General features: G+C 37.2%; 16 protein-coding genes and 1 pseudogene across 26 annotated transcripts in view; 7 read left to right on the forward strand and 10 right to left on the reverse strand.

Moving 5' to 3' along the window:
* Nucleotides 1-10,858: 10,858 nt before the first annotated feature.
* Nucleotides 10,859-21,175, forward strand: LOC103951690 (putative acyl-activating enzyme 19). 2 transcript variants are annotated; one of them, XM_009363131.3, is made up of 15 exons: nt 10,860-11,875; nt 12,321-12,524; nt 13,039-13,764; nt 14,544-15,217; nt 15,440-15,515; nt 15,617-15,703; nt 15,836-15,879; nt 16,367-16,475; nt 17,371-17,430; nt 18,220-18,304; nt 18,436-18,500; nt 19,175-19,234; nt 19,806-19,850; nt 20,639-20,748; nt 20,825-21,175. In XM_009363131.3, exons 1-15 carry the CDS (start codon nt 10,973-10,975, stop codon nt 21,033-21,035), a joined length of 3,459 nt encoding a protein of 1,152 aa, XP_009361406.2. In that variant the 5' UTR covers nt 10,860-10,972; the 3' UTR covers nt 21,036-21,175. The 2 variants fall into 2 exon arrangements, 1 of the variants encoding a protein (XP_009361406.2); XR_007259005.1 differs by lacking the exons at nt 18,436-18,500; nt 19,175-19,234; nt 19,806-19,850; nt 20,639-20,748; nt 20,825-21,175 and having other exon boundaries at nt 10,859-11,875; nt 16,367-16,502; nt 18,220-18,301.
* Nucleotides 21,176-21,311: 136 nt separating this feature from the next.
* LOC103951743 lies at nt 21,312-22,518 on the reverse strand. Its single transcript, XM_009363189.3, has one exon. It carries the CDS (start codon nt 22,301-22,303, stop codon nt 21,722-21,724), a length of 582 nt encoding a protein of 193 aa, XP_009361464.2. The 5' UTR covers nt 22,304-22,518; the 3' UTR covers nt 21,312-21,721.
* A 1,075-nt stretch (nt 22,519-23,593) lies between these two features.
* LOC103951744 (E3 ubiquitin-protein ligase SIRP1-like) lies at nt 23,594-24,271 on the reverse strand. Its single transcript, XM_009363190.2, has one exon. It carries the CDS (start codon nt 24,269-24,271, stop codon nt 23,594-23,596), a length of 678 nt encoding a protein of 225 aa, XP_009361465.2.
* A 9,370-nt stretch (nt 24,272-33,641) lies between these two features.
* LOC103951691 (5-oxoprolinase 1) lies at nt 33,642-38,738 on the forward strand. The gene is made up of 2 exons (XM_009363134.3): nt 33,642-33,795; nt 34,658-38,738. Exon 2 carries the CDS (start codon nt 34,690-34,692, stop codon nt 38,491-38,493), a length of 3,804 nt encoding a protein of 1,267 aa, XP_009361409.2. The 5' UTR covers nt 33,642-33,795; nt 34,658-34,689; the 3' UTR covers nt 38,494-38,738.
* Nucleotides 38,739-39,612: 874 nt separating this feature from the next.
* On the forward strand, nt 39,613-40,747 carry LOC103951692. The gene has a single exon (XM_009363135.3). It carries the CDS (start codon nt 39,830-39,832, stop codon nt 40,355-40,357), a length of 528 nt encoding a protein of 175 aa, XP_009361410.2. The 5' UTR covers nt 39,613-39,829; the 3' UTR covers nt 40,358-40,747.
* A 147-nt stretch (nt 40,748-40,894) lies between these two features.
* Nucleotides 40,895-42,395, reverse strand: LOC125478328 (annotated as a pseudogene).
* A 7,956-nt stretch (nt 42,396-50,351) lies between these two features.
* Nucleotides 50,352-52,159, reverse strand: LOC103951693. 2 transcript variants are annotated; one of them, XM_009363137.3, is made up of 2 exons: nt 51,840-52,159; nt 50,352-50,635 (listed from the first exon to the last, which is right to left on the reverse strand). In XM_009363137.3, the coding sequence occupies exon 1, from the start codon at nt 52,110-52,112 to the stop codon at nt 51,840-51,842; it is 273 nt and encodes a 90-aa protein (XP_009361412.1). In that variant the 5' UTR covers nt 52,113-52,159; the 3' UTR covers nt 50,352-50,635. The 2 variants fall into 2 exon arrangements, with proteins under 2 accessions (XP_009361412.1, XP_009361411.1); XM_009363136.3 differs by having other exon boundaries at nt 50,352-50,624; nt 51,840-52,154.
* A 2,503-nt stretch (nt 52,160-54,662) lies between these two features.
* On the reverse strand, nt 54,663-56,986 carry LOC103951746 (transcription factor bHLH10-like). Its single transcript, XM_048586556.1, has 4 exons — nt 56,248-56,986; nt 55,681-55,877; nt 55,107-55,535; nt 54,663-54,914 (listed from the first exon to the last, which is right to left on the reverse strand). Exons 1-4 carry the CDS (start codon nt 56,984-56,986, stop codon nt 54,813-54,815), a joined length of 1,467 nt encoding a protein of 488 aa, XP_048442513.1. The 3' UTR covers nt 54,663-54,812.
* Nucleotides 56,987-60,291: 3,305 nt separating this feature from the next.
* On the forward strand, nt 60,292-62,711 carry LOC103951747 (transcription factor bHLH91). Its single transcript, XM_009363192.3, has 3 exons — nt 60,292-61,510; nt 61,728-62,156; nt 62,347-62,711. The coding sequence occupies exons 1-3, from the start codon at nt 60,503-60,505 to the stop codon at nt 62,449-62,451; spliced, it is 1,542 nt and encodes a 513-aa protein (XP_009361467.2). The 5' UTR covers nt 60,292-60,502; the 3' UTR covers nt 62,452-62,711.
* A 1,925-nt stretch (nt 62,712-64,636) lies between these two features.
* LOC103951694 (pentatricopeptide repeat-containing protein At1g08070, chloroplastic-like) lies at nt 64,637-66,843 on the reverse strand. Its single transcript, XM_009363139.3, has one exon. The coding sequence runs from the start codon at nt 66,732-66,734 to the stop codon at nt 64,917-64,919; it is 1,818 nt and encodes a 605-aa protein (XP_009361414.2). The 5' UTR covers nt 66,735-66,843; the 3' UTR covers nt 64,637-64,916.
* A 997-nt stretch (nt 66,844-67,840) lies between these two features.
* Nucleotides 67,841-73,652, reverse strand: LOC103951695 (glucosamine inositolphosphorylceramide transferase 1). The gene is made up of 4 exons (XM_048586245.1): nt 73,156-73,652; nt 72,685-72,807; nt 70,068-70,235; nt 67,841-69,873 (listed from the first exon to the last, which is right to left on the reverse strand). Exons 1-4 carry the CDS (start codon nt 73,504-73,506, stop codon nt 68,191-68,193), a joined length of 2,325 nt encoding a protein of 774 aa, XP_048442202.1. The 5' UTR covers nt 73,507-73,652; the 3' UTR covers nt 67,841-68,190.
* Nucleotides 73,653-101,163: 27,511 nt separating this feature from the next.
* Nucleotides 101,164-110,426, reverse strand: LOC103951696 (probable phytol kinase 1, chloroplastic). The gene is made up of 5 exons (XM_009363141.3): nt 109,983-110,426; nt 102,759-102,826; nt 102,495-102,626; nt 102,278-102,393; nt 101,164-101,962 (listed from the first exon to the last, which is right to left on the reverse strand). Exons 1-5 carry the CDS (start codon nt 110,289-110,291, stop codon nt 101,661-101,663), a joined length of 927 nt encoding a protein of 308 aa, XP_009361416.2. The 5' UTR covers nt 110,292-110,426; the 3' UTR covers nt 101,164-101,660.
* A 1,019-nt stretch (nt 110,427-111,445) lies between these two features.
* On the reverse strand, nt 111,446-117,578 carry LOC103951697 (probable U3 small nucleolar RNA-associated protein 7). Of its 2 annotated transcripts, none has more exons than XM_009363143.3 (9): nt 117,438-117,578; nt 116,908-117,008; nt 116,515-116,583; nt 116,344-116,433; nt 115,935-116,067; nt 114,970-115,088; nt 114,243-114,310; nt 113,409-113,457; nt 111,446-112,677 (listed from the first exon to the last, which is right to left on the reverse strand). In XM_009363143.3, the coding sequence occupies exons 2-9, from the start codon at nt 116,959-116,961 to the stop codon at nt 111,640-111,642; spliced, it is 1,620 nt and encodes a 539-aa protein (XP_009361418.2). In that variant the 5' UTR covers nt 116,962-117,008; nt 117,438-117,578; the 3' UTR covers nt 111,446-111,639. The 2 variants fall into 2 exon arrangements, with proteins under 2 accessions (XP_009361418.2, XP_009361417.2); XM_009363142.3 differs by having other exon boundaries at nt 116,908-117,002; nt 117,438-117,572.
* A 265-nt stretch (nt 117,579-117,843) lies between these two features.
* On the forward strand, nt 117,844-122,409 carry LOC103951698 (SEC12-like protein 1). Its single transcript, XM_009363144.3, has 10 exons — nt 117,844-118,091; nt 118,255-118,355; nt 119,724-119,856; nt 119,972-120,063; nt 120,466-120,565; nt 120,686-120,758; nt 120,847-120,967; nt 121,394-121,513; nt 121,760-121,830; nt 121,933-122,409. Exons 1-10 carry the CDS (start codon nt 117,906-117,908, stop codon nt 122,127-122,129), a joined length of 1,194 nt encoding a protein of 397 aa, XP_009361419.2. The 5' UTR covers nt 117,844-117,905; the 3' UTR covers nt 122,130-122,409.
* A 1,035-nt stretch (nt 122,410-123,444) lies between these two features.
* On the forward strand, nt 123,445-136,790 carry LOC103951699 (exocyst complex component SEC5A). 2 transcript variants are annotated; one of them, XM_048586531.1, is made up of 21 exons: nt 123,445-124,150; nt 124,241-124,398; nt 124,487-124,575; nt 124,709-124,903; nt 125,433-125,560; nt 125,655-125,813; nt 126,177-126,281; nt 128,433-128,507; nt 130,316-130,453; nt 130,547-130,732; nt 131,884-132,027; nt 132,544-132,670; nt 132,748-132,958; nt 133,107-133,222; nt 133,299-133,524; nt 134,263-134,356; nt 134,822-134,899; nt 135,002-135,058; nt 135,359-135,508; nt 135,847-136,059; nt 136,316-136,790. In XM_048586531.1, the coding sequence occupies exons 1-21, from the start codon at nt 123,713-123,715 to the stop codon at nt 136,529-136,531; spliced, it is 3,303 nt and encodes a 1,100-aa protein (XP_048442488.1). In that variant the 5' UTR covers nt 123,445-123,712; the 3' UTR covers nt 136,532-136,790. The 2 variants fall into 2 exon arrangements, with proteins under 2 accessions (XP_048442488.1, XP_048442489.1); XM_048586532.1 differs by lacking the exon at nt 124,709-124,903.
* A 919-nt stretch (nt 136,791-137,709) lies between these two features.
* LOC103951702 lies at nt 137,710-139,656 on the forward strand. The gene is made up of 2 exons (XM_009363147.3): nt 137,710-138,081; nt 139,410-139,656. Exons 1-2 carry the CDS (start codon nt 137,725-137,727, stop codon nt 139,437-139,439), a joined length of 387 nt encoding a protein of 128 aa, XP_009361422.2. The 5' UTR covers nt 137,710-137,724; the 3' UTR covers nt 139,440-139,656.
* A 229-nt stretch (nt 139,657-139,885) lies between these two features.
* Nucleotides 139,886-141,271, reverse strand: part of LOC103951700 (SWR1 complex subunit 2) — a 2,852-nt gene continuing 1,466 nt past the window's right edge. For 2 of the 7 annotated variants that reach the window (XM_048586535.1, XM_048586533.1), the window contains 5 exons: nt 141,153-141,271; nt 140,949-141,017; nt 140,819-140,861; nt 140,606-140,700; nt 139,886-140,490 (listed from right to left, as the gene is read on the reverse strand). The exon at nt 141,153-141,271 is cut by the window's right edge and continues 1 nt beyond it. In XM_048586535.1, the coding sequence (XP_048442492.1) occupies nt 140,126-140,490; nt 140,606-140,700; nt 140,819-140,861; nt 140,949-141,017; nt 141,153-141,271 (691 nt within the window). In that variant the 3' untranslated portion in view covers nt 139,886-140,125. The remainder of the gene's footprint in view (nt 140,491-140,605; nt 140,701-140,818; nt 140,862-140,948; nt 141,018-141,152) is intronic. The other 5 variants (XR_007259202.1, XR_007259201.1, XM_048586537.1 and 2 more) reach the window with 5 other exon arrangements.

The raw sequence follows: 141,271 nt of genomic DNA on the forward strand, positions 1-141,271 counted from the left end.
AATTTTAAAGTATATGCATGCTAATCTTTAGTTTTTCCCCCCTTCAACTGCTAACACATTGCAATTCCAGTGTTACTACATTGTTATTACGTTGTTAACATCACTGTATGAAAAAATTATGTAAATGGGTTATTTAGTATAAAAAATTGGTTTACTTAGCATTACTTTTTTTTTTTCCAAATAAAAATGGTAAAGTACGTTTGGCTTGATACAAGAAAAAATATCTATAATATATGTAATTAAAAGTAATTTATCTATAATATAACTATATAAGTAGATTATTGAAAGAAAAAAAAAAGAGATATAAATTGATAATAAGTAACATACATCCCAAGCACCACACCCCGAGCCACCGCGCTTGCACTCTTCACCGATGACTCGCTGCCCAACGGGCCACCCCACCCAACCCAACCAGTTGCAGTATTGCGCCATTACACTCCCTACCTTCCAATGCAGCAATGAGAACAACTAAATCCGCCAATTCCTGCTTGTTGGAAAATTTAATAGTAATATTATTATATTAAATTTATTAATTGAATGGAAATTAGAAGTGGAGTTTTGTGGTAGAAAGATATGTCTACTTAAATGAAGTGTTGCAATTTTTTACTCTTCATGAATAGTCACATGTTTTCCAAAGGAGTATCTCACATTTTATAAATAGGGAAGCCCCTATAATCACTAAATAAATTTTCATTGTTTACATAATCATACATAGAATGCACTAAATATTAGAGAGTCTTATTGAGTTCATATAAGAGGGTTTTCAACACAATCGTGGTTCATGGAGCCTTGTGATTTGGAGTGCTGGTATTACAAGGACTTAATCGTTGTATCTTGGGAGATATGCGTCGATCAACCATAAGCACCGTAGTGGAGTGTAAACTTGTCTTAAGGACAAAGTGTCCAACACTTGCCTCGACCGTATTTTCTAGGTTTTTCTAATCCATTATATCATGTTCATTTAACATTGGTTACTCATGTGCATGCATTATTGTGATACATAATTACATGAATTATTTCTTGATTTTCTATGTGATTTATTATAGCAATTAGACCCAATATTTCCAACACTGCTAACTATGAAAATAGGGTTGGAGTGATTGTCAGGTGTTGATGAGATATATTATGTTCTTTTTGGTCATTATACACAATCACAAATTTCTACATAAAATTTTATTTAACACTAATATTAATTTTTCATGTTCACAACACTTTTACAAACAAAGTTTATCTAAAATTACAACTGATTATTGTAGAAGCAGTTTTAGTTTAAAACTATCTAGAGTGAGGTGCATCGGAGTAAGTACACCTTTATAGTTCGGTGATAGACTAAATAGCTCCCATCTCGGAGTTGCACAAACGGATCAGTTATGCCACCATCATTCTGTTCCAAAGCCTTGCTGAGATTGACCATGCACATTTAGCAAGATACGAAAACCTGATGGTATGGAATCAGCCAGGTTTCCGTATTCATGAAGATTCCTAACACCTAGGGATTTGGCATGTGCCACAAGTAATCACACTTCTAAGAGAATGAAATATCTACTCTCACATATCCTCTAGGATTCTCGAATGCTTTATCGAAAACGAACGAGGAAGGCAACTCGAAGACTCATCTGACGGGTAAACAACATTAGTCCAAAGGTAGTACTTCAAGAGTTTAGTACTTTTGATTATTTAATTGTATACATAATTAAATGCATATTTAGAACAGAAGACTCAAAAGTTGGGAATGATCTTTCCATCCTCGCGCATATTTTTCTTTGTTCTTTCTCACACAATTCCTTGCGGTACATGGAATACCCTAAATTTCCAAATATCACACAGTTTTGAAACTTCGCATATTGAAAAGTCTAAAAATTTAAAATGATACTATTAAACGAGTCTCCTAGAGCTCATTCTGTGGTGTTTCAATTAGTAGCTTAGGAGGCTTAAGTCGTATTAAGTACGGTTACAATATGTAGGTTACATACACAGGACATGGCCCTATAATTTGGAAATCCAACGCACCATTCGAGAGGTTTTCATACTCGAAAGTCTATCCGGAAATCATTTGAGTGATTCTTCCGCTGTTTGGGTTTGAAAAATCTCTTGTTATCTTTCTTTTTATTTTCTTATTCGCACATATTCAATCACCAATTATAACAGCAACAATAACAATATAATTGCGAACCATAATTAAAGCAGAATATGTAATTTGTAAAGCGTAAATTATGGCTAAAAAAATCCAACTTAATTATGTGTTTTAGAAGTTACTTGGATTGTGTGACGAGGATTATGAGCGAGGTTGTAGCATACTTAATAATGTAGAGTCGAGAACCTACTTAATAATGTGTTGTGGCCTAAATTTAATTGAAGGAGAGAAAAAAAATGTGTAGGGATAGAAAGTGAAAAGAGAGACTTGGAAAATTTTGTATTTACATTTCCCATCGCATTAAACATGTCAATTGTGTCATGTTTGTCGTGTTTGTATCGTTTTTGTGACATAACTGATATCTTAAAGGATTGTGTCTTGCCTAACCTGTTAAACTGAATGGGTAATATGACCCAACCCAAATTTAACCTATTAAAATAACGAATAATATGACCCGACCCGTTAGTTGTTAAAGAAAATAGGATAAAATACAAAAAACTACCTCAACTATTGGTGTCATGACACTTTCATACCTCATCTTTTAAAATTGACAATGTCATACCTCATCTTACGAATTTGTGCCAATGTCAGACCTCCGTTAGTTTTTCTGTTAAATGTTGACGTGGCCAGAACGGGACCTATTTTTATTAAAAAAATAATTAAATATTAAAAACTTAAAAAAGTAAAATAAAAAAAACAATAAACAATAAACCAAAAAAAACCCATTAACCCGTCCCTCTCCCTAAAAACCCAGATCCCCTTCTCTGAGTTCTCCCCCACCCAACCCTCTCTCTTTCTCTCTCTTCTCTTTCCCTATAACTTGCATCCCTAAAATCCCAAAACCCAAAAACCATTCCCACCCGAGTCATCATCGGCGGCGAGCTCTCAATCCTCTAAGTTGACGATCGTCAATTAACCCCAAACCCTTCCCCGCCACTCTCGCTGGCATCATAGCTCTTCTTCTTGCACCACAAGTGCTTCTGGTTCCCCCACTTTAAATACCATGGCAAGTTGAAATTGTGCAGAGGCTTCGCCTTCTCAGAACCCATCGCCATGGACTTCACCTCTACTCTCTCCTCCTCATCCGACCTGCCTATATACACCATTTATCGGAAACTCGGATCAAAGAGAGCCACTCTCAGATCACAACTTTCTCTCTCTGTTTCTCGCGCCTCCTTTGATTTTCTCGGAAAATCTCGGAATTTTTTGGGAAAAACAGAGAGTTTTTCTATTGGAATTGTTGTTGTTGTTGTTATTATTATTTTTTTTCTCTCACAAATTGCCGGAGGGGCAGACTCCGGGGGCGAGGAGGAGAAGGGAATGTTGTTGTGGAGGTTGTGGCTAGAGTTAGGGTTTGGGGTTGTGGCTATCATCGCTGGAGTCAACGACAAAGGTAGGGTTGTCGTCGGTAGGATCGAAAAGGAAGGTTGGGGGGGGGACGGGTGGGAAGGATTTCTGGGTTTTGGGATTTTAGGGATGCAGGTTGTAGGGAGAGAGAAGAGAGAGGCGAGAGAAAGAGAGGAGAGAGAGAAGGTTGGGTGGGAGGGAACTCAGATAAGGGGATCTGGGTTTTTGGGGAGAGAAGACACGGGTTGATGGGTTTTTTTTTGTTTTTTTTTTAATTTTTAATATTTAATTAATTTTTTAATAAAAAATGGGTCCCGTCTCTGGCCACATTAGCATTTAACAGAAAAATTAACAAAAAAACTGACGGAGGTCTGACATTGGCACAAATTCGTAAGATGAAGTATGACATTGTCAATTTTAAAAGATGAGGTATGAAAGTGTCGTGACACCAATAGTTGAGGTATTTTTTGTACTTTACCCAAGAAAATATATGTTACTTCAACAAATAATCAAATGAAAAATATCATTAGCATCTACAGATTCTAAGCCCTAAAACCCTAACACCTAAAAGTCCAAACGACGATGTAACCATTTCCAAATCGTAGAGGGTCTGATAACGAGCGTTGGCATAATTTTTTTCTTCGCACTTGTAAATTAGTTAGTATGAATTATTACACATTTTCAACTCCACCTAAAACACTGTTCCTGAGGGTTGGGAGAGTTTTAAAAAATGAAAACTAACGAAAAATCTAAAAAAAAAATCAGTTTTAATGAAAAAGAACAAATAAATGTGTAGTAAATAGTACCATGAAAAGATAAAAATGTGGTTTTTCATTAAAAACGAATAGTACCGGGAGTGTTTCGTTAAAACTCCATTTTAAAAATCTAAACAATGATGTACCAATTGTTAAAGCGTAGATGATGTGAGCATGGACGTTTGTATATTTTTTTCACATTTTTTGCACTTGTAAATTAATGATTGTTTATTTTTAATTTGCTTTGGTATTTTGTAGGAGAAATCAAATTACATTAAAATGTTCATAATGAGCAGTCAAAGTTGACCACCCTTGACCTTTGGCGAACGTTGACGGTTGTTGACAGGCGTTGACAAACGGTAATGATTTGATCTCACTTATGTGAGGTTAAATCCTGACTATTGTAGTAAGGTTTTTTAGTTGTTGAAAAATACCAAACTAAACTTTTTTTAACAGGTTGAAATGGGTTACCTGCAAGTAGACATATTGCTAGTTAAAAAAATCAAACTTTAAAGTTTCATTTGTTTTTTAGAGTGTTATTATTGACACTTCAAATATCTCATTTTGTACTTCAATTTTTTTTTATTTAGAAAGAAAAAATTACACTTATAAAAAGTGCACAAGTGCTAATAAAAATAATTTTTAAATATACAACATTATTACATAATACTAAATGAAAACACTTTGAATATAAACAAGGTTCAAACTGGCCCTTCGTACATAGGACATATCATTAAACCATTTTAGGGTTATAATTAAGGGAGTTTTAACGAAACACTCCTAGTATTGTTCACTTTTAACAAAAGTGACATTTTTACTCTAAAAAGTCACTCTTGGTACCATTCACTTATAACACCATTTTGTCATTTTAATTAAAACTTAAAGTTTTGAAATCATTTTCATTAGTTTTCCTTATAATTAATTGATAAAGGACCAAACATAGGCTCTTAACACCCTAATACATGCATTTTTAAAGAAGCCAAAAAACCACTCATCCTGCCAAGTAGTACTACGATTTAGTGATATTTCTTTTCACTTGTAAGTGAGAGGTTTTAGGTATGATTCTCGCCAAATGCGAATTTGAACCACAAATGCCCATTGTGAGATTTAGCCTAACCCCCCCTCTACCTTAGTGTAGATAATATCGTTTGTTCCAAAAAAAAAAAAAAAAAAAAAACCACTTATTCTACCACTTAATACTACGGTTTAGTGATATTCTGTACTTCTCTTCACTTGTAAGTGAGAGGTTTTAGGTTCGGTTCTCACCAAAGACGAATTTGAATCACGTTATTGCTAATCCATTGTGAGGCTAAGCCCTAGTTTGGTATTGAGGTGAATCTGAAAAAAAGTGGCTATCAAAAAAAGTCACGTCAACATTTTATATTCCTATTGCTTTTTGTTTTATTATTTCTATAAAAAAAATCAATATAAAATATTGACGTGGCTTAACCGTGATCACAAAAATAAGAGGAGATGAGAAGGATATAAGATGGGAAGGGCAGACAATCCATTTCTTATTGGCATTGCCAAATTGTAAAAACATAAGTTTTAAATTGCACAAAACTAGAAAAAACAAATCAGGTGTTATTAATTACCCCATTAATAGAATCTATAATTTTAAAATATATTTTACGAAACATTTTTGCTCATCCTCTCAAGTGATAGTAATGTTTATCCCTCTATTTACTATTATTGAATGAGTTAAAATTTTAAGAATTGTGAAAGTAAATCAACTTTTTTCATTGGTTCAACACTTTTGTTGCTTTGCTGGGAGAAATGTCAAATCCATTAGAAAAGTATCATACATCCCCACAGACATGGATCCTCTCCCGATCCATGTATCATAATTCATCAAATCCATGTATCCAAATTGTTGAAATTTGATTCAATGGTTACAAATAAGGCTTACTTTTAAAAATTTTAATAACTTTAATCGTTTGATCAAATTTCAACAACCTGAATACATGGATTTGGTGGATTAGGATATATACATCCAGAGAGGACCCATGTCCCATCCCCACACTATCCATGGAATAAGATATAAATTTAAATATCCAGCCATTAATTAGAAATTAAGGGTGCATTTGTTACATAGATTATCTCAGATTGGACTAGCTTAAGGGATTAAGTTGGATTGACTTGACTTGGACCAAGCAGGATAATAATAATGAAGTGTTTGGTGCAGTACCGGACTAATTTATGGACTAAAATTATTTTAAAGCCCAAAATATTTTTTTTATCATTTTAAATTTACTTTTACTTTAAAAAACCAAAAACAGTCAAATATTATATTATAAAATATTAATTTTAATTTACTTTCATTTCCCTTATCTTCATTGTTTCTATCAAACTCTGTATCTAACCCCTACCTCTCTGCTGCTGCTCTCTTTTCTCCCAATTAGTCAAATCTCCCTCCTCTTTGCCCTTCCACTTCTTGCCTTCTCAACATATTTGGGGTTTTTGCAATTCCCAAATTCCCCCTTCTTCGTGTTTTTGACCGAATCATGTGTTGAGACATCGCGTTGTTCGTCGTCGAATCTTCAAACAGCTTCTAGGGAGTGGTGAAACCAGCTTGCAACAAAGCCCGACGAGTTAACCGGAGGGGAGTGGGGGATTGTGGAGTCAAGGGAGTGAGAGACTAAGGTGACTTGGGGTTGGAACGCTTGGATTTCTTGAGAAGCTGCAAAACCCAGAAACGGTCTTAGTAGTCCGACACTTTTCGGGGTCTCTCGTTAAGAACCCCTAGCGAGCTCTTTAGTCCATGCGAGTCCAACTAATCTCTTTAAAGTTAGTCCCTTCTGTTAACAAACACTGGACTACACTAACTCTTAGTCTAGTCCAGTCCAATAAAACTTAGTGAGAGCAAACAAACACACCCTAAAAGCAAAGGGCAAGGCTTTTTTATCCCTAATTTGCTAAAATACCGAAATTCAACAACAAACCCCATGCCAAAGTGGCAGTGCATCAAACCTATCCCTCGACCATCATCATCATTTGTTCCAACTTTCTCACATGACACAACGTGATTAATTTAAAACATACACTTGCCATCCCCTTACTTCTCCCATAGAAAGAGTGAATTCTACCAGTTACCCCACCAAGAGAAACTTCCCATTGGTAAATCGAGTTTAAGAAAGAGAGTAGACGAGAGCTTAGGGCTGTTAATTTTTCGACTGGGATAAAACACTTGTTTAACCTAAACAATAACTGTACAAACAACGGCATTCACTGTCTGAAGATGATACAAAGGAATTTACACTTTTCTTCGGTGATGGTGCTCATATGAAGCAGACCGTCCAGTTATTTCCTACCGCCAAAAACTTCACATGAGATTCACAACAGCCGGAAACCGGTCCTGAACAAAAGACTTGCACCTGCGCAACCATGATATTGCTCGATCCTTGAATTATGGCCCAACCGTATAAGTTCTTTCATCACCTTTCTAATAAAAATGGGGGAGTAAAAAAGGATTGCGTAAATAGATTGAACTCAGAGAGAGAGAGAGAGATGATACAGACTAAACAGAATATGCATATACATGATTTTAGAGTTTCTCCTACTCAAGGAAACGACGACGAATGATGCAAGTATTTAAATGTAACTTAATGTGTTGGATCTACACTGTACACAGGAATACATCATATGCATGCCCAAAGCCTTGAAAACCTTTGAATTGAACTTTCATGAGTCACTTCCGCACAAGCAGATTAATAAAAAACAAAGATCATTCATGAATGTCTATTATAAAAATGGCAGATCCTGTTAATTTGACAATTTCATAAAGCTCCAAAAGAGGAGAAAAGCTTCTTTTGAATCACAATGCATAGAGCCGATTAAAATCACAGTTTTTGTATCAATAAAAAAATATCACACAGTTTATTCAATAAATTGGGGATGTGAATGAATGATTATGCTTTTGTTATGACTGATTTACTCTGTTGTTTCTCTGGTAATTACATAAATATTTATTCGAGGAACAAGTCATCTAGTTATGCAACCAATTATCATATTATATATGTACCAAAACTAAAAGATTTATTTAAGTTTGCGTGCATCTACAAACAAGGTAAAAAAAATTATAAATCGAGCGACCTGGCATATACATGATTAATTAGAGGATGCATGCATGTTTGATCAAATTCTCTAACGCTCAACGATTTACTTTTGAAAATTGAAATTTTGAGACGACTTTGTCGACTTTGATAACATTAAAGTAGTAGTTGATAGATTTATATCAAAGAAGACACTCTACAATGATGAAGAACCCTAACCCCTAAGCCAGTCTCACAACGTTCATGTCTGACATGCTACTTGTCAAACACTTCACAATAAAATACCAGGCTGCTGTAAATCTCACTTGCATGTGTTTGCATTCTTCCTGCAGTGTACAAAATAATTAAGCAAACTTTTAAATTAATTATTCGGTATAAATAGATTTAAGTTGTGGGGAGGGAAAGGGTGCAAGAAAGATCACGAAGACAGCATAAGGGTGGGATAATATTGTTCCCAAAAGGGATGCAAATTTTCAAAAGAATAGTTGCATGTAAAGATTTCATGAAGCTATCTAGCCAATGTTTTATATGCAGATTAAGGGGGAATCCCGATTAATGGCTCATTTGAAAGTGCTTATAAAATAACTGAAATGCTTTTGGTGAAATTATTTTTGTAACCAATCCTTAGTAAAAAATTCATGCGAATCCTAAAACAGTACTTCAAGTGCTTTTAGAATTCAAAAACATTATTTCTAAAAACACTACTTTCAATTATTTTAAAAGGATTTCCAAATGAGAGCTAAGTCTATAATTATGATCCTTGTTACAGTTAATAGATAGTTTTGTGAACAGTACTGTCCTTCCTTAATCATGTGCTTGATTATGCGTACGTATGTACGTAAGTTAGATGTAATAGTTAATTTAATTGGCATTTCTTGTTCAAAATATATCAACACAGGATGCTTATTGGTCAAGTTGGGTGAGAATTAGACCTTAATTAGAACTTAATTAGAAACTCGGGCCATGCATGCTGGCAGACCCATCAATTTGCTATGTTAAGGCTTTGTACCCACAGCTAGCTGACTATGGAGAGAAACATTAAAGGACACGTTTTGCCTGGTTTCTGTTGAGTACTATGATTGTGTTTTACTAAATTTAGATATCATTTTACATATAAACATGCGTATGATTACGACAAGAACACATACGATGGGATGTAAAAATACTTACATTAAATTTCAGGTTATCTTTTCCATTAATACGTGTGAGGGGGACGGGCAGTAAATTGCTTCTGCCTGCATATACACAGGTGTCGAGAGGCTGATTAATTAGTTATATACACTTAGCTATATATGTAGAGATCTAATTAATATCTTCAAAAAGAAATACAAGGAAAACTCAGATCAAAGTTTGTTCAAGGCACGTGTCGATCATTAGATATCGTCATTCTGTGATCTTGATATACTAGACTCTTATTAGCATGCGTCAACGCATTAAATTACACTAAGGTAAAGAGAGATTAAATTTGTAGACAAAATTTGCAAACTAAATAATATGTCATCAATAAGAAATGAGCACGTTTATCAATACTTAAATAATAAGCAAATCATGAGGTTCCATGCTATTTAGTTTTGCAAATTTTGTCTACAAATCTAGTTTCTCTAGCATTACCCATTACACTAAATTTTGTTGAATCAAATCTTTGTAATGTAGTGGATTTTTTTCTAGAACAACTTCATGGTTGAAGTTTGAATTTGGTGTACCAGATGGTTTCGGCAATTTTAGAGCTAAGAATTTGGGGCTTGAATTTTTATTTAAGGACTAAAATCTTTCTTAACTAAATAGTTTTACACAAAAGTTTATCAAACACTATAATACTGTTTATTTTTTCAAAAGTACTTTTACAAAAAAGTTTACCAAACACTCTGCTACTTTATTTCACAGCTGCTTATTCTCACAACACAGCAGAAGCAGTTTTTTTTCAAAGCACATCAATACCAAACCAGCCCTAAACTCACTCCTCTCTCTTTAGTGTAGATAATACTATTTGTTAAAAAAAATAATAAAAAGAAATACACCCTCATCCTTGTTTGAGTCGAGAGAGAAAAGGAAAGAGAGAAAGCAAAAAGTTTTATAAGCTGAAACAATCCTTCGCATTTGAGTTTCAAGTGAGTACTACGAACTCCATGTCAAACCTAACCTCCTCAACCGCCACATCACTAATCATCATTCTTGGGTCAGCCCAAACAGCTTTCGCCATACTGGGCTATTTCGTCCTTCGATAAACCAAAAGCTTTTCTCAGGCCCAAATCGTGCCTTGAACCCAACTCATCAAATCACAAGCTGAAATGAAGAAAAATATTACTAAATCATAATATTAAATGTTATCCTAATAGTGTTAAACCCTCACTTCCCTTAATAATAAAATCTACACAAAAAAAATTTAATTTGTGCTTTTAAACCCAAAAATATTTTTTCAAAATACATTTTCTATCAAGATCCTCTTTTGAGTAAAGAGTGAGGATTCTGACCAAATACATTAAGCCGTTAAAATTTTATCTAATAGCTACAAACAAAAAAACTTTCTAAAAAATAATTGTAATCATTAAATAAAATTTCAACATTTGATCAGCAGAATCCTTGTCCTTTGCTTGGGAGAGGATCGTTCAAATGTACCTTCCCAAACCAACTCTAATCACATTCTCGAACACGCACGGGTTCTAATCTGCACCCTCCAGCGAGAGATGCCGAGAAATGATGCCCCGAAATCCCAAGCGACAAGATCAAATACCCATTGCTGCCTTTCCCGCGAGTTCTCCACGGCAGCCTCCACCAACACCGACAAAATCGCCGTCATACACGCCTCCGGCGGTGCCCTCCTCTCCCGCCAACCCCGTCCCCGCTTCTCCATTTCCGACGATGCTGCTCCCGCTCCCGTCCGACAACAACTCCTCTACGACGGCGACCACTCCTTCACGTACTCCCGCCTCTCCTCAGCCGTCAATTCCCTCACCTCCCAGCTCCTCTCCGCCCCTCAACCTCCCGGCAGTTACAAGAAGCTCGGCCCAAGAATCTTCGGCATATACATGCCGCCGTCGGCGGAATACATAGTGTCCGTACTGTCAGTTTTGCGATGCGGCGAGGCGTTTCTGCCTCTGGACCCTTCCTGGCCCAAACAGAGGTTACTTTCGGTAATTTCCTCGGCCGACGTCGACCTAATCGTCGCCAGTAAGACGCCGTTTGGATTCGAATCGGACTCGAATTGGCTACCGGAGACCTGCAAACGCAGTGTTTTGTGGTTTTCAATGGAAGAGGTTGAGGAGTGTAGAAATGGAGTAATTGATTGGGCGTGCAAATGTGAGAGTGGTGGGAAAGAGAGGTTGTGGTGTTATTTGATGTACACTTCCGGTTCGACCGGGAAGCCGAAAGGCGTGTGTGGATCTGAGGAGGGACTTTTGAACCGGTTCCGGTGGATGCAGGAGCTGTATCCACTGTTTGGTGATGAGGTTTTGTTATTCAAGACCGGAATAAGCTTTGTTGATCACCTGCAGGAATTTCTCAGCGCAATTCTCACTGGTTGTACCTTGGTCATACCTCCTTTCGATCACCTTAAGCGAAATGTGATTTCGATTCTGGATTTCATACAGGTACACTGCCTTTCTTTCGTTCGTGCTTCGTTACTGTGTTTAGCTCAGATTAAAATCTTGATCTAGGAATGTGACATTGTGAAAATACAGCATTATTAATTTGATAGAATTAAGTAACCTTAACGATCAATTGTTTTTTGACCTCTAATGCCGTAATCGTCATGCGTTGTGCTCAACTTATCCAAAAAATCGTCAGGCTGGAAAAGGATAACGGAATAAAAACTCGATTCCTCTTGGTATCCGTTTATGCAATGTGGGACGAACTATTTGATCTACGATTTCTAATATGTGTACTGATTATGCAAACCAAAAAGAAATTTCATAAGCTGAACAGTTAATCATTTTCGATGTTTACATTTTGCCGAAATAAGTCACATATACCATTAGTGTTACTATAAGTTGATTATTATCATTGTTTTTTTCTAAACGTGGAGTTTTCTTGTAGGCTTACTCTGTCAGTAGGCTTACTGCTGTGCCATCACTTATGCGAACTATCCTTCCTTCTTTGCAAGGTCGAGAGGAGGAGCGGCTTCCAACTTCTTTGGATTTGTTAGTGCTCAGCGGTGAAGTTCTGCCTTTATCATTATGGGAGATGCTCTCCAAGATATTACCCAGGACCTCTATCTTGAATTTGTATGGGAGTACTGAGGTTAGAGTTTAGAACTTCCCTTGAATTGATCTCTATTCGTTCGATTAGGTCTCCAACATATCAGATCAAATAATATTGCCTGTTTGGATGAATATGAAATGATTTTCAATTCCGTTTTAAGCCATTCAGATTTTTACTGATAAATCTTGTGTTATTTTATTTGCAACACATGACCATCATATAGGTTGGATATTGCCAGGTTTATTATCTTAAGTACCGTGACAACTCTGAAGTGGGCTCATTAATCAAGAGAGCAAAAAAAAAGATCTCTCTCTTTTTTCATTTATTTTGAAGAAACAGCATATCTTCTCTTTAATAAATGCACCATGATCAATTCTGGCCTTCTGTCGAGCTTGTCATAGCGTAGGAGTGACAAAGCTGTTATTAGTCATTTCATAGTATCACTTATAGTGATGTACTTCATCATGAGATAACTGCTACTTTGATTTTCACTCCCAAAGGATAATACATCAATTTTTTAAAAAGTGCTAACGTGTAAATTGTTAAATTTTAGGTTTCTGGTGATTGTACATATTTTGATTGCAAGAGGTTGCCAATGATTTTTCCTTTGGAGACAGACACACTAGCAAGTGTTCCAATTGGCATGCCTATTGTTAATTGTGATATTGTGCTTGTTGATGGCGATGGTGTATCCAGTGAGGGGGAAATTTGTGTTGCTGGTGTATGCAATTCTTCTGGATACTATTCTGACTCTACATTTACACCTTTGGACACTGTAAACGTGCTTCAAGATTCTGCTTGTTGCAGTTCTGTAAATGGGCACAGAAGTCAATCTTATTTTCGGACTGGTGATTTTGCCAAACAGCTTCCTAGTGGTGACTTGGTGTTCTTGGGTAGAAAAGACCGTACTATTAAGTACAATGGGCAGCGTATTGCTTTAGAGGAAATTGAAGATACATTGAGGGGACATCCAGATGTAAAGGATGCTGCTGTGATTTTTCATAAAGTTCAAGGGGAACTCATGTCACTTGTAGCTTTTGTAATATTAAGAGAAGGAAGACCCAGTGAGATACTTAGATCTTCCATCAAAAGTTGGATGGCTGACATACTTCCATCAGTAATGATTCCTGGCCACATTGTTATCAGTGAATCATTTCCTGTGTCTTCTAGTGGAAAAATTGACTATGAGTTGTTGGCTGAATCAGTATTTCTTGCAAATCATGTCCGAGATGGGATTGGTGATGTTGGGAGCCACAATCTACTGCAAGTAATTAAAAGGGTTAGCTCTTTACCCTCATAAAATGACCAACTCATTCTTTTTCCAGTCATTTGCTAAATTACACTTATGTTTACTCGGATTTGTCCTTTTTTTATTTACCATTGATCTCTGCATCGACTAGTGGAAGTTATTCTTATGGATAACGGGGTGCATGCAGGGGAGGGTCTCATATCACGGGCTTGAGTCTGGAATCTTGGCTTAAGTTTTCAAATTAGGGATAAATCTCCATAGTGTTTCAATTTTCTATCAATGTTTGCTGTCGTTTTTATTGATTAAATTCTCACTTTGGTCAGCACTATTATTACTAACATTCATGATGTTCTTAATTTTTAATGAATATCATTATGGGAGATAATAAATGCTAACTTGAGCTGAGCATGGTTCTTAGCCACATTAACATATTTTCCTAAGCTGGAATGGGACTTCGTTTGTTCCTCCCTGCCACTTGCCCTTTTACTTGGGCTGAGTTTTTGTTGAGGTTTTTGAAACTTAAATCTAGCCCATTATGTAGTGGCGTGTCACCGAGTTCTGGAAAACTGGTGTATGTTCTGAAATGCAAAAATGTTAACAAATAAAAAGATCATTTATCATCCTACAAGTTTCCCACAATTGCTTTCGAGTAACAATTTATTTGTTATCTCAATCACTTGGAGGACGACAATTAATCTCTTACTTTGAATTTTGATTATGTAAAAATTTGCACTGACTATTTGTTTCCTCAACTCAGGTTAATTTTTTATTATCTATAAATTCATAGTAATTTGTTTCCTTCTTGACAGGCCTTTAGTGATGTTTTAAGGGCTGATGAGGTTTCTGATGATGATGATTTCTTTAAGATGGGTGGAGATTCAATTGCTGCTGCCCATCTTTCTAATAATATAGGAGTTGATATGCAACTGATATATTCCTTCCCAACTCCATCTAAGCTTTGTGCTGCTCTTCTGGAGAGAAAAGGATCTTTCAATATGAATGTTAGCAGAGATTCTAGATCGAAGATGAGTCTGGAAGGGGATAAACAGAGCATTTATCATGTCCACTCTGAGACTCCCAATGCAGTAAATGTTGACGGGCAGAGGAGATTTCTAAGAACTCTTTCTGAAAGAAATGAAGATGATGCAATTATCTCCAAACGCTGGAAAGTTGATTCAAATGTTGCTTCAGGTGCTACTGGTCCATCAGATTGGTATCCATGGAATTCTGGGGCAATACATGTGTCATGTTCTTTCAGCCGGTGCAACAAAGTTGTCCATGAAGGTGGGTCCAGGGTGAAAGATATGTATCAAGCAACCTGTTCTGCGATGGTCCCAAGAAGAAAAGTTAATATGCAAGAATCGTGGAAAGTTTACATGGGATCCTGTGTTGATGCATCACCACTTATTGTTCATAAAGATCAGGATATATACTTATTTATTGGATCACACTCGCAAAAATTTCTGTGTGTTAATGCCAGAAGGTAAGGCACATATCATTGTTTCTGAATGCAAAATATAATTGGCATAGTTCTTAGAGAATTCTGGAGGCATTTTCTTGTTTTATTCACCACATGATAGATTTGATATTTGCTCATCTTTAGTAGTGCATTGGAATCTTTCTATTCTTTGTCAGTATTAACAGTCATATCCTTCATTTGAGACGGGATGTTTACATAATATGCTATGAGTATATTATTCTCTAGTGGTTCTGTCCAGTGGGAGGCACAACTAGAAGGACGCGTGGAATGTTCAGCAGCAACTCTTGATGACTTTACACAGGTTTAATTTGACATAACTTTGTGTGCTTTTAACTTCATAAATCATCTGTAGATTAGCTCCATGGGACATGTTGATGATTCTCAGATGGGGTATTTCATTAGGTTGTAGTTGGATGCTATAGAGGGAAAATATATTTCCTTGATTCTTTGACTGGTAACATCTGCTGGACTTTCCAAACATCTGGTGAGGTAGGGTTGTTCTAACCTGTTGTTGATGTTGTTTTGTTGTTTTATATTTATTTCTAATCCCCATTTCATTTGCATTTTGATCCATTTTCATTCTTTATCTTCTCTTACGGTTGACGTATTTTCATTATGAAGGTAAAGTCACAGCCCGTCATAGACAGTCAGAGACAATTGATCTGGTAACATTTCTGCTTTTTAATTCCAATAAACTGAACATTGTATTTCTTGGATCAATTGTGTCCACAGACTAACTATTCCATTTATAATGCATGGAATCAGAAGACAATTTTTTTCATGTTCTGTTTTATTCATGCTTGGAAATCCTTTTTATAAAAGCATTACTATATACATTGGACTCACAAAGTGAACTGTTCATGTAAACAACCAGACTGATGTAGAAGAACTGAGGAACTGTGAATTTATGTCTAGTCTGCAACATTTTGGGTAGAATAAATATTTGGTTGCATATAGAGTTCTCCCTGCAAACTCTATTTGTGAAGCAACCAAAAGAAAAGGGATGATTGTGATTTTAAGACTTGTTTTGAGTGGTGAAAAGTTTCTGTTTACTACGTTATTTACAGATCGTACTCTGACTTTGTGTTTGTTTCTATTATGTTGGAAGAGGGAAAACAAAACAGAGATTGATCTATAACAAAATTTCTGCAGGTGTGGATCATATGACCATAACTTATATGCTCTTGATTACAAAAATCATTGCTGTGTATATCAACTTCCATGTGGTGGGAGCATCTGTGGGTCACCTGTAATTGATGAGGTCAATTTTGGAATCTATTATTCATAAGTAAATTGTTAATTCTTCTCCAGGGAAATTTTACTGCAGTTTGCTTGTTTTATTTGCAGATGTTTAAATATGTTTTTGAAATTTTAAATGACCTCTCTCTATCTCTCTCTCTTACTGCAGTTTGCTTGGTTTATTTGCAGATGTTTAAATATGTATTTGAAATTTTAAGCGACCTCTCTCTCTCTCTCTCTCTCTCTCTCTCTCTCTCTCTCTCTCGTTTCCTGCAATTCAGTTTTGTTTCATGAATCTTGGTCGGTTTGATTAACGATTATGTCCTAGTCTTGCTTTTGGATTTATTTATTTATTTTCATATTTGATAAGTAATTGTTTTGATCAAGTTTTTCCATATGAAAGTAAAAGTCAGCCCTTGATTGGTGGCCCATGGGATAATAAATCTTGTAACATGCTCCAGAAAAAAATAACTGGATGCATGCATGTCCATGTCCACATTTGTATGTTTTGTGTAAATGGGAGGGTAGAGTGCTGATCATATTTTGTTTTAGTTGATTCTATTTTGTTCTTTTCTTTCTGAATTGCCCCTTCAGAACGGAAATTTGGCTTGATTGTTGAATTTACTTGGATTAGTGGGATTTGTGCTTGGAATTGTTATTTCTTGCTGGTGGAGACTTTTCAGGGGTTGTTTGGTTGGAAAGAAATAAGAGGTTTTCAGATGATCGGGTGGAAAAACTGGACTTATGGGAATTTTTATTTTTCTTTTGGGTGTATGTTCGAATATCGGCTGTATAGACTTATGATGAATATAACTGGCCACTCCCAGTAAATAGTTGTACTCTTGTCAGACAGTAGACTGTGATATTTTGTGTACATGTCAGTAAATTTGATTTTCTTGTACTAATCTTTCTTTCAGACCAATAACATACTTTATGTGGCTTCTACGAGTGGCCGAATGACAGCTATATCAATAATGGTATACAAAATTTCATGGCTTATCTTATAGTTATTGTTATACCTTTTAAGGGGTGAATGTTGTGTTTGTGAGCAGACTTGAGCATGCTGAATCAGAGAATTGAAATATCTTCAAAGAAAACTATGAGGTTGAAAACTTGTTTGTATACCTAAACAAAGCTTCAGAACGTAGAATATTGCTTCAAATGCATGATTATTAGCTTCAATGTTACCTTTACTCCTCATATTAAATAGCCCTATATGACAATTACCTACATCAATAGTAATTGGTGCCACTGCCTTCAGGGCTATGATTGTTTCTATGTCATTTTTTTTCTCAAAGTAAATGGACACTATAAAGTGTTCAACATAATGAGAATAAAATGAGTAGGATTAGAAGAAAAAGAAAACCAATAGGAGGAAAAGGTGGCCCCAATGTCTTCCCCTTTGGGGACAACTGGTAGACCTAGTGGTCTACCATGCCAGTTCCTTCAATTGGCCCAATTAATACCTAGAGTTAGAACTTATCTGATGATGCGCTTGCATCATATCATGTATTGTCATTACTAATACATGGTGACAGGATTTCAATGTCTTAGTCTCTGAGTGATATTTTGCCCAAAAGTTCATCCATTTTTAGAACAAATTTTATGTTCAACTATTATTGGTTCTCATATTTATGCTATTGTGCTTGTTTCATCCCAACTAACCTTCTTTGGTAAAAGAAGTAAACGTGTTCTGATTTATTCAAGTGGCATATTTTTTGGCCTGCAAGCTGATTATTGTTTTGGGTAATCTACTCACATTTCAGGCACTCCCATATTCTAGTATGTGGCGGCATGAGTTAGAAGCTCCAGTGTTTGGGTCTCTTGCCATCAATTCTCTGAACGGAAATAGTATGTGCAGTTCATTTGACGTTTGGTTATATGTATTCATCATTTTTCATTTATGAAAGTTGGTCTCATTTTATCGTTGGAATTGGTTGTTATTATGTTTTACATTTCTTTTGTTTTTTTCTTAACTACAGTTATATGTTGCTTGGTGGACGGTCAGGTGCTTGCCTTGGATACTAGTGGATCTGTTATTTGGAGGGTACAATTTTATTACGCTTTTAATACCCATATGGATTTTTTTTTTTTCATAATATTATAGGGTAGTGCTGTTCTGGTGTGTTACCTCGCACACACCTTTGTTAATTTTTGTCCATAGTTCTTCAATTCATTTGATCTAATAGCCAGAAATTGAGAGTGGTTGTGAGAGGTAAAAATGGGTGTGTGGATAGTAGTACTACCCATGTTATATTGCATGACAGAAACCTTTCTGATCCCAAGACATTCTATCCTTTTTGCTTGGTTATTTTTTTTAAATTTATTTTTTTAATGTGAAATTGACTTGGAATAAAAAATATATCTCGCTTTATACCTGTATTTTTTCTTATGTTATATTATACCTGTACATACTGAAATTTTTAAACTTCCAATTTTCATATTTTTTTGGTTGAACTCTACATTCCATCCCATGCATTACTATGACTCGTTAGAAATAGCACTCATGAATATCTGAAATAGCGTGTTTTAATTCTGTGTTTGGTCGTCTCCAAACATTTGCACCCGGTTGAAGTTCTCTGTTAGATAAGGACAGGGATGTACAGTGATGCAGTTCTTTGTCAATGTGTTCTAGACTTATAGTCCTCTAACATGTATGTTTTGCTTGAGTTGCAATTCTTGATCCTGTTTTTTTTTTTTTTTTTTAATATTTTTTTACAGTACCGAACTGCTGGGCCTATATTTGCTGGAGCCTGCATATCTTCTGATCTTCCTTTGCAGGTATAAATACCTGTATACATATACGTATATAATGTATGTGTGGTATGCATATACTATGGAGTTAATGTTCTGTTCCGAAATCATAAAGTATCTATCATTTCTTGAGTCTGCTAAACATTCTCATATGGCACAAAAGTTATACTCTTCGACTTTGGTTGTCAGAAGATTACGTTACACCTTGTGATTGTAATTTTGTAACTACCAAATAGAGAGATTAAAACCCTAGGGTTGAGGTCCTGTTCAAATAAGCTAATTGTCGTTATAATTTGCCCCATCCGGATAGCGTAAGAATGTTCGCTTAATTCTTAAGTGAATGTAAGTAACATAGGAGTGAGGGTAAATATTAACCGCATGTTTACGTTTTATTGTTGCTGTAGTGTTTGGATATGCTGTGTAGGGCTAGACCTTTTTATTCAAAATCTGATTAACAATTTCAGTCATTTTCTGTCTTTTGTTGTTTTTACATGTTAATTCATGATGTCCCTGCCCTCACTGCATATGGAATTAGCCTAGTTCGTATTGAATAACCTATTGTTCATTTAAAGATTGTTTTGTCTTGGTTATTCTGTAGGTACTCGTATGTTCTAGAGACGGAAGCATCTACTCACTTAAACTGGTAAAGTGCAGTATATGTTTGGATGAAAATCTGCATGCTTTTAGTAATTTTGGCATAACTACTGATAGCTTTTCTGTTCTGTAATGATTGAATTTCCAATATCGAATCTTATGCTGTGGCTTAACCATAAAAGTTGCACCAAACACATACTCGGATAGGGTCGTGAAGTGCAAAGCCCCGGTCTTTGACAATCTTTGTAAGGACAACAAAACCTGTACTTATGTGTGTTCAACACTATAACTATAGGTGGGGCCAGTTGTAGGATGAGCACCGAGTGGCGTTCTGCTCGATTAGGCAAATGCGAGTAATATTTTATTGCTCCTAAAGAATGGAAGAATTTTATCTGTTCTAAGCAACCTTTTTGTAATAAATAATTTCTGGTAATACTACTCGTTTACGACAATCTAGTTACATTACTTTGTCTCAGTTTGAGTCTGGTAGTGTTCCTAATACACAGTTTTAATTGGATTTCAAATTTAATGGCTCGCATGAACTACAAGCTGTTTTTACTGTTTGGCATAAAAACACGAGCAAATTGGAATTTGTCCATTTTGTTCTTTTAATAGAATCTGATAGGGCTGATAGGCAGTTTGCATTCACTCTTCTGAATTTGCAAAACTTGCTGGTTTTAATTTTATTCAGAAAAATAGTTTGGAAAACGGATCGGTACTGATTGCTTAACTATACTGGATTCACCCTATTTCCTAACATCCTGTAAAAGAAAGAGCATAATTTGTTCATATTCAATATATTGTACTGCACGTTCATCACTGCTTTGTTTGCTGTAGGAAACTGGAGATTTACTTTGGGAATACAATGTTAAGGATCCGATTACTTCATCCGCTTATGTGGATGAGCACTTGTGCTTGGCATCTGATCCGCCTAACTTGCCGGACAGGTAAATAACTGCAGAAGACTTTAAATAACTTGAACATTAAGTGATCATTTTCATATCTATCCACAACCTTTTCCAGGTTGGTTTGTGTCTGTTCCAGCTCAGGAAGCGTGTTCTTGCTCCGGGTTAACTCGGGTGCTGCCAAAGTTGCAAATCAACGAATGGATATTGAGGAATTTGCAAGGCTGGACCTCGGAGGAGACGTATTCTCTTCACCTGTGATGATTGGAGGCAGAATTTTTGTTGGTTGTAGGGATGATTATGTGCACTGCATTACTGTTAAGCCCTAGGTCCGCAGGAACAGCGAGTTCCTTAAACATGAATTTTGTTGTTAAATATGTAAAGTCCTTTTGAGGTCAAATTATGTTGTCAAATTTTTATAGGACAAATTGCAATTTAGTCCTTGTAGTTCGGCCCGATTTAACATTAAGTCCCTATCGTTCCATTTTTCACCATTTTCCCCCAGTAATTCAGCAATGTTTTCAGTAGGAGAATTTGTATAACCAACTGAGAGTTGGACTAAAGAAACAATGGATAGAACTTGGCTGCTGAAAGAATCAGCAGCATCCCCTGCTGATCACCAATCACGGCTGGACATGTGTTCAAGTTATGATTAAAAAATTCATAACTTGAACACGTGTCCAATCGTGATTGGTTATTAGTAGTTGTTGCTGAATCTTTAGCAGCCAAGTCCCGTTCAGAAACAATAGGGGAGGATATATTATGACACAAATTAACAAGTGAATACATCAAATTTCGACAGATTGGTTAACAAAAAGAATGAGATAACCAACCAGATCAATAAGTCTTCGTTAGATCCATATCATTGTCGTAGATCGTCGGGCATGGAGAGGCGGCACGACGAGCAGAACCTGCTCGTCTCCAGCCATTCAACGATGCAGCTCTCGTGGTAAAGATGCAAACACGGCTTGCGAAGTCCTTCAGTACCCACCCCAAGCTCCGCAATACATATAGATCAGCAAACCCCTGGTGGCGATGAAGTTTCCACTCTCACCCTCTCCAACTTGTCAATGGAAGATTTTGTTGCAGGTGCAAACGCTGGCTCTACGTTCATACCATCATCATCCGACTCCTCAACCACTTCAACTTTGATGAGTGCCTCCATGTGCACAAGACTGGTACCCCTTGCCATAGCACGTAGGGCCTCACACAAGATTGTATCGGCCGCGGACAAAAGAGTCCGCAAGGGGACGTTGATCAGGCCAGAAAGCACGCGAGAGACGGCTTTGGAAGCAGCCGGCGACATGGCAGTCTTGTCTAGGTCAATCTCAAGTTTGTCCTCAAAATCAATGCTGTCGATGCTCTGCCCCATTTGATCAATATCTTCTAAAAGCATGACTTTGTAGTGGTTCTCCAAATCCTCTTCGTCCTCTAAGATCCTCGGCAGCACCATCACCGTAACATTGGCCTTAACGTCCAACCACAACTTGGATTTCAAGTCGTCCTCCATTTGGGGGATTTCGGAAATGCCGAGCAGCCGCGTGCTGCAGTAAACGTCGCCCCGAACCTCCCAGGTCTCCTCCGCAGTGACCAACATCAGCAGAAAGAATGTGCAGTATAATGTGTGGGATATCTGTAGAATTCAAAGGGTCTTAGTTGGGGTTGGGGTAGGAAAAAGGAATAGGATGGAGAGAGTCTTGGGGTACGAAAAAGCAAGACGCGAAGACGTTGGGATTTTTATTTATTTATTTTTATCGCAAAAATTCTAGTTTCTTACATAATTAATTGATTAACATTGTTCTTAAATATATAGCCTCCAAATATTATGATTCACTGTTAAATTTACAATTTACAAGAGTAGGTCAAGTCCAGGGTTTAAAACCCTTCAACCTGAGAAATTTTTTAGTGTACTTGGAACACAAGATTACTCACGTATCAGAATCAGGTGAAAAAAACTGAAAACTATATCATTTATTCACTTATATCATGATACATGTTGTACCGACTTATGTTCTGGGTATATGAAAAGAGCTACGCCAATACCAAAGTAGCCAATACTAGTTGTGTTTGCTTTTAGTTTTTTTAGTACATCGATATTTTTACATTAAGGGGATGTGGAGTTCGAATCTAAGGCATCTCACTTCCAAGTGAAAAGGAATACTACCAGACCATAGTACTGAGAGATGCGTTTAGTTAATTGCAGACTTTTCATTTCTCAATTTACCCATACAAATGTTGGAGTTAAATCACGTACAATTTATGATGCATACATATATTTTGTTCCTGAAGTAATAATCTCTCTAAACATAAATGTTTCCTTAATGGTGGAGTTGCGGCTCTTAATCTAAACTTCCATCTATGATGGAGTTCTTTTTTATTTAAAAAAAAAAAAAGATAACTGGTGGCATACCACGATTATCCATTATTTTTTAAACCAGAGAAATTATGAGGAATTTCACTCGTCCGTAATCATAGTCAAGCAGACTGGTAGCTCGAAGCTTATATGATAGAGTACTAAAGGAATAACACAAAATCTAAAATAAGGAACAAAACCTAAATCAGTCACATAAACGTATTTGTTGAGCGACATGACACTGTTTCATGTTTGATTTTTGTTTTTGTCGGCTTGATTTCTTTTTATCTTTTTGGATCATATCCTATCTTCCTTTTCTTGAATCCGATTGGACAAAGAACATATAGCTACCATTCCATAAAAGATAAGAGAAAGAATTTTAATTCCATATTGTAGACTCAAGAAACAAGTAACTGATCAAACTTTTACATTAATTACAAAAACTAACAAATGGATTAATACATATCATCAAAACAAAACAATTAATGTTGAGCGAATCGTGAAGCAAAAGCCCTCATTGGTCAAATTAGTCACTTAATTTTGTGTTGTTATTTCGGGAGGCATGGCGAAGCGGCACAGTGGGCAAACCCTACTTTTCTTCAACCACTCGATAATGCAATCGTCGTGGTAAAGATGCGAGCGCGAGCACGGCATGGGGATTGCTTCCGAACCAACCTCCATCTCCTCCATGCAAATTGAACAATCCGCTGATACTTCCACTCTCACCCTTTCCAGCTTCTCGATCGATGACTTACTTGCAGGCACAAATTTAGGGTCATCCGTGTCCAGGCTCCCAAATTCATCGACAAGAACAACGATGGACACTGGCATGTGAACAAGCATGCGATCACTGAAAGGTCGAGAATCAGTTTCTGCGACTCGGAAATCTTGTACTATTTTATCCACCACGGAGTCGCAAATCTGAGGAGGGACATGCAGGATAGAAACCAGGGCCTCAGCTAGGGCAGCCCTTGACTTGTCTTCATCCATCAACAAATCGAGTTCGAGTTCGTCGAAGTAGGTTTCTTCTACTGGAAGTGAATCGTAGTCGTCGTCGTCCTCGGAATGCAAGGCAGGCTGACTTGTCAATATTCTGGCATCGACACCCAGCAAGAATTGGGTCCATGGCAATTCGTCATCAGGTTCAAAAACCTCTGCCTGCTTCGATTCGCAATGGTATCCCACCACTTGCCGATCACTTACAGCTTCCATAGGTGGATCACGAAGAGAAATAAAGAAAATTAACCAGAAACTAATTAACACACGATCGAATTAGTAGTGTTTGAGCTACTGTAGTTCTTCCGAAGGCGAATGAAGCAATAGATAAAACTGAAATACTTGAGGCAGGCATATAGCGTTTATATAGACCACTTATATGCGCGTGTTTCCTTGTTAGGTTAGGATCATATTTCCAAATGAAACCAGGATTCAGAAATAATAATAAATGGAAACATATTAACGTAAACAAGTAGGATTACGAATCCTTATTTCCTTAGGATTTCTAGACTCTTAGAGCATCCGGGCTCTATATGGAGCTGAAAAAGTGATGGATATAGCTAATAGCTCATTTTAGAGCTCCAAAGAATCTTTGGGGCTTTATAATAGAATCTCTCTTAATGAGGGGCTATGTACCTTTCGGGCTCTATATAGAGCTATATATTTATTTATGTAATAATTTGATTATGCAATAAAGTTATTTTTATCTTAATTTTTCTTAAATTGATTTTTAGACATGTTATCTTACATTTTTTTTAATGAACATTCAAACCTTAAAAAAAAAATCAAATTCTAACAAAGTTAGATTTCTTCACTTATGTATTGTCGGATTAGGTTCTTTCATCTTAATCTCATCCATTTGTTTGCTCTATGCAATCAGACAAGATAAGATTTACTTCATGACAACCATTGGATTGAATTATCTTATCTCAATCTCATCAGTTGGTTTATTTCTCTAATTGGCACATTCTCTGAAATCAAAGACAACATGTTTAGAGTCTTGCAAGAAGTTCTGTCATGCCATCAATGTTGTCTATGGACCAGAATATCTTCGTAAACCGACGAAAGGTAACTTGCAAAGACTTTTGAGAAAAACAAAGAAACGAGGGTTTCCTGGTATGCTTGGGAGCCTAGATTGCATGCATTGGGATTGGATCAAATGTCCAGTAGCATACCATGGTGCTTATACTGGACACAAAGGACACCCAACCATTGTCCTTGAAGCTGTTGCATCTTATGATACATGGTGGGCTCCATTTTTGAATTAAAAATAACAAAAAAAAATAAGTATAGGCTCCCTTTTTATGTGGGTCCCACTAATTTTTGGGGCTAGATGTAGCCTAACTTTTTGCTATCCAAGAAAAGAAGTTGATAGCCCTTGTGGTGGATATAGCCCCATTTTCCTGCCCATTGGAGATGAAATTTCTCGTTAGGGCTTCAAATATGGTAGCATCATGAAGGATAAAGTTCCCATTGGAATGCTCTTGCTACAGTCTAGTAGTATTGCTCACTCCCCCACTTCCTTAACTCATACCACATGCTCACGATAGGGTAAAAACATTGAGTTTTAATTCAAATTGACTCAATGTTTTGAATGTGTTACTGGAGAATGGTTGAATAATATAACTTTCTTTTTTTCTTCTTTTCAAGTTTTGTTAATGTTTTTCTTTATTATTCTTTTTGGTGTGGATGTTTGATTGTGCTAATGTTCATGTTCAAATTATGGAAGCCAATGAAATTGGCTTAATAGGATTTTTTTTTATTCTTATTTTTCCTTTCTTTTTTGATTAAGTTTGTTCTTTCAAGGAAAAACCCTTATAAAAATAAAAATTTTATTTTAAGCCCGAAAAATATGGACCGTTGGTCAAAATATCTAACAGCCCAGAATTTGCCACGTGCACTAGCCGTTATTTTTTAAATTCAAAATTTTTTTAACCATTAGAAATAAAACGGCCTACAAATATAGCCTTTGGAAATCCAAGGGCCTAAACAAAGCCATGTTGCCTCTACCCGTAATCAGCTGAGCACACCTGCAGTGCAGTCCCCAACTTTGTATTTATGTCGGCTTAATCGCCAAAATTTGCGCGTATAACGCACACGCCTTGCCGAAAAAATGAATTTCATGTGGTTGACACCAGGCAAACGTTAGATCCACTCAGTGAGTGGGCTAGGTGACTTGAGCTTGTGTGTGGAGACGAGACCCCTTGGAGCTAGTTGATTGGGTAAGGCTGGAGGGGTTTTGGGGAGGTAGGGAAATTTGATTGCCTAATAGTCCAAGTTATTTTCTTGATGATATAAAATAGTGATACGAATATATGGTAAAAATTGTTGTAGGCCTAATTTACTAAACTGTATTTAGGACTAGAGAGGGAAATGGTCGGCGGCAAGAGAGAGATGTAATTCTAAGATATGTGTTGTATCACCCCATTATGCCTTTATTTATAGTAGTAAGGTAGGTTAAATCCTTACCCTTTTAGGATTACAACTCTAATAGGATATTAACTACTAAAAGGAATATTCCAAGATATCCCTACATATACTAGGATTTACATAATCACATTTCTAAACTAATAGGACTGCAACACTCCCCCTTGAGTGTGTAAATACTCAAACAAAACATCGCATCAGATCTTCAGCAGATAAGGTAAACCAATTGATGAAGTCAACACAACAGGTGAATACGAGTCTCCAATTTAAAAGAAAGTATGTCTGGGTAGTAAAACTCACAAAATCTCACTATGGTGAAACCTAAGGTAGGTAAAAACCCATAGACTAAGGAAAAAAGTGAGAAGTATGCATAATGTCTAAAACAAACATCAAGTAGAACGAAAGTAGTGAACTCAACGGAGCCCAGGATGGGTGCTACATTAAAACCTCGTTAGGTAGCAAAAACCCAATGGAAAAAATGCTCCTAATCGAGGAAAAAAAAGTACATTAAGATCAGGTGAGTATGCTTCTGGATACTCCCCCTGAGTTAGACATAACTTCCAAATAAGAGAACTACAAGCAATTCAACTCAGATAATTAACGTATACTGATTTCTTAGACGAGCTTCTGAAAAGTAGACTTGGGCAATAACTTGGTGAAGAGATCGGCCAGGTTGTCCTGGGAACAGATTTGCTTGACTTTAATGTTCTGATGTTGTTGTTACTGGTGAGAATAAAAGAATTTCAGCGCTATGTGTTTGGTGTTGTCTCCCTTGATGTATCTCTTCTTTAACTGTTCGATACATGCTGCATTGTCTTCAAAAATCATCGTATGAAGCTCAACGATAGAGGTAAGACCACTAGTGCTTTGAATATGTTCCATGACTATTCTCAACCAAAGGCACTCACGCGATGCTTCATGCAGGGTGAGAATCTCAGCATGGTTCGAAGAAGTCGCAACTAGTATTTTCTTGGTAGACCTCCAAGATATAACAGTGTCTCAAGTGGTAAAGATATAGCCTGTTTAAGAACGTGCCCTATGTGGGTCAGATAGATAACCAGTATCTGCCTAACTAATGAGGCAGGAATTAAACCAATGATCGAAGGGGCGGCGGCTCCTCTCGAGGATTCATAGGTTTAGAACAAGCCCAAATTTGTCATACATTTGAGGTAGCGAAAAATGGCTTTAACACCATTCCAGTGTTTGCATGTAGGCACGTTACTGTATGTAGCCAAAAGATTAACAATAAAGGAGATGTCGAGTCTAGTACATTGAGCCAAATATAATAAAGCACCAATTGCACTTAGGTATGGAACTTCATGGTCCAAAATCTCTTCCTCATCCTCCTTGGGATGGAAAGGATCTCGTTTAGCATCTAGAGTCTGAATGACCATAGGAGTACTCAAAAGCTTTGCTTTATCCTTATTAAAACGTCGCAACACATCTGAACAATGCTCGATCTCCAGGCAGAGACAATATCAAGTTTTCCCAAGATCTTTCATCTCAAATTCCGATTTCAAGCGAATGGCAATTTCCTCAAGCTATGCGGGAGTTCTGATGAGGTTCATGTCGTCGACATAAACTACAACGATTGCAAATCCAGAATATGACTTCTTTATGAACACGCATGGGCATAGTTCGTTGTTCACATAACCTTGACTTGTAAAATATTCACTCAAACGGTTATGCCATATTGGATTGTTTCAATTCGTAGAGTGATCTCCTCAATCTAATTGAGAGAGTATTTCGTGGTCTAGAATTATTTGAACCAGTCAATGCAAGTCATTCTGGAACTTTCATATAGATTTCTGTAACTAGATCCCCATAGAGATACGCGGTTACCACGTCCATAAGCTGCATATTCAGTTTTTCGGAAACTACCAAACTGATAAGGTAGCGGAATGTTATGACATCCATTATAGGGGAATATGTCTCCTCGTAATCAATCTCAGGGAGTTAAAAGAAGCTTTGCGCTACGAGGCGTGCTTTTTATCACACTATCTCATTCTTCTCATTATCCTTCCTCACGAAGACCCACTTGTAGCCCACAGGCTTCACATGTGGTGGAGTAAGAGCTACAGGCCCAAACACCTTACATTTTGCAAGCGAATTGAGTTCAACCTGGATTGCTTGTTTCCAGTTTAACCAACCTGTTCTACGTCAACATTCATCAACGAAACGTGGTTCAATGTCATCGTTAAGCATGATGTCGAAAGCAACTGTATACTCGAATACATCAGCATCAATAATCATCTTATTTCAATTCCAAACCTCATCCAATACTACGCAATGGACTGAAATATCACAATTCTCGAGAAGCCGGTATGTATCATTTAAGACATCACTGTAATTTAGAATAACCTCATGCGTTGGAACAAATGAGTAACCAATGGTCGGATTCAGACTAAGGTTACTAGTTTGTGCCGTTTTCCTCTTCTAGGGTTGTGAATTTTTTGAACTAGAATGTCTACTACTGTTCAGGGTATGAGTAAATGATTGTCTAGCCGCCAGTGTATCGGGCCTAGTGGGAGGTGTGGTTGCCTTACCCTTGGGGACGGTCTGGCCTTCCAAGATGGTGATACGACGTACGTTGAGTACATCTATCCTTACAGGTGCGTTTACAGTGGGTATATGTGATCTTGTTACCTTTGCTATATTAGTAAAAGCATCCGGCATGCTTTAAGCGATACTCTGAAGATCTAGAAACTGAGGGGTGCGGGGATCTAAATGAGACATAGTAGGAGTAATCCATGACAATTCGTGGCATTCTACATGAATGTTAGTGATCTTATATCCCCATAACGACGGGAAGACTATCTCATTGAAGTGACAATCCGTAAAACGTGCAGTAAAGATATCTCTTATCAAGGGCTTTAAGTAGAAAATAATTGATGGCGAATCATAACCAACATAGATTCCCATTTTTCTCTAAGGACCCATTTTGGTACGTAATGGCGGCGCTATTGGCACATAGATTGTGCACCCAAACACACGTCAATGCAAGACATCAGGCTTGTATCCAGCAACCAACTATAACGATAAATGAGGTTAGGTAGCGGTTGATCTCAGGCGAGCCATCATAGCTGTGTGCAATATTGCATAGCCCTAGGCAGATACCAGCTAGTTGATTTGCATAACCAAAGTCTGAGCTATTGTTTAAAGGCGCTTTATGAAAGCCTCTACCAAGCCGTTTTGGGTGTGAACATGGGGTACAAGATGTTTAACTTCAATCTCAACAAACATGCAATAATCGTCAAAAGTTTGTGATGTAAACTTTCCAGTATTATCCAATCGAATTGACTTGATCGGATAATCAGGGTGGTGAGCCCTTAGCTTAATAATTTATGCTAGGAGTTTTTGCCAAATGCAGCATTGCGTGTGGACAATAAGCAGACATGTGACCATCACGTCGATGCATCAACCAACACCATTAAGTTTTTAAATGGTCCACATGTTGGTTGGATAGGTCCACAAATATCCCCTTTAATCCTCTGAAGAAATTTAGGGGGGTCATGAATAATCTTTGTAAGTGAGGGTTGAATGTTCAACTTCCCCAGGAAGCATGCTTTGCAAAGCGGATGGCCGGGGTAAGATTTTAAGTGATCCCCATGTGATATTTTGAGGATACGGCACATCATATCTCTTCCAGGATATCCCATTTGATCATGCCAAAGCAGGAGAGTGCTCTAGAACCCAGCCATAGGGCTAGCCATGTGATGGTTCTCCACGGATCGAATGGTTGTTATGTACAACCTACTCGGGAGACATTCCAGCTTCTTGTGAATACGCTTCTAGCCATATTCGTAAGAAGTCTTACAAAGAAATTCATAACCATTCTCTTCAATGGTTTCAACATGATATTGATTATCTCAAATATCTCTAAAACTCAGAAACGTTCTATTGGAACGTGGAGAATATAGTGCCTCTTTAATGGTTAATTCATTACCATTGGACAACATAATAAGGGCTTTTCCATATCTTTTTATCAGATTGGATAGGCCTAAGAGGGTTGTCAGATCTGCATTTTTAGGTATGAAGTTAGTAAAATAGTGTTTCTCACGCAATATGGTGTGCGTGATGTCACTATCAACCAGACAACTAACTTCCCCACTAGTTATACCTAAAAATAAATTAATTGAATCGGTCATATGCATAAATTAAATTCCATTCATTCATTTAATCAATTCGAGAAATAATATCCATAAAATAGTTATTAATTCAAAACAAACCAATGCAAATAAATAATTCCAAAGACTTGAAAATTGTCCAAAAATTAAACCATAAACCTAACTTTTAAGGGAGGGTTCGGCCACTAGGGGTGTAAAAACGCCCAACATGTCTTAGAAAAATAAAACTTTATTCTTCCATGGGAGCGGATGCCTCCTGAAAATCTGAAACCTCTAGAGTTGTAGTAATATCTTTGAGATGTTCTACATGCACAAAGTTAGTCTCACAACGAAAATGATACTTGGCATTAACGTCAGGGGTAGCTCAGCATATGTGTGACCAATGATCTTTTGATTCACAATGATAGCACATGTCCAGCTCAGTGAAAGTCAATTGAACAGTAGCTTTTCCTTTATTCTTGAAGTTTAGGGCCTTAGGTGCAAGGGGTTGGCGCTTCTGGGTCAAATTTCCTCCCTTTGGTAGGCTTCTGTTTTGTTGACCTTGGGCCCGTGGTAGGGCTCGCTGCCCATTTCCACAGCTGTGACAGGGTTTCCGTCGGTTGTGGCTGCTAGAATTAGTCGCATGCGCTTGAGGCGGAACATTTAAACCAGTAGATCGAGCTTGATACTTGGCTTTGCTTTTCAGTGAGAAGTAAAACAAATATTAAATCCAAAAATTTGATGAAATTTTGCGCCATATATCATTGTTACAGGACAATATTGGTGTCATTGAAGGTCGAATAGGTCTTCTCTAGGAGATTCTGTTCGGTTAAGTCCTCTTTACAGAACTTAAGCAGTGATCAGATTCTACAAACTTCAGAGTTGTATTCATTCACAGACTTAAAGTCTTGGAAGCGTAAATGCTGCTAGTCATGTCTTGCTTCAGACAAGTAAATGTCTTTCTGGTGATCGTAGCGATCGGTTAGAGCGAGCCAAAGTGTACATAGATCCTGCTCTACGAGGTACTTAGTCTGCAGTGCATCATGGATGTGTCTACGGATGAAGATTATAGCAGTAGCTTTCTGAGCTTCGTTGACGGGTTCATCGTTAGTAGGTTCCTCAATAGTAACTCTAAGACTCTATGCAGTAAGATGGTGCTTCACATCTTGAACCCACTATGGGTAGTTTCTTCCAAAGACTTCCAAAGCGGTGAAATCGAGCTTGTTCAAGTTCAACATGTCCCTAAAACAGAGGGTACAACAAAACGTGGTTAGTCGTATGGAAAACAATAGACATATATCATAGAACATGCGGGTTCTATAGACATGTATTGGTTTAATTTAAGCATGAAAGCTACGAGTTTCATGTGGTAAGTTTTGAATGAAAACTACGAGTTTCAAAGGCGCAAAATTCGAAACTACAGGTTCAATTTAGTTATGAACGTTCGGTTCATATATAGGGGTACCTGCAAGAACATAAAAGACAATATACAATAAAAAAATGTAGTGAATTTGTGGATTGCTTCAGGAACTCAAGTGTGAGTGCATTGGGACTACGAAAGATAGTCAACGGTTCAAAGAAATTAAATAATTTATTGAATCGTTAATTGCCAAAAAGTGAACTTTAAGTCAATAATTTTGGATTAATTATCAGATTAATGGACAGCTGGTCACTTTAATTAATTCAATAGATCGTAACCATTCAGGTTTGATTGTAGAAGCAAAAATAATAATAACATTCTGGTTAAAATTATAGCCCAATCTCGGTGGGCTTGGGTGCCGTGTGCGGGGCAAGACTCCAAAAAAGGTTTAATAAGCCACGGGTTGGCTGCGGAACAACCTAATCATGGCTGCAGGCCATGGGCTGTGTGTCTAGGATAGGCCTAGCAGCAAAGCTGTTGGTTTGTGGGCCACAAAAGGTGTGGGTGCACAGTCCCAACATAGAGCTGGCCTAGGATGGGTGTGTGTGAAGCCCAGCAAGAGCTGGATTCGTTGTGGGCCAGTTCTAGGCAAGCCCAACACATGGGCTGGCTTCGGTGATTGTGGGCCGAGACAGATGGCGAGTCCAGAAAGCAAAGGTTGCTGGCTTGATAGGCCGAGACAAGGACAGAGCCCAACAAAGGCTTGCTGGCCTGCTGGAGTGGACTCAGGGCTTTAGGCCTGTGCATAAACCAACCTAGGCAAAGGCCTAGTTGTAGTGCAGTGGCAGCAAGCCCACATGGCTGCTACAAGAGATCCATGGCGTCAAAACGACACCGTTCCTAGCTATGGCGTGGAGCTGCAACTCAACTGTGAAAAATCCCGGATTTTTTTTTTTTGAATTCTAGGGTTAAAAACCCTAATTGCTTTTAAATTAATTTCGATGCTTTGACTCGCAAATTCCACATAGCATAATCGTGTATTGCATAAACAAATATATATATATATATATATATTGACAAAATATTTGAACACATATGCAATATATATAATTGAAATGAAAATATAAATATAAAAGGTTCATGCATCATTGGGAATGTTTTCATGCTTTAAGGTCATTTCAAATATCTTAATTTATTTTAAAAGAACCTGATTGATAGAAAATAATTGAAAGCCTTTAATGTTGTAGAAGAAAGCCTCATCCACGATCCTTCAATTCCTTAGTTTTTGGCAAAAGTGTGTTGATAACGTGTTGTAGGCTTAATTTACTGAAATGTATTTAGGACGAGGGAGGGAGAGGGCCGGTGGCAAGAGAGAGAAAAGAGAGATGTAATTCTAAAGTGTGTATTATATCATCTTATTGTGCATTTATTTATAGTAGTAGGATATGTTAAACCCTTACCCTTATAGGATTACAATTCTAATAAGATATTAACTACTAAAAAGAATATTTCAAGCATTTTCCACAACCACATTCCTAATCTAATAGATTTAATATGACTGAAACAAAAATAACATTATCGGATCTAAAATGATTGGCTTTTAAGCATTTTCCATTTTTAACAGTATCAGATTAGGGTGTTAGACGTGTCAACGAATCACACAAGTCACAGGCTTGGCAGAGGCTCCTTGGGCCCAGCAGACTTGGACTTCACCGAGTTTGGGACCCAATAAATCTCGTTTATTAGTGCTAGCCTAGCCAGCTCCAACTCAAGTGCACCAAGTTGACTGAACGATTTACGCATCTGCTCTCCATTTCTTCCTCGACAACGCCATACATACCAGACGGGTACGTCTCTTAATTACCTTCATTGTTTCTCAATAATTCATCGTTTTAGTTTCTGGGTATCCTTAGTTTGTCAGGTTTGACAAATGGGTTCTGATTGTTTATCGTTTTCTCCTGCTTTGGTTCTTGGTTTCGTAGATTCTGTATATTTCGTGCTTTTTATTAGAATTTCGTAGCTTTTAGAAATATGTATGTGGGAAAGTTGATTTATTTTTCTCTGATTCTTAAATTTCCATCACAATACGAGTTGGATTTCGTTAATCGTTAGGACTGTTACAAAAATGTCTAAGGGGTGAGCAAGGAGATATAGTTTCTTGAGCAGCGATAGTAGGGAGAAATGGTGGAAAGCTAGGAAGCAGGTTGGAAGTGATGACATTGACGAGTGAAATGATTGAGATCAGCTAAACTAAAACTAAAGGCAACTATCTACGAGTTCTTTACAGGATTTCCCATTTGTGTTGAGTCCACAAATCAGAATATTGCGTAGAGGATTCGGCCAAGTGTGATGAATGATTTCCTGGAAGGAAATCTAGAGTGACTTAGATGGACTTGTCTGTCTCTCGTTGTGGCTGTTTTGAGTGAGTTAAAATGGGATGTGATGCACTCTGCTGTGATTAGTAATTAGTTCAAGTTTAATGGATTATAAGCCTACAAATATATTCACTATTTTTAGTAGTTTATGGAGTTGCAGAAGATTGTTATTTGTAGATTATATAAAACCTGTATTATCATCTGAACCTTTTCTTTACCTTTGGGGTTTGTATTGCATGCACCGTCCATTATGATCTTTGGGGTTCAGTTGATGTCGAATTTATTGTTGCAATTGATCATATCTATTTTGTTCTGTTTGGTTTTTCTTCTGTAGGTTATTCTCAACTCTAATCTCTTAGCATCGAAATGGGGAGTGTCAATGACAACAAGCTCAGATTTTGCATTGACAGAGGGGGAACCTTCACTGATGTCTATGCTGAGATCCCAGGTCAGCCTGATGGACGGGTTTTAAAACTTTTGTCTGTAGATCCATCAAATTACGACGATGCTCCTGTCGAAGGAATTCGGAGGATTCTTGAAGAGTTTACGGGGAAGAAAATTTCCCGTGCTTCAAAAATTCCCACTGATAAGATAGAGTGGATAAGAATGGGTACAACTGTAGCAACTAATGCACTTTTGGAAAGAAAAGGGGAAAGGATTGCTCTTTGTGTGACTCGAGGTTTTCGTGATTTGCTTCAGATTGGCAACCAGGCTCGTCCCAAGATATTTGACCTCACTGTATCAAAACCATCAAACCTTTATGAGGAGGTTATTGAAGTTGATGAGAGAGTTGAGCTAGCTCGTGATAATGAAGATTCTTCTTCTTCACCATCATTAGTTAAAGGGATTTCTGGTGAGATGGTTAGAGTTGTAAAGCCTATTGATGTAGAAACATTGAAACCGTTACTCCAAGGTTTGTTGAAGAAGGGCATTAGCTGTTTGGCTGTTGTGTTAATGCATTCATATACTTACCCACAACATGAAGTAGCAGTTGCAAGCCTAGCGGAGAATTTGGGCTTCAGACATGTGTCCTTATCTTCAGCGTTGACACCCATGGTTCGAGCTGTTCCTCGGGGTCTAACAGCTAGTGTTGATGCATATTTGACGCCAGTAATTAAAGAGTATCTAACAGGGTTTATGTCAAAATTCGATGAAGGGGTGGAGAAGGTGAATGTTTTGTTTATGCAATCTGATGGTGGACTTGCACCAGAAAGTCGATTTTCAGGGCATAAAGCTGTTTTATCTGGTCCTGCTGGTGGGGTTGTGGGTTACTCACAAACACTCTTTGGGCTTGAAACTGAGAAACCTCTCATTGGGTTTGACATGGGTGGCACATCTACAGATGTGAGCCGTTATGCTGGGACTTATGAACAAGTCCTGGAAACCCAGATTGCCGGTACCATAATACAAGCGCCTCAGCTTGACATAAGTACAGTAGCTGCTGGTGGTGGTTCAAAGTTGAAGTTCCAGTTTGGATCTTTCCGGGTAGGACCGGAATCAGTGGGTGCACATCCTGGTCCAGTATGTTACCGGAAAGGTGGGGAGTTGGCAGTTACAGATGCAAACTTAGTTCTCGGATATGTAATTCCTGATTATTTCCCACCAATATTTGGGCCCAATGAAGATGAACCTCTAGATATCAAGGCAACAAGAGACAAGTTTGCGAACCTTGCGAGCCAAATAAATTCCTACCGGAAAAGCCAGGATACATCTGCAAGGGACATGACAGTAGAGGACATTGCGCTGGGATTTGTAAATGTTGCTAATGAGACTATGTGCCGCCCGATAAGGCAATTAACGGAGATGAAGGGCCATGAAACAAGGAACCATGCCCTTGCTTGCTTTGGAGGTGCTGGGCCTCAGCATGCCTGTGCAATTGCTAGATCATTGGGTATGAAAGAAGTACTTGTACACAGATTTTGTGGAATCTTAAGTGCTTATGGGATGGGATTGGCAGATGTTGTAGAAGACGCACAGGAGCCGTACTCTGCAGTTTACAGTCTTAAATCTGTAGAGGAAGCCTCTAACAGGGAAGCTATTTTATTGAATCAAGTACAGAAGAAGCTGCATGATCAAGGTTTTAAAGATGAAAACATGACAACAGAGACATATCTGAATTTGAGATATGAAGGTACGGACACCTCAATCATGGTTAAGAAACGAATTTCTGAAGATGGGAGAGGATGTAATTATGATATCGACTTTGTGGAACTATTCCAGCAGGAGTATGGTTTTAAATTACTGAATAGGAATATCCTAATATGTGATGTTAGGGTTCGTGGGGTAGGAGTCACTAATATATTGAAGCCCCTGCCCCTCGAATCTACCTCATGTTCTCCTGAAATTGAAGGTAGTTACAAGGTTTATTTTGGGAGTGGGTGGCAGGAAACACCTCTTTACAAGCTTGAGAAACTTGGGTATGGGCATATCATACCTGGCCCGGCAATAATCATGAATGGGAATAGTACTGTGATAGTAGAACCTAACTGTAAAGCTATAATAACCAAATATGGTAACATTAGAATTGAAATTGACTCTACTCCAAGCACCGTGAAAGTAGCGGACAAAGTTGCTAATGTTGTGCAGCTCTCAATCTTCAATCATAGATTTATGGGTATAGCAGAACAGATGGGAAGGACCCTGCAGAGAACTTCCATATCAACCAATATCAAGGAGCGGCTAGATTTCTCTTGTGCCCTCTTTGGACCTGATGGGGGACTAGTTGCCAATGCCCCTCATGTCCCTGTGCATTTAGGAGCAATGTCCAGTACTGTCCGGTGGCAGATCAATTACTGGGGTGACAACTTGAATGAAGGAGATGTTTTGGTCACCAATCATCCTTGTGCCGGAGGTAGTCATCTTCCCGATATAACTGTTGTTACCCCTGTATTTGATAATGGAAGGCTGGTGTTTTTTGTGGCGAGTAGAGGGCATCATGCAGAGATTGGGGGTATTACTCCTGGAAGCATGCCACCTTTTTCCAAATCTATATGGGAAGAAGGGGCTGCCATAAAAGCGTTCAAGCTTGTGGAAAAGGGAACTTTTCAAGAAGACGGAATCATTCAACTTCTTCGATTCCCCTGTTCTGATGAATTGGTTCAAAAGATCCCAGGCACTCGCAGGATTCAAGATAATCTGTCAGATCTTCGAGCTCAAGTTGCTGCGAACCAGAGGGGAATTACGCTTATCAAAGAGCTTATTGAGCAGTATGGTTTGGACACTGTTCAGGCTTACATGACCTATGTACAGCTAAATGCAGAAGAAGCAGTGAGAGAAATGCTTAAGTCTGTTGCTGCTAGAGTTTTATCTCAGTCGGCTAGTTCTGGAGATCAGAGTTCTGTTACTATTGAAGAAGAGGATTACATGGATGATGGATCCGTTATTCATTTAAAACTTACAATTGATTCTGTTAAAGGGGAAGCAAATTTTGATTTCAGTGGAACCAGTCCGGAAGTATATGGGAATTGGAATGCTCCAGAAGCCGTAACTGCTGCAGCAGTTATATACTGTCTTCGCTGCTTGGTGGATGTTGACATTCCTCTAAATCAAGGTTGTTTGGCTCCTGTGAAAATCTATATTCCACCAGGCTCTTTCCTCTCTCCAAGTGATAAGGCTGCTGTCGTGGGTGGTAACGTTCTCACTTCTCAGAGAATAACTGACGTTGTGCTTACTGCATTCCAAGCTTGTGCTTGTTCACAGGGTTGTATGAATAATCTCACTTTTGGGGATAATACATTTGGTTATTATGAAACAATCGGAGGTGGGAGTGGAGCTGGTCCAACTTGGGATGGGACGAGTGGAGTGCAGTGTCATATGACCAATACCCGAATGACTGATCCAGAAATTTTCGAACAGAGATATCCTGTTCTTTTGCATAAATTTGGCCTGAGAGAGAACAGCGGCGGAGTTGGGTATCATAGAGGGGGTGATGGGCTTGTAAGGGAGATAGAGTTCAAGCGCCCAATTGTTGTGAGCATTCTTTCAGAGAGGCGGGTTCACGCACCAAGGGGGTTGAAAGGAGGGAAAGATGGGGCTCGGGGGGCTAACTTCCTAATCACAAAAGATAAGCGAAGGGTTTATCTTGGCGGGAAGAACACTGTTGATTTGCAATCAGGGGAAATTCTTCAGATTTTAACTCCTGGTGGTGGTGGATGGGGCTCTCCTCGTTGATGCCGAGTCTTGATATGTCTAGCATGTTTCTCTTTATATCACTATCTGGTAAGACTTTAGTATTTGTGGTCACCTTCATGTTTCGAGTTGATATTTTGGTAAATTTGATTTCCAAATAAATCCGTCTTGTTTTCTATATGATCCGTTCATAAAAAATTTGAGAGAACATATCATAAATTTGATACTGCAGCTATTCCATTTGAAGTTGTTAATGAAATAAAATTCAGTTTCCAACCTTTTACTTACATCTGCTAAACTTAGTTACTCTACTAATTCTTTTTGTCAAACTTTCCATTGTTTGGTGTATTTTTATCCAACGATTTCTCGTCAATGAGAATTGGACTCAGAACCTCCTCCGGATTTGGTTCCTTTGCATTCATGCTACGGAGCTGCACACTCAGTTGCCTCTTTTGTTTCCCAGTATCGTGGCCGCCATAATTGGAATGTAGTTGTGCCGAGTTTGCTCTTTAACGTTCTAGCAAGCGATCTAATTGTTTGTTGGGGTTTTTTGAAATAGGTCCAAAGTAACTAAAAATTGGACCTATTTCAAAAGTCAAAAGTCACTAAAAATTGGACCTATTTCAAAAAGTAATCTATAAAATTGGACCTATTTCAAATTTTCCCTTGTTTTTATTTCACATCTAACGAAACGTCCTATATAAAAGGCTCAGACCTCCTTCATCGAGTAAAGTTGAAATTTTGTGTCACTAGACCAAATGTTCAACGATTCGTTTTGTCAAACTTTATTTAATAACACAATTCTCTCTACATTATTATTTATCTTCACCATCTCTTGGTTGGAGGTAGTTGGCAAGTGTAGAAGGTCCTAGAAAGTCAAAAAGCAAATGAGACCAGTTCTGTTAGTTCAACTAACATAACAAGACAGAAAGCATAAAATTTAGGACAGTCACTTCTTCTCTCTTCTAATATCGTCTTGCATAAAATAAAAAGTAACGAAAAAAACGTAAAAATACAAAAAGAGCATGAAAATCGTATCGTATAATTAACCGTATATAGTCGAGTACGTCGTCGTCGTTATTTCTTTTTAACTCTTTAAGGTAGATGATTTGTACATAAATAAAGCAATTAATCAGTTTATAACAATGCCTTGCAGTTACAAACCAGCCCCGCTTTCAGCGCTCTGTTTTGAAACCTTCCCACCACCGGATATATCCTCCATAATTCCCATCCACCACTTTGTTGGATTCCGGCAACAACTCGACTCGATCTAACAAAAAAAATAGCAAGGAGAGACAAGAACAATTACACAAAACTCTGAAAACATTGTCGGTCGCACCGCGGAACAAAGATCATTGTCTCTTTTTCTTCACCTTCGATGGAGGAAAAGAAAGGAGATGCTAGAGTCTCTGTCATCTCCGGTCTCTTCTTCGTCTGCATTATCGCCGGCGGAGTATTTCTTTTCCTTTACATGCTTCTACCCGAAGAAAAAACCCAACCATGGTACCCCTTTGCAGGAATGGTGCTTGTGGCTATTCCATGGGCATTTTGGATCATGACATGTCTCTACAGATGCTTTAGGCCCGCCGGGGCCATGCATACCGGGGACAGCGGTCGCTATGCCAAAGCAGGCAGCAGCCGGGTAGCCACCATCCCCACCACGAGCGGCGCATTGACAGTTGGCAATGCTTCATCAGCTGCGGACTCCTCTGTTCATTCACCTAATGGTGACCGAAGGGTGCAGTTTGCCGGGGTGGTTGTAATGGGGAACGAAGATGAGGGTGGACGCAGAGGCCAGAACGGAAACGACAACCATTATCAAGCCATAGACATGGAACATCACAATACAATCAATGATTCAGTTGGTTCTACGGATAGTGAAATGCCGTTGAGATTAATGGTTTGATTTCTTTTTATAATAGTATGGATGTTGCCAAGTAGCGCTGTTCTGGTAATCGATATATATCTCCGCCCTCCAGCGAATGGACTAGTCTCGTGGCAACTGCCATGGAATGGCAAGAATCATATGCAACTACGTATAACATCCTTCTCTTGCCACGGGGAACGAAAGCTCAAGGACGATTATGTATATGGGGAGGTGAGTTTGGAGTTTATTCTTGGTGTGAGTGTGACCGTGTTAATGTTGTCTGAAGAAAGCAGGAAAATATTTTAGAGGTAAACTGGAACCATGTAAAGTCTTTCCCAACAATGATCATACATGTAGTTTGATGCTAGAAAGTGAACTAACTAAAGAGGAAAGGTTTTCTTTGTTGTACTTTGATTTTCTTTAGCTTAATAGCATAATGTAAGTTCAGATTGTCCAATTGGTTTTCTGCTTTTCGGGAACCTCGGTTCTAGTTGAGTTTTAACTTTCAAGAACACCAACTTCTTCCCTCATCTTACTCTCTCATTATGCACTTCAATGAATAGCTAGATATTTGCTAAACAAATCTTAGAAGGAAGGAGAATCTACATGTCACACTCCATGTTTTGGATGCACCTTCTTCTTCTTCAATTGGCAGTTAGAATCGCGCACGCTATTGATTCACCCCAACTTCCTCTCCATTTCTCTAGCGAAGCTGGTTTTCTCCTTCACCTTTATGCTCAATCTCCACAATCTGGTTCTCTTCATAAGCTGCAGCCATTCTCAATCTCTTTCCTCATCTTATAGCACTCTCTTTCAATCTCCATCCCCTTTATGCTCATTTTCTCTATTTCGGATCTCTTTTTTCCCTCACCAACATCCAACTTTGCTTCATTCTCCTCTGCAGCCTGCTTTGTTGATCTTTCGTCCAAACCCTGCACCTCCTTGATGATTGTAACCCGCAGCTGCAACTGCCCTGCAAATAGCACCTGCACCACCACCCTGAGAGGCAACATTTCATTTTTGGATGCATGTTCACATGCTTCGGGCGACATTTTTTGAAATCCATACCTGCCACTTCCTCTCGTTCCATCTCTGTCAAGTGCCTGTGCTTATCTAAGTAGATATGAACTGCCCTGTATATTCCATTCAAGGTTCTTTGTATTCCCAACGATGCTGCAATTGACATCTCTGCTAATTCAACAAATGTATCTATCTTACCTATGTCACTGGCAACTTCAGCCAAGAATTCTTCAAATGAGTTCAGCTACTGCAACTAGCCCGGATATGTCTGAATCCCATTTCTACAGTCACAGCTCGCTTCCAAAAGAATAATGAAACGGAGGATAATGTGCATGGAAGTAGTCCAATGTCACGAGGCAACAGCCTCTCCACTGCTTCAAGTATCTCCCTTTGGTAGTTCATCGTATCTTCCTCTCCACTGCCAGAGAAAACCCATTTCCTTGTATAGTCACCAAGGGATGCAGCTACGTACGGCGATGGAACTCTATGCTTATTCATTTGAAGGATGACAGGCTCATAGAGCCGGAGGGGACAGTGTTGTCAAGTCTTCGGATTGCCAATCAGCCTATAGCTATCGTCATATCAAATTCTTCATTGGCTGTCCAATAAGGCTGGGATTAGCTAGTGCCCTTTGAATGATAGACTCTATACAGGCATCGATTAAACCAAGCTTCACGGACTGTTGGAGGAACATTTCTGTGGCTCGGAAAGCCATGATAGTCTCATTCCAGCTCGGTAGGATTCTCTCTTGAAAATAAGAAAGTGCCTTACTTAACAGATTATTTTTGCTGTGGTTTTCAGTCATTTCCGGGTAGTGAGATACACAAATGAGAGGTACAACATTCTCAGTGGACATCTGAATTTCAAAGCCGTGGTAGAATATGGCAACAAGCTCAAGAGGGTCTGCGATTTCCGTTTGAGTAAGGCAGCAACTTTGGCTGATTTTTCAGCCAGAAGAACCTGTAAACTGTAGCTTTGACAAAACCGTATGTCCTTTTTGTACCAGCCATACAGCCATACAGAACAAAAGCATACATGATGAGATAGGGTTGTTTCAAATGCCAATGTATATATGCGTACTGTAATCTCAAATACTTCCCAATGTTTTGTGATTGAGGAATGAAATATGGTTTCCTATTACCCTTCTAGTAAATTTGGAAAAGTACATAGAAGGTTACATGACCGATGCGCAAGAATGAGATAGTTAGAATCATTCACCTATTTTCACAATCTTTTTTTTTTATTTTGAGAAAACAATACGATATTCATTAATGAAATTGAAAACACACCAAACTTGGTTAATTGACTAAAGGATTTTCACATTTTTTTTTATTAAACATATATTCTTTTTCAAACTTTAATCATGGTGCTTTGACTAAAGGCCATGTCAGCATATTTAATTTAATTTTCATGTAATTATTGTGTTTTTTTAACCAAAAAAAAAAACCAAAATTCCGTATATTGATTTTCAAACTTGTCTTTTTAGATGTAGGTTTTATTTTTGTTTCCTTCTTTGCTGGGATATTTTTAGTTAACAAATTATTGGTGATTAATTTAGTCAACAAAATTCTCTGTTTTTTAAATCAAAATTATCTTTCTTTGTTTCCTTTTTCGGTCAAATACTTTCCTTTTTTTTTTCCCTCCAAAAGTTAATATATATATATTTTGTTTTATCAGCAACTTTCATTATAATAAAAACTAGTACAAGACCAAAAAATGACCGAGTAAACAACTACAGGGAATGTAAAAGGTCCAATCAAAATGAAAGTAGCAACCCAAGATACAACGGGAGACCCACACAAACTTATGTCTAAAAGCAGCAGAAAACAGACAATAAAAACCCTAATCTTCAGTAGCAAAGACCACATCGCCGCCGCCGTCACATCCTCGAAGGAAGCCAAACTCTGAACCAATAAAGTAAACACCAAATCCAAGTCTCCTTCATGAACCCCTACAAAATATATACCAACAACGTAACATATGGGAAGAAGGTGAGGCTAAAGGGTATGTAAAATGCCCAACACTTGGCCTCGATGGAGATCCGGCATGTTGGTTAGGGGAGGGGAAGTGAGGGAGGGAAGTGGATCTGATATCTAATTCCACATCAAGGCCCATCGATCCAAGCACATGGTGGTGGGATGGGGATGAAGTATCACAGCTAGGGATGAGGGAGAAAGGGAAATGAAAGACAAAAAACAGTAAAAACAGGTGAAAACGCTGAATAAGGGGCAAGAAGCCCAAGATAGTTGAGACTCAGCTCAAGGAAAACTGAGATTAAACTCAGGGGAGAACTAAGAATATAAAAGGAAGGGAGAAAACTAGAAAAGATGAAGGAAGAGAAGGAAAGCAGGGAGGGGGAGGAGAAAGGGGAGGAAAAGAGGGAAAGAGAACCTAAGAAAATTAAGAAGGAAAAGGAAAAGAGGGAGGAAAAGAAGAAGGGAAGGAGGGGAGGGATTTGGATCCTCTCCTGAGCTTAGGAGGCTGAGCCTCCTGAGCAAAGCACACAGGCCGTTGAATTTTGATCCAACGGCTACAAACAAAGGGGCTCTCTAAAAGTTATAATAATTATAGTCATTGGATCAAAATCCAACAGCCCGTGTGCTTTGCTCAAGAGGCTCAACCTCCTAAACTTAGGAGAGGATCCAAATCCGGAGGGGAGGAAGGGTGGATGCCTCTGGCACCTAAGCCAAAGGCTAGGGCCAACGGTGAAGTTGACGGGAGTCTTTCACAAAGAGAATTTTAAAGAGACAATGAGAGACTTTTTAGAGAGTCTGTACTAGTTTTTAGATATTATTTTTTTCATTTACAATAAATGTAAACATGGCGCTTTGCGTTTGTTCCTTTTCAGACTTTAATCAAGGCCCTTTCCATGAGTACGTAAAAATGCTGTTCCTTTTTGAATATTTTCGTTTCTTTTTCGTTTAAGCTTAGGGAGCAATCATGGATATTTCCTCAATAAGCTAAAGGCAAGCATGTCTATTATTTTCGTCAACATGAACATCTTTAATAAGATATTCATCTTTTTTTCTTTTTTTTCCTGATAAAATCATAACGTCAATCTTATTCCAGCATTGTCATTATGAGAAACGACTATGAGGTACATATATTTAATAATTTTTTTTAATAGAACCATAATGTCAATTTCATTCAAGCATTGTTATTATGAGAAACGACTATGAGGAGCACACAAGGAGAGTAGAAATCAATGTTTTGGTTTATGCTTTGTTGTTTGATATCCACTGAGAATTTCAGACAAGAATGCAGGTGCAGCTGGTGGGACGGGATCGCCTGGGCATGCACACCATGTGTCAAGGCAACTACAGGATGTGCATTTCGGACAACTGCAATCTCTATCTTCATGGCATCGTAACGAAACTACATTTCTTGCTTTGGCTCCTTTCTGAGTATCTGCATCCGAACACATTTAAAGACAAACACATAATAACAATATCATCAACAGATAATAAGATTTCATAAATTTGTATTCAAAACCTTCCGCAATTGATAAAAAAAGTACCAATATCTTCTCAATTAGGGTTAATTAGTTGTAATTATTCCAGATATTAATATTTTCTTTTTTACAAGACAGTATTCTAGGATCATCTCCAACCGAAGGGTCCAGATGATCAGAGGGCTGAAAATAGACCGAAAATCGTCTCCAACCAAAGCCTAGGTCAAAGAGCTCGTGGGCCCCACGAGATAAAAAAAGGGCCAATTGGCTGGCCTAATCCAAATAGCCAGCTAGCCCTGGACAGGGTTGGATTTTTCATTATTAAAACATTTTTTGTCAGATATATCCGACAGTATTGTCCTCTTTAGTATCGGATATAGCCGACAGTATTGTCCTCTTTTTTTTTTTTTTTTTTTGGCCTAATTTTTTTTTTTTTAAATTCCCCTTTTTTCCTATAAATATCTAAGTCATTCCTACACCATTTTTCACATAATTTTCACCCTTTTTAAATTTAAGTTGTTGTAGTTTTTAAATTTAAGTTATTGTAGTTTTAAAATTTAAATAATAAATTATGTTTGGCCCTATAGCCCTTTAGTCCTCGGTTGGAGACAGTTTTTTGTTACAAGGCTAAAACAAGCCATATAGCCCTTTGGCCCTCAGTTGGAGATGGAGGCAAATATGACCATATACTGTTCATTAAAATATTTAAAATCTTGGAGGGCTAGAGGGCTAAAATGAGCCTCCTGGCCAGCCTTTGGTTAGAGATGGCCTAAAGTCCTCTTGTTTACATGAAGGGGGATGAAACTTTGGTGCAAGGGAGTGGACACACTTTCATAACAAACTCGTTGGAATGATTCAAAATTTTAAGAAAATACAGTTTATAACTACACTGTCAATAGGTAGACAATTTAACAAATAAAAAATTAAAAAAAGGAGAGTTTGACTTCAAATTCCACGGACGATGATAACTAATAAAATAAAAGGAAAACTAATGAAAATGATTTGAAAACTTTAAGTTTTAACGATAAGAATAATATAAATGGTAAAATGAATAGTAGCAGAATTGACATTTTAGGGTAAAAATGTGATTTTTCGTTAAAGTGAACAGTACCGGAAGCTTTTCGTTGAAGTTCCCTAAAATAAAATGAAAAACAAACAGTGAAAGGTAGACTCACAGGATGCAAAAACCAGAATGGTAAGTAAAAAGACCAACTTAAAGGAAGACTTCTCCATATGTTAGGCTGCTGCTAGGAGTTGCTCGAGTATAAAGAATGGAGGTGGCTTTATTTGTTGATTCAGTTGGGTGCTCCAACACATGGCTTTATAGTGAAATTAAGCGTTAATATGGTAGAATATCTTGCTGTGGATACTGGAAGCATGAAATCTTAAATATTTACAGCTACTGATTTTTCTGGATTGTGCACATTCATTGCATTACTAATAGAGATGGAGAACACAAGAGGATCTAGGTCCATTAAAAAGGATGGTTAATGTTCTTTTTTGGTCAATAAAAAGGATTATGGTTGAATGAGTGTTTGAATGCATGATATCGTAGGAAATAAGGGGAAGCTTAATTTAAGACTAGCTAGCATTATATTTGTGTAAATATGTACTATAGTCCATTGACATTGACCTGGTTTGGATTTTTTAATTGAGTAATGTTAGAAAGACCAAATTTTTAAAACCAAATGATATGGATGTCGATGAACAAATTATTATTTGTAAGTGTTGATTAACGTGCTTATTTCTTATTTGGTTTGCAAATTTATGTATAAAAATTTGATCTCCCTAATATTATCTTTTTTTTATTATGTATTATTGTTCTGCCCATATAATTTTTTTTTTTAATTATTGTATAAAAAATTAATATTGTCCATATAGAATAGGGAAATTGTATAATGACCTGAACAGTCCCTTTGTATTTATATTGAAAGGTGGAGTTTTACACTGGTAAATACAGAAGATAGTTATCACTTGCTATAGGATAACCAATTTTTAACGTATCAACATTGGTGGAAATGTCGACATGCAAATTTATAAAAATATTAATGAATGTATCGATATTGGTATCGGCTGCTTTTGATGGACGTTATGAAAATTTGCAATGGGTGAAATCAAAAGTTGGAAATCTGCAATGGATTTCGACCAAATTTTGTAGCGAGATATTCATTGATTTTCTTATATCTCGCCATACGAAATTTATTTTTCACTACTTTTCATATCAATCTTTGATTTTTCATATATATATTTTAACAATTTCGTGAATATTTTAAATACTGACTATGACTAAAATGATTACACTGAGCTCTATATATGTTTGTAAATATGTATGCATGGGAAGATTTGGGGGATTGGGCAATAATAAACCATGCATGATGTGTTGATGACTGTCAGCAAATTAGAGGAGTGCAATCCGGTTTATTTTCTTATCAGTGCAATTAGATTACAATTACTTTCTTTCCATTGTCTCCTTGCCTTTTCTAATTCTTCTTATTTGGGCACAAAGGGTTTGGGGAAGTATTTGAACCCACAAATCAACACCAACCAGCAAAACTCAATTAGCAACTGTAGATGATATGTAGCAAGATATAATTTCTTGAAAAAACAATACATATATTCCAGGATAGTAGGAAAATAAAATCAAAGAACACCCGGAAAATAAAATAAAAAACTAATCAAAATATTTTCAAAAGCATAATAAAAGGATTAAAGAGAGTGAGCATAGAAAAAAAAAAGGCTAAAAGGAAAATTGAAGTTACTGTTTAAACCATAACATTCCTTGATGCCAAATCTGATTCTCACTTCTATCCTGTAAATAGAATAAGCAAAAACAACAAAAGATAAAACAAATTATTATCACCTCTGTTGATGCATAAAATCGGATTGACTTTAGAACAACATAGAGTGTCGCCTTTGTAAGGTTGCTTCAGTCACCTAGTGTAGGTAATATGTAAAGAGATAGAGACAAGGAAACAAGCACAAGATGTACCTGGTTCATCCAAAGTCACAAGGGTACAGGAGTTTTCATTAACAATGTAGAGTTTACATAATACAAAGGTTTAAACATAATCACCATTAGTGAGTTCTAATAATGGGTTAAGTAAAATAATATCATTAGAAATTAATTGTAGGAGAATGATCTTCTTTTATAGTTGAGCAGAGTCGCATGCTTTCATCCATGGTCAATGTAGAGTTTTAGGAGTTTTATTCTGATGTTGGCACGTATCCCATTATGATTAGCCTCCTGGTTGGAGAGAAACTCTTGTGCTTCAGCAGGGTACCTCAACAAGAAACTTTAATGGGTTTCTGAAGGTATAAAGTTGATCATGCTCGGTAGTTTCGAGATTGGTGAAGTTTGGTACAAATAGTGCTCACCCAAGTCCCTAGCAAAGAAAGTTTCTCGGTTAGGAACTTGCAAAATCCAAGTCACTAAATAATCACAAAACTTTCAAGTGATGAAGTGTAGTAGCATATAATGGAAGTCTCTCCAAATCTCCTATCGAGGAGAATTACCGAAAGATGTGTCCTAAATTTCCCGAGTCATTCAAGAAAAAAGACTTGAAAAATTCTCTCATCCTTTTTCTTGCATATACTTTAGCCCAAGTATATATATTTTTATTATTTTTAAGCCCAACTTAATTAGCGCTCCACCTTACTTTTCCAAGGTCTGAAGCCCAAGGCCTTCATTTGTGTTGTCTGCTAGGCCCAAATTGGGGCCCAACCTCTCACCATCTTTTCCTGTTGCTGCAGCCCACCTCCCTTTCTTATGTGTTTTTTAGAAACTTGCTGGGTTCAAAAATCTGTGCCTCCAGCTCCCCTTTTCTTCAATCACTACACCTTACAGCCATTTCCTTCTCAGCGCCTATTTTTTTATAGGGTAAATAATAAAAAATTACTTCAACTATTAATTTTACGACATTATCATACCTTATTTTTTAAAATTGACAATGTCATACATTATCTTTAGAATTTGTTCCAATGTTATACCTCCGTTACTTGTCATGAATTTTTTAATTAAATATTTATGTGGCTTAATTCGGGATCCACTTTCTATTAAAAAAATTTGACAAAATATTATTAAAAACTAAAAAAAAATATTTAATATTTTTAAAATATTAAAATAATAAAACCCCATCCCCATCTTCAGCACTTGCTGGCAAAATTGCCTTGTTTCTCGTAGATTTATTAGGGGTCTGGTGTTGGTGCACAGATTGTAGAAGCAGCAACTGAAGCCGTGGAAGCAGGTTTGTGCTTCGATAGTTTTGTGTCGAATTTGTGTGGGCTTCGTGAGTTGGGGTTTGGGGCTGCCAAAGCTCGGATCTGCAGGAAGTGTTTCAGGTTTGAAGTTGTGTAGGTTGTGAGCTGTGGTATTCGAGGAGTGAAACTGTGACAAAGTTGAACATGCCGTGATCTCCAAGGAGCCGTGGGTTCGTCGACGCAAATCCAATCATCCTTTGTAAGCCTTGAGAATTTACCCGAGGAATTGGACTTTATGCGGCGGAGGCTTCCGTCGGCGTTGGTGAAGACCTGCTTCCCAATTGTTAAGTCTGCAATGTCAGTCGATTCAAACTGCTGATATGGGTTCCCATCGACAGATGGAGCGCTGAGGTACTTACCATTACGGCCTTTGAATGTCACGTTCTTGGGAACTATCACCAGCGATTCCGAGTCAATCAGTGTACACATCCAACAATCCCTGACTAGGCGATGCCGAATTTGCATACATGCCATAGTACCATTACGATTCCTTCACTCTCGAACCGTCCCACGCCACCGTTTTCAAAAACAATAAAACCAGCTGACGTAGTGTTAGTAGAAGTTTTGATTTTCTTCCAACCAAAGTAGTTTCGTTCCACTTATGTGAGAAACTAATCACTGCCAGTATCCCATGCACGCAGCAGTAATCTCTTGTATGCTGCACAAAACCTATATTAGCTATAGCATGCATGCTGCAAACTATAGATCCATTCAGATGGAAATTCAAACCCCACCCCACCACCGTACATTTTCTTCAATAGTGAATGGCTGGGATTTGGGTAAATCTCAACCAGCACTCGTCAAAACAAAAAATGTGCGGGTCATCAAAGCTCTCCATTCAAATATCCATAGAAAGGGAGAAGATAGAAAGAGTGTTAGCTAGGCATGTCGACAGGCGTGTGATATGACTTGCAAATGACCTCGGGCCTTTAAAGGCTCGATGAAATGCCAATTTGCATGCTCAACTCGTAAAAAATTTCACATATTGTGCACTCTATTCTTAATGTCCACCCCAATAATATTTCCTGGATAATCAAGTTGCTAATGGAAGTGATCAAGCCATAAACGAGACTAATGAAGATTTTGGTGGGGACCTGGAGCAACTGGGAAAATAATAAAGCTGATTAGTTGCCATGGCACTTACCTATATTGCCATTCTAGTTTTTCTTGTTACATTAAAAAGGCAAAAGTTGAGAAGTTTGTTTCATTTGATGTAACATATTAATCCAACGAATAAACCAATCTTATTGATGGAGAAGCTATTCAACAAATTTTACCAAAATGCAGCACAAATTAAGAATCATATGAGTCTTAAAGGAAGCAAAATATTATTGAACTACCATATGCAGAACGAATTGTTCATGGTATGTATATACAATAGATGGTAATCTTAAATCAAATGCACACAAATCTTTCGATTTTGCGTAGGCCTACCAGCTTCACATTGTCGCAAACGTTTGATAGTTTAGTTTGTCAATCTCAGCAAACAGGAGAGCAACCGAGAATAGACAAATTGCTCTACTTCCTATCTCTTTGCAAGAGCACCCAAAGGAGAAACTGAAATCTTACAGAAAAGGCCTGCATCATTTCCGCAAGACAAAATTATAAAAACTGCTGTTCTTTAATAAGGGGAAAGAAAAAAAAAAAAAAAAAATATGCAAACATACTATGTCCCAATTCATTAAAAAATTGGTTACTGCACAAACATACATAATAATCATCCATTCTAACTCTCAGCTACGCTATCGACAGTGGAATGGATAATAATTCTATAAACAATTTCACACAATGCCATTAGTCAAATGCCTGTTGCTTGACTTATACAAGAAAATATAACTCAAATATCCTAATACATGGGTTGATTTGGTTCCATTACAAATAATCGTAATACACAAGTGCTAACAGTAGTTCAGAAAATCCACAAAAACAAACAGAAAACCAGAATTAGACATGCAAAACCAAACATTCGACGACAGAACTTGGAAGATGCCAACTGCCATAAATAATATGCAGGGAAGAATTTGATGCTTTCCCAATATGTTAGCCAAATTCCAAATCTATACACCCCTAGCTCTGTATACTGATACCGGCCTATTATGAATGTTAAACACACCAGACTGGACAAGAAAACCAGTTTATATTTTGATGGATTTTAACATTCATAGTAGGCCGATTCAGTATACAGAGCTAGAGGTGTACGGATTTGATGGCTAACATATCGAAAATGCATCAAATTCTTCCAATCAAAACCAGTTTATATAATACCAGAAAAACCCCATTAACACATCATTTACCACTAACACTCCAGTAATTACTCCTCAGCACCCCACTACACATACAGCAGCAGAGACAAAATTTTCATCCCTGTTCAAGAAGTAATCAATGAATTTTATCTGCTAGTCTCTAAAACGCTCCTTTTCTCACTTTGCCCACCACATAAGACAATATATTTCACAAATTAATCGACTTCAAAACTAAAACCGAAATAACGACTTTCCAAATAACCAAACATCAATCAACCTGGACAATTGCAAGACTAAAACTAACTAAATCACATTACTGAAACATGAGTAACAAATCAATCAATCATTGAAAGCACATAAAAACTTCCACCAATGATCAGAAAGCAACCAATTTCTTCTACTAATTAAATGATCAAGACATTCACAACCAAATCAAATCATAACCATTCCCTAAAACCCAGAAACCCAGTTGAATTCAACAATTGGACACCAAAACCCAACTGGGTCAAGCTCCAATTCGAGTGAAAATCCACAGGAAACAGAAACCTACTCATTGAATGTATTTGGGTAATTCCCCCTTCCTCAAGAGGGAGAGAGAGTAATGAGCGGCATCAACGAGGTCGTCGATGTTGTGAAGGGACCTCTCCTCCGCCGCCAACATGAAGATTGCGCGCGCCTCCGCTTTCTTGGCCAGCCTTGCCGCCAGATTCAGCGGCAAGCTAGGCGAGTTAAGGCTTCTGAGTATCTGGCGATACAGAGAGAGGACGCGTCCTCTGTTTCTTGCCAAGTCCTCCGCCGTCGCCCAAATTACTCCCTTTCCCATTTTTCTCTCACTTCACTTTTCGTTCGCTGCTCAGAGTGGGGTTTTTATTGTTTCTTTTAAAATCAGATCACTTTCTTTGACGAAAATACCCTAACTTTTTATGTTCTTGTTATTTATTTATTTTAAAATTAAAAACCTCTATTAACTAATAAAACATTCATTATCAATCAAAATCATATAAAATTATCAGTTTAATCATCTAATTAAAACAAAACATGAATAAGAAATATGGGCAAAAATTTAATTTCACACAACTAAATTTTGCTGTTTTTTTTTTTCAAAGCCTCACCTATATGTAATTCTAACATATTTCTAATTTGTAAAAATAAAAACAAAAACAAAAATAAAAACTTCCTACTCTCGCATTCTCTATCATTCATCTTTCTCGCCAAAATCCTCTTCAACAGCTCTAACCACCCCACCTCCTTCATTCTCTTCTCCCACCCCGCCTGCCTTTAACCCACCTGCAAATTATGTAGGCTCATCCTCTCCTCCAACCCTAATCGCCCTCCGCCAGACCCACCACCCAACAACTTCTTCCACATCCTCTACGTTTTCCCCCATGACCCCTATTTCGCCGCCCCCTGCCTCTTTGACCCATGAATCCTAGACTGGAGGCCCTCCCACCATGAATGGGCATCCAATGTTCTAAAAGTATGAACCTCATTATTTAGTTTCTGCATCTTATGGGAGGGTGGAGGAAGAAATTTTTAAGCATTTAAAATCCCTTGCAATACTTTCAATGTGTTATTGAAATACATATATTAATCATGATTTATCACTCCTCAATTACTTATTGTGTTGCATTCAATTGTTTTTACTTTGTTACAGGGCTTGGTTTCATCCAAGTAGAGTTTCACATTATACAACTTTTGGGAGACGTATTGAAGTTAGTGATGATTTTAGTGTTTTATGTAACAATATCTTTACAAATTATTATAAAATTCTGAAAGTATTGCCTAACTCATAAGTTTGGTTTTATTTCACTAATGTTAGTAATTGTTTTCATAAGTTCGTGTAACTCATACCACAGTGAAAAGATTTTTTTTCTTTTTAGAATGTTGTATACATTGCACATTGATTATAACTCATACCACAATAAAAAGAAAATTGAGATGCACACGTATAGTGTGAGTGCTGGTTGCTAGTTTTAAATTGAAATCTAATTGACGCTTCTATTTTAAAAATTAAAATATCTTACAAATAGCGTTTTATCGCAATAACTGATATTCACCAATTTTCTTCCCTATAACAACTAGTAACAACTAAACTGTTTATTGTGTACCGGTTTAAGTTGTACGATATAATTTTAGTTGAACGCACATCTAGTATTCGATAAAAAGTCTCAGTCAATAAAATGTGCTTTTTTATTTGGTGAAAAGTTAATAAAATGTTGGATTAGTAGGGTTTTGTAATTTGATACCCTTTGATAACACAAAACACATTTTTCATGTAGAATTTGGTTAGCACTGGAATTACATTTTCTGCAGCATTAATACTTGTTTTCTTCAACCATTAGTGTATTGTGCATACATACGATATTATCTATACTAAATGGTGGAGGAGTAAGGTCATCTCCAATCGAATGGTCCTGAGGGTCAAAGGGCCGAAAATAGCCTAAAAACCTTCTCCAACCGAGGACTAGGCTACAGGGCTGTGGAATCTGAGAGGGCCTCACGGAATACGAGAGGGCTAGAGGGCTGGCTGCATGGCCAGAATTCAAATCAATCCTGTCGGTTTTAACCGACAGGATTGATTTGAATTTTTTTTTTTTACAGTTTTATTATTATTTTTTATTTACGAAATTTTTCCTCTAACTTTTATTTTTTATTTTTTTTAAATTCTATTTTTTTTCCTATAACTTTTATTTTACAAAATTTGTAGTTTTTAACAACATTTAACAAATTATTAAAAACATTTCTAGTTTTTCATATTTTTTAAAAAAACATTTAAGTTGTAGTTTTTAAATAATAAATTATGTTTGGTCCTATGACCCTCGGTTGGAGACAGTTTTTTGTGATAGGGTTAAAACGAGCCATCTGGCCCTTTGGCCCTCAGTTGAAGACAGAAGCAAATATGACTATGTACTGTTCATTAAAATATTAATATCTTGGAGAATCTTGGAGGGCCAGAGGGCTAAAATGAGCCCTCTAGCCAGCCATCGGTTGGAGATGGCCTAAGTTCAACCTCACAATGGACTAGCCATAATAATTTGGTTCAAATTCACCTTGGATAAAAATCGTACACAACCTCTCACTTATATGTGAAGTGAAATACTAATAGATTGTAAAATTTAGTGGCTTAACAGATAGTGTTTTGACATGTCCGTTGTCTAAAGTTGAGCATGATTCTATTATTTTTTTCATTCAACATATCTTGAATATAATAATTTATCTATTACAATCCAATCTTCTGTACCAAACGATGCTTAAACATCTAAGTTTACATTCACTTTTAAACCAAAAGAATCTGTTTGGAACGACGACAATTTAGTAATTAAATTAGTTTTAATTCCGATTCAAGTAAGTTAGCAAACAACTTGTATGAAATCAACACTATTCTTATTCTGACTCTAGAAAATTTAGAAAACACCACAATAATATATTCAAGTGAACTACTCAATCCAACTCTCCAACATTTCAGTAAAAGATACTATTTAAAAGACTTAAAACAATAATCCAGGGACCATCTAATGCCTTCCTAATAACTGCCGGTAGGTGGAACTGCTGAATATTGTCCACCCAGAACCTCAATGAACTTGCCAGCAATAGCACTTGCATACAAGCAAGACCCTTCATACATCTGCAAAGTTAAAACCAAACCCTAATTAGTAAAACCAAACGAATTAAGTGAATTAGGACACAGTTGGTCAAGTGTGTTTGCCTCGTTGCACACAAATGTGATTTCTCCTTCTCATATATTAGACGAATTTAGAATATCGTTTTATCAAAAAGGAAAAATTCAGACAATTGCGGACTAGTGAAAAAAACAAACCTTGGTATTGAACAAGAAGCTATAGGAATTGCCAATGTGGCCACCAGCAACGTGATGAAGATCAAGCTGCAGCTCGTCAAGAAGCCTGGACACAAACAGCAACAGGTTGATCTTCTTCCTCTGCACCAGTTTGATGGTAACTTCATCTTCGATAATGCGGATATCGACGTCGGTGTATTTGGATTTCCTTTGAAGCCATGAGCTCCTCAGAGAGCCATTGTTGTAGGAGTGGTCATGACGCTCACCAAGAGGCTTAATGTTGCAGTTCTCATCGTCTCCGGGGGCACCTCCATCTTGTTCAGTTTTGTGCCTCTTGATCCTCTCTCTCCCAAACCTTTTCTTCTCCACCAGCAATTTCAGCTCATCCACTGTCCTCAGAAGCTCGTTTATGTAATCAATTGCATCTCCCACGATTGATGCTTTATCATTCTTGTATCCCAAGCAACAAATGTTTAGAAAGAATAAAATTATCAAGCCAAAAAAACAGAGGGAAAAACTGGAAAACTACAAGCCAAACTGCCACATCAAATTCAAATTAGAATGCGATTTGGAATTCTAAAATTTGTGCCTACACCTTAGTTGGGTTGGGAATCAAATTCCTCAAGGTGAAGAACTTGTCATTCAACTGCTGTCTCCGACCGCGATTAATGGCAAGGTTTTTGGACTCTTCGAGATTTCTTCCTCTTCCAATAGAATCCATTTCTCTGGAGAACTCCATAACTCCATCCTCAAAAAAAGACTCAGTAATAGTGCCATTGTTAGAGTTCATAGCTTTTAATATTTAGTTTTATGAAGGTTTTGAGTGTTTGGGAAGAAGGAAAATTGCAGAGAAAATGCAGCTATGGTGCTGCGAGAATGATGAAGGTTCTTATTGTATTTCACACTCCACTAATCAAATATAACCGTTAGAGGAGAGAGAAGTGAGATTCTTCTCTAACAACTTCACACCAAGATTAAATCCTAGCCTTTGATTCTATCACGATTACACTTGTCATAATCTATCACTTAAATCCTAGAGAAGAGACCACTTGGACTATGATCCAATGGCTCAGATTACATCAGAAATTTAAACATATAAAAATGGAATTCAAAACTTGTGACTTTGGCTCCAATATATCAGCTCAAAGGGTTAAACATCAACAGCCATCATCTGGGTAAATGCCCCCACCACTCCCCTCTTTCTCATCGCCGCCGCTACTGAACAATGATCCGTTTCCTGAGCCAGGCAAGGTGTACCCATGTGGCAGAGACTGAGGCGACTCCCTGAACAATGGCTGCTGCGGAGGAAGGTTCAAGTGGAGAAGCGGGTCATAGAGAAGAGAAGACGCCATCCCTTGTGGGGTGTCAACCGCGCTGGGGAGGTCTTCGAGGAACCCCAAAGTGCTCGGAAAATTCGAGGTTTTGGGGACGGGGTTTGTGAAGGTTGTAGATGAGTTTTGGAGAAGAGTGGAAGGGGAGTATCTGGGTAAGCTGAAAAGGTTGAGAAAGTCAGGTGGTTGTGGGTATGGCGTAGAAGTAGCAGAAGTGGTACCATCAGGGAATTGTTGCTGTATCTGATCATGGACTCCATGAATACTGTCGTCCAAATTTGTTGGGTTCTCAAGGGACACCAAATGGGAATCGTTGATATTGTCGTTATGGTCAGTGGTGGTGTTGTTTGGATTATCCACATTGAACCCAAGTTCGTTTTGGAGCTCGATGTCCATGGAGGAATGATGATTATGGTGATGGTGATGACAAGATAGCTCATCCATCAGAACTTGCGGTGGTTGTGGCGGCGGTGGTAGAGGAGGGAGAGGGTCGTGGTTGGGTATACTCTCTGCTGCAGATTCTGGGATGGAGATTGGGTCAAAATTGCAGCTTAGTGTGTCTTGATACATTTTTGGAGAAAGTCTCTGTGTGTTTGCCTCTGCCTTTTTGTGCTGCATTTACACAACATAAACCATGTAAGGTGAGAACTAAACCCAAGTCCTACGTTCCTAACCTTGTGTAAGAGATTAGTAGAGCCTCAAATTTGACAACAGATTTGTTTGTTCGCAAAATTTATTTGTTAACTTTTATTTGTTAATTTTTTTTCTCTCTTATTTGTACTCATAATTTACTTACAATGTGCCACTTTGTTATATATATGTAAAATGTACAAATATTTAAAAATAAAAATAAAACATTATATTTTAAAAAAAATATAAAATCTGATCAGATTTCACACAATTCAAATTTGAGGAAAAAAAAATTAAAAATCTCTATTTGGTATTAGTTTTTGCATGATTTAAGAAGGATTAATTAATACTAAATTTAATATTTTGTACCATTCAATCAAAGTATTCAAATTAATAAAGTTTCAATCTAAAATTTTAATCAATCAAGAACGAGAACCAAAGTTTACCCAAGTTAATAACAATGTCCGACCCCAATTTTACATGCATCAAACTGTACTCTTTGTAGGGTTGCAAGCTAGTTGTGTGGTTCTATACACTTCCATTCTGCAATTAGGACATGCGTGCACGTCCTAAACATCAAGGACCTTAGCTCTCTATACTTTAGACTAAACAGTCAACAACATGTTAACAATCATCTCACGTTTACTTACTTGGAAATAAGTCGAAATGATTAATATACGTGTACATCATATATGATCGTTGCATCCGTATGAGTCAAAAATGAGAACTTCTCTGACCAAATGGAGACAAGGTTGTCAACTAGTCACAGACAACCTTAAAATTTAGTAATTTGCACAATATTGTCCAACTTTCAGTTCATTATTATGGAATTAGTTAGATTCTCTTTTTGTATAAGTGATATTATATGAGAGATAGCAAACGTAATTGACATGAATACAATATTATTATGTTGTTCTGTATTAAAAGCTACAACGTCATGTAGAGAGAAATTTATACATTGAATTATTCACACAGAACATCATAATGTATATGTAAATATAACGTGTAAGTTCTGAGAAATTCTAAAGGAACTCTCTCAAAAGTGAGACTCTCTAACTTCTCATGTTTTTAGTATAGTTTTTAAAACATTAGCACAAAAATTAACGTTAAATTATATGATGAGAACAAATCTATAATGAACCTAGCTCACTTTAAAAAAGTCCCTTAAAAATTCTTGCAAGTCCTTTACAAGAGAGAGGATTTAAAATGAAATAAAAATTCAGTCTTTCTTGTTAAATGGTAGGAATGGTTAGTTCGGGATGGCGGTTTGCATGGGAGAAGTGAGAAGTGGGGTCCACATAAACTGTATGAAAAATAGGGCTCCTGCCGAAACTCATTCTCGGAGAATAACCAAATTTGCGTGAAATACTCGAAAAAGGTTTTCTTTATTCTTCTTCCTGTTTTTAGTTCTTTTATATTTGTCTCTCACAACCAAAGCTCTATTTATAATTTATAATTATCACAAAATCATTCATTATTTCTCTAAATTACAATTTGAGACATGAACAAAAACAAGTAAAAATCTTACTGTTGAATTTTGTCTTAATGGCAAAATGGTCCTACAAAACCATTAAGGATATATTAGAAACTTATTATTTAGTATAGGGATTTTTTGACTTTAATTCTTCAAGAAGATTGAAATTTAAAATAAATCAGGTGTTAGATTACATATTGATTATAGTCTCTTGATGTGTCCTTAATTCAAAATAATCAATTTGCATTTTATTTAATGTCTCCCATTAAATATTTAAATTTATAAATAAACAAATTTAAGTTTAAAATTTTTGAGCAAAAAAAGTTTTTTTTTAATTTATTAATTTTATTTAACATTCTTCAAAATTGAAAGACTCAATTAATGTACCGAAATGTATTATATTGAACTAATGTATTTAAATGTTAGTACCGAAATGTATGTATTGAAATATATGCACTGAAATGTATTATATTAAATTAATGTATCTAAATGTATGTACCGAAATGTATATACCGAAATGTGTGTACCTAAATGTATACACCGAAATGTATTATAATGAATTTAATGTACCTAAATTAAGAAGACAAAGTACATCGAAATATATTGTATAACAAAAATTAATTTATCTAAATGTTTACAACAAAATATATTACGATAAATAAAATGAAAATTATAATTATAATGAAATAAAATTAATACATTAAAAATTAAGAAGAAAAAGAGAAATAATTAAAATATAATTAATAAATAAGGTTATTAATTCATCAAAGGACTAAAATTAGATTTTGATTACTCATGATTTTAATCAAAAAATCATTTTCGTCAATGATTAAAATGGAATTTTTTATTTAATATATAAGCGATATCGCAGAAGGGGAGTTAAATTAGGAGTCTAAAATGTGGAAGTGTGTTTTGGTGTACAGCAAGGAACCAAGTCATCGTCCTTCTCTTTTGGACAGGTAGGTAATTTCAAAAGAATATCCATGACGTTTCTTCTTTTAAACAAACCTTGAGAACCCACCTTTCTCACTGTGTATAAAAGTTATTAGGATTATAAAAATTCTTGTAAAGGGCTTAGATATTTTAACACATTAATATTCAAAAGTTTTTTGTTTAATGTAGTGATTTTTTATATTCTCGCTTTTTTCTTTTAATTCATTTAATCGAAAGATTGAAAGAAATTAAAAGAGTGTATAAAGAGAAAATGAGTCCAGAAAATCAATACCTTTGTAAGTCATCTTCTGCATTATTTTATATTGAACTCGTTGTGAATGATTGAACAAATTTTATGACTTTTTATCGAGTAACAAGAAAAACACAATCGCATTTTCTCATGAATTAGAAAAGTATTAAGGTAAATCTCTAAATACATGTCATGAGAATATTACAAGCAGTCACCCACCCCATAGCTACCACAATGTATATCCCAAGTTCTCAACGCAAACAAGTTCTTAACTTGAGAACCGATACGAAGGAGAAAAAAGCAAATGAAAAGAATGAGAGGGCGAAAGGGCAAAATCAGGCGAGCAATCAAGAATTTTTGGGTGGTGATATCCACTCTTTTTTTATCTTTTTACAGATCTTTTTCAATTTTTTACTGTGAAATTCAATGAATTGAAGAAGATAAAAAAAAATTAATAAGAAATGCGTGAGAAATAAAAATAAATACGTAAACAACAACATTCTTTTAGAAATACGGAGATTGTGAGTGGACCCACTGGTGGGATCTCAGTAACAAACTCCCAGCTGGTGCTTCTGATCTGCTGTGCCAAATTGGAAAATCACTGAGAAAAAGAACAATTCTCTCTCTCTCTCTCTCCACAGAGGTTTGCAGTTATAACTAGTCCCTTCTTTCTCCTACCATCAATCTCTCTCTCACAAATTCTCTTTCTATCTCCACCAGTTCTTGATGTCGTGAATTGTGAAGAAATAACGGATCCTAAAGGGAAAAAGAAGGAGACGGCTTTTGTCCAAAACCCAAAATGTATCAAGACACAGTAGGCTGCAACTTTGACCCGAACTCCATCCCTGATTCTGCAGCAGAGAGCTTGCTAGACGTCAACCCGCTTTTCCCACCACCACCGCCGCCTCCACAACAACCGCAAGTTCTCATGCCTTGTTCAGACACCCACCACCACAATACCACCACCACCAACAGCGGGTTTGGTGTCGAAGAAAACATCAGACTCTCCATAGAAGAGCTTTCTTATCATCATCACCGTCACCAAAATCATCATTCCTCCATGGACATCGAGCTCCAAAACGAACTTGGGTTCCATGTCGATAACCCATACAACAACACCACTAACCATGACAACAGCATCAACAATTCCCATTTGGTGTCTTTTGAGCACCCAACAAATTGGGACAACAATATTCGTGGAGTCCATGATCAGATGCAGCAACAATTCCCGGATGGTACTACTACTGCTACTTCTACTCCATACCCACAACCACCTGACCTTCTCAACGTTTTCAGCTTGCCCAGATGCTCCCCTTCCTCTCTTCTCCAAAATCCATCCATCGCCTTCACAAACCCCATCCAAAAAACCTCGAATTTTCCGAGCTCTTTGGGGTCCCTCGGAGACCTCCCCAGCGCCGTTGACACTCCACAGGGGACGGCTTCTTCCGTTCTCTATGACCCTCTTTTCCATTTGAACCTCCCTCCACAGCCGCCAATATTCAGGGAGTTGCTTCAATCTCTGCCTCATGGGTACACCTTGCCCGGCCCAGGAAACGGGTCGCTGTTCAGTAGCGGCGGCGATGAGAGAGAGGGGAGCGGAGGAGGAGTTCTGTATGACCCAGATCCAGATGGAAGTCTTGGGAGGCAGTTTGATAGCGGAGTTTTGGAGTTCTCGAGAGAAATGGCTTCTAATGGGAGAGGAAGAGATCTCAAAGGGACCAAACACTTTGCCACTGAGCGCCAAAGGAGACAGCAATTGAATGGCAAGTACGATATCTTGAAGACTTTGGTTCCAAACCCAACAAAGGTACGCACATAAAATTCACAAACTTCACATCAAGTGTATGCGAACGTAACGACCAAAAATTCCCAGCATAGAATACTCCGAAGCATACTAGAAAATCCCGTGTTGATTTCATAAAACAAAATGCATCAGTTGTTTTGCAGTTTTAATTGAAACACCATTTCCTCGGTTTTTTGTTTTGCTTAATTTATTTTTCTGGGTACAATTAATTGGAGGAAAGAATGATAGAGCATCAATTCTGGGAGATGCAATTGATTACATAAACGAGCTTCTGAGGACAGTGGACGAGCTCAAGTTGCTGGTGGAGAAGAAAAGGTGTGGGAGAGAGAGGATCAAGAGGCACAAGACTGAACACGATGGAGGTTCCGCTGGAGATGATGAGAACTGTACTGTGAAGCCTCTTGGAGAGCATCATGACCAGTCCTATAGCAATGGCTCTCTGAGGAGCTCATGGCTTCAAAGGAAATCCAAAGACACCCAAGTCGATATCCGCATTATCGACGATGAAGTTACTATCAAACTGGTGCAGAGGAAGAAGATCAACCTGTTGCTGTTTGTGTCCAGGATTCTTGATGAGCTGCAGCTTGATCTTCACCATGTTGCTGGTGGCCACATTGGCAATTCCTACAGCTTCTTGTTCAATACCAAGGTTTGTTTGTCTTTTGTGAGATCAAATGAAACTTCGTTAATAACAATCAAGAACGTATGTAGGACAGACATATCAAACGTAATCTAAGAAGTTACACGCACCGCAAGAAACAACAAAATTTCACGATTAGTTTCGCCCCTTGGTTTAACTTTGGTTTTTAATTAATTAGGGTTTGGTTTTAATTGTGCAGATGTATGAAGGGTCTTGTTTGTATGCAAGCGCAATAGCTGGGAAGCTCATTGAGGTTCTGGACAGACAATATGCAGCAGCGGTTCCACCCACCAGCAGTTATTAGGAAGGAGGCCTGAGATTAACCTGCATGCTTGGATTGGATCAATACCAATTCAGTCTTTTAAAGATAGTATTAAAAGAGTTTATTTTCATGGTTTAGTGGTGCTTTACTTAACCCTCTTTAATTATTACAATTCATAAAAATTCTACAAATTTGTGGTGTCGAATTAGTATGTACTAGGTAGACAAACATGCAGTGTTCCTTCTTTATCTTCGAGTTCGTCTAAGAATCTGTCATTGTCATTGATAAATTATTAAGCTTTCTACTAATATGTTGTTGTTTTTTTCTAAAAAAAAAATAGCAGACTCCACACGTAACATGTCATAACTTATCGAATTTTTAAACACCATCGTAATGTTAGAACTAGATTGTCAAAATCTCCCAACGTGCGGGCATTAATGTTAAAATTCATATAGTACTAACATGCAACATGCTGTAGTGGATAAAGTTGAAAGTAGTAACCCGATTGAAGTTAACCTAAGATACAAATTGTTACACTATACATTACTACCGGTTAACGTCATATATGATAGTTAGAAGATAACCCATGTGGTAAAAAAATATGAGGATTCAAATCTTTATGGCAAAGTCTATTAGAATTTATGTCCAAAAATAAAAGTTCCGTCAATCCTTAGCATGTGAACCTCACATGTGGTATTAATATATATATATATATATATATATATATATATATATTTCAGTTTAAATTATAAAAATAAACTTAAAAACTGAGAACGAAATACTTAGCTAACGTATTTTAAGATTTTCGGGTTTTGTGTTTATACTCAACCGTTGGTAGTAGATGCCTCTCTGAGAACCGAACACGGTATAGCAGACGCTTCAAACATGATTTACTAGATTATTATTTTGATCTATGGAAGTTTGTTAATTGTTAACGGAAGGGAAACAAATGGGCAGCCAACAGAGAGTAGTTAATAAATAATTATAGTTTCCAAAGCTTATGGCAATTGGCAAAACTGTCGGACAAATTAAATTAATAACAAAGTCCGAATTAGAAAAATGATCATTTTCGAATCTATTTTGTGAGGATCCTAGGTCGTTTATCGTACATCGTGCGGTCAGTTTTCGTCAAATACTATTTGTGTTTAATTTTACATAAAAAAAAATCAAATAATTTCTGATCGCACGATACATAAGATATGGGTATCTGTAGGATCTGCGTGCATCCGGATGGGATATTCCAAAGTAAGCCAGTTCTACAGGCACCAAACTGTACACTTTGTAGGGGGCAAACTAGTTGTGTGGTTCTATCTATAATTGCCCTCTCCCTTCTTCCACCGTCTTCTGTTTGGCAACTAGGATATGCATGCACGTCATCCAACCCTATCTAACGTTCGTTTCGGATCAACTCTGGGACTGGGGGCCACAAACACTTATGGGGAGAAGAACATCTTGTGTGTTTTTTCCTCACTCTCAAACGGGTCCTTGATGTTTCAACTACGTTTGTGTCGTACGACTGTTTCATGCATTATTTTGCCGTATCATGTTACAAGGAAGCTACAAGTTTTCATTCGGATATATAAAATGAGATGTGATTTCACATTCTTTTTAACTTCTCACACACCTCTTTGTATTTTTAGTTATAAATTGAATAAATCAAGTATAATCAACAGACAGATTAAGTACGTGTGAGATGCTAAAAAGAGTGTGTGTTTATCATTTCCCTATTAGATTTGTATATTCAAATTAATCCCATTACCAGAAGTTCATTAAACTTAGATATTCATGGTATAGCTTCAACTAAGTTCAAGTTTTCTTTAGGGGGTGTGCTATACACACACCTCATTTTACTTCTTACACACCCCTTGTTAATTTCTATCCGTTGATTTTCTTCAATTCATCCGATCAGACGGCCGAAAATTAGAAGGGTGTGTGAACTTCTTTAGCTATGGATACCACAAGGACTTGGAAGCAAAATCTTAGGCACTAGATGGATGGTATTATTATGTGTATGATGTTTTAACCACCCCCTGCTGCAAAATTTTGGAATACCTAGCTGCTGAGAAGAGCGTTAAAACAGGATAAAATCGACACACAGGTTAGCTATGCGATTATGTGCATCGGAGATGAAATAATGCAGCTTCTGCCTGAGGAAAACCAAGATCCTAGTACAGCACAAATGGACTGATTTACGAAAAATGAAGCACGGTACAAGTGACACCAGTACTAAATAAATTTGGTGTGGATTATGAAGTATAGTTGATAGTTTACAAGATGAATCTTTACAAGAATTACTCGGTAGGTTGACAACATTATTAAATTTGATCTTCTTGCTTAATTCTTACCTCGCAGAAGATGCATTAGCTCCTGAAAAGCCCGTAAATTTGAACCATGGGATCAAGTTGATCGATCATGCCAGCTGAAATGTGCCAAACTGCCAGCGCTCCTCCTTCCCAGTTTAGCTGACGGTTTATGTCGATATGCCTCGATCATCAAAAGAATGGAGTTCAGTGTGCCAGAAGCTCATGGTTCTTTATGTGGCTCATAATCTCTTCTAGCAATTTGTATATTTCTTTGCTTCTTTTATGTGATCTGTCACCCTTTCTGAATTCATGAACAATACCATCAAGTTCGATTGAACTACACCCAGGAGTTTTCTTCACGTTCTTTCCCTTCATCGCCCGTCTCAACTTCACTGCATCCCTCCACCTATTTGCAGAGGAATATATGTTTGACATGAGCACATATGCACCATCTCTCTCGGGCTCTACCTTCAGTAGTTTCTTCATCACACTTTCAGCAAGCTCTACTTTCCCATGGATCCTGCAGGCTCCCAATAGAGCGCCCCAAACAAAGGCATCAGGCTGAATTGGCATGTTTTCAACAAACTCCTCTGCCTCGTTTATTAACCCGGCACGGCCTAACAGGTCAACCATGCAGCCATAATGCTCTGTCTGAGGTCTGAGCTTGTACACACTTGACATCTCCCTAAAATACTTCTGACCCTCTGCCACAAGTCCTCCATGACTACATGCTGCAAGGACTCCGATAAATGTCACCTCATCCGGTTCAATGCCCACTCTAGGCATTTCAGCAAATATATCCAATGCCATCTCTACCTCCCCATGCATAGCTAACCCAACAATCATGGCAGTATATGAATATACGTCTCTGCGATTCATGCGCTGAAAAACTCTAAAGGCTCGGTCTATACTTCCACACTTAGCATACATATCCACAAGCGCATTTCCTATAAACCCATCAGCCTCGATCTGATTTCTATCAACATAAGCATGTACCCACTCCCCCATCTTGAGCACTCCAAGATTCGCGCATGAATTCAAAACGCCAACTAAAGTAACATCATCTGGCTCAAGACCCATTCTTTGCATCTCCTGGAACACGTCCAACGCCTCCTTAAATTTCCCTTGGTGTGCTAAACCCGATATCATCGAATTCCAGGAAACCACATTTCTCACAGGCATCTCATTAAAGACTTTACGTGCAAAGTCGGCATCCCCACACTTCAAGTACATATCGACCAACGCATTGCCTATAAAAACATCTCGGCATACCCCATTATCGTAAATGTATCCACTGATCTTCCTACCCAAGCTCAAGTCTCCCAACTTCGAGCAAGCAGAGAGAACAATGACCAACGTCATCTCATCCGCCCTCATCTCTACGTCACACATCCTAAAAAACGCTTCAACTCCTTCTCTCGGAAACCCCATTTTAACATAAGCCTGAATAAGCGTAGTCCACGAAACCAAGTCCCTCTGAGGACTTTCATCAAACACCATCCGGACCCATTTCATAACCCCACAAACAGCATAAACCCTCATAAGAGTGTTATTGACGTAAACATTGGACAAAACAAGCCCGGTCTTGATAGCGTAGGCGTGAATCTGCTGCCCCTCTCTCAGCGCACGCAACTGCGCGCACGCTTTGAGAACAGAGGGGACGGTGTAGTGGTCAGGAAGGATGCCATTGGCAAGCATGTGTTCAAGCAATTCAAACAGTTGGAAAAGGGAGGCTGTTTTGGTGGTGGGATTTGAAGGGAGGCCTTGGATGATGGCATTGTAGAGGGAGAGGCAGAGGTCTGGCTTTTCCAGGTGATTTAAGAAAGAGAGGATGTGGGTGGAATGTGAGTATTTGTGTTTGTGAGGAGGAGATGGAGGAGAAGAAATGAGGTTGGGATATTTGAGAGGGAGACGCCTTGTTTTGATGAGAAATGAATGCAACTGTTTGAGTTGTGTTGTGCTTATTGATTTGCATGATTTGAGTCTCCCATAAACATGGACCCATAATTCTTGGGAGTTCATGTCATACACTCATAGGGGGCATATGAGGTTTTCACAATGTGAAGACGACTGGAAAGGTGGAGGAAGACACTGAATTGTTTCCTTTGGCCTTCTTTCTTCTATGGTAATTTTTGGCTAAAAACTTCAATTCTCTTTTACATCTTTGCTGGAAGATATAAGTAAAAACCTAAATTTACATTCCTTTTTTTACATATTTGGTGACAATCCCACTAATTAAGAGATAAAATTAAATAGAATCTCAAATTTACATATTTCATGTTGGAGCAGCCTTTGGAGATGCTTTAAGATAAGTTTTTTTAACTACAATATAACTTACAAATGTAAATTTGAGATATAAAAGTCAATATTGCATCCTATTTCATCACGTTTACATTTTTAGAAGATGTAAAACCACGTATAAATTTATGTATTTGACTACTATACTTACAAGTACTTATTACTATTACTATATGACGATCAAAATAGGTTTTTGTGACATTCAATAAGCATCTATGACTGTCGGATGGTAATAGTACTAAGTACGTTTCCACTCAAACAAATATTTGCCCTCCCATCTAAATTGTCCATGGAAGATTTATTTGACCTCCCATTTAAATTGTCCATGGAAGAGTTTTTGGACCAACAACTAATGTATACATATCTTTTACGTCGCCATATATACTGTCGATTCAAGATGCTCCAACCGACTAAACATCCAGTTTCATTCGTTGTATTGGTCGGCCGGTTTCATTTATATTTCTTCAACCATATTACCGGTAGATGAATGCCATTTTTAAAATGACACGAATGCCCTTTTGAGGGCAAAACCACAAAGGTAAGCATAATCGAGGATATGCTCATGCAACAGGAATGATAATATGATAATATTTCAAGTCAATCGCAAATGTCATATCACAAATTTGAAACGCATAACAATACGTGATTGAATTGAAATACCGTCACACTAATTAAGATTCTCTCCTATCATTACACAACCTACACAATTACAGTTATCAACCATATAAAACCATCAAGCACCATTATACAATTTCCTCAGATGCTACATATCCTCCACCCAAATTTGTACATGGCAATATAGCATTCAAAGTACCTTTTTCATGATTCACTCCGGCAATATAGCATTCAAAGTATATGGCAAAACATCATTTCTCAAATTAGTTCAACATACATGTAACGGAGTAATGTCACAACACAAAATTTCCCTGCTGCAGAGGCCATGGCACATCCAAAACCAAGACGATAAAAACACATACTGGATCAATCTCCGCAAGACATCAGAAAACACAAAAACAATGCACATCTTAGTGATCAAAATTCAAATCTATTGATAAACTAATTCCCTGACAAGAAATTCACAGGGGTGAAGGGAGTATGGATTACTAAAAGTTTACTAAACGAAGAGAGAAGGATTAACAAATTCAGGAGTTGTAAGCGACTAGCTACTATACCTCCCTGGCTATACATCCCAACCATCCTTCCGCCCATCAAACTCCCACTTGCGCCCAGCCAAACTTCCATACATCTCAGAAAATTTCAGGAGGCAGTTGCTCCTTATATGGTAGTGAACTTTTGTATTTCGGCTTATTGCAGCACCAGATAACTTCGATGTATCTATTGCCCACGCTGGCTTCACATACTCCACATTCTTGGATTCACTAGCATTTGCATACAAGTAATTCATCAGTACGTCCTCGCAGTTGAAATACTTGTCCACCAATTCCCTCGCTTGGCTAGCTTCTTTTCCCCAATACCTCTCGAAAGCTACTTGACTATCAAGGAAAGCTGCCCCCGTGAGAATCATGTTATATCCTTTATGGGTCCGGGCATATTTCTCACCTCGATACTTCAATGGGCTTCCGTCAATTAGTCGGGGGTAGAAACCCACAATACGATCTGGGTGTTGGCGCCATATCCTGAATCCCCTCTCAACATCATTGCAAGTCATCATAATGTCGTCATCAAGCTCAAGAACTGCTCGGGTCTTTATCAAAGAATCCAACTTGAACCGATTATTCAGTGAGTTTTGTTTCTCTACTCTGATCCTAACCGGCACTGTGGAGTCAAAGTCGCTAACTTCAGGTGGTATTCCTTTGTTCCACACCACAACAATTTCTCGCACTGAGGAACATCTGGAATAATGTTTAACATACATTTTCAAATTCCAGAGACGAGCATCATAGGTCATTGTTAATAAGGTGAACTGTGAGTAATGACCTTTCCATGGATAAGCTTCTTCTGCACCGCTACCACCATAGATATATTTAACTCCTGTGCACATCGCTGCAACTCCAAATGCCAAAATTATAGCAAGAACCAGCCTTCCAGCACAGGTATTAGGCTTAATCCTACCTCTGAGGAATGAAACTCCTCTGTTCAAGTGGCTGCAAAACCGTCTCACTTTGGAAGAAAACAAATGTGACCTTTCCCAGGCCCAGAACGCATCACTCCGCTTACCTGAGTAGCGAGTGCACCAATTGAGAGGAATCACACACTTCACAGCTCCAAGTAGTACACCCATCAATATAATGAGTACAGCAACAACGGCAACTGAAGCACTGCCAAGAATAAACCTCCGAACTGAATCCCCAGATGGTACCCGGTCTCCATCCATCACTCCAACCCACTCACCAGTATTTATTTGCTGCACATCTAGATGATGATGGCGAGCACCGTTCCAAGCATTACGGCCCTTACTTGGCTCTATCAAGCCCAAGGGAACTTCAACTTCTTTGTAATCATCTTTGGAAAGAACTTCCACCTTAAAGGTACGCACTCTTCTCCCATATGTTTCACCACAGTCTTGACCAACACGATAAAGATTTCCTTTGTAGAAAAATGGTCTGCCTCCATTTCGAGCCCCAAAGCTCTTGTCCCGATTATATATAGGGTTCTTCTTGTGTGGTTTCCAAGGACCAAGAGGGGAGCTGCTATACCAGATTTCCAACTGTCCATTCTTTGTGGTGCCAAATCCCGTGTTATCTGAACCAAACAACCAATACACTCCATTATAATCAATTATGAAAGAATCAACAAGAGGTTTTTTCATGATCACTCTCTCCAGAGTCCATTGCAAAGGAAAATTGAGTGCTCGGTATAGACGAACATCCCCTTTCATACCACCCTCAGGCATCATATATATCTGTAAGAAACAATAAAAAAATAAGTTATATAGGTGCTTTTTTATGCAATCAGTGTGTCCCGTTAAGCTGCAACTTGACCAAAAATGCATCAAACAATTGTGTAGAAATAATCTGTTACAGATCTTTACTTTCATTCACACTGGTGACAGGATCAAATGGGCTGGTGTGCACGTAAAAAGAAATGTGTTCTTACTTGGCCAAGGTAGTTGAAGACATACGGGTAAGAGAGATGCCACTCTTCGTCCAAGGCAATGCCCAATTGCTGCCATGTTGCTCCCTTATCAATACTTTTCGAGACTCCAATATCTCCTTGCAAAGTGATTGAATTTTTGGTTTCATAGAACAAGTAAAAAATATCTCCCTGAAACAAAAAGCAGAGATATTGAGTAGCACGACCCAAGTAATTCTAAGAAAAGTTACTAACAGTTAAGACCTTAAAACATGCAATGCTGACATATCAGAATATGCATATCCACGTAAACACACATTCAAAACACATGCACACAACACACACACATGCAAACACCGCTAACAGTCTCCAAAAGGTCTATGAGCTGGGAAAATCATAGTACAGCTCAATTAAAAAACAACAGAGACAACATTCCGGATTTTCTTTTGCTTACCACATTGTAAACCACTTAGTCAGCATAAAACCAGTTCTTGCCCAAAAGGAAAAAAATATTTAATTGTTAAAAACTCGTCGAATAACTTTTGATTTTTGTTCAGGAAATAATTTTTCTCCTGCAGGATGACGAGGGAAGGAAGGAGAGCCTGTCTTAAAATAAATAAAAAAAGATTTCTGTCCTTCATGGTGGCAGACAATCACATCCTGGTCGAAGTGAAAGGATCTAAAAGAAATAAGAATACACAAAATAACTACAATAATTCCTCACTTTAGCACTTTCTAATCCATGTGCCAAATAAAACAGTAGTTTTCCTTTTTTTTCAAAGCCCAACAATGAAAAATGACCTGTTTTTTCCTCAAGGAAATCATTTTTCTTGGAAGAATTTTAGACCAAAGCAAATGGACCCTTGGTTCAATCAAGTAGACATAACATCCCCTATTTTGACTTAAGTTTGAAAATATAAGGGATGAAACAAAAACCAATTACAATGACAAAATATCATTGACAACCATATTGGCTGTCCCTTTCAAGGTGTTGTGCATATCACGTTTAAGAATGGGAAAAACAGAACAAACTCGGAAAATCGAAACCAAATAACCAAGATATACAACACCAAGAATTAACATGGTTCAGCTATATGTGCTTACATCCACGGGGCATGAACAACAATCTTTCACTATATCAATAATGAGTACTATGGATAATCCTGCAATACCTCTATCTCTTTTCTTGACCAAAAAGGGACATAATATTCTCTCACTCTAACTCCTTCAAGAACAAGAAATACACTCTTTATCTCTTTTCTTTTCTCTCGCACACACTTCGCCCTCACAATATTCTCTCACTCTAACTCCTTGACATATTGTTTTGCTCCAATTAAAAACTAGTGCAATAGCCCCTTAGACATAATAAGGGTCTTCAATAAGAATTACTAATCCTAATTGTAATCTATTTATGAATCCTTCTCCAATTGAGAAACCAACCCCAGTTGTGAAAACAACTTCAATTGGCTAAACAACTTCAATTGGGAAAACAACTCAAATTGGGAAAACAACTTCAATTGGGTAAACAATTTAAATTGGGAAAACGACTCCAATTCAGAAAACAATTTCAATTCGGTAAACAATCTTATCCTCTAAGATTATAATTCCTATTAGACTTAGGACAACTCATCATGGGCTGTAAAACCCAACACACAATACCATGACAATTTTAGTAAGTGGTGATCCCATGCAAAGCACCATCGGAAAACAAACAGGATCTTATATTATCAAGTTACTTGAATGCATCTATATCCAATATGGTCAGCACCCAGTAAAGTCAGGTGATACCAATGTCAAAACAATCTATCAATAAAATGACAAAGGCAGGTGATACCACTATCAGAACAATCTATTAACAAAATGACAAAGGCAAGTTTTTTTTTTTTTTTTGCCACAAGAACAATATGGAGAAGAAAAGGAATACCATGTTAGCAACAAAGAGGGACTCTCTCACTACCATCTGGGTCCTAATCAAAATCATGTTTTGCTTGAGAAAGACGAATCAACCAAACATAGCGACAGCACAATGTCAAATGGTGTATGAATGAAAGGTTGAAATTAAATAACCAATGAACGACCACACCCATCATGCATCCATAATGCACTTAATGTCCACCAAACACCTCTCCACCTCTCCTTAATACAACTCTCCAACAAAAGACCTGTCTACTTCACACCACACAGAGATGATGAAAAATATCACTAATGTCAACAGACTACAACACAATATCATCATCTAGCTTATACTCACTTAAACTTGTTATCACTGTTGCCACAAACAAGAGTAGAAAACATATTGTTGAAACCTTACAACTCAAGTGTACCAAATCCCGATTCCAGCCTTAAACCTTCGACCCAAGGAAAATTGGTTGTAATCTATACCCTACCATATCAGTTTGTGCTCTACACATGAAATCATTTAGTCCTCAAAGTTTTGTGAGAAAAATGACCTAAATACACTGCCGTAATAATTCACTCAATGTTTAAAGTATACAAACTCGTGATATTTCAAGTTCCGGACTATACTGTACAGTAAATTGGCCTTCGAATTCTGCAAATCAGTACCGAACTCAATTGACATGCAATCAATCATACATCAGAACTGTAAAAACCTAAAATATTTGAAGGGCAGAGAAAATACCTGGACGTAAAGGAAAGGATCGGCAACAAAATTACTTGGGAAACCAGCATCAGAAACTGAAGAACAAGTCACAACCGGGTTCGCCACCGGCCAAGCTGCAGAATTGTCCCTCCATACATTCATCTACACCAAATTGCAACCCAGTTTCAAAATTCGAAATCTCCAAAAATCCATAATTTAACAAAAAAATTGAAAGAAAAAAAAAACTAACAAAATTAAATTAAATAAAAGAGTTTTCCTTAAGAACTTTTCCTCCAAGAGCTAAATTAATTTAATACAGAGGAAAAAAAAAAACAAAACCACCCTTCCAGCAAGGCCAATTCATCCCAAACAAGTCAAACCAAAAGAAGACTAAATTGAAAATCCAAGCCAAACCCACCAAAAACCAAACTAAAATTAATAAAAAATATTCTCAAAATAACACACGCCCCATACAGTGAAAAAAAACAAAAAAAACAAAAGAAATCTTACAGCTTCAATGGGCTTGAGGGAAAAAGGAGAGTCACCGAAGAAAACACCAACAGACCATGAACCTTCATTGTCCTCCTGACACCCAAGCATGGAGGGAGAGGCCAACGCCGTCCGAGCATAAAACGGCGTGAAGGCGAACCAGACGTAAACCGTGGCGACTGATCCGAACAACACAAAGCACCCCAAGAAGAACACCAACCCCGACGACATCAGGCACCTCCACCTGCACCTGCACTTAACGCTCATGTTGCAGCAGCTGCCGCCGCTATTACTCGCACCATTCGCACAACCACCACCCACAGCACCACCGCCACCGCCGTCGCCGCTGCCGGAGGCCAGACTCGAACCCATTTTTTCCCAGAACCCCACCGGACGCAGACGATGGATTGGGTGTCAAAGCCGCAGGAAGAACGCCTTAACAACCGCCGCGAGCATTTGGGTTGATTAATTGTGTGATTAGTATGTGATGTTTGAAATTTAGCGGTTTTAGGTTTTTGGGAAAAATGAAAAAGGTGACGGAGCGAGAGATGTTACTTGAGTTGGTGATTTTATAGGGAAAGCGTTTTACTGGATATAAGTGATGTGAATTGTCGCCCATCAAATTAAAATACTATAAAATCCCAATTTACTCCTTTATAAAAAAAACTATATTTTTTTCTAATCTTTTTTTTTTTTTAATTTACAGCTTTAGTGAAGGGGAGAAAGGTTAATAAAGTTTACGATAATGCTAAGGAGATTAAATTTGAACGTAAAATTTGCAAACTAAATGAGGTGTCACCAATAGTAATATGCATGTTTATCAACAGTTAAGCAGTGTTCTAAAAATCGGCCTAGGCACTAGGCAGTGAAGGCCCGCCCCCTATTTAGGGCAAATCGTTTCGAAAAATCGGTCTAGAGCTAGGCGGCCGCCTAGGCAGTTTGGTTTTTTTTTTTTTAATTATTTGTGTGCTATTTTCTTTTGGAAGTTTCAACGAAAAGTCCACGGTACTATTCACTTTAACGAAAAACCACATTTTTACACTAAAAAATCAAACCTTGTACTATTCACTTTACCCTTTATTTTGTCCTTATCGTTAAACTCAAAGTTTTCAAGTCATTTTCATTAGTTTTTCTTTTTCTTTTTTAGTTTCATGGTAGTATACTTATGGAAATGGTGTACCTATTCTACAAATGATGAATTGACTACAAGTTCATCCAATTGTGAAATGAATTAGAGCACTTTTGAGAGGATACATACAAAGAAAAAAAATAAACTAGATACAACAGGGTTAAATAATTTAGTCTATATCGAATCCAATGCAAGTATCATGAACAGGAAGAATTTAGTCTATCATCCAAAAATACTCCTCATTATGATTATATGTTTACTGTTTTTTTAAATATTGAACTTGTTGGATGGATGTACTTTGTGTATTCTTCTACTTCTATTTTTGCATTCTATCATTCTTTTATTATCCATACAAGTATAGTTTTTTTTTTAAGTGTAAATAGGCACTTAATTACAAGATATATAATAAACTTACATAAATCTGCCTAGACACCCACCTAGGTCCCGCCTAGCAGCCTAGGCGCTACACCCCTGCCTGCTGCCCGACTAGTACCTAATGTTTTTTAGAACCTTGTGCTTAAGTAATAAACTAATCATCAACTTTAACGCCTTTTAGTTTCTAAAATTTTGTTTACAAATTTAGTCTCTTTAGCATTATCCTAATTTTTTTTTTCCTTTTGTACAAGGAAGAGTGAGTCGAGTTTGGGTGTACACAGGAAATATGTAACTCTAAGCTAATTCGGTTAAGTTTAAGTTACGAGAAAATTTATGTGGAGCTTAACTTGCAAAAACACAATTCAATTTTCAAAAAATAAAAAATTGAAAGCGAAATTTTGAAAATTCAAAAAATTAAAATATTGTAAAATGAGTTTTTAATTTAAAAAAGTGTAAATAACTCCTAAATTAACAAAAAAAAACGAATATAGTAAAGATAAAACAATAATTAACATCCTGTTAAAATATATGTAAACTACATATTAATAGAATTGGTGGCAGGATTTTATGATAGTTAATGTTAAAACTGTTGAGTCTTGCCGCAACCCGGTTGTCCCGAAATGGTCACAACCTTCTCAGGGACGACTCAAGGTGAATGTTGATGGTGCCTGGAACAAGGAGCTGATCCTCGGAGGCGCAAGAATTGTTATTAGGGATTCGAACAGAGTTTGCATAGCTGCTGCGAGTAAGAGATGTGATGATGTGTTCCCTCCTTTTCAAGTTGAGGCTTTAGCAGCTAGAGAAGGCCTTGTGGAGGGGTTTACATTATATTTCTTTGGAGAGTGATTCGCTTCAGATCATGTCAGCTTTACATCGGTCTTCTACAGATATGTCCCCCATTTGACCAATCGTAGAGGATGCTAAGTACCTGCTACACTCGGTCGTTGAAGTTACTGCGTCCCACATCTGCCCCAAGCCAATTCTGTAGCCCATTGGCTAGCCTATTTTGCCCTCCATTTTGGAGGTGATTGTACTTGGGATAATGAACTTCCCTCTTTGATTTGTGATTTAATTGAGGAGGGTATCTCCATCCCTTATACTTCTTAGCCTATTCCTGGCTTGTTTGAAATATATCTCATCTTTTATAAAAAATAAAAAAAAATAAAATTCTCATTGTCAACTAAAACTCCATGAAGTTATTATTCTAACTCTCTATTCAATACTGAACATAGATAAAAAAAAAAAAAAGCATGGACAATAATGTAATTTCTCAGAACCAAATTTTGCTGTTTTTTTATAGGTCTAGCCTACTTATAATTCTAACATATTTCTAAATAAAAAGTAAAAAGTAAACATCTCTCTCCTCATTTCCGCTCTCACGTTTTCTATTACTCTCTTCGTCTCTCACTCATTCTATTTTAAAAACAAAAATAAAAAAATTTCTGGGCATATGCTAGTGTGTACCACCACTCTGGGTTTCAATATCCCCCCAAACGGGTGGTTAATTACAAAATTTGATTAATTTTTAATTACTTCTCAATTACTTAAAAAAAAAAAAACAATATATATCACAACTTCGAACTACATAAGTTGTTCGGATATATAACATAATGCAACTTGATTTGTCTACATTGTCATCAAAGCTGAGGTCCGCCTTGGGGCTTGATTATATCGGGGAGGTGTTGAATGGGAAGACCCTAAACAAATGACAGCGAATGCCGGCTACCTTGTAACCAGTGATTCTTGGGGAGGGCTTGTTCGGGGGAGGCATTATAATATACGAAAAAGTGCTTCTTGACCTTGACTTCTCGTCAATCCTCGTCGAGGACGACGTTGGCAAAGCACAAGTTTGATAAAGAAAGTCGAATAGGAAAAACAAATGGGAGGACAATGATTCCATTCTTTTGTGGAGAAATACAATGAATAATGTATCTTCATCGTATTAATTCTGTAATTAAAACCATGTAATGTCATAATCTTAATTTTAAGATCATCTAAAATTTCATTTTAGTTGGAAATCGTTTTGTCATCTAAATATATCAAACAAATTAACGATTGATCATAAATATGTTATGTGATGTTTGCCGGTCAATTTGTTTCATACATTTGGATGCATAAGCAATATCTGATTCAAATGTTTTTTTAGAGGTAATCTATCTCTAAATAAATATTAAAAACATAATCCTAATTATAAAATGTATACAATGAAAATACATTATTTGCAATAGATATTTATGCAACCCCAATCGTAGATGCAAGTATTATCCAAAAAAAGAATGATGTGCAGTCATTACTCTATTTGGCCTACGATATTCAATTTTGAAAATTATTATTGTCACTTCAAAAATCTCATTGAGTACTCCTTACAAGTATTTTTCTTTCTAAATATAAAAAATTTGTATTAGACAATTAAATTTTTCAAGTATCAATAATAATTTTTTCAATGATATTTTGAATTCAAAATCCACATATTGCCAATGATTATAAAATAAAATAAATCATGTTGCAGAGTAGAAGTTGAACTCATATCCACATATTTAAATATACGTAAATAGCTGGAGGACGGCGGTTTCAAATTTGTTGGCGCACTTTGCTTATACCGAAACAAGTTTACCCTTCCATTCCATCCATCAACTTTGAAAATTTCTTTCTCTTTGCTGCAAAGCAAACAAAAAAGAAAGGAAAAAAGTTCGATTAAATGCACCGAACCAATGGTGGAATTTATTATTCGAAAGCCGTTTGGTGGTTGTTCAATTTGGTTTTTTCATTTTGTTGGAATTTGATTCTTTTGGGTCAGAAAACTAAACTCATGTCAAATTTGGCTTTCGATGTTTTGGAGAAAGGAACGGAAAAGGTTTTTCTTCTTTCTTGAAGGAATAAAAAAAAAAAAACAAGTTTAATTAAGTGTAAAATACAAACTCACAATTTCAAATCTATCATTTTCTCTTTATAATTATATAAATGAGTCTTAGGGTTAGTTTATGTTAATTTTTATGATTTAGTTGTGTTTCTCTCAACTTATAAGCGAGAAGTTTTAGCTTATCGATAGTAAAATTGATACCTAATTATATTTGGCTTATTGCTTGATTTATATACATTGAATAGAAAATTACGGGAATCAAACTCTTTAAGGGGGTCGCAAGTGACCCTCTACCACAGTGGTAGAGATGATTGTTGCCCTTGCACCATGATATGTATTTGAATCTCGTCGGCTCGCTAATCTAACATCTAATCTAACAAATTTATCGTTTGACTAGAAAGAAAAAAAAAACTCTTTACGGGGGTCTCTTGCCATTTTTAATTAAATTGTAGCTTTAATGTTCAGTCATGGGAAACCCCATTTACCGTTGTCATTCAGTGAGAGGTATTAGGGTGTCTTGGTGGTTAAGATTTTAACCTATTGCATTCCGGGTTCGAACCCTATCTTATGCTCTTAATGTAAATTGTTGTACAACATAAGTTGTAGTTAAAAAAAAAAACAAGTGTTGTAACTTGTAAACGCAATTGTGCGCATAACTATGTTACAAATAAGTTTTTCCTTTTAATAGATCGATGGCAGGCCTTGCACAAGAAGATTAGAGAATAAAAGGATATTTGTGGAATATCTGTTGTAATTAAAAAATAATTAGTGGTGTAAACAAAATTGTCTCATCGTTATGTTATATAATTTTTTTTCCTTTTAATGTAAGGAAAACTAATGAAAAGAGTTTGAAAATTTTGAGTTTTAACAATAAGAACAAAATAAAGGGTAAAGTGAATAGTACCAGGATTTACTTTTTAGTGTAAAAATATAATTTTTCGTTAAAATGAACAGTATCATGGACTTTTCGTTAAAACTCCCTTATATATATCTATGACGGTCAACAAAAGAAAAATAGGTCGATGGCTGCTTTGCACAAGAAAATTAGAGAATAGATAGATTTTTGTAGAGTCATCCAAGTACTCTTCATCATATATATTTTTATAGAAAATCAAATACACGATTAACAGTCAATATGATAGGCTAGCAAACACATCAACTGCCATATTCTTCCTTGTTAATGTGATTAATCATATAACTAGGATATGGCCCAACAAATATTTTTATATCCTTGATGAGAGATTAAGTGGTCATGAATTTGAATCTCCTCCTTAATTGCTTGTACTATGATTTTAGAATCTACTTTAATATGGACTTTTTTTGGTTCAAATGACATTAAAAAATTGTCCTTAAAGCTGTAGCTTGAGCATGTAGCACAAATCAAATACATATATGTAATTATGAGTACGTTTTCTTTTGGTTAATATGTGTCACGAGCGAAGTTCTAAAAAATTGTAGACGTTAGTCGGCAGCAGATAGGGGCCTAGGCTTTTTTTTTTTTAGTTTTAAATTATGTTTATTATACAACATTTAAATAAATGTCTATTTATACTTAAAAAAAACGCATAATTTTATTGCGATACATAAGTTGTAAATAAAATGACATAGAATTATAAAGTACTAGAACATATTGAAACATTAGGAACAAGCATGTAATGAGTGTTCATCCAAGTATCCACTAAGTCTCTTACAATTTTATTGAAAAAATAAAATGCAAAATAGAAGTTATTTATTTTCTCATTTGAGAGTCGCGGTCTAGGAGGTCTAGGTGGGTGCATAGGTAGGTCTAGGCGGGCTACCCTACCGCCTAGACAAAGCACCCTTTCTTATAGCTTGTAGAGATTAATCGTGATGGTGGCCAACCGCCCAGCGCCTAGGTGGCACTAGGCCGAGCTTTTTAGAATACTGGTCACGAGAATGCCGTCTGTGAATGTGGTTGAAGATGTCACGGTCAAGACATTGCTGGGACTTTTTTGGATACTCTGGAGTACCCGGAGTGACATGTATTTTAAATGTTAAAAATTTGTTTAAAAATATAAAATTAAAGATTTTAACGGTTATAATACTCAAGTGATATGTACTCCATAACACCCAAAAAATTTTGTCATGGCCAAAAAAATGTTGTTGCTGTTTCCTTACTTGGATTTATTTTACCATTTAAGGACAACAGTTAAAGGTAAATGGGGATCCCAAATGACTGTATCCAACTGTGTCTTCTGACCTAAGAAAGAATATTACACCATTATTTTGTGCAGTGTCAGCCATGAGGGTGCAAGTGGTGCAACCGTACAGGGTCCCCAAATTCGGAAGGGCCCTAATTTACGATTTTACTTTACTTGTATATTTCATATATAAATTTAAACGTACAACGATATACTAAATTGTTCTCTCAATGCAGTTCTCTAGAGTACTATCTCTAATCCAAGAATTGGGTTCGAGTCTTCCCAGTGGTGGCTTTTTTGTGTGTTTTATTTTTAATTATTTTGGTATCTAAAAGCATGGTTTAGTGTTTTATTTTAAAATTTTTTTGGTATTTAAAAACATGGTGTTTTGAACCCAAAAACTTAGGGGAGGCAAATAGGCACCTGGCTACCACACAAAGAATTTTTTTTTTCATTTATATTATCATTTTTTATGAATAAAAATGTAAAAGAAAACATAACAACTATAATGTTAGACCTTTTAAGGGTTTTTATTCTTTCTTTTTTTGTATTTATAAATAAGGAGTTTCGAACTCAAAAACATAGGGATGCAAATAAGGCCATCTCCAACCGAAGGGTCCAGAGGGCCTAAAATAGCCCGAAAATCATCTCCAACCGAGGGCTAGGCCAGAGGGCTGGCAACATGCAGCCAGCCAACAAGCCAGCTCGGGGCTGGCCAAAAATATTCAAATGCAATGGTTAGCTGACGTCAGCTAGCGGTTGCATTTGAATTTTTTTTTTTAACAATTTTATTATTATTTTTTATTTACAAAATTTTTCCTATAACTTCTATTTTTCATTTTTTTTTAAATTCCATTTTTTCCTATAACTTCTATTTCACAATTTTTTTGTGACAGCCCGTCCCAAAATATTAAAACGTACGCGTGACAAGACGAAATTGCCCCTAGTTCGATTTCTTTACGTTTATTTGTTGTTTTTGAGTTTTGGTTGGCATGTTTGGAGCCACACACACCTTCCCACACACCACAGTCTTTTTCCTCCTATTTCTTGCACTGTCCCGAGTCCCCATTCCTTCCATTTCCTTTGAAAACGTACGGACACACCCACAAAACCTATCAAACCTTTACAGATCGAGGAAACCAAGGCCATATTCGAGTTCGTGAGGCTTGTAGGAGTCTAACTATACCATTTTCAGGTAAGAACACCATCGTTTTTACGTCGAATCCACGATGTCCGATTTCGAGTAATGTTCATGCACACGTGATTTCTCACGTTTTAGGGAATTTCAAGCTTGTAGGTAGCTTGGTGAGGTCCCTAGGAGGCTCGGGGTGTGTCATTTTTTTTTAAATTCCATTTTTTTCCTATAACTTCATATTTTTTTATACTCCTACGATATGGATGATGAAGATGGTGTTGATGATGTTGATTATGGATATTAAATTTAAGTTGTTGTAGTTTTTAAATTTAAGTTAATGTTGTTTTCGAATTTAATTTGTAGTTTTTAAATTTAATTTGTCGTTTTTAAATTTTATTTGTAGTTTTTAAATATAAGTTTGTTGTTTTTAAATTTAAGTTGTTGTAGTTTTTAAAATTAAATAATAAATGATGTTTGTCCTTATGACTCTCGGTTGGAGACGGTTTTTTGTGAGAGGGCTAGCCAGAGGGCTCGTTTTAGCCCTCTGGCCCTCCAAGATATTAATATTTTAATGAACAGTACAGGGCCATATTTGCCTCTGTCTCCAACCGAGGGCCAAAGGGGCAGATGACTCGTTTTAGCCCTGTCACAAAAAACCATCTCCAACCGAGGGCCAAATGGTCATAGGGCCAAACATAATTTATTATTTAAATTTAAAAACTACAACAACTTAAATTTAAAAACTACAACTTAAATTTAAAAACTACAACAGTAACTGGCCCAAAAAACCAAAAAAATTAGAATTTTTAAGAATTTTAAACCAAAAAATTTGGCCCAAAAAACCAAAAAAAATAAAAAATTGAATGCAACGGCTAGCTAACTAGCTGTTGTATTCAAATTTTTTGTCAAGTAGTCCTGTCGATTATAACCAACAGGATTGCTCTATTTTCTGGCCAGCCCAGGGCTGGCTGGTTGGCTGCATGTAGCCAGCCTTTTAGCCTTTTGGCCCTTTCAGATTTCATGGGGCCCTTCAGATTCCACGAGCCCTCTGATCTAGCCCTCGGTTGGAGATGATTTTCGGACTATTTTCGGCCCTCTAGACCCTTCGGTTGGAGATGGCTTAAGTACCTAACCACTGGTCCACCACACCTAAAATTGTTTTTTTTTTTTTAATCTCAATTCACATATAATCCTAAAAATTAAAATGTAAAATAAAACATAGCAATGAAAATTATATACAATTTAAGGGCCCCCATTAAAATTTCGCACAGAGCCTCCAAAATCTCAAGACCGATGCTGATTTTGTGCATTAACCGTCATCCTATAAACATTTGTTAAAAGGTGGTCGTTTTGAACAAGTTTTTATATAGAAACTAAAATTTGCATTTTGTTGCCTTAAGTTGTGTCAACTTCCACGGTGGCCCGGTGGGTCAGGTGCTTTGTCGTTTTATTTTTGTTTCTGTAGAACTGTAGTACTTTTGTTGTTTAGAAGGTTGATAATGATATGTACGTAGAAGGTGAAATATGGAACACGTTACGTATATCGGATAATACTGGCAAGCTGCAAGCACCGTTTTAGGCTTCAGCTGAATTAATCGTTTTCGCAGTCTAATAGGATAGTCGAAAGATAATTCTTACAGTAAAAAAATTAAGATATAAATTTTTGTGGTGAAGTTTGTTAATATTTAAACATCTGTGGTGAAAACTGAAAGTAGTTACATTAGTTTTCAATTTAAAAAACAAATAAATAAAAAATTAATTTAAAAACGGCCCCTTAAAATTTATTTGGTAGCAATCAACTTTCATAATTTAATGGTCTAACAAGCATATTCTTTCCAAGTAAGCACTTGGCTTTTATTTTCGGAAAGAAATGTAGTCCTTATCCTCCCTCCCCAGTCCCCACTGCCCTAAAAGACAAAAAGAAGAAAAGTGTGTGTGGTCAGATGCTCACGGCTGCCTAGTTAGCCCAATCCATGGGATAGAAAATAGGATGTGTTCATATTTTGAGAATATAGCCAACCAATCTTATTGCCAACAGTAGCAATCTAGATAACCCATGCATTTGATAGAAATCGGCACAAGAGGTAATGCTCGACCTATTTGCAATTTGCATCTGGCATGGACTAAACGTTTTGAAAGAAATCACTCTATAACAGGCAATGGAATCTGAAACTCACTTTGAAATTCGATAGACTCGATCGGAACATGATATTATCGTTGAACGGAAAAATATGACTTTTTTATACAGGCTATGATAAAAGTGAATAAAATATCCATAGCCTAGGGCATGATTTACCTACGTAATTTTGCAATTGCACAAAGAAAAATGATTGAGTTGTGCTAACAATAACCGTCATCGTGTGTGTATTAGCGTTTTTCCTTTGCATCACTCTTGTTGGTAGCATGTTGTTTGTTGCTTATGAATTAGGATTTCCCTTAATAAATATGTAATTGACTACCCTTAATCCTTCGCCCTTAACTATTGACATTATCTTGTGTGTTTAAAAATTGTCCTATCCAAAAACTTTATATACTGTTTTGGGGGGCTGCTGAAATAGAGCAGCTTGGCTCCTTTAAATTTAGGATGATCTCCTTTTTAATTTACTTTATGTTTGATTCACGTATATAACTTTGCGTTTATAATTGAAACCGTTTATATTATAAATCATTTTTAAAGATCATCTTAACAAAAAATCAATTAAAACTAAAGTCGTTTATTCAACTGATGGTAGCAAAGATGAGCAGTTCATAATACTTTTACCAAATCGTCTATTTGTTTTTCTATAATTTAATGACTAAGATCTCATATTTTATTGATTTTTTTTTTTTTTTTGCAAAGATGAGCTTTATAGAGTAATTTTTTTTTTAATCACTCTATAACAGGCAATGGAATCTGAAATTCACTTTGAAATTCGATAGACTCGATCAGAACATGATGTTATCGTTGAACGGAAAAATATAACTTTTTTATACTAGCTATGTTAAAAATGAATAAAATATCCATAGCCTAGGGCATGATTTACCTACGTAATTTTGCAAGTGCACAAAGAGAAATGATTGAGTTGTGCTAACAATAACCGTCATCGTGTGTGTATTAGCGTTTTTCCTTTGCATCACTCTTGTTGGTAGCATGTTGTTTGTTGCTTTATTATGAATTAGGATTTCCCTTGATAAATATGTAATTGACTGCCCTTAATCCTTCGCCCTTAACTATTGACATTATCTTGTGTGTTTAAAAATTGTCCTATCCAAAAACTTTATATACTGTTTTGGGGAGCTGCTGAAATAGAGCAGCTTGGCTCCTTTAAATTTAGGATGATCTCCTTTTTAATTTACTTTATGTTTGATTCACATATATAACTTTGCGTTTATAATTGAAACCGTTTATATTATAAATCATTTTTAAAGATTATTTCAACAAAAAATCAATTAAAACTAAAATCGTTTATTCAACTGATGGTAGCAAAGATGAGCAGTTCATAAAGATATACAGTTCATAATACTTTTACCAAATTGTCTATTTGTTTTTTTATAATTTGATGACTAAGATCTCATATTTTATTGATTTTTTTTTTTTATGCAAAGATGACCTTTATAGAGTAATTTTAATATTAATGTTCTGATTATAAGACCAAAGTTTCGTAATTGGTCACGAAGTAAATTGAAGAGTAACTCCCCATCAATTGCTTGGCTCCTTAAGGTTGAGGAGGAGTTCCTTCTCAAAACACTCAACGGCCTATTCATAAACTTCGTGCTTATAATCGGAACCATTTATATTATAAATCACTTTGTACAAATCATCTCTGTAAAAAATCAATTAAAACTAAGATCATTTAGTCGATCATTGTAGAAAATAAATAAAACGTTTCATAATGTTTTTACCAAATTCATCTGTATATTTTTATAGATTTCTATGAGTAAATGGTCTAAGTTAATGCTTATACCAAATATGTATGTATGTGTTTAATTTTCATACCTCTATAGGATTAAATTCCACCTGAATCCTTGAACAATCAAGTCTTCATGTTTAGTTTATATATAAGGAACTTTTTTTGAAATGTCATATAAACTTATACATATTTTTTAATTTATCATATGAATTAAAATTTTAAGCAATGTATCATATGATTTTTCTGAAATTATTAATTTGTCATCTCATTTTTGTGAAAATGAATAATTTGTCATTTCACCTTAACTCCGTTAAGTTTTTCATCAAAAAGAAGGTTATTTTGGACTTTGGACCTCATTTTTCACAAATTTATTTATTTATTATTTTTTAAACTACAGTGGGCAATAAATTGGATTTCAACTTTTGATTTCCTTTTCACAAGTTTTCTACTTATCTTTTGGTACGAAAAAGACATGTCACATTCATTTCATAAACTTATGGTGAATTACTTAAAAAGTTCATTTGGGTTTGTAACATGGAATTTAACTAACTACAAGTTTTGAGAATTCAATGCGGCAATCATGTTCATTAAAAAAAAAGGAGTTGAAATGTCATAATAATCTTGAAATGTCCAAAATAATCTTGAAGGGAATTGGAATGCGGCGTTGAAATATCCAATATAACTTTGAACTAAGTTATGTTTCTTGCACATGACTTACTTATTTCGGATGAAAAACTTGAAGTAGTTAGGTGAGATGATAAATTAAGAATGTTTGAAACTTGATATGACAAATCGCTTAAATTTTAAGTTTTTACTAGCATTTGTCTACACACTTTGTGTGTATAAATACATTTTTTTAGAAAATGAGAAGGAGAGAGGGAGAGAGAGAGAACGTGGGGGCAATGACAGGTTTTTATTTTTGGTTTTTTTTATTTTTTTATTTTTAATATTGGAGGTATTTTAACATCACCAGTAGATGAGGCTTCAATAAAAAATAGTAAAATTTGGACCTATGAAATTACATTATTGCCCATATTTTTTTTTTTGTGTGATAGAAGACTAAGTAATCTGTAATCTTTTCACCCTCTTTTGATTGGTAAAGATGATTTCATTAATTAATAGAGATGACAAAGTAAAAAAGGAGCATAAGTTCATATTACATTAGAAAAATCATATATAAATAAGTTGATTCTATTGTTTTATGTCCTCAAACTCTCCTTCAAATAATTAATTGTGGTGTATTTGGTCTAATTTATTTAGTTTTTTGGTCAGGAAATGAGTTTGCTGTGCTCATCAATGAAATTGCAGCTCCCCTTTTTGGATTTTTTTTCAAATATATGTCAATATTATTTCAGAAGTGTGGGCGTTGAACGTCCGATCGTAACTTAAAACAATCCATTCCCTCCACTTTCTGACCACTTCCCAATTTTTTGACTTTAGAATTACTTGTGTTTGAATTGGATTCTATTTTGTTCTAGAAACAAAAAGTTCCTACATTTGATATTCCTCCTAACATGTGACGGAGATGCTTTAGATTCGACTTACAAAGATGGTCATGTATTATAATTATCTTGGATTCGATACTACTTAATCCAAACATCATTTCCTAACAGTAGAATATTATCTTTTCTTACAATAAAATATGATCGTATAAAAAAACAAAAAATTCCCTTGCCACCATCCAAGCTTTCTTATAATATATATCCAATGTATGTACTTATGAATTATGACTTTATTCCAAATTTATTATAAAAAAAGTTGCATGGATTAACACAAATAAAACTTCATCAGCATGCAGAAATGGCCCCAAAGATTCCCTGAGTCCCTCCAATCCGCATTTTGTTTACGGGACTTAAGTCATGCGAAATTTCTCTTTCTTTGGAAGGTTCCGATATGGACATGGGAAACAAAAGTATGACAGCGATCTGAAGCTGATCAAGATGGATGACTTGTATATCAAGTCATCATTTCACACTTGGGAATTCTCTTGCATGTCCTTATGAACCTTCTATTAATTGTCTTCGCATATCCAATGCAATACGTGGGAAATTTTATGGTGCTGGTTTAATCACAAACACAGTACTTTGGTAAAAAGAGAGTTAGAGATGGAGTTAGAAATTTATATCAGTACGTGTTGCGAGTATTGTGAATTTGAAGAATAAAATGAAAAACTGAACAATACATGAATATATAAAAGTTGCAATACTATTTCATATACAGTATCTAGACAAAAACTTTACACGTGAATTAGATTTGTGTAATCTTCTTGATGTTGAAATTTAAACAATTTCATTCACTATCAAGACAACAAATCATAATTTTGCTCATGATTTTCATGTGATTCATAGGCTGGCAGTTGGCTTTGTGTTTTAATCATGATTTTCATGTATTATGCAATATTATTCATGATGCTTTACTTAAAGATTGTAATTCTTAAATATCAGTAAAATGCTATGTGCCCCTTTGCACACCTTAGATTCTAGATTTATTTCTCCTATCCTTCTATATAATTTTTATAAATAAAAATATGAATCATATCCCCAGTTTATACCAATGCAATTTTGTCATACTACAAAATCAAACGCATAGGATATAGACAGTTACTGGTATAATCTTGATTAAGATGCAGAAATCGTGTTCATATGAGTATATTTTATTGGATAAAAACCATGCACAGTACTTCTTTAGTTTGATGCATGGATATCTTCCGGAATATATGAATATTGAATGTCGACAAATGACAACTAAAGTTGATGTGCCTTTCTCCAATGCTGTCTAATAATTGTTTGTTTTGGGGCTACTCGATCAGAAACTCAGCTCAGCTGAGCTCGGTCGAGTAGCTTCTTATTTACTATATAACATGGTTCTAAAAGAAGTTAGGCGTCAGTCGGGTAGTGAGTTGGAGTTTAGTGTTTAAGCTACTAAGCGGAGCCTAGGTGGGCTAGGTGGATTTAGATAATTTTTTTTATATATTATTTATTTTATCTACATAATTTGAAGGTCCAAGAAAATAAAAAACATTATCCAAATAATTTATATAACATATATATATATATATATATATATATATATATATCTCAAACTTTTGAAAAGACAAAAAGCCCACTCAATGGGTGGTTTCATAATTCAAAACCATGTGCCAATCCACCTCTTTCACGTTCCCCAAAGGTGGAGTCCCCAGATCGTCACACATTTTGACCCCTTGAAATTTGAAAAAACCCTTTCTATTATACCTTTTCATTTCCTCTTCTTCCTTTAGCCCCTTTAGAGCCCTTCTAGAGCCTCAAACTAAATCAATGAATCTGAAACTCGTGCCACTTCAAATTAAATGTTAAACACCCTCGCTCTCTCTTTCTCTCGCTCTCTCGCTCTCTCTCATTTGTTCATAGATGGTAAGCTGCAGAAGATCGTCGAGACTTTGTTGCTATGTACGACATCGAAAGTTTTAGATTTGTTGCGAACAAGTTTGGGATTTGCAACCGCCTAGTGCTGCCTATAGTCACTAGGCGGTTGACTAAATCCTCCCCGCCTTAAGTAAACGCTTTGACCTAAATCAAGTCGGGGATCCGCGGCCCAGCGCCTAAGCGATTTTTAGAACACTACTATATAAAGGGACAATCCACTTGCGACAAGGAACTTCACGCACCTTGATCAAAATAATTGAAACGAATACGGTTTCAATTAAAGAACATTGGTGATTAGGAACCGCATTCAAAGTCTCTTATATATACATGTATAGAGATGAGAGGTTTTTTAGTGCAATAACACAAGTCAATCGGTACACTAAGCTTCATAATACTAGTAAATGAACACCAAAAAATTTGATACATGTTGGATCAACTTATGTTCTGATTACGCAAGAAAATCTCTTTGCAAAGATGGTCTCTCGAAAACTGTATTGATTCATGGGCTGAATAGCATTGACTGCCTTCTCGCAAGGTGAAATTTTCAAGGCAAAGGTTCATTAGTAATTAATTACCTTTTAGACTTTAGTTGATGATGTAATTAACTAAGATAATTAAGGACCAAACGTTTCATTAGTAAGGGGACCAAAAGTTTTCAGAGTGAAAGTCCATTCGTATTTAATTACCTTTTAGACTTTAGTTCATGATGTAATTATAAAGGACCAAAAGTTCCATTAGTAAGAGGTCCATTCCTTTATAATTGTAATACGAAAAAGGTTTTTTTATTTTTATTTTTATTTTTATTTTTATTTTTATTTTTAATTACCATCTCATGTAATGTTGAATACAACCTACATTGAAATATAATTTTAAATTATTTGTCTTAATATGTAATGACAATTTTGACCTCGTAAAGTTAAAAAAAAAAAAAATTCTTACTTACACCCCAAATCACTTTTAGCTTGTATATTCTAAGATTATTTATCTTTTTAACTCTCAAAATCACTCTCCATTGTATAATTAACCAATGAAACTACAAATATGCTGATTAAAAAAATTTATTGTTGACTAATGGAACATGAAATCCACATTTCAGAATCTTCCCATAAAGTAATACTTCATATTTTTCTTTGTTTAGTGATCTCAACCACATCAGTATGACTATAGTTGCATTATGCATAAAATCCCTCGAAAAAAGTACGGTTGGTGAGGAGGATCACACCTAATAAAGCCTAGCCATGTCAGTTGCTGTCTTATTTTCTGAATATGATACAATAGGAAGGAGCAGAGGCACAAACCCAAATCGGGTTTATGAATTTTTGCACTTGGAGGAATGCTTCCAGCGCAAACATGAATTTTTGTACTATGAGGAATGCTTTAAGCGCAAATATTATTGTACTAGGTTTATGAATATTTGTATATAAATTGGGTTTATGAATTATATAGAATAATTTTAAGATGTGGCGTGCTTCTTTAATCAACATTATTTGTGGCTAAGAAGAAGAAGAAGAATTGTGCTACATCTTGAAGGTTCCGGTGGCTAGACCTTTGACAAACAAGAACAAACAATTGGGAAAAAAATCCTATGACAAACAATTGGGACAAGTCCCTCTGCCTACATTTCTATGTTGACAATTGTCCTAGGACTTAACAAGTTAACTCTCCTCCCCGACAAACTGGATATCGCCAATAAGTCATGACGACGACCATGACTCACGCCATCACGTAGCAGCACAACCATTGCCAGCTTGAGAATTCTTTTAGATCCAAAATTTTAAACTTCAAATCCCCTAAAGCTAGTCCCTGCAGGTCCTCTGCTTTCCGCGGCCCCCCGGGGGAGGGGGGGGGGGTTCTTGTTAAGACCGTCTAGTGATCTATTTAGTTGAGGCGAGTCCCTTGTAATCCAATTAAAGCTAATCCATGCGGGTAACAAACAGAGGATTACATTAACTCTTAGTCCAGTCCAGTCCCCTTTATAAAGCCTAATGATGACAAACCAACTCACCTCTTAAAAGTATTTAAAAGTAGAACTTTTCTGATTCTCATTTTTCACATGAGAGGAAAGGGGTCATTATTCCTTCCAAATGAAAGGAAATGATCTGGGTTGGCAGATTCAAATCTTTCTTTGTTCAACAATCTATACCTATACATAAAGTGGTTTCTACATCTTATCTCACATTTTATTATTTCATCACATTCCAACACGAATTTCAGCTTTCTTCCCTTTTTATGCTAAAACGAAACCAAATACCAAATATTCCAGGGCGTATTCATTCTTTTTCAATGATTTTTATATATTTAATTTCCTTTATTTGACAATTTATGAAGGTGTGATCTTGATAAGATGATTAGTTGATCCCGGTCAGCATTGGCCACTCTTATTTTATTTGGATAAATTATTGGCAAATCTTCAACATATATTATTGTATAAAGAGCTTTTTTTTCTTGCCTGTTTAGAGATTTGAATTTGAAATCTCAAATAAAATAGATATAAAATTATTGCATTAGAGCATCTTCATAAACCTGGTTAAGGTTGCTTGGCTACTTTAATATAAAATGGAGAAAAATTCGGCCCTAAAGGGCTAGTTAAATGACTACTTTAATAAAAACTGTCAATTTGATGGCGCATGTATAGGTCAAGTTGGCCTTACAATTCAAGGTCTCTGGTTGTTGGTTCGAGAAGTCTCTAAATTCAATTCAGGACACCCTTCTTTTATTATTATATGCTTCCCTAATTCATGAATAAAATCACTATCGTATCTTCGTAAAAAATGACCAGCTATCTTAACTTTGTGAATAACAACTAATTGGATTTAGCTACATGGAGGGAGAAAGTTAAATTTTTGCTAAAACCATGATATCGAATATGTTACGGGGACTAATTGGACTTATATTAATAATGGACTTACAAGTATTTTAATCATGATTAAATACATAAGAGAGAAATTATTGGAATTAAAGATAATGGAATAAGAGTTGGGTTACAAACTCTTAAAACTGCAAACACAACTGCTACCATGATAGGAGGAGCAGTTGTGATCTCACGTAAACATTATAACTGCAGTATGGTTTCTCTTCTCTAGGACTCAGAATAGTTTCACTCTCAATAAGGCTAGTGCATATAAAACCTCATGTCCGAGAAGAGAGACCATACCGCAGTTATATTGTTTACGTGAGATCACAATTGCTCCTCGTATCATGGTAGCAGTTGTGTTTGCAGTTTTAAGAGTTTGTAACCAACTCTTATTCCATTATCTTTAATTCCAATAATTTCTCTCTTATGTATTTTATTATGATTAAAATACTTGTAAGTCCATTATTAATATAAGTCCAATCAGTCCTCATAACATATTCGATATCATGGTTTTATTATAACTCACATTCCTTTGAAAACCTTACATTCTCCCACATGAGTATAATTAAACCATATGCAAAATATATGTTAAGGCAACCAAGGTGATCACTGATTTATGTTAATCATAATGACTTTTACAATCAAACACTGGCTTATCAATTGAACTCAAGAAAACATTATACATAAAATATTGTATAAGTACTCTAGAATCACAAACTGATTAAGGTAAGTGCTGACATTGTAATTTAGGGAACTTCAGTAGGGATCTTCAATGGTACCAGGAATCCTCCCACATAAGATTGGTCTCCTTTAATACATTTCTGTATTCGTTATGTTTTCTGCATTGCCAAAACTTTTCTTGAAAACTTGAAATAACAAAACGCATGCAGTACACATCAATTATGAAGTTTGAAACTACACCAACCAACATTGCTGCATAAATATAAATTCATTAATGTGAGTAATGTTAAAGGAAAGAAATCTCATGATCTGATTGAGAGTGATTGTAGCTTCTGATATTGTCAACTCTTGTGATTGAGTGATTGTAGGATGTAATTAGCTTGATTATAGGTTCTGTTTACTTAGAATGGTTTATAGGTTTTGTATAAGTGTTCTGCCCGTGTATCAATATTGACATATGAAATATACAAACTCACAATTCAAGATGGCATCAGAGCACCGATCCTGGTGACTCTTTCATGCTTCCGCCACCACAAACACAATAACCACCATAGCCTTTCCGTAATCTCTACAGCTCTCCCACAAATACCATTGACCACAACATGACAGAACCAGTCAAACCCAAAAACAATAAATCAGATGAGAATCTCATGGAGTTTTCAGACCCATACATCATTCATCACTCAGATCACACTGGACTTGTACTGGTTTCCAAAACTCTTGATGGAAACAACTACGGGCAATGGAGCCGTGCCATGCGCATGGGTCTCAGCGCAAAGAACAAGATTGGGTTCATTGATGGAACCATCAAGGCTCCCTCATCACTGGACGCAAATTATGCAGCCTGGAAAAGATGCAATGACATGGTTACATTATGGATTGTGAATTCAGTCCACTCAGACATAGCCGGCAGCATCATGTACACCGAAACTGCTGCTGCCGTTTGGAGCGACCTCAGAGACAGATTCTCATAGAGTAGTGACACGAGGATCTACCAGATTCGACAAGAAATTGTCGAGAATCATCAAGGGCAGCTCTCTGTTTCTGCCTATTACACAAAGATGAAGGCCTTATGGGATGAGTTAGCGTCATATCATGATCCATTCGATTGCACTTGCACAGGTTTGAAAGGACTTGCTGAACGGGAAGAGAAAGAAAGAGTTATGCAGTTTCTGATGGGATTGAACGAATCCTATGCAACTGTACGAGGCTCGATTCTGATGATGAGTCCAGTACCAGATACACGCAGAGTCCATGGCCTCATTCTTCAACATGAACCGCAGATGGATGCGGCTAGTCGTCGCGATATGAGGACATCCTTACATGCGATGCAAGTCCAGCGAACTTCTGCATCATCCTCATCCAATAGCAAGACATCCAACACATTTTCACGTAAGTCACTCAAATGCACTTACTGTGATGGAGATGGACACTTGGTGGATCGTTGCTATTACATTATTGGGTTCCCAGAAGGACACAAATGGTATGGAAAAACTGTGAAGCCCAAGAATAAGAGAGGAGCAGCCAACAATGTCGAGGCTATCAACCCTACCACAACCACCAAGACCAATGCTTCTGATGGTCCTACATTCACTATCGAGCAGTATAATCAAATCATCGCCATGCTTCGTAACGGTAATGGACAGCCACTTGCCAATGCAACAGGTATTTTCTTGCCTAAATGCAATATAACACAAACAGATCTACATTCGAATTTATGTTGGATTGTTGATAGTGGAGCCACTGATCATATCTCTCATTCGCCACCAACACACAACATCATGGATGCTCAGCATGACTATGTTGGCTTACCAAATGGGGGGCAAACGGAAATAAAAAGGATTGGTTCAATGACATTGTCACATGAGTTATCTCTTGATAAAGTTCTTTATGTACCAAAGTTCCGCGTCAATTTATTGTCTGTTAGTAAATTGATAAGAGCTTTGCGATGTATAGTGACGTTCTATCCTGATTTTTGTGTTGTGCAGGACATGGATACGAAGAGGGTGATTGGCCTGGGCAAGCATTTTGATGGGCTCTACTACCTCACCCCGACACAAAATCCTCACCTTGCCAACCACATTTCCCACACCACAAGTCTATGGCATCGGCGCCTTGGGCACCCATCATCCGCACCTTTACATTCCTTAGCCAAAACTAATGCTGAAATAATGTTTGATTCCAAACACATTTGTGAAGTTTGCCCTTTAGCAAAGCAAACTCGTTTACCTTTTCCTACTAGTGAAATTAAATCTTCCGCACCATTTGATTTAATTCATTGTGATATTTGGGGTCCTCACAAACATCAAACACACTATGGGGCACGATATTTTCTCACTATTGTGGATGATTTTACTCGTTTTACTTGGGTACATATTATGAATTTCAAATCCGACACACAAACATTACTAAAATCCTTTTTCTCTTGGGTCAAAACCCAATTTCATCATAACATTAAAGCTCTTCGTGCGGATAATGGGAGTGAATTTCTTTCCATGCGTCCTTACCTAGAATCATGTGGAACTTCCTTCCAACATTCTTGTTCTTACACACCACAACAAAATGGGGCAGTCGAACGTAAACATAGGCATCTTTTAAATGTTGGTCGTGCTCTTAGATTTCAAGCCAACTTACCTTTAAAATTTTGGGGGGAAAGTATCCAAACCGCTTGTTATCTCATCAATCGTTTACCTACACCCTTGCTCTCTCATAAGTCTCCATATGAACTTTTGCATCATACACCACCTACTTATTCCCACTTACGAGTTTTTGGGTGCCTTAGTTATGCCACCAACCTCACACCCATCACTAAGTTTGATGCCCGTGCTCGTCGTTGTGTTTTCCTTGGTTACCCACTTGGTCAAAAGGGTTATAAGGTATATGATCTTATCACTCATAAAATCTTCACCTCCCGTGATGTCATCTTTCATGAACATATATTCCCTTACACCACCTCACCTACCTTTGACCAAAATGACCTGCCTATTACTCCCCTTATCCATCCACTTCACGACATGATCCACGGCACAAATACCCATATTCCCACCACCTTCCATCCCACGGTCCACACACCTATCTCCCCATCCACTCCATTTTTGCCAAATCTCCTCCCTACCAACCTCGAGACTCCCTCCAATTCTCCCTCACCCATTATCTCGACCACCCACGAATCTTCCCCATCACACTTCAACCTTCCCGCGTTACCTACCACCACCGACAGTCACCTACCATCTGACCCCGTCTTTTCTCGCCTCTCCCTTCCAGTGTCTCTCCAACCACCTCCACCCCGTCACTCTACTCGCCCCACCAAACCACCAGCTCACTTCAAAGATTATGTGGCTCATCATTCCACCTTGCTCACACCAACCGAGTCCTTCTGGCGGTCCATGTCCAGCACGCGATATCCGTTACATCGGTATGTTTCCTATTCTTGCTTATCTCCTGGGTATCAACGGTTTGTTTCTCACATTTCCCACTTGGTGGAGCCTACTACCTATGAACAGGCTTGTCAAAATCCCCACTGGGTTGCAGCCATGCAGGCCGAACTCATAGCTCTAGACGACAACAAAACGTGGAGTTTCGTTCCCCTTCCGTCCGGCCAACGACCTATCGGATGCAAATGGGTTTTCAAACTCAAGTACCATTCCGACGACACTCTTGAACGCTACAAATCGCGTCTCGTTGCCCAAGGCTTCACCCAACGTGAAGGTATCGACTACAAGGAAACCTTTTCCCCGGCTACCAAACTCATCACAGTGCGTTGCTTACTGACCATCGCTGCTGTCCGGCATTGGCCATTACATCAAATGGACGTCCAAAACGCCTTCCTTCATGGCGAACTTCAGGAGGAAGTATACATGTTGCCTCCTCCGAGGTGTCGTCGACAGGGGGAGAACATTGTGTGTCGACTCTACAAATCTTTATATGGTCTTAAACAGGCGTCCAGAAGTTGGTTTCGAGAATTTTCTTCAGCTATCAGTGACATCGGTTTCTACCAATCTAAGGCAGATTACTCTCTGTTCACTCAAGTCAAGGGTACTTCACTCACTATTGTATTGTTGTATGTTGATGATATGGTGATTACAGGCAACAACGAGACAGAAATCAAGAACCTAAAGACTTTCCTTAGCAGTTGATTTCGAATTAAAGACCTTGGACCTCTAAAATATTTCCTTGGAGTCGAGGTCGCACGTTCGAAAGTCGGAGTCACAATTTGTCAACGGAAATATACACTAGACATACTGGAGGAGGCTGGGTTACTCGGTGCTAAACCCATGAAAGTTCCAATGGAGGTTGATTTGGTGCTAACACCCACAGGAAGCACTTCACTTCATGAACCTGCGAGGTATAGGCGCTTAATTGGCAAGTTGATTTATTTGACCAACACAAGACCGGAGATAGCATACACTGTCAACACGTTGAGTCAGTTTATGCAAGATCCGCAACGACACCACCTTGATGCAGCATATCGACTCCTTCGATATCTTAAAGGAGCTCTTGGGCAAGGTTTGATGTTTTCTTCCCAAAGTGAATTATCTTTAACTGGTTACTGCGACGCAGATTGGGCTCGTTGCCCCATTACACGTCGGTCAGTGACTGGTTATTGTATTTTTCTTGGAAAATCACTGGTATCTTGGAAAAGCAAGAAACAAGTTACAGTAGCTCGTTCATCCGCGGAAGCGGAGTATCGGTCCATGGCTACTACTACTTGTGAATTAAGTTGGTTGAGGTATTTATTGGAAGATTTACATGTTAACCATCCTCAGCCAGCAAGATTGTTTTGTGACAACCAAGCCGCTTTGCACATAGCTGCAAATCTGGTGTATCACGAACGTACAAAGCATATCGAGATCGATTGCCACACAGTCCGTGAGCGAGTTCAAAAAGGAGAAATCAAAACTTCCTATGTCAAGACAGGGGAGCAAGTCGCAGACTTATTTACTAAGCCATTACGTGCACCCATCTTCCATGCACATCTGGGCAAGTTGGGTGTGATTGACATTCACACTCCAACTTGAGGGGGAGTGTTAAAGGAAAGAAATCTCATGATTTGATTGAGAGTGATTGTAGCTTCTGATATTGTCAACTCTTGTGATTAAGTGATTGTAGGATGTAATTAGCTTGATTATAGGTTCTGTTTACTTAGAATGGCTTATAGGCTTTGTATAAAAGTTCTGCCCGTGTATCAATATTCTAATATGAAATATACAAACTCACAATTCAATAAGTAAGGATAACGTACCTTACTCCCATATTCAAACATGATCAAGGCATGTTCGCAAACCTATGCTCTCAACATGTCTTTGGAAGGCCGTAACATGTATTGCTTTTGTCAAAGGGTCTGCCACCATGTTAAAAGTACCAAGATGTTCTATCTCAATGACTCTCTCTTTAACTTTGTCTTGAACTTTCAAATATTTAATGTTCATTAGTCTAGATGCTTCTGATTTTCTGTTGTTTTTGGCAAAGAAAACTGCTGCTGCATTATCACAATAAATCTTTAGTGGCCTTTCAATGCTTTTAACCACCTGCATTTCTCGAATCAAATTCCTTAGCCAATTGCTTTGTTTCATTGCCTCAAAGCAGCCAATGTATTATGATTCCATTGTGGATACAGCTCTTGTTGTTTGTTTCTTGCTTCTCCATGAGATTGCTCCTCCACACATAATGAAAACATAGCCACTTGTTGACATCATGTCATCCACACAGCCACCTAAATCAGCATCAATGTAGCACACAACTTCTAGATTTTCTACTCGATGAAACCCCAAAACATAATCTTTGGTCTTCTTGAGGTATCTCAATACTTTCTTTCTTGCATTCCAATGTGCCACACTAGGATTCGATTGAAATCTTCCAAGAACACTTAATGCAAAAGCCAAGTCTGGTCCAGTGCACACTTGTGCATACATCACACTTCCCACAAGTGAAGCATAAGGTTTACTTTTCATAGCTTCAAAGTCCAAATCTGTAATTGGACATTAAGCTAAAGAAAGCTTGTCACCCTTTGAAATAGGTACATCACCACTACTACAACCTATCATGTTGAACCTCTTAAGCACTTTGTCAATATAATTCTTTTGAGAAAGACCAATAGTTCCTTTTGATCTATTTCTCACAATTTCAATGCCTAAGACAAAGTGTGCTTCACCCAAATCCTTCATATCAAAGCTGCTAGACAACATGTTTTTGTTTCATTCAATAATTGCACACTTGAACTAGCCAAATGCATGTCATCAACATATAGTACCATAAAAATGAAACCTGATTTCACCACTTTCAAATAGATGCAATTGTCGATTTTGTTTTCAATGAAGCCAAATGAAACCACTACCTCATCAAATTTCTTATACCACTGTCTAGAGGCTTGTTTAAGTCCATATATAGACCTATTAAGCTTGCATACAAAACCTTATTTCCCCTTTTCAACGAATCCTTGGGGCTGTTTCATGTAAATTGTTTCATCAAGACTGCCATTTAAGAAGGCAGTCTTCACATCCATTTGATGTAAATGAAGATCAAAATGAGCTGCAGGGGCAATGATGATTCGAAAAGAGTCTTTTGTAGATAATAGAGAAAATGTTTCTGTGTAGTCTAAACTCTCCTTTTGTGTGCAACCTTTTGCCACTAATCTGGCTTTGAGCCTCTCAACATTACCCGTTTGGTCTTGAAAACCTACTTATTCCCTATAGGATTCATATATGTGCATCCCTCAACTAGGGTCCAGACTCCATTCTTTTCCATCGAGCACAATTCTTCCTGCATGGCAGCATACCATAAAGAAGCTTGTGCACTTTCCATGGCCTCTTTATAGTTAGTTGGATCATCCTCATCTCCAATACCATACTCAATCTCATTAAGATAAGTTACATAATCACTAGACAATGTAGACCTTCTAGTTCTTTGTGATTTTCTCAGTGTTGCATAGTGGAGGATGCTGCAATATTGGATGGTCATGCATGCTCAGTTGATGTTGAAATGAGTGATGGTACTGCTGGTTCTTGTGTAATTGAAACTGGTGCAGAACTGAATGAAGGAAGATTCTGATCAGTGAGTGCAGAAGGCTCTATTTGAGCTTGTGTGAGTGAACTATTGGATACAACAATTGCAGGCAAAGTCAAAACTGTGGCACCATTGTCAGTATTCATTTCCATTACATCCATTTCCTCAAATACATAACTATTTTTGGAATGAGAAAGCATTGATTGGTACTTTTCAACAAACTTTGCATTATTGGTTTCAACTAACCTGGTTCTGATACCACATGTTAGAATGCAGACCTTCTAGTTCTTTGTGATTTCCTTAGTGTTGCAGTAGTGGAGGATGTTGCAACATTGGATGGTCCTGCATGCTCAGTTGATGTTGAAATTGGTGATGGTATTGCTGGTTCTTGTGTAATTGAAACTGGTGCAGAACTGAATGAAGGAAGATTCTGATAAGTGAGTGCAGAAGGCTCTATTTGAGCTTGTGTGAGTGAACTATTGGATACAACAGTTGCAGGCAAAGTCAAAATTGTGGCACCATTGTCAGTATTCATTTCCATTACATCCATTACCTCAAATACGTAACTATTTTTGGAATGAGAAAGCATTGATTGGTACTCTTCAACAAACTTTGCATTATTGGTTTCAACTAACCTGACTCTGATACCACATGTTAGAATTTAGACACTCAAAGAACTTGATCAACCAGATCACTAGACTACATTTATATATTATATCGTTGTCAACATGTAGTATTAATATACAAATATAGGAAGCAAGACTTACTTGCAGGATTAGCCATGAGATCCAGGCAACCAACACAACCTCTAATAAATTGATTGTAAAGTTGCTGTGGCAAAATAAAGTTGCATTTTTCGTGGGCTAAATAGTATTGTTGGAAGTGGCGGCTAGCCAAATTAGTATTTGGGTTATTTAACTAGCTATAATAATAAAAATTTAGCTAGCATTGTTCGAGATACTCTTACAGAAATTTGTTTCAAAGGATGGGGAAGGTGATTTAAACTTGGAACTTTTTTCAATGATTAAACAAAAACAATAAAATATCACTAAACCAAGTGCGGTTAAAAGGTTTGATTGCTAATATCTGCTTGTACAACTATATTCATTAATTAATCAACGAGTGCTGAACTAACTATGGTTTTTAATAATTTACTTAATGACTAATGCTAACATATCTCGTGATAAAAAAAAAATGATAACATTTCTCGACATAATTCTTTTTTACATGAAACGATAGAGTGATATTTCATTGCTCAATACAAATAAATACAAAGGTGCTAATTGAGTAGATTACTTCAGTGACCAAGAAATTGATATGTAATGAATTTGCACAAAAAAAGAAAAAACAAAGTAGAATACACCCTTACATGGCTACCACAAACACGAACAAACAAAACACCACCAATGCAGATCTATCACAAGATATGATAGTAGCAGCGAACCCTTAGTGGCCACCACACAGGTAGGGGTGGGCACCATTCAATTTCGTCCGGTTCCACCCTCAAATCAGAACTAGAACCAGAAAATATCAAAGATTCGGTTCAGTGTTGTTCCGTTTAAAACTACTACTAAAACAGTACGGTTCGATTCACGATAATTTTGGTTCGGTTTATGCCGGTTTACGATTCGGAATACTATATCATTTGAATACCAAACCAAAATGGTATTCAAAGTCTACTTGTTTTTTGCATGCTTGCATTTAAAAGTTACAAACAAAACAAATCATTTTCAAATACTAAATCAAAACGCAAATGTCCAGTCCGTGCATATAAATAATTAACTAAATTCATTAATTGTATACAGATGTCACCATATGAGACTAGAAAAATTCATATAAACATTTTGTTAAATGTGAAAGGGGGAAGGGGGAAGCGAGGACTGGCTGTGGAGGTTGGGAAGTGGTCAGTGGGTGACTCGGGGTGGTGTTTCGTAGAGAGGAATTGGGGAGGGGTCGAACACATTTTGCTAAATATGTGAGGATGCTGTTGCCATTTAGTAACCACCATTAAGTGGTTACCGCTCATCCGCATGCTGTGAAAAAAAAAAGCCGGTTTTGAGAAGCTGCTTCGGCTTTTCTGATTATTTTGGCCCATAATTTTGAACAAAAGCAGATTTTTCACTACCAAACTCATTTTGCAACCCAGATTTTTTTTTCACAGCTGCTTTTTGAAAAATCAAGTAAATCCCAAACCAGTACTTAGTATTGTACAAGGAAGTAGCTTTGCTAATACATTACATTGTCGTTCTCTTAGTCACCTACTGTTGGATTTAACATCAAGAATTGAGAATAAAACATTAAAGCCCACCATTTATTCACTACCATTGATATTAAATTTAAGAATGAGTGACCGTGTATTTATTTATCACCTGATTATCAAGAGAGCTTTTTTGTTTTTATTTCATGTGATTTAATTACTTTAAAGCTGGATTAGGGAGATGAGAGAGTGTTTGACAGGACACGGTGGGTTAAATACAAAGAGATGAGAGAGTGTTCGATCTATATTTATGTATGTTCTTGAGAATAACAAAATAAGATGCGAGAAGATTTTCCATGATTTTTTCTTTAATACAAACGACATTTTTTTTGATAAAACTAATACAAACGATATTAGAGGTGCAAGAATTAGAAGAAAATCTGCTATCTGATCCAAACTTCTCGGTTTTGGAATTTTAGGATCCAATCCAACAACAACAATAAAACTTTTTCCCACCAAGTGAGGTCGGCTGCCCAATCCGCCAAAATACCAACACCAATCAAAATTGATCGGATCTTGAACATACAGTATCCACTGAAAATTGTTAACAAAGACACTTACCCAAGTCAAAGCTGGTTGGTTTTGTGCTTTGCTGTATGTCATTGCTAATGTGTCCATAGAGCTCAAGGAATGTGGCTTGGACTATGTATGCAGTCGCAGTCCCTGCAGAGCTCGACGACAGCTGCTCCTCTGCTCCTCTAATCTCCATAGTACGTAATGAATCATCGAACCAGATGATATGGAATTTGGGAGATGAATTGGAGTAGAACAAACAAGCTACAAAGAGAAACTCAAATATGCTGCTGCCATGCTTGCCAATGGAACAGATATGTTGTCATCTAATACCTCTGTAATTGGAAGAGACTCCACAAGTGTTGCCACCAAAGCAACGAACGCTACCTTTTCAGCTGTCTGGATCCAATTCAGTTCGAAATATCCCAAAAAGGAGTAATAATAGAGCATCCCCATGGAAATCAAGAACCCAAAAAGAAACATCGATATGCTACCAGCCCAACTCTTTTTTGGATTATAAGGGATCTTTATCGACCCAAACTTTCTTCCCATGATATCAGCAACACCTATAAAGTCAACAGAGAAATTGAAATGGTTATAATTGCACTAATGGAGGGAGGAAAATTAACAGGGGTTTTTCTTCCGCACCATGAGTTGTATACAACCACTTGTCTATCTCTCTCATCACATGAGATGTCCGGACCAGAGAGACAAGACCAAAACTTTCCAGCAACGGGTTCACTATGAGGGTTGCAGATATAGATAGAGAGAGTGGTAGTAAACCAGTTGCATGTAAGTTCTTCTTGAGAGACAGACACAATGGTTGTATGGAAGAATGTGTAAAAGACAGGTGAATATGATGGAGAAACTTGAGGAGTTACCATCCCCGCCGCACATCATTGCCAATGAGATCAGTCCAACTGGAGACTCACGCCAAAACACAAGAGCACATAAGATCAATATGAGAACATAATACAAAGGACCTCTAAGCAACTCCCTGCAGATGTGAAAACAGAAGTCAAAAGCACACTACCTTTATGAAAATAGACATGATCAGCTTCATAGAATAAGGTTAAATATTTAGAAACAAAAAATTACTTTGGGTTTCCTTCTCTCGTGACAGATTTGACGAGTCCTTCATTGGGGACCAAGGAGAAGCCGTGAAGAAGAAGCCTCAAGCAATTGACAAGGGGAACCACAGAGGCAAAGTAACGAGCATTGGTTGAGGTGCTATTCTAGGATTAAAGCGATGATCAGCTCAAGTAGTCAGGGAACCTTGTAGAACTCACTGTCCACTGGTGGTATAAATTAATGAACAAGAAACAGTACAAGAGATTTTGTGTCAAAGGAGCAAAAGGATACCTGAAAATTGGCCAGGAAAGCATGAAGAATATCCCAGATAATATATGCACCAATTTTCTGCTTAAATTCTGCATTCAAAGTAAGCAAAGAAGAACTGTAAACAACAATGCATGCTACTAATGATTTAGGTGTACAATTTAAAGAGTAATGCTAGAAGGACGGGATCCCTCCATTGTCTCCAGCTCTCGTTTCATCAAAATTTACTTCTTTGTTTAGTTAACTCCGTTGATTGATTAATTCCTTTATTTTCTCCATTGTCTAGCTTGTCGTTTGGTTCATTCTTCTTGTATAAACATTGGGTTATACTTATGCCCCTTATGAACAATACCGAAGTTCCTCCATATCTTAGAATTAACGTTTCTTATTGTCCTCCTCTGGTATTGGATTGAATGGGACCCACTATATTCAAGGTACGTTGAAGGAAGAAATGGAAAAGTTGTGCCCCACTCAAAGGTAGAAGATGGAATACTCGTTAAAGAAACATTAAATTCAATCAAATTTTCTGGAAGAGGATCCTCTCCTAAGCATAGGATGAGGATCATCCTCATCATGAAATCTGGGCCGTTCAATTTTAATCTAACAGCTCTAAACATGGGGTCTCCTAAAAAATTATAATAATTGCAACCGTTGGATTAAAATTAAACGGTCTGGATTTTGTGGTCAAGAGGATCCCCATCCTATGCTCAGGAGAGGATCCTCTTCCAAGTTTTATTTGCATCTAATCCCCTTATAGGCTTCTAATTCTCTCAAAAGGAAAAATCATTCACCTCTACCTTCAAATGAAAATCGAAGGTTATGCCATTTGTTGAAAAGTCTGATGGCAATGAATGCCCACACAGTATGTTAGCAAAAGTCTTCAGCATGGGCATAAGTTTTCAATGCCCATGCAAAGTGAAAGTTGAATACATAGAGATTGTATAGTCAGACGAAGTCTCATAAAATTTCAAAATGCATTAACTGCATCAGTTTGGAGTTGCTCTATAAATAGAGCACTCCACATGTTTTTAAGTTACAAGGAAGAAAAGAAGAAGTGAACGAGAGAAAAATATCAGTAACATCATCTATTTTCTCTGCTTTTATTTGTTATCTGCCTGTGCTATAGTTTTAGTGCGGCATTTTACATCTACCTTGCACCTACCATTAAAAAGGTTATTCCTCTAACTTTGACATTTTTATAACACGTTATCAGCACGAGTCTCTAAATATAATTATTCTCTCATCTCTCTTCGCCGAACGAACGAAAGAAAAAAAAAATGTTTCCTTTAAGGTTTTTACTGTTCATCTTCTTTCTCTGCCTCAACTGCGCAGTATACCCTCGCGAGGAACTGTTTGCTCCATGCCTGCTCTTAGTTCTCCAACTAACGGTTACATACATCTTTGATTACTTGTTTGGTGTAGAGATTGATTACTAACCCAGTATTTATTTATGTTAATTTCACTCGAATCCAAGATGGTGTGGTACAATCGCCCATCTTGAACTGCAAATTTATTCTTACTGCGATCCAAGACGGTGCGGTATCATCGTCTATTTTGGACTGCAGATTTAATTTTACTGCAAATTTTAGGTGGAACGGTATAATCGCCCACCCTATCTTGCTTATAAATTTACCTGCTGTTTAATTTCATTGCAATTTTAGGTGGTGCGGTATAATCGCCCACACTGCTCTGCATATTTAATTTTCCTGTTACTTGAGTGGTGCGGAATAATTGCCCATTCTATATTACATTATTTCAATGAGAATGGTGCGGTACAATCGCCCTTCTCATTCACCCTGAAAATCTCGAGCTAGAAGTTTCGAGTGCTTATCATTTTGGCCTGAAGATCAAAATGAAAAATTTTAAAAAAAATGGCGAACTTGGCGAAGCTTGAATTTGCTGCCCTGGATATTACCGGGAAGAATTACCTGACCTGGGTACTCGATACCAAAATCCATCTGGAAGCAGGGAATCTTGGAGATACCATCAGGGAAGAAAGCAACTCATCCTCTCAAGATCGGGCAAAGGCTATGATTTTCATTCGCCTCCATCTTGATGAGGCGTTAAAGAGCGAGTACTTAACGGTTGAAAATCCGTTAGCTCTCCGGAATGCCTTGAGAAACAGATACAATCACCAGACAACGGTGATTCTTCCAATGACTCACTATGAGTGGACTCATTTGAGGATCCAAGACTTCAAGTCAGTGGCAGAATACAATTCTGCATTGTTCAGAATTACCTCTCAGATGAAGCTCTGTGGGGATATTATTACTGAGGAGCATATGCTGGAAAAGACTCTCAGCACATTTCATGCCTTCAACGTGTTCCTGCAACAGCAGTATAGAGCGCGAGGCTACACTGAGTACAACCAGCTGATATCTGTGCTTTTAGTAGCTGAATAGAATGATGAGCTCCTGATGAAAAACCATCATTCCCGACCTACTGGATCTGCACCATTCTCAGAAGTGAATGTTGTTTCTCTCGAAGTGAACGCCACATCCTTTGATGGTGATAATCATAAACGAGGACGTGGCCACAAGCGAGGTCAATGGAATAGGAAAGGCAAGAATCATGGAGTTCAGTTTCACAACCAGGTTCCGAGGCATAGTTCAGGTCCGAGCTTCAAAAATGCGAATCGCCACAAAGGCAAAGCTCATATGAACAATGCTCCTAGAAACTCTGAAGGAGCCTGCTATAGGTGTGGTGGCAATGGGCATTAGGCGCGTACTTGTCGTACCCCAAAACATCTAGTGGATCTGTATCAAGCCTCCAGCAAGGAGAAGGGTGTTAAGACCAACTTTCTCGACCAGGCTAGACCAATAGATATATCTGATCCAGTGTTTGACTTATCAGGGCAGTTGAACACAACTCATCTAGATGTTCCAGACTTTATTATGGAAAGGGGAAATGAAGTATACCGGTCCAATTGAATCATTAATGTACTTTTATTATGCTGAACTTGTAGTATTTCAGATTAAATAAAAGTGGCATGTAAATTTTCTTGTTATAACTTGCTTTTAATTCTGATTCTCTTACTCAGAGAGCATGGATAAAAACTATGGTTATTCTTAGAACATGAGAAATGACGGAGATATTTGTCTTGCAGACAGTGCAACCACACATACAATACTTCGTGATCAAAAGTATTTCTCAAGCTTAATACCTACAAGAGTAGGAGTAACAACAATATCAGGACCTTCAGATGTAATTCAAGGTTCAGGGCAAGCCCAGATTATGTTACCAAATGGAACAATATTGTCCATACAGAATGCATTGTATGCTACTTGATCTACCCGAAATTTGTTGAGTTTCAAAGACATACGTCTAAATGGATACCACATTGAAACAAAAAAGTGCAGAAAATGTGAAGTATCTATGCATTACCTCCAATGATACCCAAAGCGTATATTGGAGAAGTTGCGTGGTATGTCGAGTGGATTATATTATATATACATAAGGACAATTGAATCACATACTGTCATGAACCAAAAGTTCATTGATTCAAAGGTTTACATGCTTTGGTATGACCGTCTGGGTCATCTAGGATCTACCATGATGCATAGGATCATTACCAACTCTAATGGACATCCATTAGTGAGCAGACACATTGCTGCCTCAAATGATAACCCTTGCAAAGCTTGTTCTCAAGGGAAGTTGGTAATTAGACCATCTCAACTAAAAGTTAATGCTAAATCCCCATCATTTCTGCAAAGAATTCAAGGAGATATTTGTGGGCCTATTCAACCATCATGTGGACCATTTCGATATTTTATGGTTTTGGTTGATGCATCAACCCATGGTCACATGTTTGTCTCTTGTCTACGCGAAATGTAGCCTTTGCGAGACTTCTTGCTCAGATAATTAAGTTACGAGCACAGTTCCCAGATTATCCCATTAAGTCAATCTGACTTGATAATGTTGGTGAATTTACGTCTCAAACCTTTGATGATTATTGCATGACATTGGGCATTAATGTTGAATATCCTGTTCCTCATGTCCATACTCAAAATGGTTTAGCAGAAGTATTGTTCAAGCGGCTTCAGTTAATAACTTCCGTTGTTAGGGGGAGAAAAGACTGTTCCAGAAGAACGGAAAGAGCTGACATGGGTTGTTCCCACCTTGTCTCATTTTGATCCTCGCAGCATTCAATGTGAAAATGAAGTGAGAAGGATCGTTCATCTTCAAAGCATTGCCAATCAAATGCCAGATGCATTTAATGATGCTATGAAAGTGACAAAATCACATATATCAGCTGCAAATGCACCTGCAAGAATTGTTGTCCCTGTTGGACAAAATAAAGTGGCAGCGAATGATTTATCTGGTGCACGCCTAAAGCGTGGTAGACCCCAAGGTTCAAAAGATTCAGCCCTTCGAAAGAGAAAGTCGAGGGCACAACTGAATCCAAATGAAGTCATTCAAGAAGAGAAAATGAATGCTACATCCACAATTCATGATTCTGGACTTTCAGAAAAAGAAAATGTCCTTGATGAGACATATGTCCCTGAAGAGACAGAAGTACATGAAAGCAAAGAAATCTCCATAAACTATGCATGTACAAATGAATTGTAGGATCGGAATGAAACAATCATCGATGATATGTTTGCATTCGCAGTAGCCACTGAAATCATCTTAAGTGATGATATTGAGCCCCGCTCTGTTGATGAATGCAAACAGAGACAGGATTGGCCTAAGTGGAAAGATGCAATCAAGGCAGAATTAAATTCCTTGGAAAGGCGGAATGTTTTTGGACCAGTAGTCCAAACCCCGCCTAGTGTAAACCCCGTGGGTTATAAATGGGTATTCACAAGGAAACGAAATGAGAAAAAGAAGATCGCAAGATACAAAGCTCGATTCGTTGCACAAGGTTTTTCTAAAAAACCTGGAATTGATTATGAGGAGACATACTCTCCTATAATGGACGCAATTACGTTTCGTTACTTAATAAGTTTAGTGGTTTCAGAAAGAGTTGACATGCGACTTATGGATGTTATCACTGCGTATCTATATGGAGAATTAGATACTGACATCTATATGAAAGTCCCAGAATGACTTAAGTTGCCTGAAACAAGTAATAAACCACGAGGTATGCTCTCGATCAAATTAAGGCGATCATTGTATGGTCTGAAACAATCTGGACGAATGTGGTATAATCGTCTCAGTGAGTATTTGATCAAAGGAGGGTATATCAACAATGTTATTTGCCATTGTGTGTTCATTAAGAAATCCAATTCTGGATTCGCTATAGTGGCAGTATATGTTGATGATATGAATCAAGTTGGGACTCCTGAAAAGCTCAATAAAACTGCTGAATATCTGAAAAGCGAATTTGAAATGAAAGACCTTGGAAAAACAAAATATTGTGCAGGCCGAGCATTGTGCTAGTGGAATTTTGGTTCACCAATCAGCTTACATTGAAAAAATTCTGAAGCGATTTGGTATGGACAAGGCTTATCCACTAAGCACGCTAATGGTCGTTCGTTCTTTGGACATTAAGAAAGATCCATTCCGTCCAAAAGAAGATGATGAACTGGTCCTTGGTCCAGAAATACCATATATGAGTGCAGTAGGTGCTTTGTTGTATTTAGCATAATGTACTAGACCAGATATAACTTTTTCAGTTAACTTGTTAGCAAGGTATAGCTCTACTCCAAAAATTCGCCATTGGAAGGGTATCAAAGATGTATTGCAATACCAGGTCCTTGTTGGATATGCAAATGCTGGCTTCCTCTCTGATCCGCATAAAGCCCACTCATAAAGCCCACTCAACCAAGCAAACAATAGTTGCTATATCTTCAAATAATTCAGAAATACTTGCTTTACATGAAGCAAGTCGTGAATGTTCTTGGTTGAGATCAATGATCCATCATATCCGGAATTCATGTGTTCTAACTTCGAAGACAGACAATCCAACTGTCATCCATGAAGATAATGCAGCCTGTGTTGCCCAAATGAAGGAATGATTCATCAAGGGAGATAAGACTAAACACATATCTCCAAAGTTTTTCAGTGCTCATGAGCTTCAGAAGGCTAAAGTTATTGAAGTCAAACAAATCCGTTCAAATGAAAATCTGGCAGACTTGTTCACCAAATATCTACCAAAGTGCACATTTCAGAAGTTAGTGCAAGGTATCGGATTACGTCGACTTACCAAACAGCTAAATTTGGAGAATGCGGAATCAGGGGGAGATACATATCAGGGGGAGTATCCATGATACATGCTTATTGTACTATTTTTCCTTCGATTAGGATTTTTCCCACTGGGTTTTTCCTATCAAGGTTTTAATGAGGCAACATAAGCATACTTGACACTATATCAACGATCCAGGAAAGTTGTACTCTTTTTCCTTCGCTATGGTTTTTTCCCACTGGGTTTTTCGAAGCAAGGTTTTAACGAGACAACTCACGTTGATATGTAGGCATCCAAGAGGGAGTGTTGAAAAGTCTGATGGCAATGAATGCCCACACAGTATGTTAGCAAAAGTCTTTAGCATGGGCATAAGTTTTCAATGCCCATGCAAAGTGAAAGTTGAATACATAGAGATTGTATAGTCAGACGAAGTGTCGTAAAATTTCAAAATGCATTAACTGCATCAGTTTGGAGTTGCTCTATAAATAGAGCACTCCGCATGTTTTTAAGTTACAAGAAAAGAAAAGAAGAAGTGAACGAGAGAAAAATATCAGTAACATCATCTATTTTCTCTGCTTTTATTTGTTATCTGCCTGTGCTATAGTTTTAGTCTGGCATTTAAATTTACCTTGCACTTACCATTAAAAAAGTTATTCCTCTAACTTTGATCTTTTTATAGCACCATTATTTTTCTTTCTCTTTTCATATTATTTTCTGACAAGCAAGACAACCATCCTATTATTCACTTGCTAAAAACAAACTATGTGCCACGTTGTCGTCAGTAAAAACGGAGAGAGAAGGAAGGGAGAGAGGTGGATTGTTTGCCCTTCTATTTCTACTCTTTTCCTACGTTTCTATAATGTGTTGTTACGGTTAAACCACGTTAATATTTTATATTAATTTTTTATAAAAATAATAAGAATATAAAATATTGACGTGGTTTAATCGTGACCACACAAACAGGATGACACGAAAAAAATATGTAAATAAGAAGGCTGACAATCCACGCAACTGTGCATGACCAACAGTAGCAAAAATAAAATAAAAAATATTTTAAATAAAATGGAAAAAATAATGGTAAACAATACATGAAGAAAATTAATGGGAGGAAGCAAAATCACCTGTCGGAGAAGATTTCGCTGCGTGAGATTATCGAAGCAGAGGACGAGGCCGTAGGCGCCAGCGATTACGACGGCGGTGGCTCCGGCGTCCTGCATGAGGCCATCGGCGGGGGAGGGTAGAGCGGACACGGAGCGGGAGGGGCGTGGGGGAGGGTGCGGCGCACGGTAGAGGACGTGCAGAGGCGACTGTGAGAGGGTATGTGGTGGAGACTTGAGGGTGGTGGGGTTGTGGCGACGGCGCACGACAGAGAAAACGGAGAGGTGGCGGAGAAGAGGAGTGGTTGGGGTGAAGGATAAGAGATTCGTCATAAAACTGGATCGATATATTTGGAATCTGGATAGTGAGACTGACTGACTAATTGTTGAGAAATTAGAGAGAGAGAGAGAAGTGAGAATTCAGTGTGGAGTGTCACATTAAGCTCAACTGTCTTTACGGCGTAGGCATATTGTTTTAAATGATGAACCAACTTGCCACGAGCTGATGTTTTAGTAATAAATCACGGATTGCAAGTCTTTCTTCCAATTAAATGCTTTGGGTTTGAAATCCACAGTTAGTTAATTTTTGCATTAAATGATACTTTTTTATTTTTAAAAAAACTTAACCAAGATTAGGTTAAGTAAAATGACATATTGTAAATGATTAGGTGCATGATGATTATATACCGAAGTGAGGGTGGTGAACAAAAATACTCTCATAATGGATGACAAGTTATGTGGCACAAGGTCATCATCACAAGGTGTCTAATGCTAATGAAATAAAGGTACGTGGAAAAAAAACTTTATGTTTTTATTTCATTGACACATAATGTTTCCATAACGTTATACTCGTGTTATGTAAGTCATTTTCGAAATCATGAGTCTGTAAACATGATTTGGTCATTTGGGTCTTTCTAACTAGTGGAACGATAGCAATCTTTTTCTTTGTGCGTTTTTTTTGTTCTACTTTCTGGTTCTCCTTATCATTCTCCGACGATGCACCGTAACCAGTACCACAAACACTTTAAATTTGGAATGAACCATATGAATCCAACGGATTAAGCGCTTTCTGATTTGGTTCAATTTTGAGAAGCATACGTGACTGAAAAATAGCCCTGCATAAACCCACCAAAAGAACAGAGGCTAAAAAGATCAAGCAGGTGCAAAGCAGGTCAGAGTAAAACCAGACTCACGAATCAATCTGCAAAAATTCTACCATGCTCCGGTGTATAATATAGAATTTAGGAGGGCGGAGGATTTCTGTTTTCTGTATTTGTTCAAAACGTCCCAAGACTCTAACGGTACCATGCTCCACAGTGCATAGTAGAAAAACCTTCCAATCCGAATAACCACCAAACATTGACCGAATTCATAGCCAGCAAACATGGATTGAATTCTTAATTCTGCCTATCAAACATCTCCTATGTCTCGGGTTCAAATCATATCCCTCCGCTTAGTGTAGTTTAGAACAATAATAACACTCGTAATAGAAAACAAACATTCCCTTCGGGATATAGAATTTCGAATGTTTATCTTCTTACAGAAAAGGAGAAGTTTCCAATATCTAAAACGAAAACAAAATTTTGCAACACATTCTACCTCTAATACAAAAAGAAAAATCATTGACGAGTAACATTGAAATAAATAAAATACAACATAGAAACGATACCTAGATTAGCAGTCATGTAGCTGCTTTCTTGCGAACAAACCGTTGCAAAGCTGTTGGTTGTTCTACTTGCTCGCTTACTTTCTGCTTCTTCCTAGTAGCTTGTTCTTCCTCTTTCTTTTGTTGCTCCAAGAAAGGCCTCTTGGCACTCACAATCATCTCTTGCTTCTTCTTGGCCCTCTTACTCGGCTTATTCCTCCCTTTTGTTTTCTTCTTCGGTTCGATGCCCTTGACAACTTCCACAGCAGCTTCCATCTCTGCCTCTTTCTCCTCCTTTGTTCGCTTCTCTTTCCTCCTCTGAGTCTTCACGGTGCCAAGCTCTGTGGGATTCAACATGATTGTTTCAGGTGGGAGCTTGTCAAGTAGAGAGTGCACTTCCTTCTCTCTTCTCTGTTTAGATGTTTCAAATGGATTCGCCACCCAGGTATCAAAGTTGGGTTCCCCAGAACCAGGAATTAGAATACTAGACCACCCCATGGAGTGCCCTATGCCCAGAACATCTTCGTAAGGTCGAAACAACACCTTTCCTATTTGGTAACCTTTAATCATTCTATGGCCCATATAATTCTCGTAGTTCTGAGACCCAGAAAAATCTCCCAGGATCTGCACATATGACTTACACCCACGAGCAAGCAGACCTTTCTGACTGAAATCCAAAGTCGATGCATGGCCCGGTAAAGTTTGAATTGGTTCATCCTGAAGTTTCCTCAAATCCCAAAGCATGATTTTCTTCTCTTTCCCAGCTGTGGCCATGAGATGGCCATTAGGATGAAATGCCATCGCTGAGATGGGCCCCTTGTGACACAGCCTCTGCAGGAGGGGAGCAGAGCTTGTAGGTTTCCACATGGAAACTTTACCACCTGAATGACCCAAAGCAACAACCCCGTTGTAGGGATTCACCTGCATCACATCAGTATGGCCTAAGCCTGTCCTGTAACTACCTATCATCCTGCCCATTGTTACATCCTGATAACGAAGATGCCCAAATTTGTTTACTGATGCCAAGAGGAAGTGGTTTTTCAGAAATTGAAGCCTTAAAACTGCGCCATGTTCCTAAATGATAAGAAGTATGACTTTAGTTCCATAACGATGCATCTGAAATCATCCACTTGACTATAAAGGGAGACAACATGATCACAAGGAACTCTTTGGTCTGTCAGAATATTACATATATGAGGAGCACTGATTCCTAGAACTCAAGGTCCAGAGCACAATTACACATAAAATCAAGGCAAGTACGCAACTGACTTTAAAGACTCTGGCCCATTTATGGAGGCTTCATTTCCTATTACTTGACATGTTTAACCTGATCTGCCTAAGAATTTACCTTAACCACTATATTAACAGAATACCAGTGCTTTTTACAGCGGCAAATCACAGTTCAGAAAATTTCTTTTAGTTGTGAACTGAGAATAGATTACGCATCTATTTATGAAAAGACAAGGAATCACAGATTATGGTCTGAGAAAGGAAAGAATGTAGCAATCTTAAAATGCTTCAACTCTCACAGACCATCACAGACCTATCTGGAGAGCTTTAAAACTCTACTCCATCTATAATACAGACTCGTCAGAAACGTAAGTCAAGAAATAATTGATTAGCTGGTTCATAATACATACATTGTGATGAGACAACTCAAACAGAGACATGGGAAATGAAAATTGCACTTGCAATATTTAGAGTAATTAGTTATGTGTTGCTAATAGTTGAGGAAAGCCTTTAAAACGATTGCAGGATTGTGAGCCCAGTGTTGAGACACAATCTATTCATTACTGTATACTGACCTTTAAGCAGTGAAGCTCAGTACCATCGCGATTATAAATATATGGATACCTGTTGTTAATTAAAATGGTTAGCCATACTAAATAAGATAAACATCAATCTTATGTAGCACAACAACATTCAGGAAAACTTAAGAAGAACATAAACTAGTACAGACTACAGATACCGAATACAAAATGCGGGCTGCTTATAAATCCAACTCTTGTAAACATTCATGTTGCAAGACAAAATAAGCTGTATATGACCCAAAAAAACACGATAGATTGTAATGGGTTGTTAAGAAACATGAGTGTTATAACGGTTGAATAAGTACAGTAGGATGAGCCCTACAGAACTTTGTTTGGAAATAGAAGCAGAAGGATAAGTACAATGACAAAATAGTTTTGAGCAACATAAACCAAGAATTGCACCTGTATCATGATTGTAGTAGCATTAAGTGCAGAGTAAAATATTTTAAGCACTGCTAATTAGCAAGAAGAATGCCTCTTTATGGAGATCATTGGCCAACTCAGTGTATGTAAAACGGGAGTAAAATTCATCATCACACAACCACCAAGAATAGAAAAATGTGGTTGCAAAATAAATGTATAACTCACTGAACCAACATGTAAGTTGAAAGGTAGACGAGCAGGTTCTAAAAATATCTGAGTAGTCATCCGTTTTTCTAAACAAAAATAAATAAATACAAATATAAGACAGGGATATTGATGTTTGGCAATACAATCACATGCAACAGAAGCAAATTTCCATTTATAACAGCCATTTCATAATCTACCCTGTAAATGTTGAAAGATTACCAACATAAATAACATTAAGTGCATAAAACAGTTTTATACTTTTTCTGGGCAGCAGCAAAGAACAATTCGTTGTGCAAGAACGCCACATCATGCACTGTTTCTCTAACCTGAACAAAAACAATTGGGTAATCGGTCTAATGTTCCAGTCAAACCCTGAGTTACAAATAAAAGAAGCTCCCAACACTCCAGCATATTCTTAAACACAGAGAAAAACATGTTTCACACTAATCGATAGTTTGACTCAAAACGTAACAATCACACAACTTTCATGCTACTTTCACATTTGGACAGTAGAAAACTCCAATGACATATAACCGATGATTTGACTCAAAACACAACTTTCACATTTAGACAATAAAAAACTCCAATGAAATTGAACCAATAATTTGACTCAAACCTTAACAATCACACAACTTGATAAGGTGCAAAGATTAATTGTTTAAAATATACTTGCATAATGAATTTCATTCTTTCTTCCCACAACTTTTATACAAACTACAGAAGGTAACTAGTTTCAACAAACAATAAAAACTTAAAATGCTTGTTACAAAGTTCAGCATCCTATCTAGGCCATTAAATTCACCACTAATATATTCAAACTTCACATATGAAGACTAGGACATGGGATCACATCTAAATCAATACAGCAAGAGATGGACAATTTTGTGTAACACAAGGTCACAACATCAGGCTGAGAAAGTATCTGTACTCAGTGTCAAAACTATAGTTTGGCTATTTTATTTTGAACTCATACTGCCCAAGATACCTGAATCTCTCTGATCAGGCTCATATTTTTCATGTCTAGAATAGCCAGATGGCCCTTGCGTCCGCCAACTGCCATATATCGACCACTTGAGGTGAAATCCAGCGTGTATGGACCGAGATCTGCAGTCAAGAGTTACAGTTCAGTTACACATATTAGAGTAATTTCAGTGATACGGGAGCATTTACAAGGCATTCCCAAGACCTAACGGGTAACCACCTTGGCTTGTGTTGTAGTCAGCTTCGGATTTTAGTTGCTTATCTTTTATTTGAATTTGTTTGCATTTTATATTCCGTTCACTATTGGAATTGGTAGATGAAAGTTATGTCCCTAGTAGTTTTTTAAGCAGCCATGTGATAGTCAAGTGAGTTTTCAATATCCTGGACTGGCTCCTAATTAGGCAGTTCAAAATAAACAATTTAGGCACAGTTATCCAGACAATTCAGTAATTAATTTAAGCCCAAGCCTATGGATTGTAAGAAAGAATTTGTCTTACCAAAAATAACAGTGGTTCAGGTGGTTCGTATTACTAAATAAATTGGTGTACAATGAAGTGAATTAGACAACGACAATAACATGAAATGGAGTCATCTGCATGATAAGAGCTAATGCATAAAAAAGTAAGGAACTATCTGAGTCCAAGTTCAGGTCATTCTAAACCTAAATTTTCTTCGGCCAGCTAAACCAGAATTTGCATAACTGATATGAGAAAGACACACAACAAGATATAGTACATGCCACCTCTTAACTTCAATAAGGTGAAGAATAAAGTTTCAATGAAAAATTCAGACAGACTAGTTTTGTTTAGACCAGGTGAACCGAAATTTTCGCAACTGATATGAGAAAGACGCACCAGATACAATCCATGCAAAATTTAAACTTCAATAAGGAAAACAACAAAGTTTTAATGAAAAACTCTGACCGACTAAAACATCATTAGAGATCAATAATAAGGCTTGGGTTTCAACCTGGTAAGACAATATCATATTGACTTCTTGAGCTTAAGATATCTACTTCACGAGCAATTGATTCTTGTTTGATCATCCATGTCTTCTCTATGCCTTCAGCCTCCAAATAGCCTCCCTCACTTGGAAGAAGCCACTGATAATTTTGATAAAAAACAAAACAAACATTCAAATCAATTGTTATCAGTATTACATGGACTAAAAGAACAGGGGAAGCAAGATTTCATGTAGAAGATCGCTTGTATAAACTAAATCCAGTAAGTCAGAGAAAAATGTAATACAACAGTACACGACTGGAAAAGAGAGTGTACAAAGTCCAGTCTACTGCTTGAGCATGACTCTATGTAAGATTCTTTCCCCTTCCGTAAAAGTTTGAACAGACCAACCTATCACATTAAGGAAAACAAATCACCTTCTCAGCCTTGGCAGCAGCTTGTGCAGATTTTCCATACAATTCTTCTCTAACAGCAAGTTGACCCTTCAATTTCTTATCTTTCAAGCCCTGAAAACACAAAAAATCCAAGATGCAGTGACAAATAAACACGCATAAGTTTCATGAAAACTCAAAGTTTCTAGGCCATACCTCCAAATTTGCTTCTGCTCCTCTAAGAAACTTCTTCACTCTCTTATCTAACTCATCAGAAATCTTCTCCTGCAAATTAAGGTACTGCCCGTTTTATTTTCTCATTCCCCTTTTAAGAAAATTATGTGCACATAAGATCCTAGAGTTCACGTCTCACGTTGGTGAGTTACATAGTGCAATGTACAAAAGGTGAGAGCATAATCCAGAGCCATCATAACTAAAATACCAAAATATCAAAACTTGAAAATCTCCACCTAACAAAACATCTAACAAACATATTCGATGAGATTGAGTAGAACCATGACTGCAAGCAGATCTTGTGGGACTGCTACAAAAAAATATAACCAGTTGATTTCCGTAATAAAATTATAATCAGTTGATTTTCACGCGTACCTGTTCCATTGCAGGCACAATGTCAATAGTGCCACCGTCTTGTTTCACACCCATCTAGCTTACAGCAGTTTTGTATCCTTCAAACGCAAAATACCCTGAAACTTGATGAGCAATACCATTCAACGACGACATTCAAATTTTATTTTTCCAAAGAAAAAAAAGATAAACTGGTGCACATAAATCTTTTAGCTTGAAAAACCACATCTTTCACGCGGCACACCCACAAACCAACCCAATTCAAATGGTGAATTTGTTATAAATGAACACTAAAAGCACGAGAAAAACAACGGAGTTTGAGATAATCAAATTCCGGGATTTTTCGAGCATCGAAGGAATAGAAACCTTACCCCCCATCACAAACGTAAGAAATTAAACAGAAACATAAGACAAAGAACTACGCAACAAGACACTAGAACATAACGAGCAAGCAAAAAACAAAACACCAAGATTGGAAATGTTGACAGGACATATCATCATCCGACAGTTGGTATGAATTCTCTGATACAACGTTAGATGAACCAAAGCAATACCTCTATGACTCTGCGATTTAGTTGTTGCTGCTCGAGAGGGAGAGGGAGAGGGAGAAGGAGAGAACGGTAGGGTTTTTGTATCGGACTAGGGCAGGGGTTTTACTGATAGAAACAAATGTTAAATTGCCTAAGGTTGGATATGGGCCGTTCCCAAACTATCAATGGGCCTTAATTGGGCCCAATCCCAGAAATGTGTAAGGATAAAAGGCGTAGAATTTTGAGCGAATATCCATTACCGATAATTGGACAAGGGCGTTGACATTGTTCCACTTCCACCAACAACTTTGTCATCAGCATCACCGCCGTTGATGTACATTCGTACGTAGGACCCACAACGACAACAACGTGATTCTTTTCGATTTCGACCTTTTCATTCCTTCTATAAAACGACGACAACATAATAATAAAACGAATTCCTGAATTCCTTCTTTGTTTTTCTGTCTCTCTCTATCTCGGAAATAGAATTGAATGGCGGGTGGTGGGTCCGATCAGCAGGGTCCGGTCACGTGCGGGTCGTGGATCCGGCGGCCCGAAAACGCCAGTTGGGTGGTGTTCGGGAGGTCCAGGCCTGAGGGCTCTCCTTCTTCTTCTTCGTCAGTTCTCGAGATCTTCTCCTTCGACCCCAAGACCACTTCTCACTCCTCCTCTCCCCTGGTCTCTCTCTTTCTCTCTCTAAAATCTGTGTTTTTTGTAATCTCTGTGAATTGGGTACTTATTGTTTTGTTTGAGGGGTTAACATAAGAGAGCTCGAATGAAGGTTGGGTTTGACTTTTCTGTTGGGTGGGGTTGACTCTTTTGGTGGTTTGATTGTTTGTAGAGCACATATGTGCTTGAAGAAGTGGAGGGTGATGTAGTTTCGATTGCGGTGCACCCAAGCGGCGACGACATCGTCTGCTCTACCTCCAATGGTGTCTGCAAGTGAGCTTCTCTCTCTTCTACTTATATTTTATGTTTCCAAATTTATCAACTTTTTTGTTGCTTTATATCAATCCTACTGTTGTCGGTTCTGGGTTTTTTATTTTTTTTTATTTTATTTTTTATAAGTTTTATAGTGTTATGATAATTAAATAATGATGATTAAATCTTGCTCTTAACTGTAATTAATCTTCAAATTTGATACTGAATTAGTATTCTTAGAATATTTAGGTTTGGTGAGTTGTTAAGATATTCAAAAGAGAAGATTGTGGGGTCTGTTCAAATTTAGTATGTTTCTTATGATCAAATTGAAGGTTTACATGTGCAGAGGGATATGTCATTCTCGTGTGAGCATGAAATTTCCATTTTATGGTTCCCTTGGAGCTTTTCTTTTTCCTTGACATGTGACACATGTGCGACCCATACAAAATCAACGTAATCTCTATCATTTTGTATGTCTAACGTGGTAGAGGTTAAACAATAGTAGATGTTCTAACAATATGATATGCAATGTTGATCATCACTATAAACCAAGTTTGGATTGGGTCTTGTGATAGTTAAAGTGATCCTCTTCTCTCTAACCAGTGAATTTCTCAATGAAGCCTTCACATCCTATGGTATCACAAAACAGTTTGGAATCTAATTAGGGACTCAACTTTGACATGGAAATGCTGTCTGATGTTGTTGGACAAACTGTAGCGCTCTGTTTGATTGTTAAAAAGTTTACCACATGATTCACAGTTTGAATGTTATGATAAAAGTCGGAAGTGATTTTCACACCCTTCTTTTTTTATGGTCAGCGAATTGGATAAATCAAACGGAATCAACGGCCATGATTTAAGAGGAGTGTGTAAAAGGCTAAAAATGGTTTGGGAAAATCACTTCCCTTAAAGTATACTATTAGTGCTGCAAAAGGATTAACGAGGTACACGGATATGTGAAATATATTCCTGCGTTTCATTGGAAAGGATATCTTAGTCATTTGAGCCAGTTGGAATTTAGAACCCAAAAGATAATTTGGTCTTGTTCTTAGCGATTCTGTATTGGCCTGATATATCTGCTTTTTTATTTTGTTTTTTATTTTTTGATCCCACTGAAACCAATGAACATAATTTTCATATGAATAGAGAATCAAAAGGATGATGATGATACTTTCTATGAATTTCATGTCCAGCTTACTATTGTTCATGGACTAGTACATCGTCTTCTCTTTATGCTCTTCCTCCTGTGTTAGCTTGTACGTTTATTGACATTTTAGCTGAAGTTTTGTAGCCAAATGTGACCACCACTAGTATTGTTTCCTTAAGTAGCTAGTGTGTCAATACCTCCCACACAACTAGCCATTGAATGAGGTTTTTGTGGTGATTGCAGATTGTTTGAGTTATATGGCCAAGAATCAACTGCAAAGCTGTTGGCAAAAGAACTACCTCCTCTGGAAGGAATCGGTCCACAGAAGTGTCTAGCTTTTAGTGTTGATGGATCTAAATTGGCTACTGGTGGTGTGGTAAGCAATAAACTTTAACTCCCCTATTGTTATAATTTGACTTCTTGTGCTTCTATTTTAGTTAATTTTTATTTTGTTCCAAACATGTTTTTATTTATGTCCTGATCAACTATAGGATGGGCATTTGAGAATTTTGGAGTGGCCAAGCCTGCGAATAATCTTAGATGAACCAAATGCGCATAACTCTGTGCGTGATATGGATTTCAGGTGAGAAACAAGCTTGTTTTGCTTATGCAGGACAACACCTATAAACAAAAAAAATTTATAAACTCCGATATTTTTTTTCATCTCCTTGCATTGGGATATGACTGTAAAAAGGGTTGAGTATTTTAAACAACGTCAATGTAGTTATGTAGAAGAACACCTTTATGCCTTCTTGCAGTATTTATTCCACTCATCAAAGAATCTCTGAACTCATTGTTGAAACATCTTTGTCGTGATTAAATCTAGTATAAAAAATTACGAGTTGGTAATATAATGAAAAATAATAGGCGTTAACGGATTTTTTTTTCTTTTGTCTGTTGACTTAATTTTATTTGTAAGACGACTTCCATACATGTCCTATTCTAGATTTTGAATATTCGGATCTATTTTCATATTATATTCTAGCCTAGACACCGAGTTTTTAGCTTCAACATCTACTGATGGCTCAGCAAGAATATGGAAGCTGGAAGATGGTGTTCCTTTGACTACTTTGACTCGCAACTCGGTAGGGATGATTTCTTTAACTTTTGAATATATATTGTGGATTTTCTTCTATATTGGTATAATATTTGTTTTTTCTTCCTTTGGTCGGATCGGCCTAATGTTCGGGGTTTTATTTGTGCAGGATGAAAAGATTGAACTATGCCGGTTTTCTAAAGATGGGACAAAACCCTTTCTGTTTTGCACCGTTCAAAAAGGTTTACCTCTCTGAACTGTGAAGCAAATAATCTAGACTGCTATATTATTGTTTCTTGGCATCTAAATGTACTTGTATGAATCAAACAGGCGATAAAGCTTTCACTGCAGTTTGGGACATAAGTACATGGAGTAAAATTGGGCATAAGCGGCTACTTAAAAAGTCTGCTTCTGTTATGTCTGTCAGCAAAGACGGGAAATATCTTGCACTGTAAGCACTTAACTTTGCATTTGATCCTTTGTTTATAGTACTAGGCTTTATTTGACAATTTGTTAGACAACAAATTTCTACGCTGGTGCATCGATTTGAAAGTTAAAGATTGCTGGTAGGTGGATACTTTATTGAAGGTTTGTCGATACTTATAACTTGATACACACATATTGCTGTGGTTACACATGTATTCGTTCGCTGTTCATGCACACACGTGCAAGAGGGAGGACACCGTATATTCAATTTGCTATTTATTTATCAAAACAAAGTGATTCATTATGTTCTTTCTTCAATTCTACGATGAGTAACAAAGCATTAGGAGACAATGTTCTGATGACTTGGTAAATTTGAGAATGCCGCGTGTGTAACATGGTTTATGATATCACTTTGGCTAATGTGCACTTTTGTTTAATCATAAAATTGAAGGGGAAGCAAAGATGGTGATATATGCGTGGTGGAAGTTAAGAAAATGGAAATTTGCCACTGGAGTAAGAGGCTACATCTGGGAACAAGCATTGAAACTTTGGAGTTCTGTCCAACTGAAAGGTAAGGCTTTCCAACGAGTTCTACACATCCTGATTCTGTTGGTCTTCGCTGAACAACATTTGTCTTGATTCTTGATACTTTGCATTGGAATGAGCACTAACCCTTGCTTGATATGTGTAATGAAATTCAACTTTGAGACGAGTCTTTGTAGTATATTTAGATATTGTATCTGTCACCTGACAAAAAAATTATCTGCAATTTGCTCCCCTTTTGGTTCTTTTAGACTAACATATTCCTTGGTTTCAGGGTTGTGCTTAGTACTTCTAATCAATGGGGAGCTGTGGTGACTAAGTTAACTGTTCCAGCAGATTGGAAAGGTATCTCTCTCCCTGTGTGTGTGTGTGTGTGTGTGTGTGTGTGAGCGTGCGTGTGCGTATGTGGTTGACAATTTTGTTTACCCTCTGTTTCAAAAAATGCAGAGTGGCAGATCTATCTGGTGCTGTTAGGGCTGTTTTTAGCATCCGCTGTCGCATTTTACATCTTCTTTGAGAACTCTGATTCATTTTGGAACTTCCCTCTTGGAAGAAATCAACCAGCAAGACCGCAATTTGGAGCATTTTTAAGAGAGTCTCCATCTTCTGATGATAGAAATATTTGGGGTCCGGTGGATATGTGATGACTTATCATCCATTCTGTAGAAACCACAGAAAGTAGCATCGGCGACTGGACACAAACTATGCCAGTTATTTGAGGCCCGCAGAACGTATTCTTGTAGTGGTCTATGCAGCATTCACAGAAACGGAGAAGAGAAGCGTCTAGCTTTTCAAAATGCACATTTGATTTGTATTTGTCTTGGGAATCCCGGGGTTTTGTGAATGAATGTTGTGTATGAACTTTTTTTCGTACAACTAAGAGACGTTCTTGATTACGAAATAAATTTTGATTTTTCTTCTCATGTGTAAGGGAGTGGACCGCGCACACCAGACTTCCCGATGATCATCGGGTTTTTACTGCCTATGTGTTGTTTCTTTTCAGGCTGGCCTATTTGAATTGACAATAACAGATGAGAAGTAGTAATATTTGAGAAGATGGATGGTCTAAGATGTGGAGATTGTTTAAACACCATATGATTTGCTACATTTTAAGTCTCTCAAATTTTAAAATTTGTTCGACTAATTGTTTTTGGTAATTTGAAAAAAAAAATTGAGAAAAAAAAAGAAAGAAAAGGTTTTGTGACTTAACCTTAGTTCTTTTTAAGAAAAACTAATGAAAAGGGTTTGAAAACTTTAAGTTTTAAAGATAAGAACAAAATAAAGGGTAAAATGAATAGTATTATGATTGACTTTTTAGTGTAAAAATATGATTTTTCGTTAAAATGAACAGTACCGTGGATTTTTCGTTAAAACTCCCTTCATTTTAATAGGGTAGGAAACCAATTTGTTAACACATAAAAGAGCTTCGTTATGAGTTAATTACACAAACTCCTTGAGATCGGCTTATACAAAAAAATAAAAATAAAAATAAAAAGAGTATGAAATGAGCATGGCTGGTGCTATCCACACAACTTATTTTTATTTTTCACACACCTTTCTCAATTTTCGACTAATGGATCAAATTTATTAACACTTGGAAGTGCTTCATTATGGTTAATTACACAAGCATTCCTTGATACAGTCTTTTAAAAATAAATAGAAAAAAAAATAAACTATGAAATGAGCATGACTGGTGCTATTCACACACTTATTTTTATTTCTCATACACTTTTCTCAATTTTCGACCATGGAATCAAATTTTTTAACACACATACTTTCTTATGGGTTAATTACATAAACACTCCTTAAGACCGTCTTCAACAAAAAAAAGTTTTGAAGTGAGCACAACTGATGCTATCTATACTTACTTTTATTTCTCATCTACCATTTTCAATTTTCATCTGTCAGATTAAATGATTTAAGCAAGATCAATAAATAAAAATTAAAAAAAAAAAAATGAAAAAAAGTTGAAAAAAGGTGTGCGAAGAGCAATAGCTAGTGAGCATAATATATAGGCTAATTGTTTCAGTCCAGAAGACTTTATGGCAATTTGAACAGAATGCGAAGCGCTGTAAACAGATAGCTGTGTGTTGTAATTGGGTCTCAATTTTGTGGTGGGAAACTTCAGATCCTTCCGCATTCACAACTTTTCTGGATTTTTCAGAAATTCAGAATCTGAAGTCTGAAATTGCGAAATTGTGTCGAGGTAGCAGCAGAATCCGCAGCAATGTCGAGCGACGGCGACGACCTGGACGAAGACGAGCTCCTCCAGATGGCTCTAAAGGAACAATCACAGCGCGACATCAACTACAAAAAACCCACCTCCAGCAACTCCCGCTCTGCCCCCGTCGCCAACTACGTCCAGCAGCCCCACCAACATCCGCCGCGTAAACCCGCCGCTTCTCCTGCCCCCAACCAAGCCACCAGAGCCAGCAACACCGGCAACAGGCGGCGGGCGGTGGAGGAGGACGACGAATCCGATGTCGACATGCTCAGCATATCCAGCGGCGATGAGGACTCCACCGCCAAAGATCAGCAGCGCGCGCGGTTCCGAGGAGGCAAGGCTGCTTCTGCTGCTGCCGCCAGACGTGGTTCTCGAGGAGATGATGATGCCGCTTGGGACGGCGGAGAGCCTGGTTGCTGGAAGCACGTCGACGAGGCTGAGGTATACATTGATACACATTTGAAGAGAATTCGTTAATTGAATGCTTTGTGTTTTCAATTTTGGGAAATGATTTGGGGTTTGTGTTGGCAGCTTGCTCGTAGGGTTCGTGAAATGCGAGAGACAAGATCAGCACCAGTGGCCCAAAAGGTTGAGCGCAAAGTTTCCACAGCGGGCTTGGCACGAAAGGGGCTTAACAATTTACAGTCATTTCCACGGGGCATGGAATGCATTGATCCCCTAGGCTTGGGGTTAGCACTTTATTCCGCTATTTTCCAAATTTATTTAGTGTGAGGGTCTCACTCTTCACCTACATTTGCATTTGTACTGTTCTTACAGGATCATTGACAACAAAACCTTAAGATTGATTACTGAGTCATCCGACCATTCTCCGTCCAAGAATGACAAACTGGATAACAACCTTCGTGGTAATGTAGCATCTTCATTCTTGCTATGCTGCATTATCTTCTTACTCTTTGTATCTAGTCGACTTTCAAGTTTCTAGTACCACCTTGCCGTTTTGCTTAACAAACACTAATACATGAGCTGAACTATTTACAGAGAAGTTGTTGTATTTCTCTGAGAAATTTGATGCCAAGCTCTTTATCTCACGGATACACCAAGATACTGGTGCAGCAGATTTGGAGGCTGGTGCTCTTGCTCTAAAAAGTGATCTTAAAGGACGAACTCAGCAGAGAAAACAATTGGTCAAAGACAATTTTGACTGCTTTGTCTCTTGCAAAACCACAATTGATGGTAAAAATTGTCTCATATCACTTGGGGGCCTGGGCCATGTGTAATATCTAGACATAGTGTAGTTAGTTACTTGTTTGAAAGGTAAAACAGAAAATAGAGAAACATTGTTTGGTAGTCTTCCTAATTTCAGACCCAAAAGAAAAGGTAGCTAGTTGTCATGATCACTATCTCAATGTACTCCATTACGCATGTTAATCTTGTGGAGACATCATGTTCATGTGGTAACTATCCAATAGCATCTAGCTGGAAATTATCAGCATTTGTCGTGCATTTCTGGAATAGCCACTTTTGAACTTGTAAATTGGAGTATGTCGGTGGAAAGCACATCAAAATAAGACAGTTGGTTTACTTTTATGTATAAGATTTGCTTGTGAGCTTTGTTCTAATGGATTGAGAGACAACTGCCTTGTGCATTTATTTATTTCTTCCTATTGTATAAACATGTGAAAGCTCATAGGAAGCATAGATACTAGTTATACTTGGGATGTGTTTTTTATTTCTGACGTGGAAGATATTGATACTTTAACAGATATTGAGTCAAAGTTAAAGCGGATTGAAGAAGACCCTGAAGGTTCAGGCACTTCTCATTTGTTTAACTGTATGCAAGGAGTGAGTTCGTTGGCTAATCGTGCATTCCAGCCTCTATTTGAGAGACAGGTTGGTAATATGTAAATTTTTTACCTTTGGAGGTTTATGTGTGGTTATGCAACTTGAATGATATAAGCTTCATCTAGTTTTTGAATATTTATAGGCTCAAGCTGAGAAGATCAGGTCCGTGCAAGGAATGCTACAGAGGTTCCGAACGCTATTCAACTTGCCTAGTACAATTCGTGGTAGCATAAGCAAGGGAGAATATGACTTGGCAGTTAGGGAATACAAGAAGGCCAAATCGATTGCTCTGCCTTCTCATGTATGAAACAATCTGTATTAATTTTGACTTTTTTTTTTGTGGGTAAAATTAGACAAATTTAAAGCTCTTTAAGTCGCATCTATGTATCAACTAATGTATTTGTTGAAAATCATTGTACATATGTTTGGAAAGAAAGTTGCATATGTGCTAGTCTTGTATTTAGTTTTTAATTCTTATGTATATATTTAAAAAGATACTGATAATAGTTGTCACAAGACTCTACTGACAGCTGATTGATTCCACCATCTAATTTATTTAGATTAAATACTGCTTAGTCAGGCTTTTAGGTATCTTTAATCTGTTCATTCATTTGAGTTAGAGTGCTCTATTTCTACTAAATTAGATATACCTTTGCTATCGCAGGTGGGAATACTGAAACGGGTACTTGAAGAGGTTGAGAAAGTGATGCATGAGTTTAAAGGGATGCTTTACAAGTCTATGGAAGATCCGCAAATAGATTTAACAAATGTAAGCTGTATATATAAATCTCGGTAATGTTTAACTCTTATCAGTAATGAAAGTAGCATGAGCTGTTCTGTCCTTAGTAGTGTAGTCTTGAATTCCAAAGTACAGGTTCTTCACTGACAGAGGTAGAGTTTTTTCTTTATAACTCAACCCTACTTCCACGTTTTTGGTCATTATCTAGTATATTTTAGGATGTAGGACCCATTGCTATTTGGTTTGTTTTCAGATTAAAACCTTAAAGATTACAAATACATTAAAGATTATTGGAAAATTGTAAAACTGATGAAAAGCCTAAGTTATTTCTAGTCAATGAGGCTGCCAGTCCTCATGTTCTTGTAAGCCAAGCTTGAATTTATAATTTAGAGATTGAGTTGTTGAGCAGTGATTGAGTTTATTCTGTATAATTCAGTTAGGTTAAACTTGTTTGGACCAGAGTTGGCATCTCCTTTAAGATGATGTTGTTACATGTAGTACTGAAGGAGTTGTTTAATGGAAATCAAGGGATGGTCTGCACCTTGGTTACTGTGACTTAGTTGTTACTTAAGAGTAGACCACCTACCACTACTATTGTTGTAAATAATTGTTGGCCTATGGTTTGTAGCTTAAGAATAGTTTTAACCAACAAACTGTATCAGAAGAGGTCTGTTGAAACCCCTATAATTGCAACCTCCAAATATTAAGTTGAAATCCATATGTTTAGCTCTATTGGTGGAAAGAATCCCCCCTTATAAGCAACTACAACAACAAAGCTTTATCCTGTTAAGTGGGTCGGCTGTATGAATCCTAAAATGCCATTGCACTCGGTTTTGCTTCAAGTTTTCCGTTAGTTCCAAGTATTTCATGTCTTTTCTTAAAGTCTCTTTCCAAGTCTTCCTAGGTGTTCCCCTACCTCTTTTGCCTCTATCTCATAATCACATTTCCTAACTGGAGCATTTGTAGGTCTTCGTTTCCCATGTCTAAACCACCCAAACCGATTATCATCTTATCTTCAACTGTGGCCACTCTTACTTGACCTCGGATATCCTCATTCTCAAATGCTTGACCGCCCAACATTTATGTGCCATAAAGCATCGTTGGCTTTATTGTCGTCCAAAAAAATTTCCCCTTGATCTTTAGTGGCATACGACGATTGCACAACACACATGATGCACTCTTCCACTTCATCCATCCAGCTTGTATTCTATGGTTGAGATCTCTATGTAATTCTCCCTTTTTTTGCAAGATAGTTCTAAGATAACGAAAACGTTCATTCTTTGGTGCTTTGTGATCTCCAATCCTCATCCTTATCTCATTTGGGCCCCCATTCCCACTGAAATTGCACTCATATGCTTTTTCTTTGACCTACTTAGGTGAAGATTTTTAGATTCCAACACTTCTTGTGAATGCTTAAGCTTCGATTTACTCCTTCTTGCGTTACATCTATCTACATTCTGCACTCTATCATCTGTGAAAAGCATACACCAAGGGATATCATCTTGAATATGTCATGTTAACTCATCTATTACTAATGCAAAAAAAGGTAAGGACTTAAATCTCAGTTTGTCCTTCATGAGGTCTAATTGCAGTTCTTGCTCTATCATACATATCCTTTATTGCTCGGACATATGCTACTCGTACTCCTTTCTTTTCTAGGATCTTCTAAAGAATTTCTCGTGGGATCCTATCATACGTTTTTTCCAAATCTGTAAAGACCACGCGCAAATCCTTTTGCATATCTCTAATTCGTTCCATGGATCTCCGTAAGAGATAGATTGCCTCCATAGTCGAGCGCCCTGGTATTAACCCGAATTGATTGTCTGAGACCCGTGTCTCATGCCTCTGTTTATGCTCAATTACTCTCAGCCAAAGCTCCATCGTATGACTCAAATCCCCCATGTAAGCAAGAATGTAAAATATAAAATGATTCTGGCCTACATCATAACAACTTAAGATTTTCGAAAAAGTGGTAAACATAAGACTTTGGCAACCACCTATTATATTTTCTTTTCTTCTTTCATCTGTAACTTTTTGAGAGGTGATAGGGTGATTTTAGCTAGACAAGATGATTCACATGCATTAAAGAGAGCTGTTGCGTAAGACTCATCATATCTTGTATTAGCGTTATTGTTTTTTGTTTGAATAATTGTCTACTAAGACTTTTTATACTTTATGCAGGTTGAAAACACAGTGAGGCTGTTATTGGAGCTGGAACCTGAGTCAGATCCTGTATGGCACTATTTAAATATACAGGTTAGTTAACTATACTTGGGATTTATTTATTGTTTCTTTTTAATTCCCTAATTGTAAACTAAGCAACGCTGAAGGTGATCTTAATCATCATGTTTATTACCATTAAAATTCGAAATTGCAGTTGCTTAGTTGTTGAAGCCAGTTTCGTAGAGAGTATAAAATAATTGTTGTGCCACATTCTAATAGCTTAAGCTTTTGGAAATAATGATAAACCAACCAAATTTAGCATGGTATCTAAGCAGGAAGTCTTGATTTGAATCTTTGCAATTGTAATTCCCAACGTATATTAAGCACATATTGGGCTCTCTAGTGATGGGAAAGGCCCACAAACATGTAAGCGGCAATGTTAGAGTAGGAAATATATACTGTCTCCATATCTTTGAATGATCTGAACATCCATATTTTTACTTTTCAATTCAAGGATTATCTTTGCAAAAGTCAATCAAAACAGAACCACCATTTGATTATTTTCATGAAATTTCAGTGTTTACCGTTAATACCAAAAACAACAACAAAGTTTTGCCCCACTAAGTGGGATCGGCTATATGAATCCTAGAGTGCCACTGCGCTCGGTTTTGCTCCAAGTCTTCCGTTAGCTCCAAGTACTCCATGTCATTTCACAAAGTTTATTTCCAAGTTTTCCTAGGCCTTTCTCTACCCTTTTTGCCCTGACCCTCTATCTAATAATCACATTCTCTAACTGGAGCATATGTAGGTCTTTGGTTCACATGTCCAAACCACCTTAACCGATTTTCTCTCATCTTATCTTCAATTGGGTCACTCATCCTGCCCATTCTTGTGTGCCCACACATCAAAGAAGCATTCTCATCTCTGCTGCACTTAATTTTTGTACGTGTTGATGCTTGACTGCCCAATATTCCGTGCCATAAAGCATTGCTGCCTTGTTGCCGTCCTATAAAATTTCCCCTTGAGCTTTAATGGCATGAGACGGTCACAAAACACACCTGATGCACTCTTCCACTTCGTCCATCCAGCTTGTATTCCATGTTTGAGATTTCCATCCAATTCTCTGTTCTTTTGCAACATAGATCGAAGGGATATCATCCTGAATATGTCCCGTTGACTCATTTATTACCAATACAAAAGGTAAGGACTTAAAGCTGAGCTTTGTTTTTTTATTTGATCACAGTTAGGGTAAGGACTTAAAGTTGAGCCTTGTTTATTTATTTGATCTCAGTTACAAGTTAGATTTGTATCTTGCACTATGAACTGGGGTGGGCCTACAAGCTATTTTCATTTCTTGCAAATATATGGGGATCCCTCTTCTGCACTTTGCTTATATGCATTTAAAGGGTCCACTTGAATGGATTACCGTTTTGTTGCTAGACTCTGAATCTGGACGATAATGGCAATAATCAACCTGATCAAGCGTCTAGATTTACGTTATGGCGTTGTAATGGGGTGGTCCATATTTATTTAAGATATATTTCTAATGGATTGACCTTACGTGTTGATGGTTGATATTTATGTTTTCCTCTTAATTTGTAGATATCTCGTCCTCTTATGTATGCCACTCTTCTCCGTGTTATTAGAATCTTGTTTTTATTAAAAGAGAGGTTCAACCCTAGTTCGTTTTTCAGACACAACTGACAGCTAATGGTTAACAGTCTCTCTCTCCCTTCACACCACCAGACAAAAAGCTTTCAGATTAAAAACAGAGGACGTGTGTTGTAATTTCCTTCTTGGGGAAACACCCTGATACTGCACCTGAATGTGACTATGCATTAAAAACTAGAGAGGGGACCATTGTCAACATACTGAATTCTTTTAGTTCGTTTCTTTTTCAGAATAACAGAATTCGAGGTTTGCTTGAGAAATGCACATTGGATCATGAAGCTAGGATGGAGACTTTACATAATGAGTTACGTGAAAGGGCTCTGTCTGATGCAAGATGGAGACAGATTCAAGAAGATATAAATCAATCTGTAAGTGTGACCCTTAGAAGGATCATCTTACACTGATTAACAGCTAAAGAGTGGGTCAGTGCTTAACACTTTGTTCTTTTACACTACTGTCAGTCAGATGTCAACTATTCTCTTGGGGACAACCACCTTCCAGTAGATTCTCTGCCAGTGGACTTGACAGGTGAAGAAGTTGATGCTCTTAGAGGGAGGTATATTCGCAGATTAACTGCTGTACTTATCCATCACATACCAGCTTTCTGGAAAGTGGCACTTTCTGTTTTCAGTGGGAAATTCGCAAAGGTATGGTTAACACTGTTAACACTTTATTCTAAGCTTTGGCATTTATGTACGATCTACTCTTAATTGTTGATAAAATTTATCTTCTAATGATGCTCATGCGTTTTATCTTATTTACCTTTAATAATTTTTGGGGTCATTTTATTTAACAGTTCCAGAAATACATGTATGTACATGCACATAGTGCACACATGAATATATTTGGTCTTCCAATGCATTGGTATGATAAGAGATACAATTTCATAGAATTGATAATATAGCATGGCAAATGGTCTTGTTATTATACCACAACTTTACTTTTATCACACACATTGATACTACTATATAACGTCAACCGTAGGAGGTAGGCTGGAAGCTTTGACCCGACTTAATTTATTTAGAAAACCATCAATATAAGATGAGTTTATCAATAAACAGCCAGCGTAATTTGGTAAAGTTACAAAGTTCCCCAGCAAATGTTTATCACGCACTTCATCACTCATTTATTATCTTACCTTCTCTTTTTATTTAACTTCTTAAATTATATTTTTTTTGTTTTTATGTATCCAATTCCCGTTGGTGTAATATATTCATTCATTTAACATCAGACTTTTGAATTCAAGTGAAGAATGCAATGGTAGAATTATAGATTGTTCTTAGAATACCTAGTCAATAGCTGCTATACCATGGAGTATGGTCATCCAATTATACAAACCTTAAAATTACCTTTTAACATAAATAACTCAGAAAAAGAATGTAAGCTTCCAAACTGCATGAAGATTGATGCGCTGTGGGTTTCTTTTTACTATTATCTAAATGCAAAACCTTAGTTCCTTGGCCTCTGCATATTTCCCTCCATTTGGTTTAATTATTTCTAATGCCAGAGGTTGATTTCTTTACCTCAAACACCGTCATGTTTGTTCAAGCATCATAATATGAGTTTCATCATATTTAAGCTGATACATATTTATGCTGGCTGCTAATACATGAGAATATGCACGGAGAACTTGAAGCCTATCGCCCGTTCACTAGTGATGGAAGCAGTGGCATGCATATTCATTCAAGACGAACCTTATTTATATTTATATTTGTGTTGCTATATTTAAGAAATGATCTAATTTTTTTGTTTGTGAGAGATGATTTCACTTTTATTCTTGTGAATCTCAATCTTTCAGTCGTCCCAAGTTTCTACTGAATCAAATGCTAACACTCCAGCAAATAAAGCTGAGGATAAAGTTGGAGATGGGAAGTACTCCACTCATTCCCTTGATGAAGTTGCTGGAATGATACGGAATACCATATCTGCGTATGAAGTCAAAGTGAGTATGCTGGCTGAACCTGCTTGTTACCATTTAGCATTACATAAATGGAAGCCTTAGGTCATTAAGCTTAAGTACATAGATGACTGTGGATATGTTTGAGTACAAAATATACCAAATTAGCTTGTAATTTTTAGTAAAACTGAGTATTTTCTGTTGTAATTGCAGAATGACAAGTTGCCTTGATCAACTCTATTCTGCATTCGTTGATACTTTATTTAGAGATAAGGCTACCTGGATAGTTTAAAGGGAAATGTGAATTTTCAACTTCTAATTTAAGTTATATTTCTTTTTTGTTTGTCTTGTGACTCATATGGGAGATAGGGAGCCTCAAAAATTGCAGTTCGAATATAAAAGTTAAACTGTATTTTAGTATCATCTGCTGTATTTATATGCTTCAAATCAAAATTGAATATCAGCTCATGCCAAACTGCATTCAACTGTAGGTATTTGCATATCTTCAGTTTAAACCCAAGGTTTGGTAGGTAGTTATAAATTTATTTACTCTTGATGCAGGTTTGCAATACATTTCGCGATCTTGAAGAATCAAACATTCTGCAACCGTATATGAGGGATGCCATAACAGAGATATCTAAAGCATGTGAAACTTTCCAAGCAAAAGAATCAGCTCCTTCTATTGCTGGTATCTTAGCGTTCTCTTAACCTGCAATGTGCTGATTTCTTAAAGTGTTCTGAAGGTTGGACTTATTTTTGTAACAGTAACTGCAACTCGAGCACTTCAGTCGGAAATTACTAAGATTTACATCCTAAGGCTCTGCTCATGGATGCGGGCATCAACTGCAGAGATTTCAAAAGATGAGACATGGGTTCCAGTATCAGTTCTTGAAAGGAATAAATCTCCCTATACAATCTCTTTCTTGCCTCTAGCATTCCGTAATGTTATGACCTCAGCAATGGATCAAATCAAGTTGTAAGTCTCTAAACCCGACTTAAACAAGAGTTTTCAAGTGATAGACAGGCTCAAGATTTTATAAGTGTTCATTACCCTTTTCTCTGAAGAAATTCAGAACATTCGCTCATTATTTATAGATTCATCATTAACGGTATTATTATTTCAGGATGATTCAATCTTTAAGAACTGAGGCTACGAAGTCAGAGGATATGTTCATGCAACTCCAAGAAACACAAGAATCTGTCAGACTTGCGTTTTTGAACTGCATGCTTGATTTTGCAGGTACGATGGATGAGTGGCTAACTCAACTTCATGTTGCTAGTATTTAGTGTTCAGTTATGACACTTCCATTAATCAGGTCATCTAGAGCGTGGTGGAAGTGAGCTTGCCGTAAACAAATCAAGCAAAGGAAGTTCACATGTACAAAATGGATATTCTCATACCCTAGCAGAAAAGTCTGATCTCCCAGGAAGTGTTGGTCCACATCAACAGTTGTTAATAGTCTTGAGTAATATTGGCTATTGCAGAGAAGAACTTTCTTATGAGTTGTACAACAATTACAAGCACATCTGGCTACAGTCTAGGTATGTGGCCACTACATTTCCCTTCATTGAACTGTAGAGATATTATCATGTTTCTTACCCTCTTTAATCAGAGCAGTTGGATGTACTTGATATGTGAAATGCTTTATATAACCCATTGAAGCGGGAACCCAAGAACCAGAAATAATATTGGCTACTATCTTGTATCTTTCACATTCAAATGGCCAAGTCCAATTCAGTAACTATTTTGTTGGATAAAGAGTGACTGGATTTGTATATGGGCAGGCTTTAGGATATAATTCTTTTGTTTACAGATTCATTTTTGAAGCACGGGGCTTCTAGCTCAAATGGTTAGCTGCATTAACTCATCCACTCGAGGGTTTCAATTCCTCCTCCCCCAATAACAGTTGTATAACATATATAAAAATTAAAAACTTGTTTGTTGAAATCTACTAGTTCATATGAAATTTTGCTCTGTGATAAGAACGCAATAACGAACATGGTGTTGAATTTACGGTTAAGTAGATGGACCAATGGGTTTTCCTGGCCCGTTTGAATTGGAGGGTCTAAATGCCTCCTTGGGAGTTAGTCGGGAAGATTCAGATGCTCCAGGTTAAAGAAAACCCAAACAAAAACAAAACATTAGACCAATTGGTGATATGCCTCAGCCAACTGATAGTTGACTCATGTTCACTTATTGATGGTTTAAAACTTTCATGTACTTATTTGCTGATGCCTATTTACCCTGCTATCTTCTCTATTTATATATTTTTTTTAAAGGGAAAGAGGAGAAGAGGATGGTGACATACAGGACCTAGTGGTGTCCTTTTCTGGCCTTGAAGAGAAGGTCCTTGAGCAATATACTTTTGCTAAGGTATAGATGAACACCCCAACACAGACGCACATAGATCTTTTGTAGTTCTACTGTATTATCTTGCTTTCTCTTGTCTTTTTGTGTTTCTATGTGGGCATTTTCTACACTTATGGCCTTCTTGGCTCAGAAAATGTAGTTAAGTTATAGGTCCACTTTAGTTGATGCCCTCATATAACCATGTAAGTGCCACTGGCAGGAACTTTCTGAAAAAATCTCTTTTTAGTTTATCACAAGGCAATTCAGTTCTTTTGTGTCAAAGGGCATCTCCTCTCCCCATGATTATGGGGAAGGGGTGAGTTTGCAACTTTTCAGGTTCAACACCTGTTTCAAATAAAACAGCACACAGCTGACATTTTTGTTGCTCCAATCATTTGTTCACAAAATTCAAGCGGACAGGGATTGGAGTTATGATGCACTTTCCTGTGGTCCTTTATGTGAAACATAACAGTTCACTTTTCCTCTCAGGCAAATTTGATCAGAACTGCTGCCTGGAACTATTTATTGGATTCTGGTGTTCAATGGGGAGCAGCACCTGCTGTAAAAGTAAGAAACTAAAGAATTTAGAATATGTAGCTGTCTTTATATTTAACAATTTCTTTTCAATGACCGAACTGGATGAGTTAATACAATGGTGGTGTCTTGCAGGGTGTGCGTGATGCTGCTGTCGAGTTACTGCACACTTTGGTAGCTGTGCATGCAGAGGTACTTAGGGAAAGCCATGTGTTATATTAAATTTTAATGTCTTGTAGAAGGATATTAGTAGTATGCAGTTTTTAACTTCTGTTTTCTAGTTTTTATTCACGATGACTTTCTTCTTTAGGCCATAGTATGAAATGAATCAAATGATACATTGTTTGCTTAGCAGCTTAGGTGAGCGTGTAAATATTTCTTTCTATTTTTATTTTTCGAGTGGTAATGCATATATGCAGTTTCATATTCCTAGCTCTAACTTTTGATTCATTTTCTCAATAAACTTACAAGAAATCAATTTCCTCTTTACAGGTATTCTCTGGTGCTAAGCCCTTATTGGACAAGACACTGGGCATTCTTGTGGAAGGTCTAATTGACACTTTTATCAGTCTATTCCATGAAAATAAATCGAAAGAGCTTAGGTCACTTGATGCAAATGGTTTCTGTCAGCTAATGCTGGAGGTAACAGATTTTTTGCAGTACAAATGCTGTATGAAGTTTGATGGCTTTGAATTTGCATATGGCTTTGGTGATGAGCAACAATTCATCAACAATAAATGGCAATTGCACCATATTCCTTGGGTGCTCGATGAATAATTTGAGATAAAAACATTATGTCTAAATGCACCTGATTTTGATAAGATCTTAATGTATCCAACAGGTTATGCATATGCAAAATAGAAAATTACGGAGTATTCGTTTCATGTTATCTTGTTGGGAGTGAAAAAGTCATTACCATCATCAATCATGTAGAGTAAAATGTGGTTCTAAGACATTTGCCTTCTGTGTATATTATGCAGCTTGAATACTTCGAGACTATATTAAATCCATATTTTACTGCGGATGCAAGGGAGTCTTTGAAGTCCTTACAAGGGGTACTTCTCGATAAAGCCACTGAGAGTGTATCAGAAAATGTGGAGAATCCAGGGCATAATCGACGAGCAACACGTGGAAGTGAAGAGGCTGCTGATGATAGACAGGATGGGATGAGTGTGTCACCAGATGACCTCATTGTAAGAAACCTCAGTTCTCTTATGCTTTCTTCTTGTACATTGTTTAAAATACAAATCCCCAAGTTGACGAGTTGGTTATCGTGACAGTTATTGTGTGCATACGCATATTCATAGTCAACCAAAATAGTATATTGAATTGTAAATAGGATGAAAGAAATCTTTTACCGCGTCAATGTTAGACCTTTAGTGAAGTTCTATGCTTCTGGTTCTTTTCGTATATGCAAATAACTCAGAAGTAATTTGTTGAATGATTCAGGCACTTGCTCAGCAGTATAGCTCTGAATTACTTCAAGCAGAGCTTGAGAGGACTCACATCAACACGGCATGTTTTGTGGAGTCAATTCCGTTAGACTCAGTACCCGAATCTGCTAAACGTGCTTATGCTTCGTTTAGGGGATCACTAGATTCTCCCAGCAGGAACTACAGAGGCAACACAGGATCCCCAAGCTACACTCGGAATAGGCGTCGATGAATTTGTAAATGACCCAAGGTTTTTTACTCTATTAAATTTTTACCCTTTATGTGCTAGTGTTGTGCTGTAATTAATCAGCTGAAACCCATATTCTTTTTATTGCTTAAGCCCTCTGTGAGCTTTTTGTGTTCTTTATTTCTCTCGTTTTACCTGACTGTCTCAAGCACAACTTTGTATATATTTTTTTCTTTTTGTCCATTGTGTGAATGCCAGTACAGTTCTTTACTGCTGTTAAATGGTTTTACACCATCTTTTCTTATACAAGCGATATTCGGGTAGAGGGGAATGTGATAACTGGACCTCGACTGCAAGTATAAACGCTCTATAATTTGAGACATCAGTCTCTTGGAGTTTGATCCAATGACGGTAAATTTTGACCTTCACCCCGTCTTCTTGCCGTTATGACGGATGTAATGGCTTGTTTGGAAATGATTCTTTGAAAAGTAGTTAGGTTCATTAGTGTTTTAGAAGTTATTTTTCCATTATGATTGGGCTTGTTTGAAAATGGTTATTTTACTGGTAGCACTTCTATGAGAAGTGCATATTCTTTCGAAAAGCAATTTCATGTGCTTTTTTATTTACAGTGAAGCGGTTTTGGTTACTCAATATAAATGAAGAATTTATTGTATGGTTAACACAAATTGCAAATATTAATTTGTTAAGAAATAATCATATTAAAGCACCTTCAGATGCAAAAAGTGTTTTTAGCTATTTTAAAAGCACTGTTAGACACAATTGCAAACTTGTAGAGACTTGAATTTTGAAAAAGAGACCAACTCAACATTTATGTACGGAAACTCCATACATGAGCCAAAATAGTTCCATTTCCAACTCTTTAAATACAACCCTTTAACTTGTTTGGAAGTGTTTTTAAAATAACTGAAACCGCTTTTAGACAAAATGTTTTTGGAACCAATCCATAGTAAAAATGCAAGTAATTCCTAAAAGTGTTTCCTAAGTGATGTTTATTGCAGAAAACATTTAAGGTGCTTTTAAAACTTAAAACATTTTCTTTAAAAAGAAATTTTTAGTATTTTAAAAGTACTTCCATTACTTAAAAGAGATTCTTAGTGTGGAATGTACTCTAATTATAGCATTTCTCAAACAATTGTTTTGTTGAGACTTCGCTCTGAGTCTGAGTAACCAAAACTCAAAACAATCAAAACAAACAAACTGAGAGTCCGTTAGGTATCATGTTGAAGTTCCTATCGAGAGTGAGGATCGAGTTCAATGCCTTGGACCCTCGAACGGCGTCGTGTCTGGAGTTCCTGGCGCAGTGCAATGCCCGCAAGGCCAAGGAGTCCAACCCCTCCTGCGCCGTCCAAGTCAAGCGCCGCACCGACGAACTGCCCCCCAAGATCACCGTCACCTTCGTCAACGGCGTTGAGCAGGTCTACGACGCCACCGCCACTCCCGCCCAGGACATCCGCAACATGATTCTCGAAAAGGGTCAGAGCCTCGAGACCGAGCAGATGTTCCGCGACGCCGGCGAGTCCTGGCCCGTTATTATCCCCGGCAGCGAGCTCCACCAACCGGCCCCCGGCACCAAGGTAATATAATTTTCATTTTGCTTCTCTCTCTTAAGAGCTTAAGGCTGAGGGCCAAGGGCTTTTTCTGTGTTAGTGATTGAATCCTCTGTCTGTTTGTGGCATTTCGTCGAACATGTAACGTGCATCGCTTGGAACTTGTAATTATGCTATTCTTTTGATTGCTGTTAATGTAGTCACCATTGTTGATTGCCATTCTTTCTCGATGCAGCGCACAATGACCCTGTGCGTCTGTTGATACTTCATTTTCAAAATCCGACCCTTTTGCACGCATGTATGCGCGCGCACACATCACATGTTACAGTGTATGTCTTTCACATTCAATTTCTTCACTTATGACAGCCAAATCACACTGATATTTACATTTGTATAGCATTTTCTTTAAGATTTGTTTTAAAAATTGCAAACAATTGATGTTTTGCCGAAGTGTTGGGTCAGCTTTTGGTGTCATTGTCCTGCGTTTTTTATGTTCATGTACAAAAGAGATTTAGCGATCAATTTATCCTTTTTCTCCCTGTAAGCCATATTCAATGAGATAAAGGTGGTAAGTTTTTACATATTTTTTTTCTTTCATCTCATGACTTGTTCAAGCTTCGGTTCGTGACTGATGCTTGTGGATTTCGATAATGATAGTACAGTCAGGGTCGTTTTGTTCTGAAATGGGAAGTAAGACTCATGACTCGTGACATGAGCCATGGACCGTGGTGATTGTGATGAATCATGATGGTAACACTTTACCACTGTCTTTACCCAAACGGTTGCTGATGCTTATATATGCCTTCATTTTGGTTCTGTGTTAAAGTTCAGGATTGGCTTCACTGGCCTTTCCTTGCTGCTTGATCTGCTTTACCATCAATTTTGATCACAGCTTTCATATTTTACGATTGATGTGTTATTTGTTTCTTATGCATCAAATGCCATTAGTGTCTACGATTACCTGAATATAGAAAATGCATCAAGATGAAGCAAGAATTTGGGAACCGGGATGTTGGGATTTGTTATCTAAAATCATAGTTGTTGCATCACCTGTTCACATCCAAATCCTTATTTGTCTGTCAAAATTGGTCAAACATTTTATGGATTATTCAATATTCATCTTAAAGGCCATCGGATGCTTCGGCGGCATTTCCTTACAGTGCCAAGGGGACTTAAAATTTATGTTTCTTGCACTTTCAATGTGTTTGTGTGTGCCTTTGCAGGTTTTTGAGAGACAATTCCGTAGCTTTTTTCTTTTTGTTATCTTAAATGATCTTTCACCTTCCGCCCTAGAACGATTTATGTTGTTAAACTATATTATTTTCCTCACCGTTCCATTTGGTTGTTTCTTTCAGCCGAAGAAAGCTGAAGAGAAGAAGCAGTAACAAGTGTTTGATCAAGTGTATTACTGGGGAACGACGCTTAAAATAGTCACGTCTGCTAGATTTCCTTTCAATGTGTCATTTGCAACACAGAGAAATGTTTTGGAGTTTTAATTTAGACAATTCTGTCTGTGTTTCTGCTGCAATGCAGAGGGATTTGATATATTGAGTTAACGTTGAATCCTTGCTTGGAGCATGAAATTGAGGATGCTAAGGACCATTCTTTTTCTTTTTTTGACACTTTGGTTGGTTCTTATCGTCGTGATGAAATTGTTTGCAGCTTGCGGAAGCACACGCATGGGTTCGCATGATCAGCTTGCGGAAGCACACGCATGGGTTCGCATGATCAACTCGCTATCGTGCTCGGTATTAGCAACAAAATGGAGCTTTCACTGACCAACATGACATAAAATGCAGTGCAAAACATATCATATAATACACAGCTTCCATCTGTTGCAACTCGCCAGCTCTTCATTCTATAACAGTAGTTGGACATTGCCATCCCGCGGGTACGATCAAATCTTGCACCATACAACCCTACTGCCAAACTAATTACAGAGACATTCAATCATATATCTCAATCTTAGATAAGCAGATTGATTTATTTCAATTTACAACTGCACACGATTGAAATACTTACGCAACTTCTCCCCAGAGCTTTTATCGTCTTTCCTCGTGCAATTTATATCCTAGTTCTTCAGCACCATGCCAACTAGGCCTCTGCCCAAAAACGTATAACATTTGTTACCTTTATAAATTGCACAGGGTAAACAAATCCTTCCGAGAGTACCATGAGACATTGAGCAAGGGCTTCCTATGAGAATACTATCAGATTCACATATACTCTTCAGATTACCATGGAACCTAATCAGATGATTCGCTTTCAAGAGCTGGAATTCTGCGGAAACGTGCAAAATATCGAGAGTACGATGAATCAATGTTATTTGACGCCACTGATCTCTTCCCCCTTGCCGAAAACCCCTTACCAGCAAGTGAACCGTACAAGTCACCCAGGTCCATCTCTTTCCTGACCCTACCACTTTCCTGTAGAAAACTGAAAATTTACAACCAAAAACATATCAGGGAATCTACAAGTACAAAAAAAACTAAAAATGGGGATATTAAAACCACGGGATCGAAATATATGCTCATTGAAAGTGAATGCCTACAAATGTAAAACAATGAATTTTGACCATACCGTTGCCGAATGATGTTAAAAGCTTCCTTTGTTGCATAAGGTAGCCCCGTCTTTGGATCACGGTACCTAAAGCATCAAATGAAACGGGATGGTCAGATAGGCACCCTAAACATCACTCCTCACATTCTCTATAGGCATTCTTAGCTGCTTGTCTAAACAACTACTCGGAAACCTAAACACTGACTTGGCAGGTAAACCAGTAACAGCACAGGCAGCTTTCTCAGGGTCTGGAAATAAAAATAGAAGCATCAAAACCACAGTTATGATACGTAACTTTAAGAAACCCTGAACGTTACATTCATAATACTACTTACAGGGAACAGGTGCGGTAGAGATTTCTGACTGAAATGACAATCCTTTGCTAAATTCCAGATACGAGCGGCCTAAAGGAAACGTAATTTAGATTTCTTTCTAGGAAACTGATATTGCCACGACAACAAAATCTGCATACGCAGACAGTAACTCTTGTTTTCCGAACAAACAAGTTTGATTAGAAAAGAGTAATGCTGAAAGCTTACCATCTTTTGAAAAATAACGTACTTGTGGACCAGTATAGACAGCCTTATGTACAATGGCTCTTTTCTTAACTTCTTCCTCCCTCGCTAGAACACGCTCCAAATTTCTCAAGTTCATAATT

Source organism: the organism of the source record quoted next, unplaced genomic scaffold (assembly GCF_019419815.1).
Source record: "Pyrus x bretschneideri cultivar Hongxiangsu unplaced genomic scaffold, Pyrus_bretschneideri_v1 Contig24, whole genome shotgun sequence".
Lineage (NCBI taxonomy): Eukaryota > Viridiplantae > Streptophyta > Magnoliopsida > Rosales > Rosaceae > Pyrus > Pyrus x bretschneideri.

What these genes read in the sequence shown, in the direction of transcription:
- LOC103951690 (XM_009363131.3), top strand. Translation starts at nt 10,973, where the DNA reads ATGCCGAGAAATGATGCCCCGAAATCCCAAGCGACAAGATCAAATACC. An exon ending in CTGTGTGTTAATGCCAGAAG is followed by an intron (nt 15,218 to 15,439) that starts GTAAGGCACATA and finishes ATTATTCTCTAG; the next exon opens with TGGTTCTGTCCAGTGGGAGG. An exon ending in GTGGATCTGTTATTTGGAGG is followed by an intron (nt 18,501 to 19,174) that starts GTACAATTTTAT and finishes ATTTTTTTACAG; the next exon opens with TACCGAACTGCTGGGCCTAT.
- LOC103951743 (XM_009363189.3), bottom strand. Translation starts at nt 22,303, where the DNA reads ATGTTGGTCACTGCGGAGGAGACCTGGGAGGTTCGGGGCGACGTTTAC.
- LOC103951744 (XM_009363190.2), bottom strand. Translation starts at nt 24,271, where the DNA reads ATGGAAGCTGTAAGTGATCGGCAAGTGGTGGGATACCATTGCGAATCG.
- LOC103951691 (XM_009363134.3), top strand. Translation starts at nt 34,690, where the DNA reads ATGGGGAGTGTCAATGACAACAAGCTCAGATTTTGCATTGACAGAGGG.
- LOC103951692 (XM_009363135.3), top strand. Translation starts at nt 39,830, where the DNA reads ATGGAGGAAAAGAAAGGAGATGCTAGAGTCTCTGTCATCTCCGGTCTC.
- LOC103951693 (XM_009363137.3), bottom strand. Translation starts at nt 52,112, where the DNA reads ATGGGAAAGGGAGTAATTTGGGCGACGGCGGAGGACTTGGCAAGAAAC.
- LOC103951746 (XM_048586556.1), bottom strand. Translation starts at nt 56,986, where the DNA reads ATGTATCAAGACACACTAAGCTGCAATTTTGACCCAATCTCCATCCCA. An exon ending in CATTTACCCAGATGATGGCT is followed by an intron (nt 55,878 to 56,247) that starts GTTGATGTTTAA and finishes AAATATTAAAAG; the next exon opens with CTATGAACTCTAACAATGGC. An exon ending in GCTTCTTGTTCAATACCAAG is followed by an intron (nt 54,915 to 55,106) that starts GTTTGTTTTTTT and finishes TTAACTTTGCAG; the next exon opens with ATGTATGAAGGGTCTTGCTT.
- LOC103951747 (XM_009363192.3), top strand. Translation starts at nt 60,503, where the DNA reads ATGTATCAAGACACAGTAGGCTGCAACTTTGACCCGAACTCCATCCCT. An exon ending in TGGTTCCAAACCCAACAAAG is followed by an intron (nt 61,511 to 61,727) that starts GTACGCACATAA and finishes ATTGGAGGAAAG; the next exon opens with AATGATAGAGCATCAATTCT. An exon ending in GCTTCTTGTTCAATACCAAG is followed by an intron (nt 62,157 to 62,346) that starts GTTTGTTTGTCT and finishes TTAATTGTGCAG; the next exon opens with ATGTATGAAGGGTCTTGTTT.
- LOC103951694 (XM_009363139.3), bottom strand. Translation starts at nt 66,734, where the DNA reads ATGAACTCCCAAGAATTATGGGTCCATGTTTATGGGAGACTCAAATCA.
- LOC103951695 (XM_048586245.1), bottom strand. Translation starts at nt 73,506, where the DNA reads ATGGGTTCGAGTCTGGCCTCCGGCAGCGGCGACGGCGGTGGCGGTGGT. An exon ending in CCCTCAAGCCCATTGAAGCT is followed by an intron (nt 72,808 to 73,155) that starts GTAAGATTTCTT and finishes AATTTGGTGTAG; the next exon opens with ATGAATGTATGGAGGGACAA. An exon ending in ATCCTTTCCTTTACGTCCAG is followed by an intron (nt 70,236 to 72,684) that starts GTATTTTCTCTG and finishes TTTTTGTTTCAG; the next exon opens with GGAGATATTTTTTACTTGTT.
- LOC103951696 (XM_009363141.3), bottom strand. Translation starts at nt 110,291, where the DNA reads ATGACGAATCTCTTATCCTTCACCCCAACCACTCCTCTTCTCCGCCAC. An exon ending in CTTTCCTGGCCAATTTTCAG is followed by an intron (nt 102,627 to 102,758) that starts GTATCCTTTTGC and finishes ATCCTAGAATAG; the next exon opens with CACCTCAACCAATGCTCGTT. An exon ending in AATGATGTGCGGCGGGGATG is followed by an intron (nt 101,963 to 102,277) that starts GTAACTCCTCAA and finishes TTGACTTTATAG; the next exon opens with GTGTTGCTGATATCATGGGA.
- LOC103951697 (XM_009363143.3), bottom strand. Translation starts at nt 116,961, where the DNA reads ATGGGTGTGAAACAAGACGGTGGCACTATTGACATTGTGCCTGCAATG. An exon ending in ATATGATATTGTCTTACCAG is followed by an intron (nt 115,089 to 115,934) that starts GTTGAAACCCAA and finishes TCTTGACTGCAG; the next exon opens with ATCTCGGTCCATACACGCTG. An exon ending in CTGAGCTTCACTGCTTAAAG is followed by an intron (nt 112,678 to 113,408) that starts GTCAGTATACAG and finishes CTTATCATTTAG; the next exon opens with GAACATGGCGCAGTTTTAAG.
- LOC103951698 (XM_009363144.3), top strand. Translation starts at nt 117,906, where the DNA reads ATGGCGGGTGGTGGGTCCGATCAGCAGGGTCCGGTCACGTGCGGGTCG. An exon ending in ACCTCCAATGGTGTCTGCAA is followed by an intron (nt 118,356 to 119,723) that starts GTGAGCTTCTCT and finishes TGGTGATTGCAG; the next exon opens with ATTGTTTGAGTTATATGGCC. An exon ending in GAGTTCTGTCCAACTGAAAG is followed by an intron (nt 121,514 to 121,759) that starts GTAAGGCTTTCC and finishes CCTTGGTTTCAG; the next exon opens with GGTTGTGCTTAGTACTTCTA.
- LOC103951699 (XM_048586531.1), top strand. Translation starts at nt 123,713, where the DNA reads ATGTCGAGCGACGGCGACGACCTGGACGAAGACGAGCTCCTCCAGATG. An exon ending in TCAGTGGGAAATTCGCAAAG is followed by an intron (nt 130,733 to 131,883) that starts GTATGGTTAACA and finishes TCAATCTTTCAG; the next exon opens with TCGTCCCAAGTTTCTACTGA. An exon ending in ATCAGCTCCTTCTATTGCTG is followed by an intron (nt 132,671 to 132,747) that starts GTATCTTAGCGT and finishes TTTTTGTAACAG; the next exon opens with TAACTGCAACTCGAGCACTT.
- LOC103951702 (XM_009363147.3), top strand. Translation starts at nt 137,725, where the DNA reads ATGTTGAAGTTCCTATCGAGAGTGAGGATCGAGTTCAATGCCTTGGAC. An exon ending in AACCGGCCCCCGGCACCAAG is followed by an intron (nt 138,082 to 139,409) that starts GTAATATAATTT and finishes TGTTTCTTTCAG; the next exon opens with CCGAAGAAAGCTGAAGAGAA.